This window comes from Rhincodon typus, chromosome 1, assembly GCF_021869965.1.
Source record: "Rhincodon typus isolate 14 chromosome 1, sRhiTyp1.1, whole genome shotgun sequence".
Lineage (NCBI taxonomy): Eukaryota > Metazoa > Chordata > Chondrichthyes > Orectolobiformes > Rhincodontidae > Rhincodon > Rhincodon typus.
In genome coordinates this window covers 78,503,526-78,642,103 of record NC_063332.1, presented here as the reverse complement: position 1 = coordinate 78,642,103, position 138,578 = coordinate 78,503,526, and the positions used below count along the sequence as shown (strand labels likewise).

At 41.2% G+C, this 138,578-nt stretch overlaps 3 protein-coding genes across 3 annotated transcripts in view; 2 read left to right on the top strand and 1 right to left on the bottom strand.

The window, feature by feature from the left end:
* Positions 1–34,935: 34,935 nt before the first annotated feature.
* slain2 (SLAIN motif family, member 2) lies at positions 34,936–94,316 on the top strand. The gene is made up of 8 exons (XM_020512064.2): positions 34,936–35,510; positions 56,414–56,562; positions 67,498–67,668; positions 72,114–72,275; positions 75,295–75,660; positions 81,420–81,563; positions 87,133–87,430; positions 91,540–94,316. The coding sequence occupies exons 1-8, from the start codon at positions 35,140–35,142 to the stop codon at positions 91,604–91,606; spliced, it is 1,728 nt and encodes a 575-aa protein (XP_020367653.2). The 5' UTR covers positions 34,936–35,139; the 3' UTR covers positions 91,607–94,316.
* A 14,551-nt stretch (positions 94,317–108,867) lies between these two features.
* On the bottom strand, positions 108,868–133,117 carry pglyrp5 (peptidoglycan recognition protein 5). The gene is made up of 5 exons (XM_048598707.1): positions 132,921–133,117; positions 125,637–125,687; positions 116,963–117,164; positions 111,557–111,675; positions 108,868–109,343 (listed from the first exon to the last, which is right to left on the bottom strand). The coding sequence occupies exons 2-5, from the start codon at positions 125,677–125,679 to the stop codon at positions 109,168–109,170; spliced, it is 540 nt and encodes a 179-aa protein (XP_048454664.1). The 5' UTR covers positions 125,680–125,687; positions 132,921–133,117; the 3' UTR covers positions 108,868–109,167.
* slc10a4 (solute carrier family 10 member 4) overlaps positions 130,402–138,578 on the top strand; it is a 10,610-nt gene continuing 2,433 nt past the window's right edge. The window contains exons 1-2 of the mRNA XM_020512062.2: positions 130,402–130,658; positions 131,311–131,521. Coding sequence (XP_020367651.1) covers positions 130,417–130,658; positions 131,311–131,521 — 453 coding nt within the window. The 5' untranslated portion in view covers positions 130,402–130,416. The remainder of the gene's footprint in view (positions 130,659–131,310; positions 131,522–138,578) is intronic.

Below are 138,578 nucleotides of genomic sequence, written 5' to 3'. Positions count from 1 at the left end.
AGTGCCATGCCATGCTTATCGCCATTCATGGGATGTTGGAGCAGCTGAGTTCACATGCAGCTTATAAGGAATGTTTACTTATGGGCTTCAGTCGGAGGATGTGGACAGGTGGGCCGTACTATGCTCTGCTCACCTGAATTAAAATGTAGATTCGTCTAGGAGGGATGGGGTCAATGAGCTCAATTCATTGGACATGATCTGAATTCGTTCTTGCTCTACGGGGAAAGGAGGTAGCACTGCTAAGTCTCTAATAAGTAGTCAAGGTCTTTTCTATGCTTAAATTTGAGCATAAGGCACAAAGTGGTGGTAAAGTTGATAAAATATATGAAATGCAACATAAGTAAGTGAATAATATAATTAAATAATAAAAACTCATTAAGGATGGCAAGGCTGCAGCATGTAAAAGCTTCTGGATCCAGGGCAAATACATCTGCAATACTTATCTGAGGTTTGAGTAGACTTGACTCAACTACAGACACTGTGATTCATCAGGGAGGGGGAAAGTTACCTGAGTTCTTTGTAGCAAGAAACAAACACACCACTTAGGATAGGATCATCTGAATCAGCACTGAATCTAAACTAGCTCAGAATATAAAAACAGGCAGCAAAAGTTTCTATAAATATGTAAATCGTAAAAGAGTGGCGAAGGTAAACATTGGTCCTTCAGAGGATGAGAAGGCCAATTTAATAACTGGGAATGAGGAAATAGCCGAGACATTAAACAGTTATTTCGTGTCGGTCTTCAAAGTGGAAGACACAAATAACATGCCGAAAACTAATGGCAAGAAGGTTATAGCAGGTGAGGACCTAGAAACTCTCATTATCACTAAGGAGGCAGTGCTGGGCAAGCTAATGGGGCTAAAGGTAGACAAGTCTCCTGGCCCTGATGAAATGCATCCCAGGGTACTAAAAGAGGTGATGGGGGAAATAGCAAATGCACTCGTAATTATTTACCAAAATTCACTGGACTCTGGGCTCCCGCAGACTGGAAAACAGCCAATGTGACGCCACTGTTTAAAAAAGGAAGTAGACAAAAAGCAGGTAACTATAGACCAGTTAGCTTAACTTCGGTAGTGGTGAAAATGCTTGAATCTATCATTAAGGAAGAAATAGCAAGACATCTGGATATAAATTGTCCCATTGGGAATACCCAGCATGGGTTCATGAAGGGTAGGTCATGTTTAACTAATTTGGTGGAATTCTTTGAGGACAATACTTGCATGGTGGACAATGGGGAACCTGTGGATGTGGTGTATCTGGATTTCTAGAAGGCATTTGACAAGGTGCCACACCAAAGGCTTCTACAAAAGATAAAGTTGCATGGTATTACAGGTAATGTATTGGCATGGATAGAGGATTGGTTGACCAGTAGAAAGCAAAGAGTAGGGGTAAATGGGTGTTTTTCTGGTTGGTGGTCAGTGGCTAGTGGTGTGCCTCAGGGATCAGTGTTGGGACCTCAATTGTTTACAATTTACATAGATGATTTGGAGTTAGGGACTAAGTGCGGTTTGTCAAAATTTGCAGATGACACTAAGGTGAGTGGTAGAGCAAAGTGTGCAGAAGACACTGAAAGTCTGCAGAGGGATATAGATAGTCTAAGTGAGTGGGCAAAGGTCTGGCAGATGGAGTACAATGTTGATAAGTGTGAGGTCATCCATTTTGGTAGGAATAACAGCAAAATGGACTATGTTTTAAATGGTAAAAAATTGCAGCACGCTGCTGTGCAGAGGCACATGGGTGTCCTTGTGCATGAATCGCTGAAGGTGGGATTGCAGGTGCAGCAGGTAATTAAAAAGGCAAATGGAATTTTGTCTGCCATTGCTCGAGGGATGGAGTTTAAAAACAGGGAGGCTATGCTGCAGCTGTATAGGGTCCTGGTGAGGCCATACCTGGAGTACTGTGTGCAGTTTTGATCTCCTTACTTGAGAAGAGATATACTAGCACTGGTGGGAGTGCAGACAAGATTCACTCGGTTGATTCCAGAGTTGAGAGGGTTGGATTATGAGGAGAGACTGAGTAGACTGGGATTATACTCATTGGAATTCAGAAGAATGAGGGGAGATCTTATAGGAACATATAAGATTATGAAGGGAATAGATAAGGTGGAGGCAGGGAGGTTGTTTCCGCTAGCAGGTGAAACTAGGACTAGAGGGCATCGCCTCAAAATAAAGGGAAGCAGATGTAGGAGGTCAGGAGGAACTTCTTCACCCAAAGGGTTGTGAATCTGTGGAATTCCCTGCCCAGTGAAGTGGTTGAAGCTCCCTCACTGAATGTTTTTAAGGCAAGGCTAGATAAATTTTTGAACAGTAAAGGAATTAAGGGTTATGGTGAGTGGGCGGGTAAGCGGAGCAGAGTCTCAAAAAGATCAGCCATGATCTTATTAAATGGCGGGGCAGGCTCGAGGGGCCAGATGGCCTACTCCTGCTCCTAGTTCTTATGTTCTTATTAAGTGGTCAGAGGTAGAACAGTATGACAGTTAGTGACAGTAAGGGGATCAAGAGAGTGGGAGTGTAGGAGTTTCAACTTCTACAACTGTCCAATAGCTTTGATGTTCTCTCTCACCTGATTGTATGGGATGAGGGACTACATTCCCACTAAATTTTCCTGCTACTGCATAGACCTCCAAGGTTTGTACAAGCCAGCAACTTCTGGTATGGGAAGTCAATGTGTCTTTTTGCCAAGTCAGTGTTAATAGACCCTCTGAGCAGTTTAGAGGGAAAGTTGATGGGGCTACAGGATGGATGTGCAAACTAACCATGGCACTGTAATACAAGAAGCCATTCAAGTGGGAGTAAGGTATCAACAAGGAATGTAGTGCCCACTAGGAGATAGTATCAGGAGAGGAATTTGCAAAGTGACTCTTTAAAAATCCAAACTACTGTGTTTCTAGCTTGGTGCCAGTATTCAAGACATCTGCTCAGGGTTACAAAGAAACTTCCAGTGAGAGGGGGGAAGATCCAGTGGTTCTGGTCCATGTGGATACCAATGGCATAGGTACAAATAAAAACAAGGTTCTGCATCGAGATTTTGACGAGCTAGGCACTAAATTAAAAAAACAGATCCTTGAAGATTATAATATCTGGATGATTACCTGAGTTATGTGCAAATTGTCATAGGGTACATGAGAGAAGTGAATACATGGCTCAGAGTCTGGTGTGGGAGAAGTGGGTTCTGGTTTGTGGGCCACTGACATTGTTCTGGGGAAAGTGAGGGTTGCACAAATTGGACTATCTACATCCGAAACACGCTGGGGCCAGGTTTCTTATGAACTGCATGAGTCAGGAAATAGAAGGGATTTTAAACTCGAATGGAAGTAATGTAGAAAGACTGTATAGCGACATGTAGAGAACAATGAAAGGAAAATAATAATATGGGAAATGAGGGCCAGAGAATGGCAGGAAGGGCAAAAAGAAAAAAAAGTAAGAAAAGGCCAACAATTAAGGTTAGATGTTACAAAGATAATTAAAAACGTAAAAATTAAAGACTCTGCTTCTGAATCCACATTGCCTTAATAACAACTGAAACAAAGTGGTAGTATTTATTTACTTCAATGTGGACTATCTGATATCCATTGTGGTGATATAGCTTCAAGATAACAGGGATCGAATCCTGAATATTGAGGGTAAATGACATCTAAGAAAAATTAGAAGCTAGGTAAAGATGGAGGAGGAGCATTGTTAATCAAAGATGGCATTTGAACAATAGCTAAAAATGACATTGGTTCAGGAGGTCAGGACAGAGAATAGATTGGGTGACTGGTGGGCGTGGTCTACAGTCCCCCAAACAGTGACTACAATGTGAGACGAAGTATACAAGGGAAAATATTGTGTACTTGTCATGGGTAACTTCAATCTACATATAAATTGAAAAAATTAAGATTGGCAATAGTAGCCTGGATGTAAACTTCATAGAAGTCTTTCAAGATAGCTTTTTCAGAAAAGCATGACCTGCAACAACCAAAGAGCAGGTTATTTTAGACTTGGTTTATATAATGTGACAAGAGTAACTAATGATCTCAGAGTAAAGACACCCTGTAGTTAGAGTGACTACTTCATGGTTCAATTTTATATTCCATTTGGAAGGGAAAAGACTAGGTCTAAGACTAGCATTTTAAACCTAAATAAAGGACAACTATGATGGATGATTTAATTGAAATGTATCAGATCCTGAATGATTTTCACAAGGTGGATATGGAAAGGATGTCTCCTCTATTCCAGAACTAAGAGGCACTGTTTCAAAATTAAGGGTCACCCTTTTAGGACAGTAATTAGGAGAGGGTTGTATAAATTTGGAACTCTGCATCAGAAAGTGCTGAAGGTGGGGACATTGAATATTTTTAAGATAGAGGTGGATTCATTCTTGTTAGACCAGGGATCAAAAGGTTATCATGGGTAGATCAGAATGTGGAATTCAAAACACAAACAGATCAGCCCTGATCTTAGCGAATAGCAGAGCAGGCTCAAAAGGACTGGCTAGTCTAGAACAAAGAACAAAGAAAATTACAGCACAGGAACAGGCCCTTCGGCCTTCCAAGCCTGCGCCGATCCAGATCCTCTATCTGAACCTGTCGCCTATTTTCCAAGGATCTGTATCCCTCCGCTCCCTGCCCATTCATGTATCTGTCTAGATACATCTTAAATGACGCTTTCGTGCCCACCTCTACCACCTCCGCTGGCAACGCGTTCCAGGCACCCACCACCCTCTGCGTAAAGAACTTTCCACGCATATCTCCCTTAAACTTTTCCCCTCTCACCTTGAAATCATGACCCCTAGTAATTGAGTCCCCCACTCTGGGAAAAAGTTTCTTGCTATCCACCCTGTCTATACCTCTCATGATTTTGTAGACCTCAATCAGGTTCCCCCCTCAACCTCCGTCTTTCTAATGTAAATAATCCTAACCTACTCAACCTCTCTTCATAGCTAGCGCCCTCCACACCAGGCAACATCCTGGTGAACCTCCTCTGTACGCTCTCCAAAGCATCCACATCCTTTTGGTAATGTGGCAACATGTGTCTAGTTCTGATCCTGTTTCCTATTTTTGTATGTTCACCCAGGGAGTCTTTTGCATTTCCAATCCAGCAAACATATCAGTTGGGGACCACAAAATTATGCACCATGTTTTTGGAGCTGTATTTTTGCCATTGAAATCTGCTGCTATTTCTTTCTACTGTCTCCTCAGCCTATGCCTTGAAGGCCTCCTCCCCACCCCACCCAGTCCAATGTTACAGAACTTTTTCCCTTCTCCCCGCATCTTACACCATGCATTATCAGAAAACCTTCTGCGAAGGTTTAGTCTTTTACAATTTCGGTGCAGCCCACAAAGCATTTTGATGACTTCTTGCAATCAAGCTCACCTCCTATTTAGGAGATGCAGTCCACCTTTAAGAAAGCCTAGCCACCTGTGATATTGGGCTTCTCAGGCAGAATGAGCTGCTTTTAAGTAGATGAATAGGTACACATTAATCAATCTGAACCACAGCCATTGAGCTAATATGCCGCCACAGGTTGCCAATAATTTTTGACACATTGAGGGCACCCAGTCTAAGCTTTCAACTTGCTCCAGTTGAGATGAGTAGCTTTTGCTCACCATCTATGATCTGAAATTCCTGATCTTCGTTAGTGTTATTTCAGCGGGTTTACAACACAAGCATGCTGCCATCATATAGCCTCAACCTGACTGAATTATCATACTTTGCACAGACAGGTCTGTGAAGGTCACAATGCACAGGTATCTACCTGACACTTTATAGAAGATTTTCATCTTCTGAAGTCATCATTCCAACAATCACATTACCATGTTTTACCTATCAACTTGACTGAACCAACCCACTGTGTTATGTTGACTGACTTGTCAGCATCTTCAGCTGATACTCTCCAATAACCATCTGTTCCCGCTGGGTGTCCTTCTTTATCATTACACACTTGTGTGCAAAATGATTTAGCTTCTTACAGCGAGAACACTGCTGTACAGCTGATGAATATACACTGTTCTCCACAATGTCCTCCGCAGTATTTGCATACTGTCCTTTGTCCATGATTGTTCTGATCTTTGGATCTGGAGTATCTATCTGCAAAATGCAAGACCTTGTCTATTCTACCATGAATATGCTCTCATACAACCTCTGTTTCTGCATAAGTCAACTGCTTTCCTGATAGTAAGTTTCTCCTCAGTAGATGTCCTCTCACTGCAGAATCTCTTATGTCTAATGTAATTCTACTTTTTATTATGTTGTCTTTTAGTTGCATAAACTCATAGCATTATGTGAGCTGAGTGAATAATATCTCATGTTGATCAATGGACACTTTCAACGTGGCCTTAAATTGAACATGTACCATTCAAAAGTTACATTCACTTGGGGTTCAGGGTATGCCTTCAAGGCTTTCAAGGCTGTAATCTTTTTTTCTGTTGTTCAGAGAGATTTAGGCAGAATATGCTTTGAGATAGTCATTTCCTGACAGTGATGTGCATAGCTATTCATAACTGTTCTGGCCTGTTAAGCAGATCTGTTGCTTGTTAGTCAATTTGCCATTGCACGTGGAAAAACTGCTAATTTCATTTCAGATCACTTTTCAGTTTGACCAGAACTAGGAGAAAAAATGTTGCAGCCATTGTCTGTTGCCCAGTGTTTCTGGTGTGGCCTGTTCTTCGTTCTTTTTCAGTTTCTTGTAACAGCTTTCATAATTCTAAACGTTCTGTACCTCTGTTTGTTCTTATTCATTTGTTCACAGGATGCTGGCTGGACAGCATTTATTGCCCATCCCTAATTGCCCAGAGGGCTGTTAAGAGTCAACCCCATTGCAGTGGGTCTGGAGTCACACATAGGTAAAGATGGCAGTTTCCTTCCCTAACGGACATTAGTGAACATATGGGTTTTTCCCCAACAATCGACAATGCATTCACGGTCATCATTAGACCCTTAATTCCGGATATTTATTGAATTCAAATTCCACCATCTGCCATGGCAGGATTCGAACCTGGGTCCCCAGAACATTATCTAGGTCTGTGGATTGACAGTCCAGCGATAATCCCACTAGACCATTGCCTCCCCACTCTGTCAGTCACTGTCCATTTTTACAGTTCTTCAACCACTCAATTTCAGTTTCATTTCTGATGCCATATTCTGTGTTCACAAAGCAGCAGTCTAGCCTGTACTGTGTCTATACTGAAGTCCTTGCAAGATGGCTTCTCCAATGTGTGTGTGATTCATATTAGAGTCATTTGCCTCTGGGATACATTGCAGCCAAATTGTACAGTAAGCTTCCAGAAACAGCAATGGGATCAGTGACTGAACAACCTGTTTAGTGATGTAATTTGACAAAAACTGGTGGCTTGTACATGAGGTGAACTCTCCTGCACTTCTTTAAGTAGGGCCAGGGACACTTTTATAGTGATGTTGTCAGCTGTGCCTCAGTTAGCAGAACTCTTACTTCTGAGGTTCAAAAGTTCTGAGTTCAACTCCTACTCCAGGACATAAGCCTGAAAATCTAGGTTGAAACTCCAGTGAAGTTCTGAGGGAAAACTGAGCGTTCTTTCCAATGAGTTATAATAATATTCTGAGTACTCTGGAGGATTTAAAAGATCCCTTAGCATTGTTTCATCAAAGATCAGGGGAGTTCTTCCCAGTGTCTGAGCCCATAATTATCCCTTAATTACTATTACATAAACAAATTATTTACTCATTATCACTTTGCTGTTTGTGGGAGCTTGCTGTCTACAAAGTTGGCTCGAGATCTCCTACATCATAGCAGGGACTACACTTCAAAATTCTTAATTGGCTATGAAGGGCTTTGAGACCTTTAACTAAAGCTGCTATATAAAAGCAGGTTTTATTTATCTGACAGAATTATGGTTCTACATCAAAAGAAAATGCTCCTTTGGTGGAATAATGCTGAAGTTTCAGGCGAGATGGTGTGTTCTAATTTCTGTACTGACATTTAAAACCCTAACATTTAAGTCAGTGTTCTGCCATTTAGCCAAAAGTTAACACCCTTGGAAGAGCAAACGAGCTACAAATTGTGGAAAGATAATTTGGGGGATTCAGTGCATCTACAATCTGAAAAGCTATTGCAATTCAATTCAAAATTTCCATTACATAGCTCTGTGAAGATTGAATGTTAAATTGCAGCAAATAGCACCATCTGCTGGTTTATCTGAGAGGAAAATTAAGCACCTGATTGCTTGTACTCTTAATCCAAAGGAAATGCTATGGGGATCAATGTTCCACTTGACAGTGTCTAGGTTCCACTTACAGGTAGTTCTCAATTAACACAGTAGTCATGGTCCTGAAAATAACCACATTAAGCAAAGGTTTCTCATTGAAACTCCTGTAAAAGCAAATGTTTGGATTCCATTCTGGAATATCAAACAAATACAGAATACAAGCACAAAGTTAATATAAAACATCAAAATTGACACAATTTTTTTTTTAAAAGAATGTATTTTCATGCTCCTTGCCTCATATGCAAGTTTCCTTATCTGGAAGCCTGTGGGTTATCTGACTCAATGTAGATCTTGAAGCTGAAGATTGAGGATCATCAAACTGCTCTTCTGCTGGAGATGGAGTGTTGATTGTCCTTGAGGACAGTTTGTAAAAACTTTTCCACCCCAGTTGAGGCAGGCAATAGCAAAAATGAGCTGAACAAACAGGAACTTGTGCAGGAATGCTAATTTTTGGCACGTATTTAACCCCTGCACTGTAGGGAGTTGAAAAATAATTTAATTTAAATTTTACACTTTCTAAATAGATGTAATCTCGGCACGTAATGGAAATGAATTTATGGTTTCGTTCACAGCCCTCTTACCACAATTTCCTCAGTCTACAGAGCACCCACTTTCAGAGCTTCCCCAATCTATGCTTTGCACAATAGCTTCCTGCCAGAAAACTGTATCTCATGAAACCTAGTCATAATAAGGGTCTGAAAATAATTGACTCTTTCTTTATGAAGAAAATCTTTGGGTCTTATGAATTCAATCTGCAATCTCCCAACCTAAGTCCAGAAAACAAACTCAGGACCATGCTAGGAAAGCAGATGAACTTACAATGAACTCCACCTATCCTCTGAATTGGCAAGGATGGAGGAACTTTAGGCCATTACAGTTCAATGTTACACTTCTGCATCGTGTCAAAACTTTAGCCTGGCAGCAGGTAGCTTTACTGTTACATTTGAAAGATCCTCATGCTAGACCATTAAATTTTCAACTGCACATATAAGCCTAACAAAAGTTTTTACTTGCATAAAAGCTTATATACTCTTTGGTTGCTTGGTGGAAATCAATCACTTTAGCTAAGACTCTCCAAACCATGTGACTCATAAACCAACATAAGTACAATTTTCTGAAAAATCATCCCAAAAAGTACAGCTTTATAATACAGAAAAACTAGAAATTCTGGAGATTTGCTTTCCTGTTTACTGTCTAGGAAACACCACAAACCTGCTGAGTGTGTTGAATGAAGTATAGGCTATGGGCCTCATCAACAACCTGGCTGAAACACTGGCATCTACCTAACAATTTGGGAAGTTGCCCATGTATGTCCTGTCCAAAAAAACCATTACAAAGCTAATCTGGTCAATTCAACCCAATGAGCAATGAATGCCAAATGTACCAGGAATACTACATTTGACGAATTGTTTAAAAAAACATGCAGATTCACACCATACGTGAGGAGGCTTCTGGCACAAATACATTTTCTTGTCCATTCTTCTTTAAAGTATGCATGGAAAAGTTGCAAGAGCTTTTAAATTGTCTTTGTAAACCTCTTTGCTGTCTGGAAATTGTTTCCTTCATGGACGGGTTATATCCTGAAGAATAAATCAATTTTATAACTACTGTGAAAGTAGGCATGAATGAGTTTGTTGCCTCAATTGCGGGGCCATGCCTCTATGATTTGGTGGCATCACATGATTTATTACTAGAAGGAACTTACTGACTTAAATCCTAAGAAGATTCAAGCAGCCAGTTTCTATACACCAGCTAATGTGGATGCACCTGGAATAGAATATCTATGGAAGCTATACCAATGAAACACCTCAGAAAAAAGTCTGATGCATAATAAGACTTCTCTGTAACAATGTGAAGAATCTGTAGACTCCAATTCTTTTGCATTTGATTAGGATGGTCACTATTGACCATCTCTTTGACCTTTGTTGCATTTCCATTCCGCTGATGTTGTTTCATTTAAAACCACAAATGAAATGGGCTTCTCTTTCTCTCCCCATAGATTATTTTCAAAGAAGTAGCCCAGTTGCAGGAATACCTTAAATGAAGCTGTCATAATTACAACTTAGGGAGTAGATATTATCCTATGTTGCTGGTCACTGATACCTGAGAGTTTCATGGCAGGGTGCTACCTGAAATTCAAGAATGCTATAGTATTAATTAAAAGAAGCCCAGATGGCCACTTGTGGCCAATTCAGCCCCCACATCTGGAGATTGGCAACTATAACGAACCAGTATGTATTTCCAATTGCCAGTTGGTGAAGGTCAAGAGTCCTCTTAAGTGGGTTTGGAATTAAATTGGCCACCTCATTTGCCCCACGGGACAAGAAAATATCTCAGAAGTAATTCATCAGAATGTAAATCAGGTCAACATACCCTGAGGATGTAGTGAATCTGCATATAAATGTATATTTTCTATATATATCACAAACTATGCTATGTCTTCTGCATTCTTCTTTGCTTTTCTTCACTGTTTCCAATTCATATATTTGTTACTGTCAGAAAATTCTGGAATGATTCTTTTTATGCACTTCTCCAAGTCAGTTTTGGAAATGGGTGATGACAATGATTGCACAAATCTTAGCAACTGACACAAGCTTCAACTTGCCACATAATTTACTTATACTACAACCTTTCTGTATGTCAGTCCTGTTGTTTTCTACAATTAGGGAAAATGTTATGATAGAGATGTTCACTTGACAGGAGAGAACTTGGGTATTGCTGAAAAAAAGTCACATTTTGTTGAACTTTTCCATCTTTCACTCATGAAGACATTTGCAAGAGTGTCAACCTAAAAGGAATAACATTTAATCTATGTGAAAAAAGAGTGCTGATTGATTGGCGAGTGAACTGATTGGTAGAGGCACTAATGTGCAGAATGCACCAGTTCCATGACAACTGACATTGAAATGTGGTTCTTCTTTGAATGGGTATTCTTGTGAATGCCTGATCAGTGCAAGAAGAAAAGATTTCACAAAATGTGTCTTTCTATAACAATATAGAATGATGTTAGAAAATATCATGGCCAATTTTCAAAAGCAGTACCATCTATTTCCTGCCTTAAAACTAAGAGCCCAGCAACTGAAAATCCTGTTGTGTGTGGATGGGATGAAAGCTCAGCCATTCCTAAGTCTAAAGCCTGCCTGTGCATGGTTCTGTGTAACATTCTTGCCTTAAATAACAAAGTTGTGTTTTCAAGTTCCAATCCAGAGACAAGAGCCAATACTTAGGCTGGTATTTCAGGACATTTTTGAATAAGACATGCAATGTCAAAGATGTCATCTTTCTGATGAGATATTAAATTGACACATTGGTTTACCCTCTCTTATACTCTCTGGTATTATCACTGGTCTGTTAATTCAGAGACGCAGATAATGTTCTGGGGACTTGAGTTCAAATCCTGCCATGGCAGGTGGTAGAATTTGAATTCAATAAAAAAAATCTGGAATTAAGGGTCTAATGATGACCATGAATCCATTGTCGATTATCAGAAAAACCCATCTCTTTCACTAATGTCCTTTAGGGAAGGAACCTGCCATCCCCAACTGGTCTGGCCTACACGTAACTCCAGACCCACAGCAATGCGGTGACTCTTAACTGCTCTCTGGACAATTAGTGATGGGCAACAAATGATGCCGAGCCAGTGACACCCTCATTCCATGAATGAATAAAGGAATAAAAAAAAGTCTTGTACAGCAGCAACATGACATCCCAACTCCTATTCTCAATGTTCTGACCAATGACAGCAAGCGTGCCAAATGCCTTCTTCACCAGCTGTCTACCTGTGACACGATTTTCAAGAAGCAATGTTCCTGCACCCCTACCTCTCTCTGTTCAACAGGACTCCCCAGGGCCCTACCATTAACTGTGTAAGTCCTGCCCTGGTTTGTCTTATCAAAATGCAACACTTCACATTTATCTAGTCCATCTGCCACTCCTCAGCCCAGCTGGCTGAGGGTTGACAGAAAGCTGACCCAGAGTTCAAAAGAAAAGTGGAACCAACTGTTCAAACCAAAGCCAAAGCAGAAGGATTTCCAGAATGTTGCTGTGATTTTGATCAGGATGTGGAGACCTCCTCAGGTACCTGCAGATGAAGAGTAGAAAGTGCTTAACCAGCTGGCAGTGTGCCCTACGTATCCAGGAAACACTAATGATAACCCATGAAATTCCCATGGCTGGGATTCCAGAAGATATTGCAGAAATAGTTACTGGTTATAACTGGTCCTAGCATCCTGATTTGTATTGTGTCTTGAGCTTCTGTCCTTTTACAGCCTTTTGGATTTGGCAGAGCACAAGTAGGCTAATTTTTAAGCTGAGAATTTTTTCCCCTTCTTTCAGATGGCCAGTGGTCTAGACTGGGAGAGGGATCCTAAACAATTTATCGTAAATATTAAATGGCATCGGTTTCCGAGGCACAATGTTTTCCCGTCTGAGGCACTTGTGCGTATCCTACTATCATAATTGATCGTGTTCTCCTAGCAGCGTAGACAAGTTACCGTGAGCAAAACAACCCCGAGGCTGCCGCGGTTCCTAACCTAAACATTCCCTGCCAGCTTGTGATGTTTCTGTCTGATTCCGTTGCTGAGTTAATTAGTCCCCTGGCAGTTTGAGTTTCCAGATTCACCTGTTGTCTTGCCTTTAGTGTGGATTCAGTCGAGATTTCTACATACTCTCGAGCTATCTGGACCACACTTTGCATTGCTACTCACATCTTTGTGTTGAGTGTGCAGTCTGTGAAAAGAGTCTGAGCAGGTATCCACAATGATCCTGGGTGGATGGAAGTTTCCCATTGTTAAGGACTGGGTGAATTGAATGCAGAAGCTGGCGTTAGATACACATACCAAGTTACCACAGATAAATTGTTTTTCATTTGATATAAGACACCATCATATTATTATGAAGAATCACAGATGAATGTAGACTGATATTAGCCTCACATACAAAATACCATATGCTTAGTCTAGTGGCCTGCCATAGATCCCTCCCAAATCTAAATTACAGGTGAATCTTCTGAAAATGTTATATCAAGATCCCTAGGAGTTTGCATATGAATATCCTGTCCCCTATTTAAATCATGCATCCACCCAACCCTTCTGGTTTTCTGTTTGTATTATTCAAGAGGGTGCTCCCTGTCCACTCATATTCTAAGTTAATAAATTGGTATCCTCAGTTTAACAATAATTACGGTCACAGAGGTTTACGGCACGGACCCTTCTATCCAACTTGCCCAATGCCGACCAGATATTCTATATAAATCTAGTCCTATTTGCCAGCATTTGGCCCATATCCCTCTAAACCCTTCCTAATCATATACCCATCCACATGCCTTTTAAATGTCGTAATCATACTAGTGTCCACGATTTCCTCTGACAGCTCATTCCATACATGCACTACCCTCTGTGTGAAAAAGTTGCCCCTCAAGTCCGTTTTATATCTTTCACCTCTCACCTTAAACCTATGCCCTCTCGTATTGGACTCCCCTACCCTGGGAAAGAGACCTTCCCTACTTACCCTATCCATACTCCTCATGATTTTATAAACCTTTATAAGGTCACCCCTCAGCCTCTGACACTCCAGGGAAAATAGCCCCAGCCTAATCAGCCTCTCCCTATAGCTCAAACGCTCCAATCCTGGCAACATCCTCATAATTTTTTTCTGAATTCCTTCGAGTTTCACAACAGGAGGGAGACTAGAATTGCAGGCAATACTCTAAAAGTGGCTGAACTAATGTCCTGTACAGCCGCAACATGACCTCACAACTCCTATACTCATTGTACTGACCAATAAAGGCAAATATACCAAACACCTTCTTCACTATCCGATCTAACTGCGACTCCACTTTCAAGAAACTATGAACCTGCATTCCAAGGTCTCTTTGTTCAGCAACACTCCCCGGGACCTTACCATTAAGTGTATAAGTCCTGCCCTGATTTACCTTTCCAAAATGCAGCACCTCACATTCATCTAAATTGAACCCCATCTGCCACTCCTCAACCCATTGGCTCATCTGATCAAGATCCTGTTGTACTCAGAGGTAACCTTCTTCGCTGTCCACTGCACATCCAATTTTGGTGTCACCTGCAAACTTACTAACCGTACCTTCTATGTTCACATCCAAACCATTTATACAGATGACAAAAAGCAGTGGACCCAGCACCAATCCTTATGGCACACCACTTGTTACAGGCCTCCAGTCTGAAAAGCAAATCTCCTCCTCCACCACCTTCTGTCTTCTACCTTTGAACCAGTTCTATATCCAAATAGTTAATTCTCTCTGTATTCCATGCCCTCATCAATACTCATTGTTCCTTTTTACGGTGGCTCAGTAGTTAGCACTGCTGCCTCACAGCGCCAGGGACCCGGGTACAATTCCACTCTCGGGCAATTGTCTGTGTGGAGTTTGCACATTCTCCCCGTGTCTGCGTGAGTTTCCTCCGGGTGCTCCGGTTTCCTTCCACAGTCCAACGATGTGCAGGCTAGGTGGATTGGCCATGCTAAATTGCCCGTAGTATTCAGGGATGTGTAGATTAGGTGAATTATAGGGGGATGGGTCTGGGTGGGATACTCTGAGGGATGGTGTGGGCTTGTTGGGCCGAATGGCCTGTTTCCACACTACAGGGATTCTATGACTCTATGAAAAAAACTCAGATGAGTTAGTGAGACAGGATTTCCCAGGCACAAAGCCATGTTGACTATTCCTAATCAGTCCTTGCTTTTCCAAATACATGTAAATCGTATCCCTCAGGATTCCCTCCATTTTCAGATTCATCTGTTACGGCCTGAATACAGTGACTGACAAGAGTGACTCAGTCTGATATCCAAGTGCTTGGTTTACTAACCCATTCTCCCGTACTGCTGTTTAGATAGACCATCGGGGCTTCCCACGCTGTTGTCTGTCCAACAGTGAGCACTACATTCCAAATCCTGTTAAAAAAAATACTGAGATCGGCTTCTGACTACGTGGTCATTCTTCACATACATTTAATTGGATGTAATGTTTTCCTTCAAGATTACAAGTGCGTACGTATCACCTGCCTGAATTACTTCACATGGTACTTACACCTGGGGGCATGTCCAACTCTGTCCGTGTTAACTTTGATCCATATTCTGGTCCTCGTTCGAGGCATTTGGTGTGGCTTCTTAGTTCTGTCCATTTCTATAGCTTTAATTACTTGTTAGTCCGTGACTTCTTGCCTCACATTGTGCAATCTCTCACGTAATCTATAGTTTTTCCTTGAGGAGAATCCCTCGTGCTACCACTCCCTTAGGCAGCCACATCGCCCTCTTCTCATTAATTCAAACAGGATGTGCCCTATAGTTCGGTTTGGTGCGGCTGTGGGATGCTGTACAAGACTTGTATCCAGCTATTCCCTGTTTTCCTGAATTGTTTTGGCTAACGATGATGTTCTGTTCACCCTCTCCATTATTCAAAGCTTCGGGGGTGGTATGGAATGTGGAATTTCTGCTCTTTTTCCTAGGAATTTACTGTGTTCTTGATGGTAAAATGGGTCGCCTTGGTCAGAATCTATTTATGTTATGTACATCGCATTGTGGCAGTATCCCTGCTGCCAAGGGCTTCATCACCGCCACAACAGAGCAGTCTCTAGTGAGGTAGTAGGAACTGCAGGTGCTGGAGAATCTGAGATAACAAGATGAAGAGCTGGATGAACACAGCAGGCCAAGCACCTTTCCTGCTCCTCTGATGCTGCTTGGCCTGCTGTGTTCATCCAGCTCTACACCTTGTTATCTCAATCTCTAGTGAGGTTTGGCTCCACCTATTGGGTAAATTGGTTGATTGTAACTGCATAATACTGTTTCCCTATAGACATTGGGAAGGCTTCGGTAGCGTCAATTTGTATTTGTTCCTGAGGTCCTTTGGGACATGATTGATGCCATGGTCAGATCTTAATTGCCTTTTCAGGGTTGTGTTGGGCACAAATTGTGCACATCTGACAATACTGGCCACCTCCCGCCCAAATCCTTTCCACTACCAGCAAGGGTTAAGAGATTTCTCAAATTATTTCATATCCTCTGGTCTGACTCCAGTGGTAAATTTTCAATGCCATTTTTCTGATTTTTCTTTAGGGAGCTAAAATATTTCCAATTTTTTCCCCATATTCCATCTGATTCATTCTGTGCTTCCTTTTCTCCTAGTCTGACCACTCTGCCTTGGTCTCTAACTGAACACCCCATGCGCCACCCCCGTACCCACCCAAATGAACCTCAAGGATGTCTCACTAGTGCATTGCTTTCTTAAATGCTGCCATAAAATAGTCATACAGCGCAGAAACCGATTCCTCGGTTCAGCCAATCTGTGTCGAACATAATCCCAAAGTAAGCTAGTCCCACCTGCCTGCTCCTAGCCCATATTCCTCCAAATCTTTCTTATTCATGTACTAATCCAAATGTCTTTTAAACATTGTCATTGTACCCACATCCACTACTTCCTCACGAAGTTCATTCCACACACAAACCATCCTCTGTGTAAAAAAATTGTCCCTCATGTCTTTTTTAAATCTTCCTCCTCTCACCTTAAAAATGTGCCCCCTAGTTTTGAAATCCTCCATCCTAGGAAAAAGAGAAATAACATTAACTCTATCTATATTCCTCATTAATTTATAAACTTCTATAAGGTCACCTCTCAACCCACTACGTTCTAGTGAAAAAAGTCCCAGTCTATCTCTTTATAACTCAAGCCTTCCATACCTGGCTACATCCTCGTAAATCTCTTCTAAACCCTCTCCAGCTTAATAATATCCTTCCTATAACTGGGTGATCAGAACTGGAAACTGTATTTCAGAAGAGGCTTCAGCAATATCTTGTACAACCTCAACATGTCTTTCCAACTCCAATACTCAAAGGGCTGAGCAATGAAGGGAAGCGTGCCAAATGCCTTTTTAACCACCCTGTCTATATGTGACGTAAACTTCAAAGAATTATGTACCTGCACCTCTAGCTCCCCCTGTTCTACAACATTACCCAATGCCATACCATTAATTCTTAAGTCCTACCCTTGTTTGTTGTACCAAAATGCAATACTTTGCATTTATCCAAATTGAACTCCATCTGCCATTTTTCAGCCTATTGACCCATCTGATCAAGATCCCTTTGTAATCTTAGAAAGCCTAAGATGTCTACTGTCTACTGTGCTACCAATTTTGGTGTCGTCCGCAAACTCATTAACCATGCCTTCTATATTCCCATCCAAATGACTTATATAAATGAAAAACCAAAGAGAACCCAGAACTGATCCTGTGGCACAGCTTTGGTGACAGGCCTCCGTCTGAAAAGCAACCCTCCTCCACTCTCTGTCTCCTGCCATTAAGCCAATTATGTATCCAATTAGCAAGCTCACCCTGTATCCCATGTGACCTAACTTTACTAACTAGTCTGCCATGCAGAACCTTGTGTAAGACTTTACTAAAGCCCAAGTAAACAACTCTGCCCTCTTCTTGGTAACTTCCTTATGCTCTCCTTCATAGTCCATGTCCCTGCCAGCTTTATCTGCCTGATTACAGAGTGGGCCCAAGGGCCTGTTTCTATCCGGACTGTTTCCCAACCGTTCTGATGTGTCTATTTTCCAATAAGTTTTAATTTTGATCACAGCCAAGTCCCGGTTTTTGTATGGCCTCCAATAAATCTTTACCCTCTCAGGCCAAATTGTGTGACCCCATATCACCCTCCCCCCACACATGAACCAGCATAGTCATAGACCACGCTAATATGTACCTATTGACAGTATAGATCCTTTTCTCCTCTGCTATCTTCAAGGCCTCAGTTAGTGCAATTAACTCTGCCGACTGAATGTCCTGCTGATAGGCATCCCGGGGTCAGTATTCTCCTTCCATCTTCTACTACTGTATTCACCCAGAGAATGAAATTCTCTGCCACAGAAAGCAGTTAAGACCAAAATATTGAATGTTTTCAAGAAGGAGTTTGATAATAGTTCTTAGTGTTAAAGGGTTCAGAGGGTCCGGGGAAAAGCGAGTGCAGGCAATTGAGTTGTATGATCAGCCATGATCATATTGAATGGTGGAGCATGCTCGAGGGGCCGAATGGTCTTCTCCTACTCCTAATTTATATGTTTTTATGTTGCTGCCCAAATCTCTGGGAGGTTTCCTTTCACAATTCTCCAGGACTCATCCACCTATAATACCATATCCTGCGTACATCATAGGATCAGTGCCTTTAATTTTCTTAAAATTGGCAGGGTTGTTAACCCTCTCCTTGAGTATAGAAATTAGTTTTCGGAAGCAAGAGACTTTCCCGTTGCGCCCTTCTTATGTCTGAGACAAATGTCCAGTATTTAACAGCTGAATTAATCTGTGTGGTGTTTGTGTGTGTGCGTTACTATCTCTGCCAGTGTTATATAATGGGATCAAAAACAAAGTTGCTGGAAAAGTTCAGCAAGTCTGGCAGCATCTGTGAAGGAGAAAACAGTGTTAACGTTTCAGGTCTGGTGACCCTTCCTCAGAACGGGATATTTTATATAATGGGATCACTGACTTTCACCGCCCAAGCTGTGTCAATCAGCTTGGTGTATGTGGTTAACCCGCTACTACAACTGACTGTATGTTAGAACGGTAGGCTAACTTGTGCAGATACTGAAAAACGTGCTGAAAATCACAGTGCGTCAGGCAGCATCCGTGGAGAGAGAGCAAACTATTGTTTCGAGTCGGAGGGCTTTGACGAAGAGTCATCTAGACTCAAAACGTCAGCTTGCTCTCTCTCCGTGGAAGCTGCCTGACCCGTTGTGATTTCCAGCATGTTTTGTTTTCGGGATGCTTACAACCCCCATGATTACTGTGGAATGGCCGCCTAGTTCCGGAGATCCCAGACCTGGGGCTGTCACAACCCCTTAACTTCATCAAAGGCCACTTCACATTCCACCGCCCCATTATGGTCAATTCTTGTATAGGCTTAACCATGTGAGCATAATTCAAAATTCCTCAGTATTTGAGTAGATCCGTACTTCGGTATTGTCCTGGGTCGTGGTAACAATAAAATGACCGTCTCCTTTCTGGTTCCTACCTGCCTTTGATATAAAGTATCCTAAATAAACTACTGATTCTAGTCCTAATTGGGCTTCACTGGGGTTAACTTTCAGCCCTGAATTTCCAAAGATCTCAAACAGTTGCAAGAGCTCCAGTGCATATGCTGTATACTGGTGGAAGCATAGTGAGTCATCCAGGCATTGTAGTGTCACCCCTACTGTACTGGAGGGTTAAATCCTTCTATTATATGCACCAGGTGGTGATGTAATATTCCCCGTGAAATCCCTGTGGCAGTCTTGTCCAAGTGTATTGGATTTCACCCAGGATGAAAGCAAACTGTGGATTGTGAGTACTTCATGCTGTGGAATCGCCCATGGATATGTCAAGCACTGAGGACCCGATTACCTGCACTTTCCATTCAGAATGGTTTTGCGGAGCTGGTGACGATTGGGTGTAATCGTGGTGTTACTGAATTCAAGGCCATGTCATCTAAAGTAAATCAGTACCACCAATCCGGGTTCTTCAGGAGCTAAGTAAGAGAGTTACTGGTAGAAGCCATCTCCAAAGCTGCTCCCTGCCCTTTTCAGTAGCCACTATCAATACCTCCCACTTTAATCAGGTGCTGCTCTACAGGCGCGTGTACTGGCTGTGGAATCACTATGGGGTCCACCCTAAAGCTGGTCACAGTCCCATTTTTGCCAGGCCCAAATCATCAGAAATAGCTTCCACGTTAATGTAAAATTCTCCCTTAGTTTTCATGTTTACCTCTATAGCTTCCACTGCCCCCAACCATTGGCGTACAGTGGCGGGATCACCGAGTCTGGAATATATCCGTTTCTCTTTTCCCCATGGCATTACATTCTCTTGAAGAAATACAATCACCCCTAATATGCTAAGAGTTTCCATTCCCAGAAATGTCCCCTTCCCATTCGGATACACCCAAAATTGAACTGATACTTCAATCCCCTCTGTTTCCAATTCTGCCCAGTCGCTGGGTTTTACTTCTATCTTTCCATCGCCAACCCCTTATTATTAATCTCTCCTTGATGGGTGGAATATTTTAATCTGTGAGAGATGTGTCTATCAACACTTTACAATGGCCGTCCCCTAACGTTGACAGACATTCTAGTGTCCGATTTCCCTCTACCTGTGTTTGGTGTGATCAATTTCATCAAGTCTGCTAAACCCTGTTTAATGACAGGGTATGCGGTCCTGATGCCCTACACTTATTTCATTTTTGTTTTGGTCTGCACCCCTTCTTTCATCCTCGTTTTATACCTTTTAAAATGTCAGGCTTACCCGAGGCTCCACCCTTTGTACAGTTTCTGTCAAAATGCCCTGTCTGCTCACTGCAGAATCTAGAGCTGCTGAAGCAGCCAGCAACATTTCCCCTGCTATTAGGTACCTTTGGGTTTTCTTATCTATGTCCAGACCATAAGCTCATTGTATGGCCAGCCATAACCAAGCCAGTGGCAAAAGCCTTCTGGTATCTTCCCCAGGTCCTCCCTTGGGTACATTCAAGAAAACCATATCAACATTCAGGGGACATCTTGTCCAGCATAAACATACTAAAAGCTGCCTGCTTCCTTCATTGTCTGTTTTCCAATAAATCAAGCATGTCCCTTCTTCAACCCTCTGTCTGACTTTGTCTGATATGCCTCCATCTACCTTAGCTTTCACAAGAACATGGTAATCTTCCAAAGTAGGGCATGGTCTTCTCTTAATTCTTCCATCCTAAGCCCAAAATCCTCATCACCATTGTTTCTTCTTAACTGTAAACATGTCATTCAGCATATAGGAAGGATGTTGTAAAACTTGAAAGGGTTCAGAAAAGATTTACAAGGATGTTGCCAGGGTTACGGGTTTGAGCTATAGGGAGAGGCTGGATAGGCTGGGGCTGTTTTCCCTAGAGTGTTGAATACTGAGGGTTTATCTTATAGATGTTTATAAAATCATGAGGGGCACGGAATAGCCAAGGTCTTTTCCCCAAGGTGGGGGAGTCCAAAATTAGAGAATATAGGTTTAAGGTGAGAGGGGAAGGATTTAAAAGGGACTTAAGGGGCAACTTTTACTCACAGTGTAGTGCATTAATGGAATGAGCTGCGAGAGGAAGTGGTGGAGGCTGCTACAATAACAACATTTAAAAGGCATCTGGATGTGTCCATGAATACAAAGGGTTTAAGAGGGAAATGAGCCAAATGTTGGCAAATGGGGTTAGATTAATTTAGGATATCTAGTCAGTCTGTTTCCGTGCTGTACAACGCTAGCACTCTATAGCACACAGCTTTCTGTTGTTGTGAAAGGCACCAGTCCTGTGATCAGGGCATACTGCCATGAATCCTGCATGTCTGGGAAAAAGGGAACTGAATTTGTCTTGTTTCCCAACCAGAATTTACCCAATGAGTCTATGGATTTTAATCCTTTTGAGGTTAAAAAGACCTCTGAATATAATCAAGCAAAGGTGATCGGAGCAAATGGATAAATCTTCAATGTTGGGTTACATGTCTGTGTTCTGGAAGCAGCTGACAAAAGTTGGTAATGTAACTCAGAAGCAGCTTAAAACTTTACAAAGAGCCTTATAAAAAATGGGTAGACAAGCAGGTGAAGATCTGTACATTTCAAGAAGGGGAATATGTTTTAGTTCACTCAGAGATAGTAAGAACTGCCGATGCTGGAATCAAAGATAACACAGTGTGGAGCTCGAGGAACACAGCAGGCCAGGCAGCATCAGAGGACTAGGAAAGTTGACATTTCTTCTGAAGCAGGGTCCAGACCCAAAACGTCAACTTTCCTACTCCTATGAGGCTGCCTGGCCTGCTGTGTTCCTCCAGCTCCACACTGTGTTACTTTAATATGTTTTAGTGTTCTAATCTTTACAGATGGAAAATCCAATTCAGTGGTCCACATGAAGCAACAAAGAGGATTGGTGAGCTGAATTATTTGGTTTATATCCCTGTTATTAAGATTTCATATTTAATACTTTTTAAGGTTTTAAGTTTTGAAAGATTGTGAATAATGGCTCAGTGATTAGCACTGCTGCCTCATAGCACCAGGGACATGGGTTCAATTCCAGCCTCAGGCAACTGACTATGTGGAGTTTGCACATTCTCCCTGTGTCTGCATGGGTTTCCTTCGGGTGCTCTGGTTTCCTCCCACAGTCCAAAGATGTGCAGGCTAGGTGGATTGGCCATGCTAAATTGCCCAGAGTGCCCAGGGATGTTTAGGTTAGGGGGTTAGACATGGGAAATCAAGGGTAGGGGAATGGGTCTGGGTGGGATGCTCTTCAGAGGGGCGATGTGGACTTGTTGGGCCAAATGGCCTGTTTCCACACTGTAGGGATTCTATTTAAAAAAATGGACTTATTTCAAACTCTGTGGAGTGACCTGGATTGTTTTCTTTTTTAAAAAGGGATCACTTCCTGGGACTCACCTTTCATGAATCATCTGCCTGAGTTAAATGACTGGTGTTTGAGCAATGTTTTGCAGGCAGTAGAAACTGTTTTGGTTTTCAGTTGGGAGCCGGTGTCCAACTTGCTGAAGAAAGAAGTTTCCCAGCTTAGTGATCCTGTTTCTAAAACAGTCCTTTTTGAACATCCAGTATTAGTGTCTGGAACATGGTTCAGTTCTTCTTGTGTGAAGGAGTTATTGACATTTCCTGAGCGTACAGTGACAACTGCCTATGTCTGTGACATAAGTCTTTGCCCCTTAGAAAGTGTACTGAAAGCCAGCCTAAGCATCTCAAATCTTATCTTTTTTGCCTTCAAGAATTAGCAATTGTTGATCAAAAACATTTTTTACCACTAAGGTTAGTCTGTGCAAAGAAGTCCATTTTTTGTTTCTCTTTGCCTCGTATCTGCCTGTGCGTTCATGTTTCTTTGTGTGGATTGAGTTGTTTAGAGGGATAAACATTCGTATTTTCACATTACTAACTGTGTATATTAACCAAATCTGCATGATTGTGGAATGAATTTTGTTTAGTAATAAATCAATAATTTTGAGCCTACTAAGGAAACCTGGTTGATGGATTATGTAAACTAAGTCTCAAGAAAAATAATGTGATTGGCCATTTAGGGAACTGAGTAAAACAGTTAAAGGTATGTTGTGACCTGTGTAGTAGTGATATTAATAAAAGACAATGCGTTCCTGCCATCTCAATCATAAAATAAAATTTGGGGTGGTAACGAATATACAACACAGACAATGTGTAATTAGAAAGGAGATAATTCATTAAGATAAAAAGACACCAGGTTTCTTGTGCATTATGAAAAAACAAAATTACTTTGATAGTCGATGAAACTTCTCTGAAGATCAAAGACCTATCCTCAAGTTGAAAAGTAAATCCATGGGCACAGGTTCAATGCAAGAAAGGGATCCTTGACCAAGAGTACAACACACAAAGCTGCGAATAGCTGCAGCTGTGAGGCCAAGTTCGGACATTGTTGTGAGTATAGCTTTTGGTGAAAAAGATATCTAAGGGTTACAGGGAGCTCTTGTCAAAAGGAAAAGTAACTCCTTATTTCTTAAATAAGGCAGTTAAACCTGTCATTATACTGAGGTATATAAGAGCCACTTGAACTCCTTTTGCTGGAGAAAGGCATATCTTTCCCACCTGAGAGCACAATGTATGCCAAGGTTTTATAAATGGTACAAAAACAAAGTTTCTGGAAAAGCTCAGCAGGTCTGGCAGCATTTGTAAATGAAAAAACAGAGTTAATGTTTCGGGTCCGGGGACCCTTCCCCAAAACTGAAGAGTTCTGAACTGAGTTCTGAGGAAGGGTCACCGGACCCTAAATGTTAATTCTGTTTTCTCCTTCACAGATGCTGCCAGACCTGCTGAGCTTTTCCAGCAACTTTGTTTTTGTTCCTGATTTACAGCATCCGCAGTTCTTTTGGTTTTATTTTAGTAAATGGTATTTGGGTATTAGGTGGCCCTGGAAGGTGACCTAGTATCTGTCACAGTAACTGTCAAAGTTATCCATAGTTTGCCTGTGTAGTAGACAGGGTTGACCTACTGCTGAGGTATCATTTGGCTGAAGTGAAGGTTACAGGTATTTTTGTTCATCTGTGGTGACACGAGCAATGGCTAAATGTAGCTCATCATCAGATGTCAAATTGACAAACATTGACAGATATTTAGTTACCTGAAATTTTCCTTAGGGATTTGAATAATCCAAAGAAAATTTTGACTAAGTCATCCCAATCGAGAATCAGCAAATCAATCCAGAGTTAAGTAAAGTAATAGAATTGGCTAAAACTGAAGCTGAAACAAAGAATGTTCCTGCGTATTACAAATGGAGCTCTGATGAGGAAGTGGAGACCTCCTCACAGATGTGCAGACAAAGAGTGGATGGTGCTTCACTAGACAGTGGCACTGCCCAAATATCTCAGATAATATCCAAGATAGCCCATGAAATTCCTATGACAGGATATGTAGGAATCTGGAAGGTCCGGGCAAGTATAAGCTCACACCTGTACTGGCCAAATCTTCACAGGGACATTGTGCAGTATTGTGAAATATGCCAAATGTGTCAGACTCTGGGAAAACTGCAACCCGCATTCAGACCAGCACCTGTCATTCCCATACCAGTTTTTGATGAACCAGTTAGTCAGAGGTTTATAAATTGTATGGGACATGTTTTTATTCTGTTGATTTCAGCGGTCTCATGATCACATTTACCTAATTTAGGCAGATGACAATTTATTGTAATTTTCTGATAGTTTTAGTTTATGAAGAAGCAGTAGTTTAGATATAACACATTAGTTAGTTAGATAAAGAAAGTATATAACCATGACAATTAGGGATGGTTCACTTATACCAGAGGACAAACAGGCTGTCGGCCTGGAATGTTCCAGTCTTGTTAAAGTGATGGGGACAGCATCCTCTTTCCAGCTGAAGTATTGGGGAACTCTTTCTTTGGTCTTCCTCTTCTTCTTCTATCCATCTTACATCTGTCTGGTGAAGACTACTCAATGAAGACTGCTCTGTAGAGACCACCTGATAAGAACCTGTCTACCAGGTCTTCTTGATGACACCTGCGCTCTGAGGAACTCTCCTCTGCCCCTTGATCTACCCTATTCTTGGTGACTGTGCGGATCCTCCAGTGTGGATCTTACCTAGCCCCAGCACGGTTACTCCAGCACAGATTCTAGCTCCTTAACCCTCTTGACCCCAGCATGGTTTTTCCAGCATGGATGTGGCTTCCGTAACTTCCTTGGTGCCAGTGTCGTTATTTCAGCGTGGAATTAGCCTAACCCCTGCAGGCTTCCCCTGGTGCCTCCAGTCTTGTATCTTTTTTTTGAACTGTGTTTTCTGGGAGAATATTTTTGGCTGCTGCTGATACAACATGAAAATTTGAAAGCTGCCTGCTTAATACATCAGCTTCCAAAACACAAAGAGTAGTAAGCTGACTTAGAAACATTGCTGCCTTTGCTTGAGTGAGGAGAGGGTGACTTGATCAACGTTATGAAAAGCAATCAAGGAGTCCACATTTATGCCTGTGAAACAATGTGGTCATCAGGTGGTCTCTACAGAGCAGTCTTCATTGAGTAATCTTCACCAGACAGATGGAAGATGGATAGAAGAAGAAGAGGAAGACCAAAGAAAGAGTACCCCAATACTTCAGCTGGAAAGAGGATGCTGTCCCCATCACTTTAACAGACTGGAACATTCCAGGCTGACAGCCTGTTTGTCCTCTGGTATAAGTGAAAGTTATTTAAGTAATCTGGCTTGTTTGTTATTTTATTTTATCACTAACTGTGTGTGTTTGTCTATCTGTCTTATATGAGTAGGGCTGGAAACAAATATTTTGGGTTTAAAGCATAGACATTAATCAGATTACCTTGTTGTTTATTTTTTTCTATGCTAAAGTTATTGTGTATTTAATAAATAGTTAAGTATTGTGTTTAGCATACAAAGCCAGTGTCTGGAATTAATTATTCACAAAGTCTGGGATTGGTTATTCAAAAGTTGGTTTAGGAATCATTGGTATAATTATTGGGGCCTTTGACAGTTTAAATTACTGTGTTGTGAGTACAGAGGTAGAAAAGCTGATTTGGTTTGGCTCTCTGTCTCTCTGTCTTAACAGCTGTGAAATGGATTGGGGAAGTAAATTGTTTGATTTTTACCCCAGATTGCTGGAAAAATAATCATCTATGTCATATATTGAATATATTGAAATAATACCACTGCTGGGAGGAGAATAAGCAAGTACATGTATGTCAGGTAGTGAGGACAATGGAGGATTGAAGGGGATAGTGAGGATTAGGAAGAAAGAGGTGCAGATGATTCCAAAATTGAACCTCCTACTATCTAGTCAGTTAACTTGAACTATTAGGGAGGTTAGACAACATACTTTTATATTCAGAGCCAGAACATTAAGGAGTTCTAACAAGGTCCATCACAAAATTTAAACACGTCCATCGGAACAACCCAGAGAATAAAACTTTAGCCATATGTTATGTGGATGTAGGAGATCCTCTAAAATAACTTCTGTATCACTTAGGTTAAGGGAACCAGGCCCAGGTGAAAGTAGGAATCCAATACATGTTGGAAACCACCTAATTGAACCCAGATGAGTAGCTGGAGTTCTCCATTCATATTAATGCTTAAGTCTGATTTCACTGGGTTCTGCCTAGATCTTAGGAGGTTAATGCAGTAAGAAGGCAGACTCCAACCCAATTCCTCACTGAGAAGATTGTATGATGGAATGAGCAGTGCCATATTTCTGACAAAATTATTTTATTTTTGAATGGACACTGATAGGTTCCTTCAATAACCCAAGCTAAGGATATAGGCTGTGTTTGCTGGCACCGTGGAACATATGCGTTGTTCCCCATGAATACAACCATGCACATCAATGGCTGTGGCTGTGACCAGGATGGGAGTTGGAGGCAGGACTGGACCTGAGGGGAAGAGAGAGAGATCTGGCTAATGGGTGGGGCCAGTGAAGAGATTTTTCACAGTCTGCAGTAACTTTTACCCCGGAATCTAGGAGATTTTGAAAGATTATAATGAATGCCTCTATGACCTCTGCAGATACTTCTTTCAATACCCTCAAACATAGCCAGCCAGTTGTATGTATGCCTTGCCTTTAAGAGAATTCACCTTAAAGGAATCTGCGTGCTGTATGTATATGATGTCACAACTCTGCCTGGCAGTTTGGTTGCTGTGAGTCTGCAAGATACATTCACATTCAGAGATCAGTTGGTAATGTCTGCTTCATGAATTATCATGTGTTTTATTGCTGTAAATAAACTGACCCATGGAATTAATCAATCTTTGATCATTATCATTCATTATAAAACTATTATAATTAGAATAACAGAGAATTATTCGGCTTTTTGTGTAATTGTTTTACCAATATTTTCCTCGGTGGTGGTGATTGTTTTAAGTTCATTCCACTCTTCAGAGATTTTCAGTTATCTTTGGGAAATGTTCTAAGTCTTCTACAGTGAAGGCAGACAAAAAATATCTGTTCAAAAATTCCATGATTTTCTTGCGTTTCATTATTAATTCCCAGACTCAATCTTTAGGAGTCTCACACTCATCGTAGTTACTCTTTTCCAATTTAGATACTTATAGAAACTCGTACTATTTATTTCATGTTTCTAGCTCGCCTTCTTTCATAGTGTTATGATCCCAGCCAATGTTATTACCAGACAAGTCAGATCCCATGCTGAAACCTGGCTTGAGATATCATATTTTGATTTGTTTTTGTTTTAACAAAGTGATATCTCACTGAAAGAGAAGGATATATGTTGCAAATTTTGATTAACAATAACATAGAAGTTTATTAGCAAAGGAAATGAAGATAAAACAGAATAAATCAAACTATCTACTTATAATACAAGTTCAAAGAATTTTAAACAGAGAGGAAAAGTATAATTCCATTGTTCTCAAAACACTTCTTTGTAAATTGAAACAACAAAACACAACTTTTCAATAAAGTACCCAAAACACATCTCTGGAAAAATATCCAAAAAAACACTTTGGATAGTATTCAAAAGCATCACTCAGACAGTACTCATACTAGAGTGCCTGGCTATAATATCATATAAGGTTTAAGTCACCTGTGACATTAACACTTAGATTCCAACCACACACAGCTTCTTTCTGGTGCTATTCATACACGAGCTTATATGCACTCAGTTTTAACTAATCTCTTCAGCGTTTTATTCCAACATTTCTGGTCTGGGACTAACATTAATTCTTTACTCTAATATGATTTAGTTTCACTACATCCCTTCACTTTCAGGAACACTGCTCTATACAACCATCTTTATCTGAGGATTCATAGGACTCAAAACTGAAAGTAAAATTAAAGCAAAATATCTCTTTTTCTATGCTATCGGTCAGCTCTCCTGACCTTCTCAACTGCGACTTGTTTATCTTGTTCCATCTTTAAAGCCCTATGAATATACATGAAAACCCACTAGCGCTAAAGCTGGGGCTCAAAAACTGTTTTAGAAAGAAATCACTATGGCTACAGAAATGCTATCAGTGAAGTATTAACTACAGACAAACAGGAAAACTCATTTCTCTCACAAACCAAGAATTTAAGAACCTAAACTTGCAATAAATGATATTAGAAACATTTATAAACCACACATTTTGCATCACAATACTCTAATTAATCCCTTTTTTTAAAGTTATTCTTTGCTGGTTCTTATGTCAAGCATTCCGACCTGCACTAATCTTCGTACTTCTGTACAGTAATTCTTTTAAATTCTTGCTATCTTTAACTTCCTTATTTTTGCCATCAATAGTAAATCCTTCTTTGTGATAAATCTTGGCTGACAGTATTTTTAAAAATTTCTTAAAAATCCATGACTGCATCTCTATTGTCCTATGTTTTAAACTGATTTTCCAGTTTTAATCGACTCCTGTCTTCATTCTCTTATAATTACTTTCATTCAGGTTTAAAACACTTATACACACATATCACACTTTCAAACTAAGCATACAATGCAATCATGTTATGATTACTGTTGCCTGGGGTGGGAGGGTTTCTTGACGATAAACTTATTGATTAATCCTGTCTCATTATGGACAAAAGAACAAAAAGAACAAAAGAGAAGTACAGCATAGGAACAGGCCCTTTGGCCCTCCAAGCCTGTGCCGATCATCATGCTCTAACTAAACTAAAAAAGAAATCTTCTGCCCTTACTCAGTGTGTATCCTTTTATTCTCTCCCTATTCATGTAACCATCCAGATGCCTCTTAAATGTCACCAATGTGCTTACCTCTACCACCTCTTCTGGCAGCGCGTTCCAGGCTCCTACCACTCTCTGCGTGAAAAACATCTCCCTTAAACTTTCCCCACCTCACCTTTAACCTATGCCCCTTGTAATTGAAACTTCAACCCTGGGAAAATGCCTCTGACTATCCACCTTATCTATGCCTCTCATAATTTTGTAGACCTCTATAAGGCCTCCTCACAGCCGCCATCTTTCCAGTGCAAGCAATCCTAGTCTTTTTAACCTTTCCTCATAGCCAATGCCTTCAAGACTGGGCAACATCCTGGTTAAATTTCTCTGCACTTTCTCCAAAGCTTCCACGTTCTTCTGGTAGTATGGCAATCAAAACTGCACACAATATTCTAAATGTGGCCTATCAAGGGTTTTATATAGCTGTAACATGGTTTACCAACTCTTGTACTGCGTGCCCTGGACAATGAAGACAAGCGCGCCATAAGCCTTCTTAATCAGGTTGGCCACCTATGTTGCCACTTTTAGGGAACTGTAGAGCTGCATGCCCAGATCCATTTGTATGTTAATTTTCCTAAGGGTTCTGCCATTTACAGTGTAATTTACACCTAAATTTGATCCTCCTAAATGTATCACCTTGCAATTGTCTGGATTAAACTCCATCTGCCATTTCTATGCCCAAGTCGCCAATCTGTTTATATCCTGTTGTAACCTTTCACAATCGTTTGCACTTTCAGCAACTCCACTAATCTTGTCATCTGCAAACTTACTAATCAGACCACCCACATTTTCCTCTAGATCATTTATATATACTACAAACAACAGAGGACCTAAGACTGATCCCTGTGGAACAGCACTAGTTACCGGTCTCTATTCTGAAAAACACCCTTCCACTGCTACCCTCTCTCTACTTTGACCAAACCAGTTTATGTATCCATCTAGCCAGCCCACCTGAATCCCATGCGATTTTAGTTTTTGTACCAATCTGCTATGTGGAACTTTATCAAATGCCTTACTAAAGTCCATATAAACTATAATCCACAATCCTTCCCTCATCAATTATCTTTGTCACCTTTTCAAAAAATTCAGTCAGATTGGTGAGACATGAGCTTCCCTGTACAAAACTATTCTGCTTATCACTAACTAGTCTCATTTTCTTCCAAATGTACATATATCTTGACCGTCAGTATCTTCTCTAAGAGCTTCCCCACCACAGACGTCAGGCTCCCTGGGTACTTATTTACCTTAATGCAATTTAGGATACACAAAACTTCTTCCTTGACATTCTCTAGAGTATTCACACACTGATCCCTGACCTCAATATCAGTCATGTCCTTCTCCTTGGGGAATACTGATACAAAGTACTCATTATGGATCTCTCTCACTTCCTGTTGCTCCACACATAACTTCCCTCCTTTGTCCTTGAGTGGGCCTACTCTTTCCCATGCTAACCTCTTTCTTCTAATATATGCATAAAAAGCTTTTGGACTCTCCTTGATCCTGTCAGCTGAAGACATTTCATGGCCCCTTTTAGCCTCCCTAATTCCGTATTTACGTTCCTTCGTAATTTCTCTGTACTCCTCAAGGGCTTCGTCAATTTGTTGACCTATCATATGCTTCCTTTTTCCTTTTGACTAAGCTTACAATTTCCCTTGTCATCCATGGTTCCTGAATCCTGCCATTCCTATCCTTCAGTTTTGCAGGGACATGCACATCCTGCACTTTAATCAATTGGTCTTTAAAAGCCTCCTACATGCCAGAGGTAGATTTGCTCCCAAATAACTGCTCCCAATACAAATTGCCAGTTCCTGTCTAATTTGGGTGCAATTGGCCCTTGTCTAACTGAGCACCCTCACCCGAGGGCCACTCTTGTCCTTGTCCATAACTATTCGAAATCTTATCGAGTTATGGTCACGAAGTCAAAATGCTCTCCTATTGAAACATCGATCACCTGTCCTGGCTCATTCCCCAGTACCAAGTCTAGTATGGCCTCCTCTCTGGTTGGATTGTCAACATACGGTCTCTAAAAGCCCTCCTGGACACATCTAACAAATGGCTGTCCATCCGAGCCCCTGGCCCTAAGGGAGTCCCAGTCAATAAGAGGAAAGTTGAAGGCACCTACCACAACTACCCTGCTTTTTTCACACCTTTCCAGTATTTGAGAACATATCTGCTCCTCTGTCTCCCGTGGTCTATAGAAAACTCCCAACATTGTGATTTCACCCTGTGTATTCCTGATCTTTACCCATAATGCCTCACTGCAAGATCCCTCTGATGTGTCCTCCCTTAACACAGCTGTGATGTGATCCCTAATCAGCAATGCAACTCCCCCACGCCTTTTGTTTCCCTTTCAGTCCCGTCTAAAACAGCGATATCCTGGAATGCTAAGCTCCCTGTCCCTCCCTTAAGCATGTCTCCGTAATGGCAATAACATCATAATTCCATGCGGTAATCCATTCTCCTAGTTCATCTGTTTTACCCATTATACTTCTTGCATTGAAGTAACTGTACTCCAGACCTCCAGTCCCTGTGAGTCCCACGACTTCCCTCTGCCTGCTCTTACTCTGCGCTATGCATTTCTCAGTCTCTCTTTTGTCCCAGTCTCTGCACTTACTGGCCTGTTGTTCCAGTTCCAAACCCCTGCCACACTAGTTTAAACCCTCCTGAACAGCTCGAGCAAACCTCCTGCCCAGGATATTGGTGCCCTTCCAGTTCAGGTGCAACTCGTCCTTCTTGTACAGGTCCCACCTTCCCCAGAACACATCCCAATGATCCATACATCTAAAGCACTCCCTTCTACACCAGTTCTGTAGCCATGTGTTCAACTGTATGCTCTCTCTGTTCCTAGCCTCACTAGCCCATAGCATGGGTCATAATCTTGAGATTACTACCTTGGTAGTCCTACTTTTTAGCTCCCTACCTAACTCCCTGAATTGTCCTTGCAGGACCTCTTCCTTCTTCCTACCTATGTTATTTGTGCTAATGTGGACAATGACTTCTGTCTGTTTTCCCTCCCGTTGATGTCCTCAGAGACATCCAGGACCCTGACACCAGCATCTAGAGTTTCGTTCACAGCCACAGAAACGCCTGTCTGTGCCCCTTACAGTCGAATCATCTAATACTATCACTCGCCTGAACTTTGCCCCACACTGCTCTACAGCAGAACCAGTTGTGGTGCCACAGGCCTGGCTGCTGAGAAGCTATTCCCACCCCCCAAACAGTATCCAAAATGCGATACCTGTTTGAGAGGGGAATAGCCATTGAGACTCATGTGCCTGCCTCTCATGGCGGTCAGCCATCTATCTGTCTGGACCTGTGGTGTGACCACCTGCCTAAAGCTAGTGCCTATCACTCTCTCTGCCCCCTGTATGTACTGCAGTGTGTCCAGCTACTTCTCAAACCAAACCACGCAGTCTGCGAGGAGCTGCAGCTGGTCAGACTTCCTACAAATGTAACAAAAACAGAAGTTCCTGGAAAAGCTCAGCACGTCTGGTAGCATCTGTGAAGAAAAAAATCAGAGTTAACATTTCGGGTCCTGAGGAAGAGTCACCGTTCTGAGGGTCACCAGACCCAAAACGTTAACTCTGATTTTTCTTCACAGTTGCTGCCAGACCTGCTGAGCTTTTCCAGCAACTTCTGCTTTTGTTCCTGATTTACAGCATCCTCAGTCCTTTCAGTTCCTACAGATGTAGTTGTCCACGAGGCCTGGAACAGCCTTCTCCCTGCTTTGTGCTAGCAAGTACTGCTCTAAGTATTTGATCTAAGAAATACACTCCATAAACTCATTTTGTGGGCTAACCTTATGGTTAACCTTTTGATTCACCCTTATTGCAGTGCGCTTTTATTCAACCCATTTGTTTATTCTTGTAAATTCAAGTTAGAGGGCCTACAAGTTACTCCCAAATGTCATGTCTTACCTTTTCTACTTCTTATCTCTATCCAGAATTATTTACATCTTGCTTTTTCAAGTTATTCAGCTGTTACTTCTGTACTAATGACAACTTTAATTAACAGAGCTATCCCATCACCTTTTCCTGACTTCCTTTCTTTTCAAAATGGCAAAAATGTTTCAATATTCAGGTTCCAGCCTTGGTCATCTTGCAAGTACAGTATGTCTCATTTACTTCTTTCTCTGCTAGCAATTCATCCATTTCGTGAGAAGGCTGTACTCATTCGTAGATGGACCCTTTCACTGTCTTTTTCCAATTTTTGCAATCTTTGACATCATCTGTTGGGAATTCTTCAGTTTGTTGTAGAAAGGTGCTATGTAACTCTGTTCTTTCCTCTGGTTATCATTGCCAAACTTACCACCTTGTTCTATTTGTTTATTTCCTTTAATTTACCACATCTCCATGATCCCTCTACCATCCACAACTATTTAGTTTAAAGCCTTCTCATCGATGTTTTGCCTTGGTATTGAGTTGTAACATAAGTGCATTATCTAGGCTGATACTTCCATGCAATTTAAATGAAATGCTGCATTTCTGTTGATGTCACCTTTTGGTTCAGATATAAATAATTGTTCCACCTGTGTGTAGGTGGATAGGAAAGATCTAATGACCCATTTTCTAGCAACAGTATGAAATGACGAGGTATACATCAACTAGCACAAGCAAGACAGATTCACTAGTCATTGGGGAAGCTAGCTGTACTCACCATAGCTGCTACATACAATAATGATTAGGTGTCAAAACAGCGATTTATTTATTTCATGGGATGTGGTCATCACTGCTGAGATGAGAATTTGCTGCCCATCCCTATTTGCCTTGAACTAAATAGGTTGCTGAGCCACGTGAGGGCAGTTATTCTGGGTCTCCAATCACATTAGGTCACACCAACTACAATTGCCAGATTTCCTTCCTTTCAGGGGCATTCTTTTTTACCACGATGATAGTTGTTACAGTCACTATTTTAATTAACCTAAAATTTCACCAGCCACTGTAGTGGGATTTAAACTATATTTGCAGACATTTAGCCTGGGCGTCTAGATTACTGGACTGCACCTGCTGAGGTCACTATGAAGGTCCTGCCTTCTCAGTCTCACCCAAGAAAGGGTTCGGCCTAAAATGTTGACTTTTCTCTGATGTCGCCTGACCTGCTGTGCTTTTCCAGCCTCACACCTTATAGACCCTAACCCTTACCAATAATCGTCCGTCTCTCTAATGATTAATTAGTGTGAATCGTAAGGTAAGACGGTGATCGTAAATGCAAGCTTCTGCTTCCACTGTGTTGTCGAGCCCACCTCCTGATTTCACTTGGCCAAGGTGAGACAAAAAGCATTAGTTTCAAAAAAAGAATCAGCTGTGATTCTTATGAAGTGTTTTGAATATGATATGACATCTCGAATGTGCATTACTGCCAGTGAGCAGGTAACTACCGAGGTTCAGAAATTGCAAGCTACGTCTATGATAAGGGAGACTGCTGCTCGGCGATACGACGCTGCTTTGGGATGGAGGAGGAGGGGGCGTGACCTGCGCGGCGACGTCATGAATCGGGACGTGGGTGCAAACCGGCGACGTCACGCCCCACCCACGCCGGTGGGTGGAACCCGGTGACGTCACCTGGCGGGGTGGAGACCGGCGGCAGGAAGATGGCGGCCGGCAAATGACGGCTGAGCCCCGAGTTGGGCGTGGGAACCTGGCCGCGTCCGTCATGTCCCGGTAGGCGAGGGCGACGAGTAGATTAAAGATCGAGAGAGGGAAACGCCGAGAGACGCGAAAGGATGGAGGACGTTAACTCGAACGTCAGCGCCGACCTGGAAGTACGGAAGCTGCAGGAGTTGGTTCGCAAACTCGAGAAACAAAACGAACAACTGAGGACCCGATCCACCCTCCTGAGCCCCAAGCAGCCGCAGCCCTCCCCCGGGGCCTGCGACAACGCCTGGCAATCCGTCACCGCAGGCCCAGCGCCCGTTCAGGATAGTGAGGCTGTGTCCCAGTCGCCGGCCCGGGGTGGAGCCGTGTCTCAGTCGCCGGGCTCCATATCGGGGGGCAGGGAAAGCCCAGAGGTGGGGGAGCGGACGGTGTTGGATGAGGTGGCGTCTCTGGATCTGGAGACAATGGTTTCGGAAGATAAGGAGGAGGAGGACAGCTGGTGAGTGAGTGAGGGCGGGGACGGGGATGATAAATGGCACTCCTCCAGTGTTTGACTCTGGAAACATGTCTGGGTAGACGGATGGTGGCTGCTCCCTAAACTGTAGTCTCTTCCGGTTTGTTGGCGTGATTTTTAAAGTTGGTATTTTAATAGTCAGGTTCCTGGTGCTGTTTTTCAGAGCACTTAACATTGTTTTATAAACCTAGGGTACTGTTTAGGGCGTATCTGCTAGTTGTATGTTGATCCTTCAGGATTCGCCCAATTTATTTTCATCTGTCAGATCTGCACGTTAGGATGTACTAAGTACTTTTATTCGAGGTAAATGACCACTGATCCAAATCGGTTTGTTTAAAACCGCAGAAAAATGGTGTGATGGTCATGTGGTCAAATGAGTATTAAGGCCACGTAAAAACAGGTGCAGGTGACTAGTGTTTTTAAAAAGATAAATATGAAAATAATAGTGTGGAGCTGGAGGAACACAACAGGCCAGGCAGCATCAGAGGAGCAGGAAAGCTGACGTTTTGGGTCGGGACCCTTCAGAAAAGAAAAGAAGGGTCCCGACCCGAAACGTCAGCTTTCCGGCTCTGATGCCGCCTGGCCTACTGTGTTCCTCCAGCTCCACACTGTGTTATCTCAGGCTCCAGTATCGGCAGTTCTTACTATCTCTCAATATGAAAATAATATTGCTCTAGACTACTAGAGTGGGTCAGAACGTGGTTTACATCGTGTAGGCCAATCTGTTCCCTTGCCCCAAACGTGCAAAGATGACAATGGAGCCAGTTATAATAATTGCTGATAAATTGGAGATGAGTCCAAGTCTAAAAGAACCTTAAGATCGTCTTTGCAGCTTTCATTATTATACTAGACTGGTCATTATTTCACAAGCATCACCTACCATTTTAAGTCTTGTCCCTTGGTCATGGGTTCATAAAGGCGTTCTGATGCATTTGGCCTATGAAGCCCAAATCAGCTAATTTTACAACAACCTCATCAGTCCTTTTAATACAATCCGAAGCCAGATGCCTTGGGAAAGGCAATGATGTAGTGGCATTAGCATTTGACTTGTAATCCAGAGACCCAGAAAGTCAGTGATTCATGTTGAACACCGCTCCAAGAACCCACTGAGCGTGACAAGTGTATAGAACGTACTGAGTGAGGTTGATAGCCACCACCAATGTAGCACCAAAGCACTACTACTGATCAAGTTGGTTGAGTCCGGAAGGACGTTGCTGCTTTATTGGGTTTGTGGCGGTGGTGAGGAAACCAACAAGAAGGAAGACTGTACTTGACCTCATCCTTACTAATCTGTCTGACACTATCGTGGACCGATGAATTGTATTGGTAAGAGTGACTACCACACAGTCCTCATGGAAACAAAGTCACCACTTCACATTGAGAATACCTTTTAGTGTGTTGTATGGCATCATTTTATGCTAAATGAGACAGACTTTGAAAAGATCTAGCGTTCAAGTCTGGGCATAAATGCCTTTTCCCTAGTATGGGGGAGTTCAAAACTAGAGGACATAATTTTAACATGAGAGGAGAAGGAGTTAGAAGGGACCTGAGGAGCAATTTTTTTCCATAGAGGGTGGTTTGTATGTGGGGGGGAAGAAAACTGCCAGAGGAAGTGTTAGCTGGGGTACAATTGGACAGGTACAGGAATAGGAAAGATTAGAGGCATATGGGCTAAACATAGGCAAATGGGACTAGTTTAGTTGGGGAAACTTAGTCAGCATGGGTAAGTTTCTGTGCTGTATGACTGTATAAGACACATGCTCCAGAATTTGCCTTGCCTTTGTACATACCAAGCCACATAACAAGTCATCAATTACCTAGTTAAGTCATTCGTGATCATCAGCAAAGTGATGAAAGTTGCCATTAGCAGTGTTATCAAGTAGTACCTGCTTAGCAATAATATGCTTATTAACTCCACTCTTGATCTAGTTCGTTCAAACATGGACAAAAGAGCTGAATTTCAAAGGTGGTGAGAATGACTAGCATTGATTTTAAAGCCATGTTTTGACCAAGTATGGCATCAAGAAGCCCTAGCAAAACTGGAGATCTGGACAATGTCCAGGCTTGGGCTGACAACTGGCAAGTAATATTCATGCCACACAAATACCAGGCAATGACCATCTCCAACCCAAAAGAATCTAACCATCATCCTGAAATATTCAATTATGTTACCATCAGTGGATCCCCCACTGTCAATGTCCTGGGGATTACCATTGACCAGAAACTGAGCTGGACTAGCCATATAAATACAGTAGTTATAAGAGCAGGTCAGAGGCAATCCTGCGAGTAACTCATGCTGACTCCCAAAACCTATCTGTCATCTCAAAGACACAAGTCAAAAGTGATGGAATACTCCCCACTTGCCTGGATGAGTGCAGCTCTAAGAATCAAGTTTGACTGTGTCTAGCAGAGCAGCCTGCATCCACACACATCTATTTCCTTCACCACTGTCGCTCAGACACGGCAGTGTGTACTAACTCCAAGATACATTACAGAAATTCACCAAGGCTCCCTAGACGGCACTTTCCAAAACTGGGACCATTACAATCTGGAGGGACCAGGGCAATGCCACCACCTGCAAGTTCCCCTCCAAGCCACGCACCATCCTGACTTGTAAGTATATCACCATTCCTTCGTTGTTGGGTCCAAATCCTGGAACTCCCTCCCTTGTGGCATCGTGGATCTACCTATACCAAATGGATTGCATTGGTTCAGGAAGGCAGCTTGCCACTGCCACCACCAAGGGCAGTTAGGAATGGACAAAAAAATCTGACCCAGCCAGTTATGCCCACATCCCGTGAGTGAATTTTTAAAAAATGAATAAAATGCAATGTTACAAATGTCTGCCTACTTCCTGACAAGCACGCATGTTTTGACAGAAATACCTCTTTTGTATTCTTTTGGAGTACAAGAAATATTGGCATGAAGTAACAAACAGTCTCACCAAAAACAAACTTTCCTGGGAACACCAAATGAATCCATTATTTTGGGGGCTGGATGCACTCAAGTTTTGGAGAAACAATCATTGCTGAAAGCCTCAAATGTGTCAGTGGACACTGCATGCACCTTCTGCAGAGACACGTGGGTGCAGACATAACCAGGCGGTAGGGTCAAATTATCTCATCAAGCACCTGCAGTCTGATTTGTTTATGACCAGAGTCATGACAAGGCCTTCCCATTTGCCCTGAGCCCAAATCCAAGTCTCTCAATTTTAAAATTTTTTATTTAAGCTATTTTTGTAATCAACCTGTTCAGAGATGTTTTTACATACCCCTGGAGCAGGTGGGACTTGAACTTAAGCCTCCTAGTCCAGGTTTAGGGTCACTACCACTGTGCCACAAAAGGGCCTCATGTGTCTCATTATGTCGGGTGCCTATTAACAATGAACTAACTAAACAAATGATCCCTTTTGAAGTGTAAAGTCTGTCCCTGTGTTTAATCAAGGTACATAATCAATTCCTTTTTCCAGTGCATCCTTCACCTGAATGCATTTAACATACCATGAGCGGCACTCCTGCCCCAATTCCCTCCACGATCCCCATAGCCTTTTAAAAACATTAATCTTGGCTGCCATCTATTTTCCTTTTGAAATCATTAGTCTCTGTTGCCATCACCCTCATTAACACAAGTTCCAGGTCACTGCTTCTAGCTATGCAGTCCACCTTATCTAAACTGCTCAAATTTTTACACATGAACTAAATCTCCTCTCTGCCTCAAGGAGAACAAGTTCACCTTCTGTAACTTAGCCATGGAGGTAAAAATCCCTTATCTCTGGAACTTTCTGGTCAATCTCCTCTTCATCCTTCCTAAAGTGCAGTGACCAAAAATTAACTCAGTACTCTGAAGCTCTCTTTAGGTCACAACAGCATAACTATTGAGGTTCAAGTGGATTGCTCCCCAGTATTTTCGTCAGCAGCAGGTACAGCATAACTTTACTGTTTCTTTGAACTGACTACCTAATTTATGAGCCAAAGGTACCAAACATTTTGTAAGCTGCTGTCAGTATGTATTGCCACCTTCAATAATCTGCCTCTGAGAGTGTCTGGTTCACTGTCCCATTTTACAGTATTATTTTGCTGCTCTTTACTCTTTCTGTCAAACACATCACTCTCACATCTCAGTATAAAAATTCCATCTGCCACTTGTCTACCCATTCTGTTAGCCTATCTATATCTTATCAAATAAATTAATGCAAAATAATGTGGAAGCAGAGACCTGAAATGAAGACAGTAAGTGTTGGAGAAATGCAGCAGATCCGGCAGCATATTTCGAAATGTTAACTTTGTATCTTGTATAGCCAGTTTGTGTTGGCCTCTTGTATTGTCAGTAACTCCTTCAAGTTTGGTGTTATTGGCAAATTTAGAAAAAAAATTCGTATCCAGTACTTAAATATTTCAAAACAGAGATTGTCTTGGCACTGATCCCTGGTGAACACCACTAGCTACCATCCTCCAATCTGAAAGACGGCCATTTGCCTTGACTTGCTCTTAAGCCAATTTTTAATCCAAGCTGACACTATCCCTCCTTACTCACAAGCCTCAATTTTGTTGATGAGCTTTTAAATAGTACTTCATTAAACATTTTCTTAAAATCCACATTGGATCCAATGAATTTTGTTCATCAAAATCCTTTTGGTCAAATGTGGCTTTGAAATCAATACTCATCTCACCTCTGGAATTCAGATAGCTTTGGCCAAGCATGGACAAAACAGTGATGAGGTCAGGAGCTCTGGCTGTGGCAGAACTCAAACTGAGCAGGTTGTTGCTGAGCCCTCAGTAGCACTTACTTTGTTAAATGTATTAAAACACAGATTTCTGGCCACCAGATGTTTGCAGAACAGGAAGATCACGATGCCATGCAGGATCCGATTCTGATTTGACCCCAGTATTGTCATTTTGGAGATGTAAATCTGGTCGACCTCATATGCTAATGTAGCTGAGCATATAAGTGCAAATAACAATTAAATGGATCATAAGCTTCTTAAAGTAATCAACTAGCAAATTAACTGTATGGACACAAGTGACAAGCGTTCACACTGGGTCTTGTGGCACAGCAGTCCCTACCTACGAGCCCAAAGGCCTCTGGTCAAAACCAACATGTTCCAGAAGTGTGGTGTAACATGCCTGAGCAGGTTGATTAAAAATAACTACAGTGTACAGTGCTTTCCAGAGTTTTTCAAGTGGCAAGAGTCTAAAGCAGTGGTATGGCCAAATGAAAGAATCTTGCATTTCGGCATCTTTGATAACCAATGACGTTCCAAAGCACTTGACAGTCGTTCAGGTACTTTACAAGATTTGTTGCTGTTGTAGTATAGGAAATGGCCATTTTGTTTACAGCAAACTGTGCCAGAAACATGATTATAGCTAGACAATTTCTTTTTAAAATGACTTTTGAAGAAAAAATGTTGAACAGGCCATAAAGAATAATTTGCTTGCAGCTCTTCAGAACTGTCGTGGAATTTTGTACATGTACCTGAGAAGGTTTGATATTTTATCTAAAAGATGATGCCTCTTAGAGTGTTAGCACCCCCACAGTACTAAACTGAAGTGTCAATGTATAAATGCTGAAACTGGTTGGCCTCCACTTTGGAAAACAGCATTTGTGGATGAATGAGAAGATGCCACACACAGCAATACAAGCTTCTGGAGAAATGGCCTCAGCTAGACTCTGTTTTTGACCAAGATACTGGGGAGCAATCCACTTGAATCTCAATAGTGCCTGCCTGGTGCCCAGGTGTAGGATTTTTTATCTGAGCTGCAGAGAAATTTGGTGTGAAGATCCAGTTGTTGTGGTCCATATAGCTGCCAATGATACAGGTAGAAAGAGGGAAGAGCTGAGGGAATATTTGCAGTTAGAGGCTAAATTAAAAAGCAGAACCAAAAAGATGATGATCTCTGGATTACTACCTGAATCACAATAAAATTGGCACAGGGTTAACAAGATAAAGGAGGTAGATACATGGCTCAAAAATTGGTATGGGAGAAATGGGACTTTGCCATCAGTACTGGGGAAAGAAGGAGCTGTTTCGATGGGACAGGCTCCACCAGAATCATGCTGGAAGTAGAGTCTTTACGAATTTTTGGGGGGTGGGTGGGAGAGTGGTGCGGGGGGTGATTCAGTTGTGTGAAAAATTATGGAAAACGAAGTTAAGGGAGGGCATAGCAGAACAAATAAGACAGAGCATGGAAAGGGTCAAGCACAGCAAGTCGGGGACAGCTCTGAAAGGGGGAGAGCAGTCAACACAGGACTGAGAGTTTTAGTACTTAAATGCATGCTGTATACAAAACAAGGTAAATAAGCTTGTAGTGCAGATTGAAATTGAAATTGGCAGGAATGATGTGGACATCATAGAGACATGGTTACAAGGGGATCGGAGCTGGGAGCTAAATATCCAAGAATACATGTTCTAGCAAAAGGACAGGCAGGTGGGCAAAGGGGACAGATTGTGTTGTTAGTAAGAAATGAAATGAAATTGATAGCAAGAAGTGAAATAGAGTCAGAAGGAGTAGAATATGTGTGCATAGAGTTGAGGAACTGCAAAGAGGAACAAGTAACCTGCTGGGAGTTGTGTATAGGCGATATATGGCAGTAGTCAGGATATGGAGAAGAAAATGAGATAGAAAAGGCATTTATGAAGGCCATATTAACAGTTATCATGGGGGACTTCAATATGCAGGTAGACCGGGAAAATCCCAAAAAACGAATTCATGGAATCTGTACAAGATGGTTCTTTGGAGCAACTTGTGGTAGAGCCCACGAGAGAACAGGTAGTTCTGGATTTAGTAACGTGTATGAGGCAGGCTTAATTAGGGAGCTGAAGGTGATGGAACCCAACAGGACAGTGACAGTAATATGATAGAATTCATCCTGCACTTTTGAGGGGGAGAAGATTGAATCCGATGTAATGGTCTTGCAACTGAGTAAAAGTAACTACAAAAACATGAGGGAGCTGCTGGCCAGAGTTGACTGGAAGTGTAGTCTGACAGGGAAGATGGCGGAACAGCAATGGCAGGAGCTTCTGGGAGTAATTTGGGAAGCACGCTAGAAATTCATCCCAAGGAAGTAGAAACCTATTTAAGGGAGGATGAGGCAGCAATGACTGATGAGGGAAGTCAGGGACAGCATGAAAGCAAAAAGCATACAATGTGGTCAAGATTAGTGGGAAGGCAGGGGATCGGAAAGCCTTTTTTAAAAAAAAAAAACAGGATAACTGGAAAAGGTTATAAGGAAGGGAGAAGATGAAACGTGAGAGTACGCTAACTAGTAATTTAAAAGAAGAAAGCAAGATGTATAAAAGGTAAAAGAGAGATGAGTGGGCATTGGACCGCTGGAAAATGAGGCTGGAGAAGTAATAAGAGTGAACAAAGAAATGGCAGAGGAACCCAGTGGATACCTTGCATCAACTTTCACAGGTCGCACACCAGAAGTTTGAGAGTCAGTGGGCAGTGGCGAGTACAGTGGCCATCGCGAAGGAAAAGATGCTGGGGAAGCTAAATAGGTCTGAACGCAGTTAAATCATCCAGACTAGATGGACTACACCCCAGAGTTCTAAAGGAGATAGCTGACGAAATTGTAGAGGCGTTGGTAGTGATCGTTCAGGAATCACTTCAGTCAGAAATGAGTCCCAGAGGATTGGAAAATTGCAAATGAAACCCCCCTGTTTAATGCGACCGAGAGAGGCAGAAGACAGGAAACTATTGGCCAGCCAGTCTGACCTTGGTCGTTGATAAGGTTTTACAGTCTGTTATTAAGGATGAAATGCAGTGTATTTAAAAGTGCGGAGTCAACATGGTTTTGTCAAAGGGAGGTCATGCCTGACAAATCTGTTAGAATTCTTTGAGGAAGTAACAAGCAAATTAGACAAAGGAGAGCCAGTGAACGTGTTCTATTTGAACTTCTAGAAGGTCTTTGACAAAGGGCTGCACAGGAGGCTGCTAAATAGATAAGAGCTAATGGTGGTAGGGGCAAAGTACTGGCTTGGATAGAAGATTGGCTGACAACTATTCATGTAATTTATTAACAATTTAGCCAAAGGAGCTGAGAGCATTGTTGCTAAGTTTGCAGATGACAAAGATAGGTGGAGGAACAGGTAGTGTTGACAAATCAGGGAGGCTGCAGAAGAACTTGGACAATGAGGGCAAGTGTGCGGTTATACACCTCTAGGAAGTATAGAGGTGTAGACTGTTTTCTAAGTGAAGTCTAAAGCACAAAGAGAATTTGGAATCCTGGTTCAGGATTCTCTTAAGGTTAACTTGCAGGTTCAGTTGGCAGTTAGGAAGTCAAATGCAATGTAGCATTCGTTTCTAGACTACAAGAGCAGAGATGGAGTGCTGAAGCTGTATAAGGTTTTGGTCAGATCACATTCGGAATATTAAGAGCAATTTTGGGTCCCTTATCTAAGGAACAATGTGCTGGCATTGGAGGGGATCCAGAGGAGGTTTACAAAAATAATCCTGAGGCTGAAGGGCATATCATATGAGGAATCTAGGTCTACACTCGATGGAGTTTAGAATGATGAGATGTGTGGAGGGGGTAACCTAATTGAAACTTGCAGAATACTGAGAGACGTGCATAGAACTGACAAGGAGAAAATGTTTCCACTAGGAGGAGAGACCAGAACCTGTGGGCACAGCCTCAGACTGAAGGGATGACCCTTTAGAACTGAGATAAGAAGGAATTTCTTCAGCCAGTGAATGGCAAACCTGTGGAACTCATTGTTCAAGGAGTTTGTGGAGGCCAAATCGAGTATCGTTAAGACGGATAGGATCTTGATTGGTAAGCGGATCAAAGGTTATGGGTTGAAGGCAGGAGAGTAGGATTGAGAAACCTATCAGCCATGATCAAATGGCAGAGCAGGCTCGACAGGCTGAATGCCTAATTCTACTCCTATATCTTATGGTCTTATGAACTAGTGGGACAACTGTCTTTATTTAACTAAGGATGACATCATTGAAATTTGCTGACTGTTGCAGCCAAATCTCCAACTTTGACAAAACAAGTACCTTGTTGTCAGTTCCTGTGAAAATGACAATGAACCTGTCTGCGTCTTCCTCCTTCTATGCTTGAGATGTTAACAACATTTGGTAGCTTATCGTTGCTGGCTTCATAAGGCAGCTTGCTGAAACAAAAGTTAATGTTTCATTCTTTTTCCAGAAGTGAACGCTAAGGTTCGCAGTCTTCCTCACTGCATAAGTTATCATTGACTGGATGCACATCTTATTGTCATATTGTACGCCACCTCTGCCTGAATTGAAAGGGATTTCACTGACTCACCATCTGGCTGGTGTGTGACCATAGGAAGCATGCCAAGCAGGCTAGTGCCCAGGTCCTTGGCAGTAGTCATAATGCTTTCATTCTGTGGCTGCCCATTGTGCCAGCTGCTTTTCAGCTACCATATCAAACCAAAGGACAGCTACTAAATGTCAAGATGGTCTGTAACCCTGGTTTGCAACCCATGCACAAGTGCACAGAATTTGTGCAATGAGAGCCAGGAAAATATGTTAGTTAGCAGACTATTGGTGTATAACCATTCCACCACCTTGGGCTGTTCTGGAGGAGCCCTGTGGTATTTAACTGTAGTTTGTAGGGCCTGCTGTACAGTGCACACTCTCACCATTGCGAGCAAGCAACCCTTTCCACTGGCTGTTAGAAACTACCTGAGGGGACTGCTGGAGAAACTCAGCATGTCTGGCAGCATCTGTGAAGAGAAAGCAGAATCCATGTTTTGGGCCCAGTGACCCTCCTTCAGAACTGATGGCTGGGAAAAGGTGGTATGCTGAAGACGGTGGTGGTGGTGGGTGTGAGAGAGTAATTGATAAATGGGGAGGGAGCCCGGGGGAAAAGAGAGATCATGAGTTGGACAGACAAAGGAATGGATACTAGTGAGCCCAGGAGTTGGAAAGGTGCTAATGAGAACCATTAGCTGGGTTGGCTGAGATTAGAACAACTGATATCATGGCAAGGCCTGGGATTTGAGGGGAGGGATAAAGGACATGTAAGAAGGTGCTCGGCTTAAAACGATTGAACTCAATATTGAGTCCTGAAAGCTGCAGGGTATCCAAATGAAAATGGAGACAATGTTCTTCCAGCTTGTGCTGAGCCTCCCTGGAGCACTGCAGCAGGCCCAAGGCGCACATGTTGGATAGGGAAATCAGTGGTGTATGGAAGTGGCAGTTAACCAGAAACAGGGGAACATTTTTGTGGAAAGAACATGGATATTCCACAAAGTGGTCACCCAGTCAGTCTTTCAGCTTCCCAGTGTAAAGGATACTACGTTGTGAGCTGCAAATACAGTAGACTAGGTGAGTGAAGTGCAGGTAAATCTCCATTTCATCTGGAAAGTCTGTCTGCAGCCTTGGATAGTGAGGAGGGAAGAAATAAATGGACATATGTTACACCTTATGCAGTTGCATGGGAAGGTGCCGTGGGGGTACAAGGAGGTATCGGGAGTTGGTCAGGATGTCCCGGAGATCCCTGATAGAAATTCCCTGTAGAAGCCTGTCAAAGAAAAAGAGGGGCATATGTGTCTGACCAGGGGTCCCTGTCAATGGTGTGAGAGAAAAGAGAAGGGTTGAAGGCAGAAGTGCGGGAAATGGGTTGGAGACAGCTGAGGGCACTGTCGACCATGGAGGTCGGAAATCCTCAATTGAGGAAAAATGTGGACATTTGATTCCCCTGCAGAAGGTGACATCATTAGATGTGACGGAGACAGAGTGGGAGAATGGGGTGGAATCTTGCAGGAAGTGGAATGTGAGGATGTATAGTTGAGATAACTGTGGGATTCGATGGTTTTGTTGTACATATCGATGGCTAACATCCCAAAAATAGAAACACATGTCGAGGAAGGGATGAGTCAGAGCTGGACCAGTTGAAGGTGAGGGCAGGGTGGAAATTGGAAGCGAAAATGATCAATTTTTTTACAGTTCCAAAAGAGAGGGAAGCAGCACCGATACTGTTATCGATGTACCAGAGAGGGTTGTGAGGAGGAACCCCAGTGGGATTGGAACAAGGAATGTACCATGTACCCCACAGAGACAGACGTAATGGGCACCCATGTGGATACCTATGACCAACTTTGGATCTGAAGAAAGTGATAGGAGTTAAAGATCTTCTTCAAAGTGAAGATGAGCTCGGCCAGGCAGAGGAGGATGCTGGTGGATAGGAATGGTTCAGGCCTTTTCTTCAGGATCAAGTGAAGACCCTAAGGGTTAACCTGATGGGATTGATTGTGTAAAGCAATTGCTCGTTCATGATGAAACAGCTGCTAGTGCCTGAAGACTAGAAATTCTGAAACTGAGTGCATCAGAAGAATCACGAATGTAAGTGGCAAAGGACTGGAAAAGGGAAGCAAAAAAGTAGTCGAGGTAGGAAGAGATGAGTTCCTTGGGGCAGGCAGAAACAATATGTCTGCCCACGAAGTCCTGTTTGTGGATTTTGGGATGAAGTGGCTGTAGGGGTGGAGATCACAAGATAAAATGAGATTAGTGACTGTCTTGGACACAACTTGATGTTCAATGGTGGGGGTCATGGCGCAGGGGGAGACAGGAGGTGGTATCTATGAGAGCCGGTGCTCAGCCTCTGCATTATAGGGGTCAGTAGACCAGACAACAACACCAGCATCCTTGTCGGCAAGCTTGATTACACAGTTGGATCTGAAAGCATGGAGTGCAGTCAGTTCAGAGAGAGAGAAATTTGAATAGGTGAGGGGGAACAGAAATTAAAATGACCGATGTCAGTTAACCGTTCTTCAATGAACAGGTCAATTTCAGATTAAAAGGCAGAAGGAGGGATCCCGGTGGAGGGAGAGTGTTGCAGGTGGGTGAAGGGGTCTGTGGGATGGGGAGAGGACTTGTACTTAAAGAATGGGCACAGAGGTGAAGGAGATGGAAGAAGAGTTGAATGTCATGTTGTTCCTGAAATTCATTGAGGTGTGAGCATTCCTTTTGTGCCTATCTTCTGTGTGCTAACCCTGTTATAATGCTGCTATGCAGTTTTACTCCAGTGACTACATGTAGCTAGTAGAAGAATGCATTTGTCATTGGAGAGTGACCTTTACTAAGTCTGGTTTTGAAGGCTGTTTACAGTCTTCCGTGCACCCTGTACCTGGATGACATGACAGAAGTTTTTATCGGCTGTCTCCGATGACAGCAAAGTCTTACTAGTGAAGTGGCAAGCATGAAAATGCACATGCAATCATCCTGTGAAATGGCAGCAGGTTTGTACTCTGAGCTACTGCTAGCCCCCTGGGTTGCTGCCATTACTTGCAGACACCAAAAAAAGGCTACATTGGCAGGAGAGTACAAATGTATTGTACTACATATCTAACTGATTTTAAGTTGTTTCCAATGTAATTCTTGTCACAGTCCAGATTACCTAATACATGTGATCCTACAGTTGGAAATGATTTAATTGTGTCCATACTTTTCTGAGGCTTGTAAGCATGGGCTGGTTCATAATGATTTGACGTACTACTGCCCTCTGTAGTGGTCATCCAAATGCATTGCATGATCGTCCATCAGTCATTGGGATGTACAGTCTATATAACCTGGCATCATAACAGCACAGAAACTAGGAGAGGGAATGGCTCAGTGATATTATCACTGGACTGTTAATCAGTGACCCAGGTAATGTTCCCGTGCTTGGTTTCAAATCTTGTCACCGTAAATGGTTGAATTTGAATTCAGTAAAAATCTGAAATTAAGAATCTAACGATTCAGTCATCATCTAATGACTGTGAATCCACCAACGATTGTAGGAAAAAATGCATCTGGTTCACCAAAGTCCTTTTTGGGAAGGAAACTGCCTTAATCTGGTTGATTCTTAACTCCCCTCTGGGCAATTAGAGATGTGCAATTAATGCTGGCCCAGCCTGTGACACCCTCATCCTGCGAATGAATAAAACAAAACTCATTGCATTACACATTTGGTTAGAAGTCAAAATGTTTTTTAGGCTTGACAGCATCCTGTTTGTGAACTATATCACTTGTGGTTTTCCTATAAAGTAACGGTGTGGCTAGGAAGTTTCATGGGGTAGAGTGAGCACTGCTCAAGGCAAATTTTGTGGACTTAGGTTTCTTCTGAGTTTTTGCCTGATACAGCAAGTGATGATTTGATTTGGGGAGCCAGTCTTATCCCTGATATTTTTATATGCTCTATATCAGCATTAACCATAAATGGTGAGCAGTGGTTACAGCTGTATTTACGAGGTAGCCAATGCGAATAATCTTGTAGCACGTCAAATTGTAGGAATCAAGAAGCATGTTCTGAGCAGTGAACATAGGCTTTTGGTAGATTGTAGTAGAGAATCATTAGCAGATTTTTCAACTAATACATTGAGGAAAAGGAGCTTTCCACCATCTACAAAAGCAAAGCCAGAGATGTAATGGAATATTCCCCATGCGTGGACCTTCCAACAACATTTAAACTCGACACCATCCAAGAGAGAGCAATCTGCTTGATTGGCACTCCATCTACCACCTTAGGTATTCACCCTCCCCACCACCTGCATACAAAGCAAGATATACTACAGAATGAAACAAAGAACTGCGGATGTTGGAGATCTGAAACAAAAACAGAAATTGCTGGCAAATCAGGTCTGGCAGCATCTTGGGAAGAAAGCAGAGTTAACTTTTCATGTCTAGTGATTCTTCATCAGAACTTAGAAAAATTTACCAAGGTTTCTTTGACAGCACCGTCCAGACTTGTGACCGCAATTCCTCGGATTAAGGCAACAGGTGGAAGGAAGCCGCGTAACCCTGCAAATTTGCTTCCAAATCTCTATCTGGAGTTGAAACTATATTACCATTCTTTCACCATTACTGGCTCCAACTCCTGGTACTGCTGAACAGCACTCTTGATGTGCTTATACTACATGGACTGCAGTGGTTGAATTGCCCCCATTTCTTGATGGCAATTCGATATATACAATAAATGCTGGCCTTGCCAACAACATTCATACCTTATGAATGCATATTGCAAAAATCTGTTCCAGCTGCAATGCAGCTTCTTTTAAGAGGAACAGGTTAGCTTTAAGTATTATAAACCAGCTACAGTCTTGGACATTTTATTGTTGCATGCAGCTGGTGAACAGTGTGGTAAATTTTGGCTGCGCAGTGCAATCGTAGTAGCAGGCACTGTGAAAAGAAATGCTGTTTGCAATTTGTTCATTGTGCAGTTAACCTATGCCCACTGTGGTTCATGCCCTGAGAAATGAACAGATGAATATCTGTCAGCTGGTTTGTTAATTTGAAACAGGTGCATTGTATCTGTATGGTCTTTCTGTCTGCAAAGGATGAAACTTCATATATGTAACTTCCAGTATACACAAGTGGATTACTGTGAGTCCACTGACAATCCTAAATTAGTAGAAAAAACAAAATGTTTGAGAAAACTCAGCCAATATGACAGCATCTGCGGAGAAAAAATGAGTTAATGTTATGAGTTCGATATGACTCTTCTTCACAGTTGTCCACTGAATTTCTCCAGCATTTGTTTTTATTTTAGATGCCCAGCATCTGCATTATATTGTTGTTACTTGAATCCTAAATTGGTTGACAGTGTAATTTCTCACTCATTAAGGATTATCCAGCATGAGGTGGGCAATTGCAGAATTCCCTCTAATGTTAAGACTCTGTTTTGAAATTTCCCAAGTATAGACAGTTCTGGTCCGTTAAGTATCTTGCTTGTTGCAAACAGTTGGAGAGACATACTATTTAATACAATCTGCTGTTTTGTTTTTGGTTTAAGGACCTGTGTGTCTCCTGCACTGTAATTCAGATGCTGCATTACTCATTTATGTAATAGGCTCAATGCCTCAGTGTAATGTTCTGACCAACCATAGTCAAGCTTCTTGGTTTACAAGTTAAAATCTGGCAGTTAACCATGAATCACATTAATGGATGAATCCTTCTTGACTTGTATAAGTAAGCTTCTATAGGGATATAAAAGGAGGGAGAGTCACTAAGGTGAATGTTGGTCCCTTGGCAGATGAAACTGGCCACTTAGTAGTGGGGAACACTGAAATGGCAGAGATGCTTAAATCAATACTTTGCCTCGGTTTTCCACGGTGGAGGACAATAGTACCATTCCTATTGGAACGGACAAGTCAATAGAAACGGTAGAACGTAGAACAATCAACGTTGATAGGGAAAAGGTACTCAACAACCTATTAGGATTGAAGGCAGACAAGTCGCCCGGGTCTGATGACCTACATCTTAAGGTATTAAAGGAAGTGGCAGTGGAGATAGTGTATCCATTGGTTAAAATATTCCAAAATTTCCTGGACACAGGAAAGGTTTTGGTGGATTGGAAAAATGCTAATGTAATGCCTTTATTCAAAAAGGGATAGAGACAATATGTGGGAAATTACAGACCAGTTAGTTTAATGTCTGTTGTTGACCAAGTTTTAGAATCGATTATCAAAGAAGCAATATCAGGACATTTGGAAAGTGAAAATGCTGTCCATCCTTGTCAGCATGGTTTTATGAAGGGCAAATCATGTTTGACTAATTTGCTAGAGTTCTTCGAAGATGTAACAAGCAAAGTGGATAGTGGGGATCCTCTAGATGTAACATATCTGGACTTCCGGTAGACGTTTGATAAGGTGCCACACAAAAAGCTGATTCCCAAGGTTCAATCATATGGGGTTAGGGGTAATTTATTAGCTTGGATAGATGACTAGCTGATGGACAGAAGTCAGATTGTTGGGATAAATGAGCTTTTTTGAATGACAAGAAGTAACTAATGAGGTGCACAGGGTTCGGTTCTTGGATGCCAGTTATTTACAATCTACATTAACAACTTGGATGCAGGGATAGAAGGCTCTATAGCCAAATTTGCAGATGACACATGAATAGCTAGGACGGTAGGTAAATCACAATGAGGACATAAGAACCTTACAAATAGATATAGATAGGTTAGGAGAGTGGGCAAAATGTGGCAGATGGATAAGTATGAGGTCATGCATTTTGATCAGAAAAATGGGAAGGTAACTATTATCTGAATGTGGAGAGACTTCGGGGTGCTCCAGTGCAGAGAGATGTGGGTGTCCTCGTTCATGAGTTACAAAGCTAGCATGTAGGCACAACAGATATAAAGAAAGTGAATGAAATGTTGGTTTTTAGAGCTAAAATAATAAAAGATAGCGATAAGAAAGTATTGTTGCAAGTATATAAGGCATTGCTGAGACCGTACCTAGAGTATAAAGCACAGATTTGGTTCCCTTCCTTGAAGAAGGATGTAGTGGCATTAGCAGCAGTTCAAAGGAGGTTCACACTAGATTAATCCCAGAGATGAGGGATTTGTCATATGAAGAAAGATTGAATAGTTTAGGCCTATACCCTCTGGAATTCAGAAGAAAGCGGGGAGATCAACTTAAGATATTCAAGATGATAAAAGGTTTTTTTTTTTTAAGAAAAGAATGATAAAAGTTATAGATGAAATAGATGTGGAGCAGATGCTTCCACTTGTGGGGCATTCTAGGATGAGGGGTCATAGTCTTAGGATAACGGGTAGCAAATTTAAAACAGTTGAGGAGAAACTACTTCTCCCAACGGGTTGCTGCCCCAGAGTGCGGTGGACGCTGGGACGGTGAGTAAATTTAAGGAGGAATTAGACAGATTTTTCATTGGTAATGGATTGAAGGGTTATGGGGAGAAGGAACGAAAATGGGGATGAGGAGCAAATCAGCCATGATCGAATGGCAGAGCAGACTTCAATGGGCCAAATGGCCTAATTCCACTCCTGTATCTTGTGAATTTATGAACACCCGTACCAATCTCAGTCCACTTGCCATCCAAGCAGCGCTCTCCTTATGTGCAATGTAAGTGTTGGTCTTGCCCTTGAATGTGACACTCTAGGAAGTACAATCTTAAAAAATGTGGTAAATTTTGGAATTTCTTGATCTGATTGTCTCCTAGAAATCCATGCAAGATTTTAATCAAGCTAATTCCATATCTTTCAATGGTTTCACATAATTTACTTTTGAGAGAAACTCCTTACGGGGTACCCATCTTGTGCAGTTGGATTTAGGATTTTATGGAAACAATGCTTGGGTTATTCAACAGTTTAAAATACGTGACTTCTGATATATAATACTAAAGAACAAAATTTCATCTTGGTGAGGAGTTTCTCATATTTCAAATGCTTTTTGAATTGTTAATTTTATCTGCCTTTGAATTATTTAAATTTACCATTTAGAGAAAATAGCATGGAACCAATTGAGCAATTTCTTTGCATGCACAACTTCAATATCTAACTGAAATATTTAACAATGGTTAAAAGTAAATACCATTAAGTAAATGTGTATATATCCTAACTTGGCATGTGACTTTTCTGTGCAGTTGATATGGTTCTAATAATGTACGTGTTTACTCAATATATCCTGACTTCCATCAGCATAAAAAAGCACATAGTATAGGCCAAACCTTGGTTGAAATGCATTAACATGTTGTTCTTTCAACCCTTCCAGAAATTGCTCTCCTACTTGCCAAACTCAGGAATAATTTCATACAAGTGCCTTGATTTGACACTTTCAAGATTAGAATAATACAGACTTTGATTTTACTGTTATTCTGTTTTATTTCTGCAAGTGCACCTCTTCTGATGAGGTACATCATCTGAATATTAATCTGATTAAGTTGCCTTGAGTTGACTGCACTAATATTCAATGAGTTGAGTTTGGTTTTGTTAACCAAGATTAATCAAAAAATAATATCACCCACCTTGCTACCAGATTTATATCTAGGAGAAAAATTAATCATTACTCATAAATTGTAAGATTTCTTTGTGTTATTATCCTGAGATCATATTCGCATTTGAAGGGAATTCTACAGTAAGCCAACCTATTTCCTATCTACCTCAGGAGCACTGCTTTGAACTGTGTCTGTCATTTAAAAGTTACATCATGAAATTCTGTTAGTCTCTCTCCCAAGTTGATTTAGTTTCTCACGCTAAATTAACATTATAGTTTTATGTTTTACAATTACCCAAATTACTTTGTGCCATTATAATTAATAACAATTATTTCCCCTTTCTATTAATATGCCTATGCTTGTTTATACATTTTCAGGCTACAATACTGTTGCACAGTAGATGATTTTAAGCAAAAGATGCCTTGATGGTAGGTTTACTAGAATTATTAAACTGCGCAGTGCATAGCATATGCATCAGCAAGAGAATCTTTTTTATAAACTGGCTTTGCCAAGTAATTACCATGTTTGCTGGAAATCCATTGAATGTTTAAGTGAATTCAATGGTCATGTTTCCAAATCCACCTTTTGGGCTTTTGAGGCTCAGTGGTGGTGTCCCTACCTCCTGAACCAGGAGGTTCAGGTTCAAATCTCACTTTTTCCAGAGCTCTGTACGGACATATCTGAATATGTTTAGAAAATATCCTATTGGCATAAAGAAACCAGCTGAAACTGTGGTTATAAGAATGTATGCCTCCGCAAGTAATAGTTTGTAAGTGTTTCATACTTGGGTCCTATATTCTATTCTCACCATCTGGTGTTCTAATGTCATTTAGTATTGAAAATGTGATGGGTTTATACAAGTCTTTCACAAATGTTCTTTCTAGGAGGAACAAACTTTTGTTCTTCCTCTCTGCTTCATATTGCAGTAATGATTTCATAACTACAACTGACTCATTGTTTATATAAAGCATATAGTGCATGGGGCCATGGATTAATTCTTTTGTGAATGTTTTACATAGCATTCCCTCACATCATGTTCAGTTTATTATTCTCTATAGAATGCAAGTATTCTGAAATAAGTGACCAGTTGATTTTTGATAGGGGAAGGAATGTTGAGGTCATGAAAAAAAATCACCACTCTGCTTTGAAAATTATGGGGTCATCAGCTCAGATTATATGCTTAAATTGAGAATCTTCTGATCCAGAGTCCAAAGCCCTACCAGCTTGGACAAACTGACCTTTAAAGTTACCTGTATACTGTGTTCAAAAACCTATTTTTCTTCAGACATTGATGTTCTTGATATTTTCAAGTATTTTAAATGAGTGAGATCTGCCTAAATGTTGGCAAATGGTTTTGAAATTTTTAATTTGTCAAGAATGTGGTTCATCCTCCACAGATCTTTTGCAAGTGTCTCCCATGAAGGTGGCCTATAGGTTTAACCCCTACAATTTTAGACTATTGTTAATCCTGAAACCCAATGTTTTGAGATCTGCAACAGTTGCTGTAATGTTGTACTTGCAGTAAAGTGTATGTCTGTCTCTCTCTCTCACTCTCTCTCTCACTCTCTCTGTCTCTGTCTCTCTCTCTCTCTCTCTCTCTCTCTCTCGCCCTCTTCTCCCCACCCCCCACCCCCCCCTCACTCCTGTACAGACCCACATATAAATCTATGGGGTGAATTTGCATTTGCAGATTTGTAATACATTTTATTTTGTTTGAAAAGCGCACAATTTGTAGACAGTGTGGCATTTTATAAATTCCTACTTTGGAAATAAAACCAGTCTGGCTCCCAGTTGAAACATAGACAGATTCTAAACCAGGCTTCACACCTAAAATGCATTGTCTGACCTGATGTCACGTTTGGTATACTGATAAAACCCTTAGTTATCTCGGGGCAGTGACTTGAAAGAAATTCTGGGATTTGCATATTAATCAATCGAAACTTGCATCTCCTTTCTAACTGAATAAAGATTTAAAAGCCACCTTAGGTTTGTTAATACATTCACATCAGTTCTATGATCCTTTGATATTTTGCTTATAAATTGTGTCTGATACCATCTCTCTCACCCGAAGAAGTAGCGAGACTCTGAAAGCCTGTTTCCAAAAATAGCCTGTTGTCGTGTGATTTTTGACCTTGTCTTCCCCAGTCCAACACTGGCACATCCACATCATAACATGCCAATGAGTTTTTTTTTATATGATGGATGTTTCAGGCCTTTTCCAATCTGCACTAGGGTGTCCTTTATACACAAATATCCACTAGAAATTTGAGAAGATCATTGTCCTTCTTTTATGCTAATCTGATGCTCCTCTCTGAGAATGTGGTTGATGTAGTTTTGCACTTTTAAAAAAAAATCTTTTTGGATATCTTTTTATTATATTACTACTACTTTTGTCAGTATGGAAGTAGCTTGTTCAGTGTTGTCATCTGTCTCTTGTCTCCGCAAATGTGCATACTCCTGAACACGTTAGTAAAGTTTCCCTTGCTTGGTTCTAGTTCTGCTGATTTTTATTTTAATTACTGATGGCCTTGATATTGTGATTTTATTCATTACTCCAAAATTGTTTTTCAAAGCAGTTAAGTATGGATTGCTGGACAAGACCATGTAGAATTGAGAAAGCAGTGATATTTTGTAAGGATGTTTCACTTTCACTTCGTTCTGAAGGATAGTGTGGAAACATGCATATTGACGTAATTTCACTTTTTTTAGTTTAGGCTTCAAATCTGGTAGAGTTTTTATTTTCTGTTTTACAAGTTTTAACTTGCTGTATAGGGGAACCATTCTTATTACTTTTGAGGAGGGGAAAACAGGTTGGAGAATTACATTAGCTGCATTTATGCCACTTTAAATCTGTCCATAATGAAGAAAGAATATAGTGTTCTTTTTTGTAAAAAGATCAGGACAAGCCAAAACACTTCACAGGCTATTTCAAATACTTACTATTGTAATGTAGCAAAACGTAGCAGTCAATTTGTGTGTTGAAAGATGAGAAAAGTATTCGATAAGCCCAGTAACTTAAAAAACAACAGCAGTTAGTAGTAAGGTTTATTGATTTATCCAGCAAAGTTGTTTTTAAAACATATGAGGGAAAGTGATGGGAAAGATAATAAAACCAATGGACCTGATAATATATTGTGGTGAAGAAAGATTGCCAGCCATCTAACTAATCCAGCAAATATTTTTTCTTTTCAACTATAGGCTATACACATCACCAAAGAGGTTGCCAACCCCTGTTCAAAAAGCTTTTAGTCCATTGCAGTGGTGCAGGCAAGTGCTGGATCATCCAAATTCAGAAATGGAAACAGCAAAAAAGTCATTGATACATAGGCTTGACCAAACATTGGCAGGTAACTAATCAGATACCTTCACTGCTTTAGTGAAAATTTAAATTTGATGTCAGAAATAATTCCTGATAATGTGTTCAGATCTTTTTATTCAAATTGGAACTTATTGTTTTTCACCTTTTCAAGTATTTGATTGCTTTCATGTGCGGGTAAAAATGTACATTGCCTAATATTTCCAAACTTGAAAACGTTGTGTTACAGTACAGTAGTCAAAACATTTTTCTGTGGCTATTTTTTTGCTATTTAAGGATGCATTTTTAATTCTTTATGGTTGCCTTTATTAGGTGATCAGTCATGTAGTAACAGTATTTTTTGTATTCCTGTGGAGTTATGGGGTATTTGAATTCTCCCAGAAGCCTAATTAGAGGAAATCAACAATATCAATCATCATCATCATTACCGCACTGTTAAACTTAAAGCCACACTCGCAAGGAAAGCAGAATTTCAAGACGTAGTATTTAAGTTGGCACTAGTAAACAGGCAGAAGTTTTCAACAAATGCTTCTTTTGAAAAATAATTGACAGACCTATACACAAAGCCATTATCTTAAATAACTTTGACTTCATTGCTGAACCAATTGAGCAACAGAACATGTATACTTTGGGAAATGTGCCAGATATGTTGCAAGATACGATCTTCATGTCTATTTCTGATGATCAGTGCAATCAGCCTGTTTTAGGTAATGGTATTCTGACTTTGCATTAAGCTGTGGTCCAAAATAACTTCACATGACTATTTTTCTGTGATTACTGGATCTCATCTGAGGAAAAGAAATTTTAGTCAATAAACAATACCATGGTGCCTGAGGTAGTTACGTACTGCATCTTCAAAATGAACTAACTCATTTCTGTTTCTAGAAACTGTGTTAATGTCTTGGTAAGTTGCACAATTCTGTATTTTGGTCACTATCAATATGAGAAAATGGATTTGACTATACTAGTTACAAGGCAATGGGTATGCATTGTCTTCAAGCCCAAAAAGTAATCTAGGTTATTGGGTGGGGCTTTTTTATGTATTGAAGATTTAATGACTAATTATTTCAGAAAGGTGATAACTAGGATCCTCATTTTTCTCACTAATATTTGCAGTTTATGCCTTCAAGGCATAATTAAACCAAAAAAGTCCTTGTGCTCATGTTTGTGTTACCTAAGGTGGTTTACCTATTTGTTGTAACCAGTATATTGAGAGCTGTGGGAATGTTGGTTTAATTTTAAAAGTAGTTGAATTTTTGTTCTCTTGATTGTGTAGCACAGATTATAACCTCATGGAAATGCAAAGAACATTCTCATGTTGGTAGAAACACATCTACACTGCCTTCTGCAATATTTTTCAAATCCAGCATTGAATCTGATGCCTGTTATTGGCCTTAAAATGAAGTTTAACTCAGAGACTGCAATAAGCAAGTTGCAGTACAAAGGAGGCCCATCATTCCAATGACTGTTGTTTGACTGTCCAAATAGTTCCATAGTGCAGGAAATGATTCATTTCAAGTATTTATGCAATGAGAAAATCTGCTGACACCTCCCAAAAAAAGCTGTCAGTACTCGTGCAAAACGCAACTGCGCAGTACCCCTACCAGCACTGTCAATTATATCATTCTGTCCTGTTTGCTCATATTTGTTGTACTTTTTAGGGGCTGCCATGTTTTTTATTTATTGGCAGAGTGTTTCAAAGTGTGCATGCGCAGAAGTTCCGCATGCACAATGTGAACCTGTTGGGGTGTCAGCAGATGCAGCCCTATTCAATTCTCTTTTTAAAATTATTATGCAGTCTGCTTCCACTATCCTTTGAGACAATGCTTTCAGATACCATCTCTCTTCTATTTTATTTCCCCTTCTCGTATTGAGGTCTTTTGCCAATCATTGATTTTGTCACTCTTGTTACTGTCCCTTCTGCTACCAAAAATGGTTTATCCTTTCTACTGTATCAAGACACCTCCAGGATTTTGAACTCCTTTAAAATCTCTCTTTTAACCCCTGACTGTACAGAAAACAACCTGGGTTCCCTCATCTCCCTCTGTATAGTTTTCACTGTGACACTGGAGTAGTTTTCCCACCAATCTGTGTGCAGAACTGGCTGTAATAATCCAAGTACGTTAATCAGTCTTCCATAAAGATTTAGCTCAACTTCCTTGCTTTTGAACTCATCCCTATCTTTGTGCAGCTAGAGCTCCTATATGACCTAGAATAATTTTCTCAACTTGTCAACATCTAAGACTTGTGTACTTAATTCCCAATATCTGATCCAGCACCAATTAAAATTATACTCTAATTCATACTGCCATTCCACATTTTTTGCATTAAAATGACTTGGTATAAAACTTTTCTATATTTTATCTAATACGTTTCTGCCCATTTTGCTATTCTGTTTATGTCCTCCAGGAATCCTACTATCCTTTACATTTCAAAACTTTGAGTCATCTGAAAATTTGAAATTCTATTCCAATCATTGTGTTTATTTAGTTTTGAATCTATTATATCTACTGATACATAAATAGCAGTGGCCCCAGTGCTGACCCTTGGGAGCACCACTACACACTTCTGTATAATTTGTAACATATGAAATAGGCGTAGGAGTAGATCATTTGACCCTTTGCATTTGTTCCAGCATTCAGTAAAATCATGACTGCTGTTTGTGTTTCGATTTCTACATTCCCATCTACCACATAACCCCCACTTCTCCTGCCTAGAAAGGTGCTATCCACCACTATTTTAAAAAATTCAGTGACCATTCCAAAATTCTAAACAATCATGGAGGGGGAACAAAATGCAATTATCACTTGAGAAAAAATGGAAGGGAAAGTAAAGGAGTGCAAGATTTGAGAGTTTGCCTAACCTGATGGGATGTAGCTGAAGATAGTGGATGCAGTGGCAGTTATCTTCCAAGAATCCTTATTTTCTGGACAAGTCCTAGAGGGTTGGAAAGCTGCCAGTATAACAAAGGGATGGATAATGGCAAACCAGGGAGGAAGAAAAGCTGCTAATTGGGACCATGAGTAGGTGAAAATGAGTTGGCTGTGCTGAAGCAGCCTATCTTGTGACAGGGCCTGGGGTTTGAATGTGGATAAAGGATGTGGAGGAAGGCTGTCAGCTCTGAAGGGTATTAACTCTGCTTTCTCTCCATAGATGCTGTCAAACTTCATGTTGAATCCACCCAGAATCGCGGGTATCTCTATGGCATGCAACAATCTCCAGACTTTGGTTCTCACTGCATCTTTGAGATCCGTATTCAGTGCCGTTCACTGCCATGTGCACACTCTCAATCTCTCTATCTCCATCAGCACCGCCTTGTACTATCTCAGAGCTACCCCCATCCAGTTCCAGTCTAGCTGGTTCAATGTTCTAACAGAAACTACTTCTCTATGTCTCGGGCATGAAGAAACCCAAGCTGCAAACTGTCATGCCACTCTGGAAACTTCCACCCTGTCCCTCCCTGTGTCTTCATCCTTTCTCCTAAACCCACCTCGTATCGAGTGTAACTATCTCTTCTAACCTTGCAGTGTACACTGAAAGTTGAGGAGTCAGCTTTATTTTTCTGTGCCTGACCTCAATGAATTTCCAATGTGTCTTCCATCACTTTCACCTCTGTGTCCATTTAGAGTCAGTGTCAGAGAGCTATACGGCATGGAAGCACACTCTTCGGTCCAACTTGTCCATGCTGACCAGATATCCTAATTAAAATCTGGACCCGTTTGCCAGCATTTGGCCTATATCCTTCTAAAACCTTCCTATTCATGCACCCATCCAGATGCCTTTTAAACATTGTGATCGTATCCACCTCCAGCATAACCAATGGATCACATCTAAGCTCTGCAGTCCTGCCACATCCAGTCGTGAATGGTGGTAGACAATTAAACAACTCACTGGAGGAGGAGGCTCCACAAATATCCCCATCCTCAATGATGGAAGTGCCCAGCACATCAGTGCAAAAGATAAGGCTGAAGCATTCGCAGCAATCTTCAGCCAGAAGTACCAAATGGATGATCCATCTCGGCCTCCACCAGTGGTCCCCAGCAAAACACATATCAGTCTTCAGCTAATTTGATTCATTCCACATGAGATCAAGAAACGGTTGGAGACACTGGAAACTGCTAAGACTACGGACTCTGACAACATTCCGGCAATAGTACTGAAGACTTGTGCTCCAGAACTTGTTGCTCCCCAAGCCAATCTGTTCAAGTACAGTTACAACACTGGTATCTACCTGGCAATGGGGAGGTAATGGCCTAGTGGTATTATTACTGGACTGTTAATCCAAAGACCCAGGTAATATTCTGGGGACCCATGTTGGAATCCCACGGCACGGATGGTGGAATTTGAATTCGATAAATATCTGGAATTAAGAATCTAATGATGACCGTGAATCCATTGCTAATTGTCAGAAAAACCCATCTAATTCACTCAGGTCCTTTAGGGAAGGAATTTGCCATACTCACCTGGTCTGGCCTACATGTGATTCCAGACCCACAGCAATGTGGTTGAGTCTTAACTACCCTCTGGGCAATTAGGGATGGGCAATAAATGCTGCCTGGCCAGTGATGCCCTCATCCCATGAATGAATAAAGAATGTGGAAAATTGCCCAAGTATGTCCTGTATACACAAAGCAGGCCAAATCCAACCTGGCCAATTACCACCCCTTCAGTCTACTCTCAATCATCAGTAAAGTGATGGAGGGTGTCATCAACAGTGTTATCAAGCAGCACCTGCTCAACAATAACCTGCTCAGTGATGCCCCGTTTGGATTCTGCCAGAGCCACTCGGCTTCTGACCTCATTATAGCCTTGGTTCAAACATGAACAAAAGAGCTGAATTCCAGAGATGAGGTGACAGTGACAGCCCTTGATATCAAGGCTGCACTCGACCGATTGCGGCTCAGAGGATCCCAAGCAAAACCGGTATCAGTGGGAATTGGGGGGGCAATCTCTCCGGTGGTTGGAGTCATACCTGACGCATAGGAAGATGTTTGTGGTTGTGGGAGGTCAATCATCTCAGCTCTAGGACATCCTGCAGGAGTTCCTCACGGTGGTGTCCTAGGCCCAACCATCTTCAGCTTCTTCATCAATGATCTTCCCGCCATCATAAGGTCAGAAGTGGGGATGTTCGCCGATGGTGCTGAACATTGTACAGTCATTCGTGACTCTTCAGATACTGAAGCAGTCCATGTTCAAATGCAACAATATCTGGACAATATCCAGGCTTGGGCTGACTAGTGGCAAGTGACATTCGTGCCACACAAATGCCAGACTATGACCATCACCAATAAAAGAAAATCTAACCACCACCCCTTGACATTCAATGGTGTTACCATCACTGAATTCCACCACCGCCCCCCACCGTCAACATCCTGGGGGTTATCATTGACCAGACACTCAACTGGACTCACCACATAGACACTGGCTACAAGATCAGGTCAGAAGCTAGGAATACTGCAGCGAGTAACTCATCTCCTGACTCCTCAAAGCCTGTCCACCATCTACAAGGCACAAGTCAGGAGTGTGATGGAATACTCCCCACTTGCCTGGATGATTGCAGCCCTGACAACACTCCAGAAGCTTGACAACATCCAGGACAAAGCAGCCTGCTTGATTGGCACTACATCCACAAGCATCAACTCCGTCCACCACCAATGCTCAGTTGCAGCGGTGTGTACTATCTACAAGATGCACTGCAGAAATTCACCAAAGATCCTCAGACAGCACCCTCCAAACCCATGACCACTTCTATCTAGAAGGACAAGGGCAGCAGACATATGCGAACGCACCACCTTCACTTTCCCCTCCAAGCCACTCACTATCCTGACTTGGAAATATATCGCCGTTTTTTTCACTTTCACTGTAAAATCCTGGAATTCCCTCCCTAAGGCATTGTGGGTCAACCTACAGCAGGTGGACTGTAACGGTTCAAGAAGGCAGCTCACCACCACCACCTTCTCAAAGGCAACTAGGGATGGGCAAGAAATGCTGGCCAGCCAGCGACATCCACATCCCACAAATGAATAAAAGTAATCTTATGGCAGATCATTCCACACACGCACCACCCTCTGCATGAAAAAGTTGCCCCTTGTATCCCTTTTAAATCTTTCCCCTCTCACCGAAACCTGTGCCTTCTAGTTTTGGACTCCACTACCCTGGGAATGGACCTTGGCTATTCACCCTATCCAATGCTTCTTTGAACAAGAGTCCCTTCCCTGTCCCACGGTCCCTTTCAGCCACCTTCAACACTCTACCTTCACCTGGACCCTTCCTTCTGGCCTTTTAACTACACTCAACTTGTTTGTTGAGAACTGTCGACCTGACATTGATCATCTCAATTTCTCTGCCCCCTCCCATTCAAATCTTTCTCCCTCTGAACTGACTGTGTTTTCTGTGCTTTCAGATCCGACGCTGACTAATCAAGCCTACTGATGAGTGGTGCTATTGTTGTCCGGCATACTGACCTCAACGTTGCAGAGGCTGAACACCAGCTCTGTGACACCACCTCCCTGTTTCCCCCTAGACTATGATCCCACCATCAAACGTCAAGCTACTGTATCAACACTTAGCAATAATCTCACCTGAGGGTTGTCCTCCCCCGCCTCACAACCCAGCACACCCCACTTCTACCTTCTTCCAAAAATCCACGAACAGAATTGCCCAGGCAGATTCACTGTTTCTGTCTGTGCTTGCCCCATGGAACTTGTTTCTTCCTACCTTAACTTGATTTTCTTTTTCTCCTTGCCCAGTCTCTTTCCACTTGGATCTGCAATTCTTGCAATGCTTTACATCAGTTTGAAAATTCCCAGTTTGTGGGCATTAGCTGCTGCCTCTTCACTTTGGACGTGCAATCCCACTACACTTTAGGGCTCTCCACTGACTGCCATAGTCACCTGGATTCTACATTGTCACACACTGCTTCCCATAAGAATTTCATTTCATCTGAGTTTCTATGTCTCCATCGCATCTATTCTGATGTCACCTTCTGCAGGGGTGCTGCCACCGGACATATTCCCCACTCCAATCCTCATAGCACCTTCCTATACATTCACACTAGGTCAATATTTTCCTGTTTGTCTCCTCCCTCCTTTCTACCCAAGCCTCCACATATGCCTTCCAGATGAAGCAGCGATTTACCTGCACCACTTAATCTGACTATTGTATTTGCTGCTGACAATGTGGTTTCCTCTACACCGAGGAGGCAAAATACAGACTGGGTGACCACTTTGTGGAACGCCTACTTTCTGTCTGTAAAAATGCCTATGAGCTTCTAGTTGCCTGCTGCTTCATACCACCCTCGTCAGCATTTGGTGTCTGTAGCCTTTGATACTCTATATTGAGTCGGTAATATTAGAGCTGAACACCACCTTCTGTGTCCTTTACCTGCCTCCACACCCCAGGCCCTTTCATGATGTGGCTGCTTTCAGCACAGCCAACACAATTTCACCTATTCATGGTCCCCATTTTCAGCTTTTCTTCCTCCTTAGCTTACTATCTGCCATCCCATAGTCTGCCTAACTTCAGTTCTGAAGAAGGGACTCAAAATGTTAACTCTGCTTTCTTTCGATGCTGACAGACCAGCTGAGTTTCTCCAGCAATTTCTGGTTTTGTGCAAGGCATTTGTGCATTGTGAGACTTCACCTCCAGTATTGCGTACGATTTTGGCCCCTTTACTTGGAAGGATGTAGTTGTATTGGAGGCAGTTCAGAGGAGTTGCACTCGATTGGTTCCGGAGATGAGTGGCTTGCTTTATGATGAGAGATAGTGGAGTTTAAGCCTATATTCTGTGGAGTTCAGAAGAATTAGAGGAGATCTAATTGTAGTATATAAGATGCTAAAGGGGATTGACAAAGTAGATGTAGAAGGGAGGTTTCCTCATGGAGCAATCTAGAATAAGTTATCATGGTTTTAGGATGAAGGGTGGCAGATCTAAAACAGATGAGAAATTACTTTACTCAAAGGGTTGTGAATCAATGGAATTCACTACCGCAGCGTGTGGTGGATGCTGGGACGTTGGGTAAATTTAAGTGGACATAGAGACATTTTAATTAATTGTCGGTTGAAGGGTTACGCAGAGCGGACAGGAATGTAGACATGAGGCCAAGATGAGATCAGCCATGAAATGACAGCAGGCCTCCAGGGCTTGAATTGCCTACTCCTGCTCCTAGTTCTTGTGTTCTTATAGTTTTGTTAGTACTTCACTCTAGTGATAGTTACTTTATTAAGTTTCTCTCCTCCTTTTACCCTTGATTGATAAAAATTCTGGATAATATCTTCCACTGTGAAAACTGATGCAAATTGTTTGTTCAACTCTCCTGCCATATTCTGGTTCCTCGTTATTATTTCAGCAGCCTGGTTCTCTACGAGTCCTATATTCACTTTGGCCTCTCGTCTGCTTTTTGTGTGTTTAAAGAAGGTCTGATTGTAGGTTTGTGCCTCGTAATTCAGCCATATCTTCGGGTGAAGCCAATCAGTTGCTGGGAACATGTCGGACTTGAGTTTTCTCAGCTTCTCTTTCCTGACGATTATAATTGTTTGAAGTTTGCCCTTTATTTGCTTTCTGCTGATCTGAATCTTGTTTTTGTTTTGGGGAAAGGCTGTTTAGTATTCTGCCGTTCATGCTGTGAGCAAGTGTTTTGTTTCTTTACTACAGCCATTACTATTCCGTTTCATTCATTTTTGTTCCATGACATTTTCATCATTTAATCTCACCTGCTTTCTACCCAATCCCAGAAGTTGCCTTGTATTCTTCCTATCCCTTACCCCTTTTGAAAGTACAAAACTTATCCTCACTACCTTCCTTAGGTTCTGAAGGAGATTCATTTTACACTTGAAATGTTAATGCTTTCTCTTTCCACAGATGCCGATATGCTGAGTCTTTCCAACATCCTGTTTTTATTTGTTAGGTTTCTAACATCCGCAATATTTTACTTCTGTTTTAGTTCAGGATTCATAAGGATTACACTCAAACCTGTGAATTCACAGTGCCCCCCCCCCCCCCCCGCCAACCTGCGCAACCCCAGTTTCCTGTGGAGGTACAATGGGTCCTGTAACTCATTGAAATACATTGAGGTCCAGTTACAGGCCTGCCACATGTTGTAGAGTATCCTGTCTATAAACCACTGGATTTGTGCAGGAAGAAACAAGTTTACAAGTGTCTGTTTAACTTCTCAAATTCAGCTCATTGTGATTCCTTTCCTAACTTATATCCTTTTCTTTGAACTACTTTCCTTCCAACCCACTTCTTTGACTTAGAACATAGAACATAGAACATTACAGCGCAGTACAGGCCCTTCGGCCCTCGATGTTGCGCCGACCTGTGAAACCAATCTGAAGCCCATTTAACCTAAACTATTCCATTATCATCCATATGTTTATCCTATGACCATTTAAATGCCCTTAAAGTTGGCGAGTCGACTATTTTTGCAGGCAGGGCATTCCACGCCCTTACTACTCTCTGAGTAAAGAACCTACCTCTGACATCTGTCCTATATCTATCACCCCTCAATTTAAAGCTATCTCCCCTCGTGCTAGCCATCACCATCCGAGGAAAAAGGCTCCCACTGTCCACCCTATCTAATCCTCTGTTCATCTTGTATGTCTCTATCAAGTCACTTCTTAACCTTCTTCTCTCTAACAAAAACAGCCTCAAGTCCCTCAGCCTTTCCTCATAAGACCTTCCCTCCATACCAGGCAACATCCTGGTAAATCTCCTCTGCACCCTTTCCAATGCTTCCACATCCTTCCTATAATGCGGTGACCAGAACTGTACGCAATACTCCCAAGTGCGGCCGCACCAGAGTTTTGTACAGCTGCAACATGACCTCATGGCTCCGACACTCAATCCCTCTACCAATAAAACCTAACATACTGTACGCCTTCTTAACAACCCTATCAACCTGGGTGGCAACTTTCAGTGATCTATGCACATGGACACCGAGATCTTTCTGCTCATCCACACTACCAAGAATCTTACCATTAGCCCAGTACTCTGTATTCCTGTTACTCCTTCCAAGGTGAATCACCTCACACTTTTCGGCATTAAACTCCATTTGCCACCTCTCAGCCCAGCTCTGCAGCTTATCTATGTCCCTCTGTAACCTGCAACATCCTTCCGCACTATCCACAACTCCACCAACTTTGGTGTCATCCGCAAATTTACTAACCCATCCTTCTATGCCCTCATCCAGGTCATTTATAAAAATGACAAACAGCAGTGGCCCCAAAACAGATCCTTGAGGTACACCACTAGTAACTGAACTCCAGGATGCACATTTCCCATCAACCACCACCCTCTGTCTTCTTACAGCTAGCCAATTTCTGATCCAGACCGCTAAATCACCCTCGATCCCATGCCTACGTATTTTCTGCAATAGCCTACCATGGGGAACGTTATCAAACGCTTTACTGAAATCCATATACACCACATCAACCGCTTTACCCTCATCCACCTGTTTGGTCACCTTCTCAAAGAACTCAATAAGGTTTGTGAGGCACAACCTACCCTTCACAAAACCGTGTTGACTATCCCTAATCAAATTATTCCTTTCTAGATGATTATAAATCCTATCTCTTATAATCCTTTCCAACACTTTACCCACAACCAAAGTAAGGCTCACTGGTCTATAATTACCAGGGTTGTCTCTACTCCCCTTCTTGAACAAGGGGACAACATTTGCTAGTCTCCAGTCTTCTGGCATTATTCCTGAACACTTAGTTCCTCACCACACCCTGATTTTCATCTGATAGGCTTTGTGAATAGTCAGTTGATTGGGTCTGTTATCCATGCTGATTGGTTAGAAAAATAACTAACGTGTTTTCAAATTTTAACGGTATTTATGTTGAAAATGCTGTAATGACATAAGGAAGGTGACATTGCCTCAAAATTTTTTAGCTAATTTCAGATGTATTATAATTCTATTATGTATCACTTTTGGGACAACATCACTTGTTTTATATCTTTCAGAGAGCAAAAGGCGGAGTCTGTACAGTAGTTCTTTCTATCCTGCTGCTTACCCAAGTTCATTCATCCCAAGTGGAGGCAGCAGTCCCTATGGCAGTGGCTTCAGTTCACCGTCCTCTACGCCAGTCCGATCTACACCACTTGTGAAACAGTTGATCACGTCTGGAAGTGCAGGTACAGTGACCTTCTGATTTCCGTAATTGTTAAATAGTTTCATTATTGTGCATGTTATTGCTTACCAACTTTGCTTAACAAAGACAGCCTGAAATTTGTGGTCCCTGCAGGAAAATTTGATTTTAATACAGTTAGTTGCATAAAAGCTTTAAAATTTTAGAAATTTTTTTTTTTTTACCTGAAGGTGGTTTCCCTGAAGGCAGTAGACCAGTAATTTTGAGACACCTGGCTGATGTAATTTTACTTTACCACAACAGTAAGGTTGAATGATGAGCAGTGTTACAATGTTGATGTGCATTTTCCTGTAGAGAAAATGTATTATTTTGCTAATCTTTTCAAATACTTAGTATAGATTACTTTAATTTTACCACAGTAATCTGAGGGGAAAAGCATATTGTATAACTGTTGGAATCATTTTTCCCCTCTTCTCCAAATGTTGCAAATGTCACATATCCCAAGTTGTGTACCCAATATGGTTGATCAGGGTCACATTCCTGTCTGGTCATTGTGGGATCGTGTTCAAAGAACCAAATGACCGAGATCAGTGAGTGTGGGGGGAAAAAAAAGCCTCTTTATTGTACGTTCGCAGCAGCACAATGTGAGGCAAAAGTAGAATCCCAAATTCGTAGCTCAAAAATAGCCTCTTTTATACAGAGTTTGTGCATACATCAACATTCTAACACTTGAGTGCTAAGTAATGGCTATTGTACAGAAAACTGTCCTGCAGGAAATCAGAGATAGTCTAAACACTTGCTAATTGTTAGCGGTTATTCTAATGAGATTAGAGTGTCTGTCCGGTTTGTCCTTGCATAATTCAAAAGATGTTAGTCTTGTTATTCCCAAAATTAGAATGTTGGTAAAAAGGTATCTGTATGTTAAATAAAAGTTTGGATTTCTATCAATCGCGGCTGTCTGTGACTAATACCTCAGGCCCATAAAATTAGAAAGAAAGAAAAGTCGCCTATGAAACAGGGGAAGATTTTGAAATTCAATTGTCCGATACAATTTTTGATAAGTTAACTAAAATGAACAAAGGCAAAAAATAAGGCTGATGTGTTTAGCCCGTCTTCTTCAACAGAAATGTTGCGAACATATTTCGTATTGAAACAATTGCATCGAACAGAATGCTCAGAAACTGAATCTAAAGCAATACTTGAGCATTTGAAACACAAAATATGAATGTTTTGTTTCATATTGAGGTGACAACCTCAAATACCAACTGTTCAGGAATGTGTAATGGTCCATCAGCTGGTAGTATTGTAATGACATTTGACAAGTAGCTCTCAAAATTCTAATGGCAGCTCGCAAATATTGGGGAAACTCAGTTTAAAATATTAAAACATTTTTTATTGGCCAGGATCAAATAAAGATGGAGTCAAATTCTGCCAAACGTGTTGTATATGTCAGATAATGAGAAAACCCCACCCTTAATTAAACCTGTAACCTGAATTCCCTTATCAACTTGTAAAGAACTGTTTATCAGTCTTAGTAGATTGTGTAAGGTCTCTGCCTAAATGGGCATCTCTTTCTTTTTACGATTATGAATGTTTCCACAAGATTTCCTGAAACAATGCCTTGAGGAAAACTAGTTCAGTTTTTGTTTACAAGATATGGATTACTATGGTTTGTTAGTTTGGCGAGTGGCGAGGGCACAGTTTTAGTTTAATAGGAACACAATATACATGAGCAAAGGAACCAAGGCAGAAGGAGTTCAGCCAGATCGAGTTGCAAGGGAGTAAGGTGAGGCTGCGTGGCCTCTGGTTTAATACTCAGAGTATTATAGATAAGGCAGATGAGTGAAGGGTGTGGATTGACATGTGGAATTGCAATGTTGCCATCACAGATGTGATTGAGAGGGGGGCAGGACATCAACTCAGCAGTCTGAGGTATAGGATATTCAGGCAGGACACAGGACGGCGTTAAAGAAGATGTGGTGTCGCATTGCTCGATAAGGAGTCAGTTATTCCAGTAAAGTGGGGTGATATCTTGAAAGATCATCAATTGAGGATTTGTGGGTAGAGCTTAGGAATAAAAAAAGAGGCAGTCACATTGTCAGGGTTCTTTATAAACCCCCAAACAGTCAGCGGGGAATAGAGGAGCAAATATGTAGACAATTTACTGAGGTGTGTAAAAATATTAAAAGGGTAATTATTTTTGGGATTTCAACTTCTCAAACAAATTGAGATGTTCATAATGTAAAGGGTTCAGAGGGAGCATATTTATTTGAAATATATTCAGGAGATATTTTTGAATTGACATGTAGAAGGTCCTAGAAGGGACAGTGCAATGCTGGACCTTATTCTGGGGAATATAGCTGGACAAGTCTTCAAGGTGGCAGTGGGAGAGCGTTTGAGTGATAACAACCACAACACCATGTACATTTGACATTTGTGATGTAAAAGGAAAAAGATGGTCCGCAAAAAAAGGACTTTGGGGAAGGCAGATTTTTAAAATGAGGCAGGACCAAAGTACTGGGAACAACTACTTGTGGGTAAATCTACAATAGAACAGTGTAGCAAGGGAGCATTCAAAAAGGAATTGGGGAGAATTCAGGCCCAAAGGGAGCAAGTCAGCAGAAGCCCTAGATAAGCATAGAAAGTGCAGGGGGAAAGCTTACAACAGTTGGGAGAGCAAAGACGAAATACTAGTGAATAAGACTGGGGACAATCTTGAGATATTCTATACATATCAAGGGAAAGAATTTAACCAGGGAAAAAGTAGTGTCCATTAGGGACCAAGGGGACATTCTGCATTCGGACCCAGATGACATTGATAGTGTGTTAAATACATCTGTCTTCACTTGGGAGGAGGAGGAGGAGGATGTTGGTGCAATATTTGGGATGAGAAACTGAGAGGTTCTTGAGCATGTTGACATAGTGAGGAGGTATTGGAGATTTTGGTGGGTCTTTGAATTCGGCGTCACATACAGACAAAGGTGATTAAAAGGCATTTAGCATGCTTGCCTTCATTGCTCAATCTTTTGAGTAGAGGAGTTGGAAAGTCACGTTAATGTTGTATAGGACATTGGTGAGGCCTCTTCTGGAGTACTGTGTCCAGTTCTGTTTGCCAATTTGTAGGAAGCATATTACTAAGTTGGTGAGGGTTCAGAAGAGACTTGCCAGGATGTTGCTGGGTATGGAAGGTTTGAGTTATAAGGAAGGGCTGGATAGGCTGGGACTTTTTTTCACTCACTGGAGTGTAGATGTATGAGATGTGATCTTGTAGAAGTTTATAAAATCATGAGGGGTATCAATAGACTTAATGGTAGTTGTCTTTTCCCTGGGGCGGGGGATTTCAAGACAAGGGGGCACATTTTTAAGATGGGAGGAGAGAGATTTTGAAAGACATGAGGGGCAATTATTTTTACATGGAGGGTGGTTCGCATATGGAATGAACTTCTGGAGGAAGAAGTGGATGTGAACACAGTTGCAACATTTAAAAGACTTTTGGCTAAGTATATGAATAGGTAACTTTGGAGGGATATGGGTCAGGAACAAGCAAGTGAGACTAGTTTAGTTTAGGATTATGTTCAGCATGGACTGGTTGGACCGAGGGGTCTGTTTCTGTGCTGTATAGCTCTATGGACAGATCCCAGGTTACTGTGGGAGATGAGAAAGGAAATTACAGGGGCTCTGACCCAAATTTTAAATTCCTGTCTGGTCACAAGGGAGGTGCCAGAGCCCTGGAGTGCAGCTAAATCGGTTCTACTTTTCAAGAAGGGTGCTAGAGATACATCAGGGAATTACAGACCAGTGAGTTTCACATTAGCGTACCATGAGAATCAATGCTGCGTTCTTTATTATTCATGGAGTTCATGCAAATAGCAAAGTAGCAAATCTAACAATGCTTTTGAAAAAAGGAAAGAGGAAACAAACAGGTAGCTGCCTTCATGTCAGTAGTAGGGAAAATGCTGGAATCTGTTGTAATGCATGTGATATTTCAGAAAATAATGCTAGGTTTGGGGAAATTCAATATGGATTATGAAAGGGAAATTGTATTTAACAAACCTAAATGGTGGAGAAGGCCTAAGGGGCCAAATGACCAACTCCTGTTTCTTATGTTATAACTGGCAGAGCAGCAGAATACTCCATATGCTGTGTGTATGAAGTTCATAATCATATACACTGCATTTGATGCATGGCTAAATGGTCGCACAGCATAGAAGGAGGGGGCTTGTCCCTTAACCTCTCTAATCCATGGAATACATATCTGGTTTATATGATCTCTCCTCATAATCTAATCTATTGTGCAAAATGGTAGAAAGGTTATTAGACATTGCTAATTATGTAGGCTTCTTCCCTGACTGCCTGTTTCTGTATCGAATATTGTCATTACTTCATTGTCATTAGCAAAGCATTGTAAATGTTATCAGCTATAACAAATACAAAGAATTGCAACTATATAGCAAAATGAAATGGGCAACTTCCTCCTCTTATCCATATTAGGTCATTTTAAAAGTTCTGCTGATCAGAATCCTCCCATTAGCCCTCCATCATCTGTGGATAGTGAACTAAGCGCTTCGGAAGTAGATGAAGATTCATTGGGATCTGGTTACAAGCTTGCTGATGTCACAGATGTACAAATCCTAGCTCGGATGCAGGAAGAAAGTAAGTATTGAACAAATATTAATTGTAAATTCTGCAAAACTTCAGTGTTTTTTAAAAGAGTTGTTAAATATAATAATGGTCCCTATGTGATGAATGCCTTCTAGCATCTTTAATGTAATGAAATCACTGAAAAGACGCATTTTGTGCAGACGTTATATGTAAGAAACAATAAGGGTAGTTACAGAGGTCAACAGCGTGGAAAAAGGTCCATTGACTCTGCGCCAGTCAAAGACAAGCACCTAACGATTCTAATCCCATTTTAGCACTTGGCCCGGAGCCTTGTAAGTCTTGGCATTGCAAGTACACATCTAAATACTACTCAAATGTTATGAAGGTTTCTGCCTCTACCACCCTTGCAGGGTGAAAAACGTTTCTTTGCATCCACTCTAAACCACCTGCCCCTCACCTTAAATCTATGCGTCCTTGTATAGAACTTGAGTATTGCTGGGAAAAAAAGACATTTTGTTGAAACTTTTCATCTTGCACTCCTGAGGACATTTTGCAAGAATGCCAATTCAAGAGGAATGCAACGTGATGCATGCAAAATGTGCATTACTGCGTCCAACATTAGATGTGATTTTGCAATTGAAGAACATACGTTGAATAATCCTGTGTGTGCAAAAACTTAGACTTATCAATTTAGGATCATCAGCCAGACTTGCAGAGCAGTGCATTTAGAAATACTGGAAGCAGCTTTTACAAATATGTAGGACCTTTTTTTTGTTTTTGCAGAAAGAAAACACGTACTGTTCCTGTTTCAACTCACCTATGACCAATTGCGTATCACAGATGACTGTTTACTAATTTATTTCTTAAGGGAATGCCTTGACCAAAGCTTGGCTTTAACTGTCAATCAGCAGCAATGGATGCATTCTGCATGGTCATGTCTCTACCAGTCAGCACTCTCCTCATTCTTGAAAATTGTGCTGAACAGTGCAAGACAAAAACCTTCAACAAAATGTCTTTTTCTTCTGGCAGTACTCAAGTGTTAAGTAATTATTTTCTGTTTTTTATTCTCTTAAATTACTTCCTTTGTTGTCTTTTGGTACTGCTATTTGGTAGTTCTTCAACATTCTTGCCGCAGACCGCACATGTCACTGGATGGAGTTGAATGAACTTGATATAAGTGCTCTCTGTGAGAATTTGTTATCCAGTATTATCTGCCAAGACACCTCCATTTGTAAACAAAATTGAATAAAATATTGATCAATAACAATTTTCATTTATCATGGCTTCAACATCGTAAAACCTCTCCAATGAGCATTATTGGACAAAATTTGACACCGAACCATGAAACAAGACAACCAAAGAGTTGATCAGAGAGAGCGAGCACCTAAAGTACATCTTAAAGGAAGGAGAAGTAGAAAGTTTAGGGAGGGAATTTCAAATTTTAGTTCGTTGACATTGACACAACAACCACCAATACTGGAGCAGGTTAAAAATTAGGAGATGTGGAAGAGACCAGAATTTGAGGAATACAAATATTGAAGGAGAGTTGTAGGTTGGAGGTGCTTAGAGGTAGAGAGGGCAGGATTTGAAAATAGATTTGAGAATTTTAGATTTGAAGTATTGCTGAACTGGGAACCAATGTATGTCAGTGAGTATAAGTGTGTTTAGGACATGGGGACCTGAGTTTTGGTTGAGCTCAAATTTACAGAATGTGGAGTCCAATCAGGAATAGGTTAGAGTGGTCCATTTTAGAGGTAACAACAACATGCAAAGTTTTGCACAGAATAGGATTTGGATCTATTTTGAGGAGCAACGAATTGGTTAAAAATTCATTCTTGAAATTGTCACAGTACTTTGTATTACTTTCTTCTAGCAAACTGTGATCTTTGTATTTTAATCATTGTAATTTACAACAACTGGTCCCTGAATTAAAATGAGTGTCTCGAATTAGATATCTCTCCCCACTTTGCATTCTCCAGTTAGTAAATTTGTTTTGTTTCAATTTCAAAGTTAGCACAAATGTAATTGGATTCTGTTGTGTCGAATTTAAGACATGGATCACTCTTTAATTGAAGTTTTTTTTTCTTGTGTGTAGGAATGTAGGAACATAGAAGTACACCATTAGGCCCCTCGAGCCTCTTCTGCCATTCAGTGAGATCATGGCTGATCTATGGCCTAACTCCATATAACTACCTTTGACTGGTATCTCTAATACTTTTGCTTATCAAAATAAAACCTACCTCCAATTTAAAATTAACAACCGATCCACCATCCACTGAAGAGAGTTACAAATCTCCACCACCCTCTGTGTGGAGAAGTACTTCTTAATATCATCATGAGCGGGCTAGGTCTAATTCACAGACTGTGCCCCCTAGTTGTAGAATCCCCAACCAGTGGCAATAGTTTCTTCATCTATCCTATCTTTTTCCATATGTCCTAATATCTTGAAGACTTTGATGAGATCACCCCTTAACCTTCTAAGTTCTAGAGAAAACTGGCCTAATTTGTATAATGTTTCCTCATGACTTAACACCTGAAGTCCAGGTATCATTCTTGAAAGCCTACGTTGTACTCCCTGCAAGGCCAATATATCCTTCCTAACGTGTGGTGGCCAGATCTGCTGTCAGTGCTGTAAATGGGATCTAACCAGGGTTTTGTGTAACTTCTGTGTCCTTGTACTCCAGTCATCTAGATATAAAGGCTAGCATTCCATCAGTTTTCTTGATTATTTTCTGGACCTGTTCGTGGCATTTTTCTCTTTGAACATCCACTGTATTTAACCTCATAACATCTAGAAAGTACCCTGATCTGTCCTTTTTTGGTCCAAAATGGATAACGTCATACTTGCTTACATTGAACTCCGTCTGCTGCAATTTTGCCCACTCACCTAGTCTATGAATGATGAATTTGAAATGTGTTCTAGTACATTTAAGCAGTGCTCGTACCCTTGCAGAAAAAAATTCATACTAGTTCTTTTCAATTTTCAGAAATATCATAATAGATAAAGTTTGTTTTGTTAATCCTCCTAATGCAAAAATTCAGTTATTCTCTGTACTTTTATTGTTCTGAGGTCTCAGACAGGAATATGAAGCCAGTACCTCAAGACGTAGTTCAGGTTCTTCCTGCCATTCCCTGAGACGAGGCACATTCAGTGATCAAGAGTTTGATGTTCAGAGTTTAGAAGATGAAGAGGAATGCATTCCTAACGCATCACACCCTCCTTTGACCCGATTCACTCCATCTCCACGGCATACCCCTCGAGCTTCACCAAGACACTCACCTCGGAACTCGCCACGTTCACGTTCTCCTGCTCGAAACCTGGATTATGGGAGAGCATCTGTTTCACCTCAACCTATGATTAGTCGTCTACAGCAGCCTCGTCTTTCTTTGCAAGGCCATGCGACGGACCTCCAGTGTAATATTGTAAAAAATGAAGGTAAGTGACTGGCAGTGGAGTGATACTGAACTGAATCATAAATACTAAATTTATGATATAACAGCATTGATTTGTATTACATCTGTAATAAAATGTAAATGACATGATCATTTTGAAGATGCACACATTTTATTAGCTTTCCATATCAGTGTACAATTATGGATAGGTTGATTGTTTTTCTTTTGTGAGGTGGGAGTTTCACTGGCAAAACCAATATTTGTTGCCAATTCCTAATTATGCTTGAACTGGTGAGTAGTTTACTCTGCCCTTTGAGGGCATTTAAGAGTCAATGACGTTGCTGCAGTGGAGTGACGCGTAGGCCAGACAAGATAAGGATGGCAAATTTCCTTCTCTGAACCACATTGGTGAGCCAAATCGGTTTTTACAACAATTAATGACAGTTGTACTGGAGCCGTCGTATAGTACCACTGATACTTGCTGTATATTCCAGGTTTATCAATTGAAGTTAAATACCAGGTACCATAGTCGCATTTGAATCTATGCTCATAGATCCATCAGTCTACGTCTCTAATTTACTAGGTCAATGACATTACCACTACTAATATAATTTAAATGTCCTGCATTTCAGTACAAAAATGTTATACTGGAAGCGGTGGCCATTATTTCTTAATACTCGTACTTTGAAAAATAATGAAAACCAGAATTTCCTAAATATGAGGCTTGATCTTTGCAGAGGGGCAAAATAAAGTCCAATTTAGTCTGTTAAATATGTTTTTCATTTGCTGAGTGAAATTTTCTATGTAATGGAAAGTTGGGGACCATGGACTCAGGTAGACTGTTCAACTTCATGAGCATGTTCTTCCGTTCAGTTAGATCATGGTTAATCCATGTCTCAACTCTTTTATTTATCAACCTTGGCTCCATTCATAGAAATAGCTCTCGAAAGCATCCATCTCAGTTTTGCAATATCCTCAAGTCAACTGAAAAGATCTACGTAATGACTTAATCAATGTAAAATGACAGTTTAGTTTCCCTAATATCCTGTATTATAGATACCATTTGATTATGGGTTTTTATTTATTTTGTCTGCACCTTGGTAAATCAGCTCGCTTGTGAGACCACTATGGTCATTTAATTTGGCATTTTAGAACTAGTTGTCTAGCCAGCAATGCCTCAGCTCACTGGAATTTCAGCTTGTACAAATGCAAGAGGTTTTCCTATCACACAGAACAAGCAAGCATGAAGTCCAAGTAAAGACTGCAGCAAGGTTAGGTGCTGAAATGAGGGAATTTGGTGCTGTGAGGAAGGTAGAGTTTCAAGTTTTTGTTTTCTCCTTCTAAACTCTGCAGTAGTTTAAACTGGTACTGGGGAGCTGTAAGAGTTGCAATAAGTTTATAACATAATTGCTATGCTGCATAATATAACTAAGAGTAGTTGTTGATTAATATTTCTAAACTTAACCAACTGATCAAGGCAACAAAGCAGAAAATATGTTGAAGCTGTAGCGTGTGGGCACCTCTGTGATCCTGAGCAATAACATTTGCATAGCATTATTGCAGTTGAAGGAGCATCAGCTCCGTGTTGTTGAGCTGAGTTTTAAGCTGCAGACACTGATGCATAAGGATACAGGAAAGTTACCTAGACAATTTATTATTGAAGACAGTCATATCAGTTGGGTTAGGTAGTTCAGATTTGATCACAGGAGTGTGACTATAAGAGAGGTTGTAGGGGATCCAGAAGACAACAGTAGAGGAACCTCTGCAATTGTCTAAGGGTCTGTGTTCTGACAGTGAAGACAACAAGGTGTGGGGAGAACGAGCAAATTGACCACAACACCATGCTGCAAGGGGCCATTCAAATGTAGATGGTAAATAAATGCAGCTCCTAATCCGGAGTAGCATAGTCAATAGGAGACCAGAACATATATCCTGAAGGCTGCATACCTACCTGTCGCAAGGGTTAAGGACATTATGCTTACGGTGAGAGCAGTAGCCTGCAGTTTTTCATGATCCACATGAATACCAGTGACAAAAATAGGAAAAAGAAAGGAATTGTACAGAGTGAGATATGGTATATGGCAGCTAGGAACTAAATTTAAAATCAGAACTTCCCAAAGTTAATGATCTCTGGATTACTACCCAAGCCATGAACAAATTGGCATTGGTTTTTTTAAAAAAAAAAAAAGGTCAGAGTTGAAGTGTGGCTAATACTGATTTGGGAGAAACTTGGTTTTATTTTGTGGGACCCTTGTAACAGTCCTGCGAGAAAGAGGAAACTGCACGTTTGGGATGTGCAGGAGCGGTTTTCCCGACCAGGGACAAAGACTCGGGAGTTGGGCAGCATTCGGGTAAGTGGACGATATTTATTCAAGCAGAAACTGGTTTATGCAGGGAGAGGGCCAAAGGATCTTCCCTGAATCTGGCTTCGAAGGATAGATCAATGACACATCCGCTTTTACAAAAAATACAGCATTTTTGTACATTTTGTTACAATAATCAAATACAACGTATCTGCTGTCTTTCCCCTTAATCCAAACATCCAATCTCGTGGGACATCCAATCAATGATGAGCACTTCTACAGACAGCCCCAGGTTCCCATGATCTTATGGTATTAGCTAGGCATTGTAATCTCTAGGCCTTGGGATCTTACTATGCATCCTACTCATTCACGTTCCAAAAGTTTAATGGCTACACTCCTTCGGGTCTTTCTCAGGCTTGTTTATCTGTAAGGACAGCTCGAATTCTATTACCCGTTATATTTTGGTGCTGTCTTTTATCACATTCAGTTACTCCTTTTATTTTCCCACTGTCCCGATTACATAATGTAAAAATAAAAAGTCAGTTAGTTTTAACCTTATAGCAATTAGTTAACTTCTGTTATAAAGTTAATTATAAGTGTAACATTATACAACTACTTTTACTGTTAGCATTTTGTGATTTATGGGTTGTGAGCAATCTATCTTGTTCAGGGCATAGGAGAAAGCATCTCCTAAGGCTAGTTAACCTTCACATCTAACCTTAAATGTTTTCTAAGGCTTGTATTATATTCTGGTTATGTTTTGAAACCAACTTCTATGATTAGAGCATTTTTAGCTAAAACTATTTAATATTGCTGATATCTTAAGAGGCAACTATGTACAATGAAATAACTTTAGCTGTTATCTTTGCAGTGCTCAAGAACCTAATCTAGCACCTGACGTTATTCATTTACTAGGACAATCATCCTTTCATTAATAAAGCTGAAATTGGTCATTTATCTGTTCTAAGGCATCCTTTTATCAGAACTGTCACGGGTGGGAGCATACAGCGTTCTTTTACTGACCTTCTAGCAGCTCTGTTCAAAGGTACCATTGTATTTCACGGTGTAAGCAGGCTGCTTAGTTTTGGTTAGCTTCTGTCTGCCATCTTGTAAGCAGGCATGGGCCGTTTAGTGTAGTCAGGTAAAAGTCACCTTACGTAGCCAGGTACAGGTCACGCCTACAAATGGCTTGACCTGCATCGTGCTGGGTCCACGATCCTGGTGACTTGCATAACTGGGTCCATAGACAGGACTTTGAACTAAGTGGCCATGGGAAGTGGTGATTTGAAAAGTTAAAAAGCACGGACAAAGCAATAGTGCAGGGTAGAAATGGGAGTACAGGTAGTTCTGCTATAACCTGTGTTTCATTAACTCAAATTGGCTGTAACACCATTGATGAATAGTCGATGATGTGAACTTTCTGCTGTACAGGTATAGCAATTTTCTGTAGCGATTTCCCTATAACGTGAACTTCTATGGCGATTTTCTCTCTCGCAAGGTTACGTAAGAACGCAACAATCGTGTTATAGGAGAACTACCTGTAATAAAAGCCATTAAGTGACAGGAAGGAAGAGCATGTAGCATAAGAGTGCCCAGCAAATAAGGTGAGAGTGGGGTTAAAAATGGTAAAAGGCAAAGTTAAAAATGCTTTGCCTGAATACTCAGCATTCTTTCGTGCTTTAATTTGTTCATGGGATATAGGTGCCTCTGGCTAGGCCAGCATTTTTATTGACTATCCCCAGTTGTTCTGAAGGTGTTAGTGAGGTGCAGTCCTTGTGGGGACACCCACAATGCTGTTAGGGAGGGAGTTCCTGGATTTTGACCCATCGATAGCAAAGGAACAGTGATGCAGTTCCAAGTCAAGGTGGGTATATGGCTTGGAGGGGAACTTGAAGGCAGTGGTGTTCCCATTTTTCTGCTGCCCTCTTCCATCTAGATAGAGGACACGGGTTTCCATGATGCTGGCCAAGGAACCTTCAATTATTGCAGAGCATCTGGCAGATGGTACATTACTGAGAGTCATTAGCAAGAGGAATGATAATTGAAGGTCATGACCGGGATGCCAACCAAGGAGAATGCTTTGTCCTGGATGGTGTGACGCCTCTCAAGTGTTGTTGGATCTGCACCATCCAAACTAGTGGGGAGTTTTCCATCAAACTCCTGTTTTGCAGCTCGTGGGTGGTGGACTGACACGGAAGACAGGTGGTGAGTTAATGGACGCAGAATTTCTCGTCTCTGATATGTTGTAACCACAGTATTGATTTGGCTAGTCCAGTCCAGTTTCTGACTAATGCAGTTGTTGATGAAAAGCTGAAACTGAAGCCTTAAATTGAAGGTAACTACAAGGGTACGAAGACCGAGTTGGCTAAAGTGGAATGGAAAAATAAGTTAATAAGTGAGACAGTTGAGATATTTCAATACACAAGTGTATATTCCATTGAGAATACACCCTTCTCATGGAGTATATTTATGGCTAACAAAGGAAGTTCAGAATTATATTTTGTGGAAAGGAAATACAAACAACACTACAGAGATTAAATGTAGTCCAGAATTGAAATTGGTATCAATAACAAGGGCATTGTTTTCATCTCTTTACTTGAGCATTTTTGCATTGGGAGGAGTTCAGAGAAGGTTCATTGAGTTAATTCCTGGGATGAAAGGATTGTCAAGAAGGAAATGTTAAGCAAAGTTGGCCTAAACTCATGAGATTGTAGAAGGGTTAGAGGTGATCTTGAAACAAAGGACTCTGAAAACGCTTGACAGAATAGGTGATAGGCAATGTTTCCCTTTGTGGAGAAATCTAGAACTGGAACCACAAATTAAGAATAATGGGTCTCCCATTTAAGCTGGAGATGAGGAATTTCTTCTGTGTCAATAGTCTTTGCTTTCTGTGGCAAAAAAATGCTAGTAGAGTCTCGATAATTTATTATCTTCAAAACTGAGGTATGCTGAAGTCTCCAGGTGTTTCTTTTATCAACAATAAATTAATCAATATGCCATCAATTTCTTTTGCTAGAACATTGTTACAAATGGTCGCTATGCTTAAGGAGAAAAGCTTTTCAACTAGAATTAATTGTAAATGCTAACTGTTGTTTGGTACCTATAGTCATCTTATAACCACACTTTTTTCTTTCCATTGTTAAAATCCTAAAATTTGGATTTTGTTCAATTTTTCTTCTGTGGGAGAAATTTGTTCTATGAAATATCAATAACTAACATTGATAGTGTTAATAGTGGTATGACTGACATTATTTGCTCAACACAAATTTAGGATAAAAAGATTTGTTTTTTTTTTGCTGTTATCCACACAATGGAATTGCCATTAATTTCATTATGTCTTTTAAAGTAAGTGCATGTTCTGAGAGCCTTTGGGTTATAGATGTTTTTTATCAGTATAAGGAAAAACATATTCACATAATTTCTTTGACATGTTTCGATTGCAGACTCACTTTTATTGTAGGTGACTAACCTGTGTCATTTTATCTTTTTTCTGTTGTAGAAAAGTTGAGACGTAGTCTTCCAAATCTATTCAGGACATCTAATATACAGTCAGCAGAGTCTGTTAAAAACAGTAGAAGTTGTGACTCAAATTTACAAGTGCCAAATGGGGGAATACCCCGAATTCAGCAACAAGCATCAGCGAGTAAGTCTAAATTAAAGTTGAAACAAGTTTATGCGTAGAGTTTCAAAATACTTCCAACAAGGTTCTGCTTGATTGTCTCAAGTAACATCAAATCTTGTAAAATCAAGCAACAAGTAGTATAATGGCTGTAAAAGTAAACTGGGTAGAAAACGGAAAATAGAGAATGCAATTAAAGAGAGACTGGCAGAAGATAGGAAGCGATAGTCCACAAGGATTGATGATACTATTCATTCGTTCATGAATTGTGGAGACTCACTGAATAGTATCTATTGCCCGGAATTGTCTGGTAGCAATGAGAGAACTTTTAGAGCATTTCTGGCTGATCTCTAATTGCCCTTGAACCAAGTGATGAGCTTGCTAAGCTATTTCAGAAGGCAGTTAAAAGTCAATAACATTGGAGTCATATTTAGGCCGGTATATATTATTGAACCAGAAATTTTTATAACAATTGACAATGGTTACACAGTCACAACTAGGCTAACTTTTTATTCCAGTTTTTTTTTTTTAATTAAACTCAAATTTCAAATTTCACATTGATCATAGTGGGATTTAAATCCCTGTCCCCAGAACATTATTCTGGGGTTTTGGATTACTAGTCCAATGACATTACCACTATACCACCACCTCCCCATTCGCTACAATCCTGATTGTTCACCTTCTGGGAGCAGTTTAGAATTTAACAAAGGACCACCAATGACCAAGGGATGGATTGATTAAGAGGGGAATAAACAATACTAAATAGGGAACATAAATGTGGACTGTAAGAGCTTCTGTAAATAAATAGAAACAAATTAATGAAGACAAATGTTGGAACCTTACAGTCTGAAATGGGAGCATTGTGAAAGCAGTTAAACAACTACTTCAGTACTTTAGTTTCTTCTTTACAGAAGAAGAAGCAAATAATTTCCCAGAAAAGTTAGGAAAGCAAGGGTCTATTGGAAAGGAAGAATTGCCTGAAATTAGTGTTTTTTTAATTGTGCTGGAGAAATTACAGGGACTGAAAGTGATAATTTGATCATGTACATTCAGGGATATTAGAACAGATGGCTATGGAGATAGACGCATTGCTGGCACGTTCCAAAATTTTGCAGATTCTGGAAGAGTCTTATCAGATCTACTGGAGTTTTTTGAGGATGTAACTGGAAGAACTCAATAATGGAGAACTGGCAAATGTGTTTTTGGATATTCCGAAAACTTGGATAATGTCCCACGAAAGTGCTTATTACGTGAAATCAAAGGACAGGGGATTGGGTGATGTACTGGAAAGAATTAAGACTTGGTTCGTAGACAACAAACAGTGTAACAATAAATGGGTCTTTTTCAGAGTGGGATGATGACCTGAGGTTTACTTAAGGGATCAGTGCTGGAGCCCCACCTGTTGACAATGTATATCAACAATTTGTTTGTGAGTGGGCAAATACTATGGCCGATGCAGTACAATATGGAGAATTATGAAGTTATCTAATTCAGTGGGAAAAACAGAATGGTAGAGCATCATTTAATTGGTGATAGGTTGGGAAAGCTTGATGCACAAAGGAACTTGGATGTCTTTGCACACATGTCACTGAAAGCAATCATGCAGATGCAACAAGCCATTGGGAAGGCTGTCATTGCGAGAAGATTTGTGTGTAGGAGCAAAGACATTAGTGAGGCTACACCTGTAATATTGTGTTCAGTTTAAATAACCTTACCTAAGAAAAAATATTCGGCAAATTTTTTGTTAACTGACACCGATGGAACTGGGATTGTGCCGATTGATCAAATATTCCAGATATTCAAGAGGTCCACATAATCCGTGTAAAAACACACAAATAGAAACAATGCTGGATGTATATACATCACTTGTACTTTATTTACATCATAAATCACTTAAATAATAAAGCAGCTTTAAGTAAAAATTACAGTAGGAAGACTTCTCATTCGCACCCTGAACCGACTACTCGGACATTGTGATAATATAGTAAACTTTGCGGTATTTGAAGTGTTTCGTTCTTACTGGTTTATTGAGGGTGCCGGGTAAAACAAAGTTTCCTATATTGCCATAAATGGATGCTGCAAAGGCTTACCAGACTCATTTCTGGGGTGGCAGTTTTTGTTGTGTTTGAGGTCATTGTGTCATCTGGGCCTGTACTCACTGGAGTTTAGAAGAATGAGAGAGAATCTCATTAAATTTACAAAATTATATCAGACCTTAACAGACTGGTTGCAGGGACTATGTTTCCCCTAGCCATGTAATCCAGAATAAGGGGGTCCAGGTCTTCGGATGTGGGGTATGCCTTTTCAGACTGAGGAGGAGGAATTTCCTCACTCGGCGTGGTGAACTTAAGAAATTCTCTACTACAGAAAACTGAGGCTATGCCACTGAATATGTTTACGGGAAAAGTTTGTTATATTTCTGGAGACAAAAGGAGAGAGAGCAGGAATATGGCAGGAGATGAAAGATCAGCCATGAACACGTCGAATGGCAGAGTGGATTTGATGGGCTGAATGGCCTGCTCCTATTTCCTATGATTATAAATGATTAGGTCTCAAGAATCAGAGTTCAAAAATTGTAGGTGAAGCCAAATTATGGGATATAGTCAATCCTGAGGAAAACTCCAACCAGGTACAAGATGACATTAACTACTTGCAAAATGGGAGTGTAAATGGTAAATTAATTTCTGTATAGTTATGCAAGAATGCATTTCGATAAGAAGCGTAAGGAGACCACCTGCTCCTTGGAAGATGACAGCCTGAAAGAGGCAGAAGTATTTAAAAAAAAAAGTCCAGGAATCTAGATTCGCAGACTGTTCCAAGTTGTAACCAGTTTATCAAAGCCATAAAATGTTCACAGCCTCAGGTTCATTTCTAGAAGAATATATTTCGAAAGCAGGGAAGTTGGATTCAATTAATAAGACTCTTGCTTATCCAGACTTTTCCAAGAGTCTTTTCCTCCGTCTTAGTCTCCATATTATGAAAAGAATATATAAGCACAAAGAGGTGCACAGAAAGATTTAGAAGGTTGAAACCACAGCAGACATGGTACAAGCGCCTGTAGTTAACACTAAGTAGAGTTGCTTTTCTCGAGAAAAGAGAAGTCTATGAGGTGACTAATAGTAGTCTTTAAAGTTCTAAAGGTGTTTGATTAGGTGGACAGAGAACCCAAAACTCAGGACCATAAACATAAAGTAGCTCGTCATACAAACAATAAGGAATTCAAGGGAAATTACATTAATCAGGAGTAGTGAGAATGTAGAATTCACAACCATGTGAACAGGGTGAGGAGAATAACATCTAACTAAGGGTAAAATCGAAGAGGGAGAGTCTAGAACTGATGTATATGTTGATGGGGTGTGATGAAATAGACTGGCAAGACTTATGTGGAGCAAAAACACAAACATAGACTTGTTGAGCTAAACGACCTGTTAAAATCTATGTAATTGTATTAACAAGATAATATTCATGCCTCCTTTTCAGTAATTTAATGTAAAATACTAATTTCTGTTGGCGGCACAGTGGCTCAGTGGTTAGCACTGCTACCTCACAGCACCAGGGTGACTGTGTGTGTGGAGTTTGCACGTTCTCCCTGTGTCTGCGTGGATTTCCTCCAACTTGCTTCCACAGTCCAAAGATGTGCAGGCTAGGTGGATTGGCCCATAGTGTTCAGGGATGTGTAGATTTAGGTGGGTTATAGGGGGTGGGTCTGGGTGGGATGCTCTGAGGGTCAGTGTCGACTTGTTGGGCCGAAGGGCCTGTTTCTACACTATAGGGATTCTATGATTTAATACATTTTAGTTGTGTGCATAAGTTTCTCAGTGACTTTGGAAAATCTTTGTTCAAACTAATAACCAACAACACTGACATCTAATGATGAGGAGAAAGCCTTCTGAATAAACAAGCAAGTGCTGGATGGGTGCTAGCGAATAGAAAAGGTGAGGCAGTGGAGGGATTAGAATCATCGAATTTTATGATACAGAAGAAAGCCATTCGACCCATCGTGACTGTTACCAGCTCCTAAAAGAGCTGCCCAGCTAGTCTTATTCTCCTGTCCTATCTCCGTAGCACTCTTAAGTTCATCACTTTCCAATAATTTTGAAACCTCCAATGGAATTCTCCTTCCCCACTCTGCCAGGCAGCGCATTCTAAATCCTAACAACTCTGATTAAAGATGTTTTCTGTCATCTCAATCTTAGCTGTCTTGCTGACAATCTTGAAATTGTGACCCTTACTTGAAAGCCATGTCAAGAACATCTTTCTTTGCATGGAGAGGTGCCCATATTCTCCATTTCTTGTTTTCAGTGTTGTCACAGATATGCTATTGTACATGGAAGCAAGTAAATTCACCCTGAAAGTCCCCAAAACACTCAAGAAATTCAATCATACAGGCAGCCAAGCTGGAAAGAGTCACCCCCATGAATAGAATGGACAGAATCCTTGAGATGCAGCTCTTCCAATCACAGGCTGCTTTTGTCCCATTTGTGTTGTGATTGAAGCAGCATGAAGTACATAAATGGCGACTGGGAGCAAGGCTGGAGATAGTGAGAATAGTGAGGCCAGAGGCCATGGGAGATTGGGAAGTGAGGCAATTGGGTTGTGATGGAGAGGGTAACAGGTGCAAGGTAGGTTACTGGAGTTGGGAGTGAGGCCTGAGAGCTAGCAAAAGATGGGTCACAAAGGTGGGAGGAGCAGCTGTCCATTTTGCTTTCAGTCTAGCACAATCACTTTCTAGTTCATGCTTTCCTGTGTTTGCATTCTCACTTTTTAGCCCATGCACTCTCCCTCTGTCCAGCACATCCTATCCCACTGTTGCCAGCTGGGGCTCCCACTCTGTCCCTCCTGCACACTGTGGCTCTGAGGTTTACAGACAGAAAATTTATTAAAGAATCTACTTCCATTTTCATTCTGATTTTGTCCCAACTGAATCTACTCTTTTTGGTCTCTGATCCCCTGCCAAATGGTGCTTGCCTCATGTTAATCTTTGGTGGTAGAATGTAAGATGGATATTGCTTGTTAATTTGTTTTCACTCTGCTTACAGAATTTTTGAGTATTAAATAGATAGTGAGCTGTTTTGCTTTTTGACTTGATAAATTGAGATTAATGGTTGGTTGTTCAAACCAGTGGAATCTTTTGGCTATATCCTGTTAGTAAGAATTTAGGATTAACAAATTTCACCTATTTTAAAGAAGAGGGTTCTGGTCCCTAACCAGACCATGTCTAAGCTTGGAAGGCTGATCTGGAATACTGTCTGCTCCCCACCCATCTGAATCATTTGCTTCAAATTGTTAACCAGAAAAATGTCCTGATAGTATGATCATTTAGTATGTTTGACCACTTTTACCTCTGATAACAGTTACTGCAACATGAGTTATGGAAACCCACACTGCTACCAGTGCTTCCTTTCTGCATTTACATGAGCTGTGGAATAATTGTGTGTTTGAAAATATGTGCATTTTGATAAGGTTTTTTCCACAAGTTTAAGTCTCACCTTCAAAGTGGTTATATAAACATTTATAAACTTAAAGTATCAAAATTGTTGTAGAGTGAGTAGTCTAACATTATCTTCATGTAATATTTTATTTTCTTTTGCAGTACCTTCTCCAAGTAAGCTCAGACTTCCTACCACACCATCTCCATTAGCGCTCCGTCAGCCACTGAAAGCAATGGCCAATCCAGGGCCTGTCTCCACAAATTCTGCATCTAGCCACAACAGCCCTGGATCAGGGTCCTCTGTTCAGTCACTCAGTTCACCAGTTCACACTGCTGCAGGTAGTGTTAATCCTAATAAAGGACAAGTTGCAGGGAGTCGGAGTGGCTTGCCTCGACCTAGTGCCTGTGCTGGAGGGGGAATACCAGTGCCTCGGAGTAAACTAGCACAGCCAGTTAGAAGGTAAGAGTTTAACAAACAGAATCCTTACTTTACGTGAAGCAGAATTCTGACTAATGCTAATCAAGGGACTAAAGAACTGCATCAATTAACTATGTGAAAACCAAAAGGTTATAGATTAAAACAAAATAACTGAATTAATTTTCCTTTATTTTTGTGTCAGTTCTTCTTTGCAACATCTAAGAGATTTCAAGCTGCTGAAGAAATGTAGCTCACTGACATTTGAGGTTTTTTTCTTAAGTCTACTTTTTTGGAGTGAATCTTAGGTGCTTTCTATTTGCTATCTTTCACCTATTTAAGATTAGTAAAATTATGGGCTGTTTAAACAGTTTTCCTCATCTTTATTATTTTGATTGACACAACATGTACATCTGATCCACACAGGCCAGAGATTTTCCCATTTACGTTTGAGACAGCTGAGATGCAGTAATCAGCTCCTCTGCCCTTGACGTAGAAAAAGTAGAACCTGGGAGGGTTCTTGTTCCTGTTAATTGATTTCTAACCAAAAGAGACAGTCAATATGTCCTAATGGTCAAGTAGCTTAACTATACAATCATCTTGCTTCGTACATGGAAAGTTCACACTTAGTTTGTAGCCCCACACGAGAGAAAGTGGCCCTTGTAAGGTGAAGTCAAAACCACCTTTCACAACAGTTGTAGATGTTTGGTAGAATTCACCACAGGATACAAGGTCAAATCTGCTTATGTTTAGCAAAGAATAGAATTGTATTGCAGTTTTCATTACACCACAGCATTGGTGGAGGGAAGATCTGTGTTTGGGTTCCAAGAGACAATAAGTAACTCCTTGACCCACGTAGTGCCTTGTTTCTGTTTAAATGAGTGTTTTATTTGTGCATAGTGCTTGTTCCATTGAAAATTGCATTCTTGAAAGTTTTCATCTCATTACGCCAGTTCTAAACAAGTTAGAATAATAATCCCACTCTTGCAGTTGAGAGGTTCTAAATATCAGGAAAGACTCGATTTGATTTTGTAACTGAAAGAAAGCAGGGTGAGGAGTGGCCATCTTTTTAAACTTTTTTTCCAGGTAGACGTAAAAATGTCACTTTGTGGTGATTTCAACACTGAGGGTTATATATATAAGCAAGGCACTAATAAGTCGAAAGGAATTCAGGACAAATTTTATTACTTAAAGGGAGGAAATTGGAACTTGCTTGCACAAGAAAGATTATTTAAATATTTAAAGTGAAAAGTGGGTTACTACTTAATTAAGAAAGCAAATAATTGCATTTGAAGCAGTACAGAAGAGGTTCTCTTGTCTGATTCCTGATTTGAAAGTGTGGTCTTAAAAGGAATGACAGGTTGGATTTGTATCCATTGGAATTCAGAAGAATGCGAAGTGGTCATTTTGAGACACACAAGATCCTGAAAGAACTTGACAGTGCTGAAAGGATGTTTCCACTTGTGGCAGAGACTAGATCTGGATGACACAGTTTAAAAATAAGTGGCTTTCCATTTAAGATGGAGAGAGAGAGCATTGTCTATTTTTCTGAAGGTCATAAGTTTGGAATTCCTTGCCCCAGAGACTGGTGGACGGCCGTGTCATTAAATAATTTTAAAAATGTTCTTAGTTAGATTCTTGACTAAATGTTGTCAAAAAGTATAATGGGCTGGCAGGAAAGTAGAGGTGGGGGCACAGTCGGATCAACCAAAATCTTATTGATGTGGACGTGCCGGTGTTGGACTGGGGTGGACCAGGTCAGAAATCAGATGACACCAGGTTATAGTCCAACAGGCTTCTCTAATTGAATGGAGGAACGGGCTTGAGGGATTAAATTTGTTTTACTGTTAATTCGTGAGATGTGAGCATCGCAGGCTAGACTAACATTTATTGCCTATCCCTAATTAAGAACAAGAGAAGTAGCAAATAGCATTAGAGTATATATTTTATTTTGTACGATATTAACTTGCATATTTGATTCTTTTTTCCTGGTGAGCGAGGTCCTACAAAACCCAGCTGCAGCTCTACTGCTCTGATTGTTACATTGATTGTAATGGGAAAATCTGATTCGCTTTAAGTGTTCATTTCAATTTGCACATCACAGAAAGACAACTACAGTATGTGAGGAGTTATTGTTTTGGAAAATTGCATTACAGAGGGTATGTAGGAGACTAGCTAGAGTTGCTTGGACTGGTGAATTTTAGTTTTGAGGAATTAGATAGAAAATAGGAATAGGAGTATGCCATTTGGCCCTTTGAGCCAGATGGTCTCAAGTTACTTCCTTTGGATGAGAGAATGTTAAGGGACACCCCCTACCTGAGAGATAGAGACAGAGTGAATAAGATTCCAGTTCCCTTTGACTGAAGGATCCATAGCTGAGGGGTATTGATCTTGGGTAAAATCTAGAATATTTAGAAGGGATTTAAGGAGAAATTCTTTCACCTGTAGGATAGTCGGAATTTGGAACTCTCAGCCTGAATAGGTGGTAGAAGCAAAAGCGCCTAACACTTGAGGCATAATTGGTTATGTATTTGAAGTGCTGGAACCTACAAGCTGATGACCCATCTGTTGGAAAGGGGGTTAGGCTAGCTATTGGCTGGCACAGACATGATGAGCTAATGGCTTCTTGCTGTAAGTTTCTGATTTTTTTTTTTCTAGTTATGTTGGATGTAGAGTAAAGTCAACGTGGTCTGACCAGACCACAGGACTGCGCTCTTATTAGAGACAACTGGTGATGGTTTAACCAGAGTAGCCAGTTGCTTAGTAAATTTTTGAAGCCATAACTATTTTAGAGTCTTTCTTGAATCCATTGATTGATTCTGCCTCCACTACACTCTGAGGTAGTGAGTTCCATGTTCACAACCCTCTGAGAGAAGTAGTTTCTCCTTATCTCAGTTTTGAACCTACCTCCTCTCTCTATATCTATGACCTCTTGTTCGAGACTGTCCCACAAGGGGGATCATCTGTTCAATGTCCAATTTATCAATTCCCTTTAGCATTTAATGTATCTCAATCAGATTCCCCCCCCTCATTCTTCTGAACTCCAGCAGGTACAAGTCCATGCTATTCAATCACTCCGTTTACTACAGCCTTTTAATCCCTGGAATCAGCCTGGTTCAATTACAGTTCCTCAGTTCTTCCATGATATTTGCCCTTTTCTATCTTCAAAGCTTGAAATATATATATATAAAGTTTCTATCTCCCCGTCTGTTGATCCACTGAACCATTCTCTGCTCACAATTTCACGGCTGTGGCAAATTTTATCACAGCAGCTGAGAGGATCAGCAGTCTCGTCAATTTGTGTACCTCCTCACATAAATGGATTTTTTTTAAACAATCCAAAATCACCTCTTCAACAGAAACATATCAGTTCTTCTCTGGTCCAAATCCTATTTGTGCACCACGTTTTGCTAAAATTTGGCCATTAGTTTTGGGATATAATGTTTGCAGGTAACCAGTCCAATTGGCAAAACTGTTACCTTCAGTGGTGCAGGTTGTTTGTGAATACCCACAGTATTGGTTGATTCGATTGAGACCATTGCCAGCTATACTACTAATTTTTAAACTAGTGCAAAAACTTAAATTGTAATTGAAGGTCCAGAATATTTTGTGCTGATTTTGCTCAATTTTGGTCAATGTGTGCTAGAAATGTCCTGGGGAAACTGTACCCCCATGTATTCTTTGTATTTGACTTTCTGCATATGTTGCTCATGTACTTTCCAATTCATTAATATTGACATTTTAACATTTCAGACGTCTTGCAGAGATCTCTTCTGGCAATCTAGCTCTCTTCATTTGTATTTCTGACGCATCGGTTTGTTTGAACTTTTCGGCTTTGGAATTTTGTAAAGAGACACTTGCAGTGACATTTTAATATTAAGATTTCTTTAAACTGGAACTATATCCTGAATCAAAATATGAATTTAATCTTGGTACTTGGTTACCAAAGGTTTTTAAAATCCCTGCTTTACAAGAACAAGAGCATTTAGGTTTAAAGCCTATAAATATGTTGTAGCAGCTTCCTGTTCTCTGTATCGATTGTGTAACAAAATCAAATGATATAAAGCTGTCTGACTTTCTTGTTAACTTATAATCAAAGTACAATTTTGTATTCTCAATTGTAATTACTTTTTCTTCCTATAATTGACGTCCAGGTCATTGCCAACTCCGAAGACTTACAGCAGCATTAGAGATGAAAGCTGGAAAGATGGCTGCTATTGATCTGAGTGCACGAGTCTGAAGCTTGCTCTGCTACTTTTCCTGAATCAAAAGGACTTTTTACTTGGACTGTTCAGAGAGATTTAGTAGGATTTGAGACAATCCAGTTCTCTGCCATAAATCAGCACAAGTTGGTGGAGATCATGGAGTAGCACTTTACTGACATTAAATATCAGACTTTTTCTTACATGTACAATCAGTTTTTTTCATGACTGTCCATTATTTTAATGCTTATGAGCAACTTGTCATTCAAAGAATAAAGCATAAGTCTGGACACAATCCCAAAAATGCCAAAGAAAAATCTTACAATAACCATTGGTTGGGGGAAATGGATAACTAATACTGTTGAGACTTGAATGGTCAACAAAAGACTAGCTGTGAAATTCTGTTTTGTACAAATTTGATGTTCTGTAAGTAAAGCAAGCCACAATTCCATTATCGTGATCAGAGAGCAGTTATAGTAATCTGCTGCCTGTTGCTAACTGATTTATTTCAATACGGAAATGTATAGCATCCCAGCTGTTATATTTATAAATTTATGAGTGACAAAAGATAAATTGCGCATTTTTCCAATTTTATTTTTGAAGCTTTCAGGGTTGGGGATAATGGGAGGGGTATGAATGTTATTTTAATTCATAGCAATTTATGTTAATACTCCAATTATTACAATCTCTGAAATTTTACTTCCAAACCTTTCTTGGTCTCTAAAGAAAGAAGTTAAGATTGCGCCAATAGTTTTCATTATAGAAGCCGATATGTATTTTGAACAAGATGGATGTAACGTTTGACACTTTAGTGATCACTGGAGTTGTGTCCTGTTGTACTTTGTAACTGACTGAAAGTTTAGTGAGAAAAGGCAAGTTGTAACTTCAATGGTGCTTTGTGCAGACATGTTTCTTTGTGGATAAATGGCATAAGTTGAAAGTTGCGTGTGTATTGTAAATGAGACACTTTGTTTAAATTTTTGCCCACACTAAGAAGAAAATGTTTGTATGGAAAGCCTTCAGTATCACTTTTTCTCCAGTTGACCATTTTTTGTTTAATTGCCAAAGGGCTTAGGGTCACGTGAGTTTTACACAACTGCTTTTGTCAAATTGTAAAGCACTGGCTCAGGAAAGAGTGGCTTTAATGTACAGCCAAGTTTTCAGCACACAGCATATAATAGGACACGTCTGTTTTGGTAACACATGTTCCCTTAGAAGTAGGTAGTGAAAACTTGGTCCATTCAAGTTGTAATCTAATCACACCGCAGTGCTTACAAAAAATAATGCAACATCATTCTGTCTAAACTATGCACTCGTATCCTGTTATACAAACGCACTTGCTTGGAGCTGTTCAATACATATTGCAGCCTAGTAGGTACTATAATTCAGTAATTACAATGTTCAGAAGATCACTACACTTGTCTATATTCTTATGAACGATTGAGTTTATATTTAAATATATTTGTATACTACCGAGAGTAGTATATTCTAAGTTTTATTATTTTGCAATTAATTCCATAAATAGCTCAAATTGACATTAATGTAGTTAATAACCAGAGGCTAATTTTTTTTTAAAAGTAATTTTGGATTCATTTACAGGAATATACCTTGCAAATTTAGAAGAAAGCCTACTTTACAAATGCCCTTAACATTCAAATGCGGGAGCCAATAATTTAATGGGCAGATAGACATACAAGAAAAGTGGGGTTAAAATGGAAGTAGACAGTGAGTGAATGAGCTGAATGTAGGAGATGAGTGAGCAAACAGTGAATAAGGTGACTGTTGAGTGGACAGTGAGAGTTACAGATGATTAAGTTTGCATTTGAAGCATAGAGTAGATGTGGTACCATGTGAACAATTAGTGAGTGAGTTGAATGTGATTTTTTACTTCTGTTTGTTTACCAATCTGACTGACCAGCTGAAGTAAATGTCATGTCATATCTCAATCGTACAAGTTGGATAGGTTTGTAAAACGCTGATTCACGAGAGGATAATTGTGTGTTGCAAGGAAAGAATTTGTTCAAATGTAATCCTGTACATCCAATGTTTATTGTCAGTATCTTTTTATATTTACACAGTCATTTGACGTTAAATAATTGTCTGAGCAAGGAATTTGTTTATTTTATATTTGCAAATGGCCTTTCGTTGAAAAGTAGAACAATGAGCAGTGTAATTCTTACAATTAAGAATTTGCTTTCATTACAAGTTACAGTATTTATGAATGTATTTTGTGAAGTTAAGTCTTTTCATAAATTGGAGGTTTGAATTAGTCCTTTCTGCAGGAGGGATATAATGTTTAAAGATGCAGAATGAATGCAAGAACTGCTGTAAAACAGCACCTTGTGGAAGTGACGTAACTACAAGCCCACTCCAAGTTACAAGTTCACTTCAGAAACAACTACAAACAATGACTGTACACAATAGATGACATTCTTTTGTGTTATTATGGGAAAACTTTGTTTTAAAATGCATTCATAAGTATACACTTGCTCTGCCGTGCTGGAAGACACAATTGGGCAAAAATAAAACCTTATCATAACCCTAAATTGATCCCTAAAATTAAAAGCATGTTACCGTATGGTGTTTTAATTAACTGCAGAGGAATAAATTACAAATATGACATTCAAGCAACATTGAACTTAAAATGTGGGCAAAATAAACTTGCTTTCATCCTGACAAGTGTGGAATTCTTAATTTTATATAATAAAAAATAGTGCCTATAATTTAAATTCCTTTTTGAGGTTTCAATTTTGTTTGTTGAATGTGAGTTAATTTTTTGTGCCAATAGATTGGAGTAAATGATACTCAATGTGAGTAAGTGGTTATATATTGCTTTCAATATTTAATTTTTTTGCTCGGCTATGTAACTTTTGTAATGTTAATGAACTTTTTTTTTAAAAAAAACAGGAATCATCTTGGGGGAAAAAATAAACAGTTCTTGACATTGTAAAACAATTTAATATTGTAGTAATGACATTTCCTATTGAGCAGAGAAGCATTTTGACCATATCTGTGCTTGAAATTTACTTTGTGCCACTGTTATGAATTAACTGGGAATAATGCACCAATAATCAGGCCACACAAGCTGTTGCAAATGTGTAAATATCTAACATAAACAACAAAGATTATCAGGTGCCTTATCTGCTATTCAGGTTACATCACTAACAAAAATAACTACTGTAAACCAGCTAATGGCAGAGGGGTGTAAAAGATGTAATCTGCTACTGTATTGAAATTATGTCTATTTAAAACCCCAAGCATGCTCAAATAAGGCGAGAAACAAACTGGTTAGGGGAGGAAAAGAAAATTCTACAAAGAAACCTAGGAGCAGGAGGAGGCCCTTCGGCCAATTGAGCCTGCTCTGCTTTTCTTCGCGATCATGGCTGATCATCCATCTCAATAGCCTAATCCTGATTTCTCCCCATAACCTTAGATCCCATTTGCCCCAAGTGCTATATGTAGTAGCTTCTTGGATACATTCAATGTTTTGGCATCAACTACTTCCTGTGGTAATGAATTCCACAGGCTCACCACTCTTTGGGAGAAGAAATGACTCCTCATCTCCATCCTAAATCATCTACCCCTAATCCTCATACTGTGACCCCTGGTTCTGGACACACCCACCACTGGGAACATCCTCCCTGCATCTATCCTGTCCAGTCCTGTTAGAATTCTATAAGTCTCTGAGATCCACCCTCATCCATCTAAACTCTAGCAAAAACAATCCCAACCTAGTCAATCTCTCCTCATACATCAGACCCACCATCCCTAGAATCAGCTTGGTAAACCTTTGCTGCACTCTCTTGCAAGCAAGAGCATCCTTCCTTAGAAAAGGAGACCAAAACTGCACACGATATTCCAGGTGTGGTCTCATCAAGGCCCTGTACAACTGTAACAATAGGTCAAAAGTCGAAACCACAAATTGGAGATTTAAATCTGTCCATTCTTTTAACTTTAGCAATGACCTGCAGATGCTGAATTTACTTTGACTTGACAATTATTTGGGTCTTTTCTTGTATTATATATCACTTTCTTGAGTTTTCTTTGTTCTTGCATACATAGAAGGGGCAAAGCTGTTTTCTGTTTGCTGCTTCTGGGTATTTCTGGACGCACTGTTTGCAAAAGTCTGTAGCATTCTGACTCGGAGCTCCAAAGCCTGTCATGCAGCTTCTTTATTTCTTAATTCTGAATCTCAACAACACACTGCTTCAAAAGCAGCATAGTCGTGCACATCTAAAATGTGCATCACTTGATTTTTCAGGTTGTAACGGGGACTGTAGGAAAGTTCTTGTGGCTCAGTGGTTAGCATTGATGCCTCTCGGCACCAGGGACCTGGGTTTGATTCCACCCTCAGGTGACTGTCTGTGTGAAGTTTGCACGTTTTCCCCGTGTCTGCATGGGTTTCCTCCAGGTGCTCCGGTTTCCTCCCACTGTCCAAAGATGTGCAAGTTAGGTGGCATATGTTCAGATGAGGCCAACTTCAACAAGGGAGCATCCGAAATGCCCACCTTCTTCCTCAACCGAGGATTCCCCAGCTCCGTTGTCGAAAGGGCCCTCAACCAGGTCTGACCCATCTGTCTCTTCCCTCCCGCGACAGCAATAGAGTTCCCCTTATCCTCACCTACCATCCCACCAGCATCCACATCCAGAAGATCATCAGATGCCATTTCCACCACCTCCAGTGAGATGCCCCCACCAGATACATATTCCCTGCCCCTCCTTTGTCAGCCTTTTGCAGGGACCATTCCCTCCAGGACACCCTAGTCCACACTTCCTTCACACCCAACACCTTCCCACAGCCCTACGGCACCTTCCCTTGTTAACGGCGAAGGTGCAACACCTGCCCATTTACTTCCTCCTTCCCCACTATCCAAGGGCCCAAATGTACCTTCCAGGTGAAGCAACACTTCACCTGCACTTCCCAGAATCTAATCTACTGCATTCACTGCTCACAATGTGGTCCCCTCTACATTGGGGAAACAAAGCATAAACATGGTGACTGCTTTGCAGAACATCTATGTCCTGTTCACAAAAAAGACCCTGAACTACCTGTTGCCTGCCAGTTCAATGCACCACCTTGCTCCCTGGCCAACATCTCCGTCCCTGGCTTGCTGCAGTGTTCCAGCGAAGCCCAACGCAAACTGGAGGAACAACACCTCATTTTCCGCTTGAGGACCCTACAGCCCTCCGTACTCCATATTGAGTTCAATAATTTTAGGGCCTAAACTCTCCCATGTCTCAAACCCCCACCCCACACACCAGGCCTTGTTACCACATAGCCTGCCACTACACACCACCTGTTGTTAGTCACTAACAGTCCCCATTAACAACTATTCACCCTCCCAGCCTGATCGTTAGCAACTTCTGTCTGTCTACCTGTCTTTCTACCTGTCTTTCTCTCTCTTTGGGCCCTATCCTATCGTTCACTCCCTACCTCATCCACCTCCCTATTTTCTGCATATAAACTGATGTTTTCCCAGCCACCATCAGTTCTGAGGAAGGGTCACCAGACCTGAAACATTAACTTTGTTTTTCCCTTCACAGATGCTGCCAGACCTGCTGGGCTTTTCCAGCAACTTTGTTTTTGTTCATAAGTGTAGGAATGGAGCATGCATCAGTTCATAATAAGTCAGTTTAATTTAAATAATTTGTCTGCTTTCCTTTTGCCCTTATCAGGGAGGGTGAGATAAGGCAATTTGGAGATAAACATTTGACAGCAGCAAGTTTGATATCGCTGAAAGCCATAACTCTAGACTGGCATGCAAATAGTCTAGAATCTTGATTGCTCAGTGCTGGACTTGAGAGGCTTTGGCATCCTGTAAAATTTAACAGGCCTATTTGGGTTTTGAACTGTGTCTCCGAAAAATGTTGCTACACTATACTAGGTCAGTTTAATTGCAATCGGTAAACCATCCTTAATATAAAGCAATAAAAAGCACAACTTGCTTTGATAAATACAATGTAAAAGATAGAATTTATTAAAAATATTGGTAACCCTACAACTGCCTAACAACATCACTGCTCTGAGCTGGAAAGGGGCACTTGATGGAGCATTCCATCTTAGTGGCCAAGTAGATGAGGTGCATTTCGTTGCTTGTATAGGATTTGCAATGGCACAACTTTGGAGTGATACATCTTGCAACCAGTATTAGAGACTACCAGTTTCAGTCATTGGTGTCTATGCATCAGTGATGACAAACAAATGAAATACAAGTGATGTAGTTGCTTTAAATCAACTGGCAAAATAATTTTCACAGTAAGTAATTACTTGGCAAAGTTTTTTTCATTATTTCCTGACATGTAAGTAATCCTGGAAAAATCAGCAGTTTTACTGTCTTATCTCTCATTCCTCTTGAGGTGGTGGCGTAGAGCACTTTGAACACTGCAGTCTGTGGTTTAGGTATACCCAAAGCTGTTGGAGATAATTTCATGATTTTGACCAAACAACAGTAATATATTTACAAAATCGATTTGGAGATGATGTTCCCATGTGCTTGCAGTTCTTGGTCATATGTTGTGAATTTAGAAGCTGGTCAATTGTATTGGAAAGAATATAACAAAGTAGGTACAGAAGTAGACTGATGTGGCTGCATGAACCTTCTCTGCCAATTAATCTTATCTCCATGTCCTTTGATACATTAAGACCCCAAAGCTATAATATCATTTAAAGTTAACTTGGTGACACAGCATCCAAAATCTATAGAACTCTAAGGATCTACAGCCGTTCAAAAAATTATTTTCTCATCTCCGTACTAAATGATTGACCCCTTACTCCGGCTAAGGAAACAAACTCCTGGTCTACCCTGTCAAGCCTTTCAGAATCTTGCATATTTCACTGAGTTCACCCCCTATTCTTAAACCCCAGACAGTGTCAAGCCAATTTACTCAACTTAATCACATAAGCCTCTCCACCCAAGAACTAGACTTTCAAACCTTTATACCTCCTCCAATGTATGTATATGTTTCACTATATAAGGAGACCAGAACTGTGCACATGAATCCCAGCTATAATTGTAGTTTAGTTGTAAGGTTTCCTTGTTCTTGTACCCCAATGTTTGTGCAATAAAGGCCAACATGCCATTTGCCTTGCTGTAATTCTATGTTAGTGGTGTTCCTTGTACCAATACACCCTAGTCTGTACGTGCAACAATATTTATAAGGATGCAATGGTTTCTTATCGAGAAAATGTATTCAGCACAAGTTGGTTCATCAACAGATTGTTCGACCAAACATACTTTATACTGAATGCATTCTTGATCCCAAGGGTGAGTAACCAATTAAGTTATTTAACAACCTAACTTCTATCCACTGTGTGAACTCCAGAATGAGAGAACCATAAGACCAATAAATAGAGCAGAATGCTCAAACAATCATCATATTGTATGTCCCAGGATATTACAAGTAACTTGAGCACAGAGGTCTTTGTTAGTTCTATAGCAATGAGATATTAAATTTAAGCAACTGAAGGAGGATCTCTAAGAGTGACTAGTAACTAGATTATCTCGCTAACGGATTGACATGATATATGTACTGTGCTTGAAGATAGGTCTTTGACTTGTGTTTGCTGATGCTTCATCCGAAGATTTTTTGTTGCCCTATCTTGATTTGCCGTTGCTTTATGCTTACAGAAGCAGTAAGGAGTGTAGATCTTAAGTCTACCTGAACCAGAACAGTATGAATTCATTGTTGACTTTATTCTAAACCATACTAAAGCTAATTGACCCCTATCTTTTAACAAGAGTAAACTTCAGTTGAAGAGCCTGGTTAGGGAGCACAGAAGTGGAAACCTGAGTTAGGGTTGATGAGTAGCTGGTGAGTTATTTTCTATCCAGTTAAGGGAATTACATCTTTTACAAGCATTACTTGCTAAACTTACTGGAGATAAATATGGTAAACAGAAGCATACTGTGTCATTTGGAAACTCCAGGATGCATCTTGTTCTTGAGACAGTTGCAGGTTTAAGTGTGGCCTCCTGGAGAAGCTTGAGGTGAAAACTCCTAGTTACAGAACTTGAGCAGCTGATGTCATCTCCATGCATCAATAAGGCTGAGAGCTGCATGAATAACACATTTGTGGAGATGGTTGATCCATAGCTTGTGTGTGAACAGATAGGGAATATATGATGGCAGCTTGACATCGAGGACCAGGCCGGTACTGCCAAAGTCCCTGAGTGCATCTCACTCTAATTGAAGCTTGTTTGGGGGAGGCTGACAGCAGAGGTCATGGTCTCCATTGGCGCCGCTTACATTGGTGAGAAGAGGGATGAAAAACACATATGGGTATTAAGATGCTTAGAAATTAATAAACAGACTGGCAAAGGTAATGATGGGTTACATCATTCTGGAGGATGCCATTTGTAGTGGTTTTGAAAAAAACATAAGCGACCTTCAGGTCTGTCACGGTTTTGTTTATTTAGACTGTTTGTGTCCCTCTTTTGACATCTTTGTATTCTCTCTGGCCATTGGTGAGGTCCCAGAGGACTGGAGAATAGCCAATGTTGTCCCACTGTTTAAGAAGGGTAGCAGGGATCCAGGAAATTACAAGCCTGAGTGTCTGGTGGTAGGGAAATTATTGGAAAAGATTCTCAGGGACAAGATCTATACACGTTTAGAAGCAAATTGACTTATTAGTGAAAGACAGCACGGTTTTGTACGGAGGAGGTCATGCCTCATAAATTGATCAAGTTTTTTAAAGAGGTGATGAAGATAATTGTTGAAGGAAAAGTGGTTGATATTGTCTGCATGGACTTTAGTAAAGCCTTTGACAAGATCCCTCATGGCAGACTGGTACAAAAAGTGAAGTCACATGGTATCGGGGTGAGCTGGCAAGATGCATACAGAACTGACTCAGTCATAGGAGACATAGGGTAGCAGTGGAAAGATGCTTTTCAGAATGGAGGATTGTGACTAGTGGTGTTCCACAGAAATCAGTGCTGGGCCCTCTGCTGTTCGTGACCTACATGAATGATTTGGAGGAAAATACAGCTGGTCTAATTAGTAAGTTTGTGGATAGTGAGGAAGATTGTCCGAGGATACAGCAGGATATAGATCAGTTGGAGGCATGGGCAGAAAAATAGCAGATAAGTTTAATCCACACAAATGTGAGGTGATGTATTTTGGAAGGTCGAGTACATGTGGAAATTACACAGTGAATGGTAGTACCCTCCAGAGTATTAATAGGCAGAGAGATCTGGGTGTGCAGGTCCATAGATCACTGAGGGTGGCAGCACAGTTAGATAAGGTAGTAAAAATGGCTTATGGCAGGCTTGCCTTCATTGGAAGGGCCATTGAGTATAAGGATAGACAAGTAATGCTGCAGCTTTATAGAACTTTAGTTAGGCCACACTTGGAATATTGCATACAGTTCTAGTCATCACACTACCAGAAGGATGTGGACACTTTGGAGAGGATACAGAAAAGGTTTACCAGAATATTGCCTGGTATGGGGGATTTTTAGTTATGAAGAAAAGTTGGATAGACTGGGTTTGTTTTCACAGGAATGCAGGAGGTTGAGGGGTGACCTAATGGAAGTTAATAACATTGTGAATGGCATGGATAGAGTAGAAAGTATGAGGCTTTTTCCCAGGTTGGAGGGATCAGTTACTAGGGGACACAGGTTTGAGGTGCAAGTTTAAAAGAGATGTGTGATATATGCGCGTATACACCTCACATTTGTGTGGATTAAACTTATTTGCTATTTTTCTGCCCATGCCTCCAACTGATCTGTATCCTGCTGTATCCTCTGACAATCTTCCTCACTATCCACAAACTTATTAATTAGACCAGCTGCATTTTTCTCCAAATCATTTATGTAGGTCACGAACAACAGAGGTCCCAGCACAGATTCCTGTGGAACACCACTAGTTTAAAAGTTTAAAAGAGATGTGCAAGGCAAATTTTTCACACAAAGGGTGGTGAGTGCCTGGAACACATTGCCAGAGGAGGTGGTGGAAGCAGACACAATAGCAGCATTCAAGAAACACCTGGATGAATACATGAATAGGAAAGAAATAGAGGGGTACGGATTATGTAAGTGAAGACCATTTTTATATAGAAGGACAAAATGTGGCACTGAAAGGCTTGATCCTGTGCTGTATTGTTCTTTTGTTCTTTTGCAGCCTTTGACACTTTTGACTGCTAGAACTGGCAGTAATTATTTCTGAAAGTAATTTGGTAAGTCAGGAGGGTGGTTTTGGCATGACTTTTCTGGCAAGCCTCTGATTTAGACAAGTTTGTTGACTATACTGTTATTCAGGTTGAAAAGGGAGGAGGTGAAAAAGCCAAAGACTAGAGAGCAGCAGCTGCAGACAGGAGGAGTATACTGTGCAGGGAACTCTGCTTCCACACCCATAACTGTGCAGGCCCAGATCATCACAATGGCTTCCCTCCTGTGTGAAGAGCTGCTACTTGATGAAGAACTTCTCATGGTGTTCCATCATCTGTTACAAAGTCAGCTGCAGCCTAGTACAAGGTGGTGTCCTTGCTCACAGCTATACCTCATCTCAGTAGCTACGGGAAATAATCGAGCTTGTGGGCTCATGGGCCTTTGATTTGATTGGGGGGGTGGTTAACGAATGCTGTTCCTCCTGCTTGGGTATTCTTCTGTGAGGAGGCAACTTCACCACCTCCCAAGTTAAGGAGGTGATGGGTGGGTGCTTCGTCATAGCAAATTTTGTGTACAGAAACACTCCCCTGCGACTAAATAATGTATAGACCCCAGCGGTAAAAAGTGAGCGGCTGGCCATCCTGCAACAGCTCCCACTTCTGCTGGCAACATCCAGGCTAGTCATTCTGGTCAGAGTCTTCAACTGCATCATTGATATCTTTAGCACCCCTGCAGATGGAGCACAGTGTAGATACACCCGGTAGTGACCATTCCGACCTATCCCCTCAAGGATAGATTTCTTGTTTGTGTCCCCAGTGTTCTCGGTCAGATCCACCAACGTCAAGCCGGTATTTTTCTCTGACCGCTGCCTCTTGCTGACCAACTGTGCCACCTACAGGGTGACCAGGGGGCTGGCAAGGGAATGTGGAAGCTGAATGTGAAGCTTTGGACCCCAGAAAACATTGAGGAACTCCAAAAGGGTTTACAAAGTTTGGAGAACTGTGAGAACTCTATTTGAGTCTCCAACGGACGGTGGGAAACAGTCAAGGGGAACAATGAGACGTTCTTTATCCTCAAAGGTGTTCAGAAGGCAAGAGAAAGACAGATAAAATTGTCCAAACACAGACCATGGGGGTCGATGTCATGGAGGATCTCCTAGAGGTGAAGAACCAACAAGCCTCACGTTTTGCCTCGGAGGCCTCCAAGATAATCTTCCAGTCCAGGATCTGCACAGTGGAGCAGGATGAGACACGGTCATGTTTCTTATAGAAGGTGCACAGGGTGAGCTCTGTGCTCAGCAGGCTGAAGGAAGATGATGGCTCGGTAATGTAATCTCAGTCTGACATCCTGGGGATAAGCCAATCCTTTTATGCCAGACTGTATGACACAAAGCCCACATACAGCACAGCCTCCCAGTCATTCCTGTCCTCTATTACGGATGTGTTTGACAACAGCATGCGGGAGAGGTTAAACTAGCTGTGATCTCCGGATGACGTGGCCAAGGCCCTCAAGTCCTTGGAAAATAATGAAACTCCCAGAAGTGATGCCTTACTGGCCAAGCTGTATTCTGCTCTGAGAGACTTGTTTGGTTAGGACCTGCTGGAGGTGTACAACAATATTCTTCTAGCAGGTAGCATGTGCCAACCCATGAGAAAAGGTATCATCACCCTTGTCTGCAAGGAGAAGAGGGAGGAAATTAGAAATTGGTGACTGATCTCACTGCTGAATGCATATTACAAAGTCCTGTCTCTAGGATTGGTGACTCATCCCGACCAAACTTGTGTTGTACTAGGTAGGACGATCTCTGAGAGCTTCATGCTCCTCAGAGATACGATCACCTACGTGCAGGACAAGTGAATGGATAACTGCCTCATCAGCCTGGACTGAGAGAAGGCCTTTGACAGGATTTCGCATACTTATATGTGGGATGTGGTCTACAGAATGGGCTTTGGGTAAAGAATCCACAATTGGATCTGACTGCTGTACATCAACATCATTAGTGCAGCCTCAATCAATGGGTGAGAATCACAAAGCTTCCCGATCAGATCTGGAATCAAAGAAAAATGCAGCACTAGAACCTTTGAACCACCAAGCCTGCCATGACACACTGACCTTTTTAAACTAAAAGCCTTTTGTCTCTACGCAGTCCGTATCCCTCTATTTCTTACCTATTCATGTATCTGACGAAATGCTTTTGCCATCTCCTCTGGCAGCGCATTCCAGGCACCGACCATCCTCTATGTTTAAAAAAAAAAATCTTTTAAAAATTGTCTCGTCACCTTAAAATTGACCCCCTTTTATGTTAAACCGATGTCCTCTCAGAATGGACATCTCTATCATGGGAATAAGACGCTGACCATCCATGTCTCTCATAATTTTGTAAACTTCTATCCGCTCAGCATCTGACGTTCGAGTGAAAACAAGCCAGGTTTTCTAATCTCTCCTCGTAACCAGTACCATCCAAACCTGGCAACATCCTGATTTTCTGTACGCTCTCCAAAGTCTCCACATCCTTCTGCTGGTGTGGTGACCAGAACTGTGTGTAGTCAAGCAGGGCTGTCCACTCTCTCCTTCCTTGCTTGTGTGTTGGGTACTGCCTTTAGCCGAGTCTACCATGAAAGTTGCAAGCCTGAAAGGGGTGACTATTCCAGGCAGCGGGTGCCTGCAGGTCAAAGTCTCCCTCTACATGGATGGCATCGCTGTTTTCTGCTAAGATCTGCTGTCAGTATGCAGACTCATGAGCATCTGCGACCAGTTCAAACTGGCCTCAGGATCCAAGGTAAATCTAGGCAAGACTAAGGCCAAATTCTTTGGGAACTTGGCCAACTACTCCTTTACCCCCTTCACTGTCAGATTAGATTATCTGAAGGTGCTGGCAATATAGTTCAGAGGGACTGGTGTGCACGCCAAAACTTGAGAGGAGTGTATTGCCAACTTTTCTGAGACAGAAACTCGACAGATGGGACCCCTGCTCCCTCTCCATTGTGTCTGGTCATCAGGTGTGAGGTTTTTATTATTCATTTTGTGGGATGTGTGCGTCGCTGGCTGGCCATCATTTCTTGCCCATCCCTAGTTGCCCTTGAGAAGGTGGTGGTGAGCTGCCTTCTTGAACCGCTGCAATCCACCTGCTGTGGGTTGACCCACAATGCTATTAGGGAGGGAATTCCAGGCTTTTGACCCACTGACAGTGAAGAAACGGCGATATATTTCCAAGTCAGGATGGTGAGTGACTTGGAGGGGCACATGAAGGTGGTGGTGTCTGCTGCCCTTGTCCTTCTAGTTGGAAGTGGTCGTGAGTTTGGAAGGTGCTGTCTGAGGATCTTTGGTGAATTTCTGCAGTGCATCTTTATAATCAATACACACTGCTGCTACTGAGTGTCAGGTGTAGGGAGTGGATGCTTGTGGATGTAGTACCAATCCAGCGGGCTGCTTTGTCCTGGATGGTGTCAAGCTTCTTGCGTGTTGTTGGGGCTGCACCCATCTAGGCAAGTGGGGAGTATTCCATTACACTCCTGACAAGTGCCTTGTAGATGGTGGACAGGCTTTCAGGAGTCAAAGGGTGACTTACTTGCCACAGTTTTCCTAGCTTCTGACTTACTCATGTAGCCACTGCATTTATATGGTGAGTCCAGATGAATTTCTGATCAATGATAACTCCCAGGATTCAGTGATGGTTTCACCATTGAATGTCAAGGGGCAGTGGTTAGATTGTCTCTTATTGGTGATGGTCTAGCCTGGCATTTGTGTGGCAAAATATTACTTGCCTCTTGTCAACCCAAGCCTGGATATTGTCCAGATCTTGTAGTATTTTGACGCGGACTGCATCAGCGTCTGAGGAGTCATTAATGGTGCTGAACATTGCACAATCATCGGCAAACAGCCCCACTTCGGACCATTTGATGGAGGGAAGGTCATTGATGAAGCAGCTGAAGATGGTTGGGCCTAGGGTACTACCCTGAGGAACTCCTGCAGGATGTCCTAGAGCTGAGATGACTGAACTTCAACAACCACAACCATCTTCCTATGTGTCAGGTATGAATCTAACCACTGGAGAGTTTTCCCCCCAATACCCATTGATTCCAGTTTTGTCTGGGCTCCTTGATTCAGCCTTAATGTCAAGGGCTGTCACTCTCACCTCACCTCTGGAATTCAGTTCTTTTGTCCATGTTTGAACCAAGGTTGTAATGAGGTCATGAACTGGGCATCACTGAGCAGGTGCTGATTGATAGCATTGTTGACGACACCTTCCATCACTTCACTGATGATCGAGAGGAGACTGATGGGACGGTAATTGGCCGGTTTGGATTTGTCCTGATTTTTATGTACAGGACTTGGGCAATTTTCCACATTCTCGGGTAGATACCAGTGTTGTAACTGTACTGGAACAGCTTGGCTAGCGGAGCGGCAAGTTCTGGAGCACAAGTCTTCAGTACTATTGCCGGAATGTTGTCAGGGTCCATAGCCTTTGCAGTATCCAGTGTCTCCAACTGTTTCTTGATATCATGTGGAGTGAATCGAATTGACTGAAGACTAGTATCTGTAATGCTGGGGACCACTGGAGGAGGCTAAGATGGATCATCCACTTGGCACTTCTGGCTGAAGATTGCTGCGAATGCTTCAGCCTTCTCTTTTGCACGGATCTGCTGGGCTCTTCCATCTTTGAGGGTGGCCTCTTGTATCATTATTTGTGGAGCCTCCTCCTCCAGTGAGTTGTTTAATTGTCCACCACCATTCACGACTAGATGTGGCAGGACTGCAGAGCTTAAATCTGATCCGTTGGTGTGGGTTCACTTAGCTCTGCCTATCACTTGATTGGCGTGCAAGTAGTGCTGTTTGGGGCTTCACCAGGTTGATACCTCATCTTCAGGTATGCCTGGTGCTGCTCCTAGCATGCCCTCCTGCACACTGCATTGAACCAGGGTTGATCCCCTGGCTTCATGGTAATGGTTGAGTGGGGATAGGCCGGGCCCTGAGGTTACAGATTGTGCTGGATTACAATTCTGCTGCTGTTGATAGCCCACAGCACCTCATAGATGCCCAGTCTTCAGTTGCTAGATCTGTTTGAAGTCTGTCACATTTAGCACAGTGATAGTGCCACACAACACAATGGGTGGCATGGTGGTTCAGTGGTTAGCACTGCTGCCTCACAGCTTTGGGTCCTGGGTTCAATTCCAGCCTCAGGCGACTGTCTGTGTGGAGTTTGCACATTCTCCCCGTGTCTGTGTGGGTTTCCTCCCACAGTCCAAAGATGTGCAGGCTAGGTGGATTGACCATGCTAAAATTGCCCGTAGTGTTCAGGGATGAATGGGTTATAGGGGAATGGGTCTAGATGGGATGCTGTAAGGGTCAGTGTGGACTTGTTGGGCTGAAGGGCCTGTTTCCACACTGTAGGGATTCTGTGAAACTAAAGGTTATTCTCAATGTGAAGGCAGAACTTTGTCTCCTCAAGGTCTGTGCGATGGTCACTCTTACTGATACTGTCATGGACAGATGCATCTGCAGCTGACAGATTGGTAAGGATGAGGTCAAGTATGTTGTTCCCTCATCACCTGCCGCAGACTCAGCCTAGCAGCTATGGCCTTTAGGACCTGACCAGTTCAATCAGTATTCCTACTGCCAAGCCACTCTTGGTGGTGGACTTTGAAATCCCCGACCCAGAATACATTCTGTGCCCTTGCCCTCCTTAGAAGAAGCACTAAGTGTTGTTCAACATGGAGGAGTACCAATTCATCAACTGAGGGAGGACAGTATGTGGTAATTAGCTGCATGTTTCCTTGCCCATGTTTAACTGGACATATCCAAGGATGGTGATGGCAGTGTCTGGGACATAGTCATGCTCAAGGAATCATAACTTACAGACAATGTCAAGCTGTTGCTTTACAAGTGTGTTTGACAGCTCTCCCACTTTTGGCACTAACCCCCAGATGTTAGTGAGGAGGACTTTGCAGGTCGACAGGGCTGATTCTGCCGTTGTCTTTTCCGGTGCCCACGTTGATGCCTGGTGATCCGTCCAGTTTCATTTCTTTGAAACTTTGTAGCGATTGGTACAACTCAATGGCTTACTAGGCCATTTCAGAGGGCAATTGAGTGTCAACCACAATGCTGTGGGTCTGGAGTCACAGGAAGGCCAGATCAGGTGAGGATGGCAGATTTCCTTCCCTGAAGGGCATTAGTGAACCAGTTGGAATTTTCTGACACCTGACAATAATTTCATGGTCATCAGTAGATTCTTAATTCCAGTCTTTTTTTTGGAGTTCAAATTCCATACAGCACAGAAAAGGCCCTTCAACCCAAGTCAGTTCATTTGCCAAGGAGGGATTCAAACTTGGGTCCCCAGAACATTATTTGGGTCTCTGGCTTAATAGTCTTGTGATAATAGCACAAGGCCACTGATTAATATATACATCACCATGGACATTTGGAAGAGACAGACCGGCCATTGGGATAAAACAAAAATCCTGGGAAGGCTCAGGAGGTTGGGTAGGTTCTACAATTGGAGGAAGGTAGGTTTAAGGGTGTTGGATCGATGATCATTTGTCAGAACCCAGAGACAGAATGTAGTTCAGTTCAGCACACCACAGATGAGTAATTTAGAAGATAGAATAGAGTGAAGGGAACAGGGATGTAGTGGAGAGAGGAGTAGGAAAAGAAGATGGTTACTTCATGTTATTTTCTTACATCATTATTAATGAGAGATATTGAAGAAATAATGGCAATAAAATCCTGTTCCAGTCCTACATTGGCAAACTGTGATAGGCTTCAATATCTCATCTGTTATATCAATTGTGTCTGGCTGCATCTCTAGGACACATACTGCATATCTCTGTCCATGTTAAAATTCCTGCCATGTAAACTATAACATACTTTTGTTTGATTCTCAAAAGTTGCAAGCAAGACTTCTGTACAATAGGCAAAGTGTGAGGCACAGTTTTGAATAAAATCCTGCACAGAATTTGATGGATATGTTGACGTTCTTGTCAGGACTTACAATTGAATCAAGACATAATGGGCTTGCACAAACTCAAAAAGGTTTCAGCGTGTATGTTTTGACGAGAAATTTTAAATTGACTGCTTCTGCTTAAATATCCTTGACAGTATATCCCCATTCAATCCAGCAGATGGCCTTCCAGACATACACTACACACACATTCATATCAAAACTTACTGACCTAATAATTTCAGGCATAGATTTTCAGATAGATTTATAGTGCTTACTGGGGCAATACATTGCAGAGTATAATAAGGATTATATGTAATGCAAATCAATATACTACCAGTATACAGAAAGAAAACTTAAGAGCTTGGCAAAGCATTGATAGTTAATGTGAGCGTAATCTGTTATATGAATACCGAAATCTTGTGTTTTTCCACATTACTTTATGCCAGCAATGTAAAATGCTGAAATCCTCTAAAAATCAAAAAAGAGCAGCTAAGCAGGTTTTTTAAAAGCAGGAAACGATGTATGAATGATATTCATTAGCCCCATCTTGGCCATTTCTGTATGACTTGATAGAGTGCTTTTCCAGGACAATTAGTTTTTCCCAACTGTCTGTGTCCCTTCAACGTGTAATTGAGTGCCAAATAGCCTCTTGAAGCAGAACACTTAATCAGACTCTGGGCAGCTTTCAGTGCTTTGATGTTTGGTGTCACACCTGTAACAAATCAAAAATTTTATAATACAATCCAACATGTTTAAACACAATTGAATTCAATCAACTTTTATCAAAATTGAAATTATTTAAAATTACTTAAGGTTACTGTACTACAAGACAGAACCTTACTGGTCCACTAGACTTCATGTAATGCCCTTGCTTGACAGATGATAGCAAATCACGACTCTCCACATAATTGATCTCTATCTGTCCTGCCGCAATATCACAGATGGGCAGAGAGAAGCCCCCCAAGAACTACTTCAGCCAGGATGAGAATTGAATACATGCTAACAGCATTATTAAGACCCACACCCATCAAGGGTTATGGGGAAAGAGGAGAGCAGCATTGTCAGATTAACCATTCAGTTAGATCATGGCTAATCTGATAATCCTGAACTCCTCTTTCTTCATAACCCTTGATTCCCTTATTGTTTACAAATCTGTCTATCTCTGCTCTCAATATACTGAACAACCCAGTCTTAACAGCCCTCTACAGTAAAGAATTTCACAGGCTCGCTATCTCTAAGAAACTCCTCCTCCTCTGCTTTAAACGGGCAACCCCTATTCTGAATAAAGCCCATGTTCTGACCATCTCAGCTATCAGCTTTTACTGGTTCACACTGATCGCAATAAAGAGAAAATCACCTGATTTTCTAATACAGCTTATATATTTTGTACTCAGCAACTAGTCCTGTAATCCCTTCAAGTAACAGTGATTTGGCCACTTTGCATCTTGTACCAATTAGCAGAGTAGACAAAACTCATGGACCGTTGTTTGGTATTTCAGAATCCTGTTGGGGAGAGGGAGTTTTGGATGAACTGTGGTTTATAAATAATGAGGGTAGGAGACCAACCAAGAGAGTATTGAATTAGTTGAGTTTGGAGATAATGACAACAGGATGAGGGTCTCAGCAGCACGAGTGGAGATACACAACGTTGCAGATATTGATGTTGACAGTTTGTGATGGAGAGCGCATGTGGTTGGAAGTTTAGTAAGACAAGTGACTGGGAATGAGGGATCAAACACAATTGTTTCAATCTTCCCAGTGTTTAGGCAAAAGATACTGCAGCTCAGCCAAGACTAAGTGTTGGACAAATAATGTAACCACACAGGCAGTGGGAAGGTTGAGAGAAGTGGTGTAGACTTCCAGCTGTACATCAATGCACACAGGAAGACTGAGCCCCTTTCTACAGACGATGTCACATGAGCCATTAAAAGCCTCAAGATAGAGTGTGGGGATAGGAAGAGAAATGTTCATTTATGATGGAGTTGCTAGATTCAGGTAGGTAAGAGTGAAACAAAAGTGAAGACAAATGCACTGAGTTGCATTAGGGGATGCAATGAAGGAAATGTGATTGACTATGTCAAAAGAGAGAGAGATTGAGGACAGTGAGGAAAAGTAATGAAACAAAGCTCCATAATTTTCAAGCCAAAGCAGCACTGAAGCTAGTTGCAAAGTACAGCAAGGTTAAGAATATTTTGTGTATGGAATAACATGTATTCTATTGAATGGAGTGATCATTTTGCTATGTAAGATGGAATCTCAGTTATGTCGATGGATCTTTCACATTTTGTGATTATGCATAGCCCCTTCACAATTTATGGAGTGCATCTGGCCCTCTGTTCGATAAATAGCAATATTTTATCATTATATAAAAACAGCAGATTTTGAAACATTAGTGAAGAAATACTTATTCACTTTTCTGCTGAGTTCAAATGAATGGTGGTATTTGAACCTTAACCAGTCTTTCCTTCTCACATGCTAATTCCCATTTTTTGCTGCAATTTTTATTGCAAACACATTTCAAGTTGATAATATGAACATTTAATCAGGTAGGCAATGATGTATGAGGAAATTCAGAACAAGTTCATGAAATTTTGATATTCGTGAGGAGAAAAAGGTTTTTTTTCCCCAATTAGTATTAATTGTTTTAGCAAGTTCAGTGTTCTCAGTGATATAAAGTCAGAACTCACAGACACCAGGTTATAGTCCAGCAGGTTTATTTGAAATCACAAGCTTCCGGAACACTGCTCCTTCGTCAGGTGCTTCTCCTTCAGGTGCACTAAAAGCTTGTGTTTTCAAATTAACCTGTTGGGCTATAACCTGGTGCCATGTGACTTCTGACTTTGTCCACCCCAGTCTAATACCGGCTCTTCCATCTCATTGATTTAACACAAGTTGTTTGGAAAGTAATCAACGATATTCACTCACGCATAAAGTTTCCCATGATGCTAATCCCAAGACTGACGCGGTTGTAATTCAATGTGTGGGCTCCAACCTTGGTCCATCCACGGCCTTCGTAAATATTTCCATCTTCACCAATGATGAAACTGCATGAGAGGAAAACATGATCTTTTAAAGGGGCATTTTCCTTTGAAAAACAATTGTGGACATATCTAACTTTAAAAATTAGAACAATTTATAAAACATTAGTCACATTATTCCACAAATCAACAGTATTACACAGCAGCAAAAGATTCCTCATAACTAAAATAAATAAGAACATAATATAAAAAAATAGGAGCAGGAGTAGGCCATCTGGCCCGTTGAGCCTGCTTCACCATTCAGTAAGATCATGGGTGATCTTTTCATGGACTCAGCTCCACTTACTCACCCATTCAACATATCTTTAATTCCTCTACTGTTCGAATATCTCTCTACCTACCTACCTTTGCCTTAAAAACATTGAACAAAGCAACCTCAACTGCTTCACTGGGCAGGGAATTCCACAGATTCACAACTCTTTGGATGAAGAAGTTCCTCCTCAACTCAATAAGAAATCTGCTCCACCTTATTTTGAGGCTATGAGCCTGGTTCTAGTTTCACCTACCAGTGGATCAACCTCCCTGCTTCTATCTTATCTATTTCCTTCATAAATTTTATATGTTTCTATAAGATCCCCCCTCACTCTTCTAAATTCCAATGAGTATAGTCACAGTATAGTCCCAGTCTACTCAATCTCTCCTCGTAAGCCAACCCGCTCAATTCCAGAATCAATCTAATGAACCGCCTCTGCACCCCTTCCAGTGGCAGTACATCCTTTCTCAGGTAAGGAGACCAAACCTGTACACAGTACTCCAGATGTGTCCTCACCAGTGCCAAAAATAGTACTATTTGCTGAAAAGCTGGAGACTCCTCATGAAGCTGTACTGAACACTTAATCCCCCACACAACACCACCATATTAGAATACTCAGTCATTTATGTTACTGTGAATAAACTGATTGCTACTTCTGCCTATGCAAAAGCTAAAACTTCAAAAGTCATTTGTGTAAGATATGTGAGGTTGTTCCTTTTGGTTGTAAGAATAGAGTAACATTTTTTAAAAATGACACAAAAAACTTGTAAATGTTGATGTTCAGAGGGACTTGCATCTACTCTTACAACTAATACAGGAAGTTACCATACAGGTACAGCCAACAATTAGAAAGGCAAGAGTGTTTTGGACATTATTACAAGCAGATTAGATTATAAGAATAAAGAAATCTTGCTACAAGTGTGTTGGGGTTTGTTGGGACCACACTTGGATTACTGGGTGCAATTTTAGCATTCACATTTAAGGCAGGATATAATTGCCTGAAGATGATCCAACCAAAAGGTCGGTTCCTGGAATGTGAATCTTGCTTTTAATGAAAGCTGGTTAAAAAGGTCCTATCGACTCTGAATTTCGGAAGAATGAGAGGTGATCACGTTGAAACATAAAAGATTCTGAAGAGGTTTCACAGGGTAGACATGGGCAGTTTTCACTGGCAGTGGAATCTGGAACATTGTGGTACATTCTCAGGCTAAGTGCTGATCATTTAGGTCTCAGATGAAGAGCAATTTCTTCACAAAAATGGTTTTGAATCCTTAAATCTTAACCCAAAATGTGCTTTATCACAGAGTATGTTTAAAACTGAGCTGGCCCAATTTGTGATAAGTCAGAGAATCCAAGGACATGGAAAGATAAAGAGCGTTCAGAAGAGATTTACCAGGATTTTGCTGGGAATGGAACGTTTGAGTTATAGGCAGAGGCTGGATAGACTGGGACTTCTTTCACTGGAGCATAGGAGGTGGAGAGGTGACCTTATAGAGAGCCAAGCAGCATCAGAGGAGCAGGAAAGCTAACGGTTCAGGCCTAGGCCCTTCAGAAATGGGGGAGGGGAAGGGGATTCTGAAATAAATAGGGAGAGAGAGGGAGGCAGGTAGAAGATGGATAAAGGAGAAGATAGGTGCAATGGGCCCGAAATGTCAGCTTTCCTGCTCCTCTGATGCTGCTTGACCTGCTGTGTTCATCCAGCTCGACACCTTGTTATCTCAGATTCTCCAGCATCTGCAGTGCCTACTATCTCTGACCTTATAGAGATTTATAAAATCATGAAGGGTATAGATAAGGTGAATGGCAGGTGTCTTTTCCATAGGGTGGGAGATTTCAAGACTAGGGGACTAGATTTAAACAAGACATGAGGGGCAATTTTTTTTTAGAAACAGACAGAGAGTGGTTCGTGTGTGGAATGAACTTCCAGAGGAAGTGGTGGATGCAGGTACAGTCACATTGTTTAAAAGACATTTAGATAAGTACATGAATAAGAAATATTAGGAGAGATATGAGCCAAGCACAGGCAGGTGGGAATAGTTTAGTTTGAGATTATAGTCAGCATGGACTGGTTGGACTGAAGGGTCTATTTCGGTGCAATATGAGTCTATGACTATGACTCTAAGAGCAAGTGGAATATAGGAGATGCATAGATATCTCAGAAGCTTGTTGGGCTGGTGGAGATTACAGACACTGGGAGAGGTGAAGCCAGGGAGGGATTTGAAAACAGAAAAGTTGCTTAACTGAGAGTCAATATAGACCACAGACTGTGGGGGAGTTGATGAACAGGATTTGGTGTGATTTAGGATACAAGCAGCAAGACCTCAGATTATGCAAGGCAGGATGCAGAGGCCAACCTGGATTGCATAGAAAGAAGATAGAATGAAGGAATAAAAGCGTGGAAATGGGCTTCAATGAAGGTAAGCTGAGACAGGACAGTAAGCTGGAAGTAGGAGATGAAAATAGACCCATTGGTAGAAATATATGGCTGAAAGCTAACTTTGGGGTCAATGAGACCAAATTTACAAACAATTTTATTCGGCTTCAGACAGTAACCAGGGATATGGAGTTGACGGCTAGAGAATGGAGTTTGTGATGATGTCCAAAGATGATGTCTTGTTTCCCTAATAGTTAATCAAATGTGCAATCTGACTATTTCAAGACGGTTGTGGAGTTAAGCGAGCTGGTGGGGAGATAAAGCTTGGTGTCATCAGCTTACCTATGGAGACTGTACATTCAGATGGTATTATTAAGGCAGTCTAGAGAGGTCAAATAGGAGGGGACCAAGGAAAGATCCTTAAAGGACATCGGAAGTATCAGTGCAGGAAGAAATGCTATAGAAGATGGAGCATCAATCACATTATTTATCAAACAATATAAACCACAAACAGTGGGGAAGAAATTGAGGATGCAATTTGTAAATGGATTAAAGGTTTGCATTAACAATGGCTTTATAATTCCAGATTTTGTAATGAAAGGGCTGTGTTTTTAAAGAATATTCAGAATAGGGTTGCCATTCAAAATGTTGCTATTCTAATAAGAATGGAAACTTGACTAACTTCTATGTAATATTGCAAATAAAGATGTAATCTGAAAGTAAAGGCACATTTATGAAAGAATTACAGTCCATCATTAAAGTCAGAAGAGGGAAACAGCAATTAGGACAAAGATATTTGACTGAAATAAAATTACAAATTATAATGAGACAAAGAGGGAATTTATGCAGATTAAATTGAAATAAACATTAGCAACTAGATCTGCAGATCAAGGAATTAGAAAGGGTGCAAATGAAATACATTCCATTAAGTAAAAGAAGAATAATATCAAAGTCTCAGACTCCATGGTATATAGACGAGTCAAAACTGAAAATCAGTATTTAATGTTTACAGGAAAAACAACAAAACTGAAAGAGAGCAAATAGCAGAATACAGAATTTATTAGAATAGTAAAAGAAGAAAATTCAACAAACTGGCAAGAGTGGCAAAATCCTGTGGCAGATTTTAGGGAGCTTGGAAAGAGTATTAAGTAGCATCTCAAAAGTCATAATCTCCAGATTATTCCAGATGTCACCCATTGGAGCGTGTGAATGTGTCACTCCAGACTTGGGAGGAAGGCTTTGAATTCCTGGAACACTGGAACCATTTCTGAACAAGGTCAATCTCTACAGGCCATGTGGGTGACTCAAACAGAGCCAGGTCCAATTTCCTTGCAGGACAATTTGCTGCTCCTGTTGAGGAGGCTTAAACTAACTTGACAGGGGATGGCAACCAGGATGTAACGTTAAAAAGTCAATACAAACTGCACCAAAGATTGGGAAAAACAAATATTCAGCACCACAAATAGAGAAGGTAAGTTATGTGGATTCTGGCTGTGAGGTAATGCATAAAATCTAAATTAACTTTAGAGTATATCTATATATGCATAAAAATGGGGGAAAAGAAAGCTTGATGAGCTGCAGGTGTAAACAGGCATTTGGGAATATGATGTTTTAAGGATAATAGAGAATTAAGGGCATGTCTCGGTTAGGTGTTAAGGAATAATTGGTAAGAAGAAAGAAGTGGTAACCGTAACAATAAAGGAGAACATTGCTGAAGAGAGAGGACACTTTGGAGGAATCAGGGCTGAATCTATTTGGTTAGAGTTAAGAAACAATTGACATATTGTTTGCTTTATGTATTTTATAGGCCATCAACTAGTAGGAAAGACTTCAGAGAGCATTCATGTTTATTTATTCGGGGGTGATAGCATTGATGGCAAGACCAGCATTTATTTCCCATTCCTAATGGCCTTTGAGAAGATGCTAGTGGGCTGCTTTCTTGAATTGCTGCAGTCCACATGCTATAGGGACAGTCACAGTCACAATGCTGTTAGGGAGAGAGTTCGAGGATTATGACCCAGAGAAGTTATAGAGATATGCAAAAAAAAAGAAAAAAAGAAGGAGGACTTCAGATAGCGGCATTTCCTGTACCACCACCAGCAGTTAACAAGGAACGTAGCCATTGATCACAGCACCCCGACAGCTATATACGCCTCTGAGTTTAAATGCCTCTCATTTAAGCAGAGGTGCCAGATGTCAGTTAATCAACAGTCTCAGCAGTGCCCAGACTAAAATTGTCGGCAGGTTAGGCAGGCAGGTAGGAAGCAGCAGGAAAGCCACCCAGGGAATTTTACTGACCCTACCTTCTGCAAATACTTGGGCAAATTTCTGCCTACTGACTAGTAAGAATGGAGATCTTTAATTATTAAATTTTGCCAATCATAGCTAAAACCTTTGATGTGGTGCATGTTTTCAATGAGCAAGTACATTTGGAAATTGAGGGTAGGACTTGCCTCCACACATTTAATGAAACCAGTTCTCTCCATCAAACACAGGCAAAATCAGGCCTGATATTTCTGTATTTTCAAATCAAGACTCAAATGTTCATAGAAACCCATTACTGCAAATCCAGAGAAAATTCATCCTGGGTTAGCACAAGCTGTGAAACATTCACATTTTCTGGAATGACAAATGAAAAAAAGTTGAGGATTTCCTCAGAGACCTACTTGTAGCCAATGTCACACCATTTCTTTTCCTGCATGTGGTAATATTGGATGTTCCGCAGTTGCCTCTTACAATCCATCATGTTGAAGCATCTGTTACCAGCAGTGTGGTGAATCACAGCATACGGACGTGAGGTCGACAGTTTGTTGACACAACTTGAAGTACGTGTGGACCATTCAGAACGCTTTATAATCGGTGGGCAGCCTATGAGAAATGTGGGGGAAGACATATCTAGTAAAATCACAGATTGAAACAGCTTAATCGAATGCCATTCAGTCCCTTGGCTTGTCAGCACTTTGAAGCAATAAGCAGTTCATAGAGTCATTCAGTCATTCAGCGTGGAAACAGGCCCTTTGGCCCAAACTGGTCCATGCTGACCATGGTGCCCCACTCAGCTAGTTCTAATTGCCCACATTTGGTTCAAATCCCTCTAAACCCTTCCTATCAATGTACCTATTCAAATGTTTTTTAAATGTTCCTATTGTACCTGCCTCAACCACTTTCTCTGGCAGCCCATTGCATATATGCACCACTCTCTGCGTAAAGAAGTTGCCCCTCAGGTCCTTCTTAAATCTTTCCCCTCTCACCTTAAACCTATGCCCTCTAGTTTCCAATTCCCCATCCCTGGGAAAAAGACTTCAATTCATCCTATCTATGCCCCTCATGATTTTATACACCTCAATAAACTCACTCCTCATTCTCCTACATTCCAAGGAATAAAGTCCTATCCTGGCCAACCTTTCCCTATAACTCAGGCCTGCTAGTCCTGGCAACATCCTCATAAATCTTATGTGCACACTTTCCAGTTTAACTATGTATTTCCTATAATAGGGTGACCAAAACTGTACACAATACTCCAAGTGTGGCCTCACTAATGACTTATACAACTGTAACACAACATCCCAACTCCTATACTCAATGCCTCAAACAATGAAGGCCAGCGTGTTAAATGCTTTCTTCACCAACCTGTCTACTTGTGATGCCATTTTCAATGAACTATGTACTTGTACTGCTCGGTCCCTCTGTTCCACAACACTGCTCAGGATCTTATCATTTCCTGTACAAGTACTACCTTGGTTTGACTTTCCAAAGTACAACAGTTAGTCTCATCTTCCACTACAACATCTCCCACTCCCATCACCTTGAACACTTTCCCCCTTTCGAGTACTTATCCAATTCCCTTTTGAAAGTTATTATTGAATCTGCTCCACTAGCACTTTGGGCAGTGCAGTCCAGATCCTAATCTTGGCCAATCTCATTTGTTTATGCAAGTACACTCAAAGGATTTGTGTACCTACGTCCCCTTCATTCCCTTGTAGTGTTTGGTTTTTACTGCCTCTCCTCATTCTTTTTACTAGAATATGTCACTTAAACTTCCACATCAGGCACAAAGTTTGAAATTTTGTCTGTTACTCAAATCCAGGTAATTAATATTTATCAAAAAGAACAACAGTCCTACTACCAACTGCAGGGAAGACACATAGAAAATAAAATGGGAGTAGGAGTAAGCTTTTCAGCCCTTAAGCCTGCTCCACCATTCAATATGATCATGGCTGATCATCGAACTTATTATCCTATTCCTGCTTTCTCTCAGACCCTTTGCTTTCTTTAGCCCTAAGAACTATATCTAACTCCATCTTGAAAACATTAAATGCTTTGGCCTCAACCATTTTATATGGCAGAGAATTTCACAGACTTACCACTCTATGGCTGACAAAATTTCTCCTCATCTCAGTGCTGTATGACCTACCCTATATCCTTAAGCTGTGACCCCTGGTTCTGGACTCCCCAGTCATTGGGAATATCCTTTCTCCATTTACCTGGTCTAGTCCCATTAGAATTTACTTGGTTTCTCTGGGATCACCCTTCATTCTTATAAATTCCAATCAACATAGTCCTAGTTGATCCAATTTGTCTTAATATGACAGCCCTGCCATCTCAGTCTATTAAACCTCAGTGGCACTCCCTCCATAGCCAGAACAACCTTCCTCAGATAAGGAAACCACACACAAATACTGCAGGTGCTGACTCACCGAGACCCTGTGCAATTGTAGCAAGACATCCCTGCTAATGCACTCAAATTCTCTCACAATGAAGGTCAACATACTATTTACCTCTTCACCAACTACTTTCTTTCAGTGACTGGTGTACAGGATAGCTAGGTTTCATTGTACTCCCCTTTTCCCAATATATCACTATTCATGCAATGATCTACCTTCTTATTTTTGTTACCAAATTGGGTAATCTTTCATCTATCCATTTTACACTTCATCTGCCATGCCTTTGCCCACTGTCTCAAATTTTCCAAATCACATTGAAGCATTTCTGCATCCTCCTCACAATTTATCCTCACACACAGCTTTGTGTCATCTGCAAACATTTAGTTCCTCATCTAAATCATTATTATATATTGCCAGTAGGTGGGTCCCAAGCACTGATTCCTGTGGTACTGCACTAGTCACTACCTGTCACTCAGAAAAAAGCCCGTTTATTCTTTTAAGAACATAGGACAGTACAGCACAGTACAGGCCCTTCGGCCCACAACGTTGTGCCAACTTATTATCCTACTCTAAGATCAAACTACCCTGCATACCCTACATTTTACTATCATCCACGTGCCTACCAAAGAGTTGCTTAAATGTCCCTAATGTACCTGACTCCACTACCACTGCCGGCAGCGCATTCCACACACCCACCACTCTCTGTGTAAAAAACCTATCTCTGACATCTCCCCTATACCTTCCTCCAATCACCTTAAAATTATGCCCCCTCGTAATAGTCATTTCCACCCTGGGAAAAAGTCTCTGGCTATCCACTCAATCTATGCCTCTCATCATCTTGTAAACCTCTATCAAGTCACCTCTCATCCTTCTTCGCTCCAATGAGAAAAGCCCTAGCTTCCTTAACCTTTCCTCATAAGACCTGCCCTCCAGTCCAGGTTGCATCCTGGTAAATATCCTCCGCACCCTCTCAAAAGCTTCCATATCCTTCCTATAATGAGGCAACCAGAACTGAACACAATATTCCAAGTGTGGTCTAACCAGGGTTTTATACAGCTGCAGCATGACCTTGCGGCTCTTAAATTCAATCCCCCTGCCAATGAAAGCCAACACACTATACGCCTTCTTAACAACCCTATCAACTTGGGTGGCAAATTTGAGGGAGCTATGGACGCAGACCCCAAGATCCCTCTGTTCCTCCAAACTGCCAAGAATCTGCCATTAACCCTGTATTCTGCATTCAAATTCGACCTTCCAAAATGAATCACTTCACACTTTTCCAAGTTGAATTCCATCTGCCACTTCTTTGCCCAGCTCTGCATCCTGTCAATGTCCCGTTGCAACCTACAACAGCCCTCCAAGCTGTCCACAACTTCACCAACCTTCGTGTCATCAGCAAACTTACTAACCCATCCTTCCACTTCCTCACCCAAGTCATTTATAAAGATCACAAAGAGCAGAGGTTCCAGAACAGATCCCCGTGGAACTCCACTGGTCACCAAGCTCCAGGCTGAATATTTTCCAACTACTACCATCCTCTGTCTTCTATTGGACAGCCAATTCTGTATCCAGACAGCCAAATTTCCCTGAACCCCATGCCTCCTTACGTTCTGAGTGAGCCTACCATGTGGAACCTTATCAAATGCCTTGCTAAAATCCATATACACCACATCCACTGCTCTACCTTCATCGATGTGTTTTGTCACATCCTCAAAGAATTCAGTAAGGCTTGTGAGGCATGACCTGCCCCTCATAAAGCCGTGCTGACTATTTCTAATCAAACTGTGCTTTTCCAAATAATCATAAATACCATCACTCAGAATCCTCTCCAATAATTTGCCCACCACAAAAGTAAGACTGATTGGTCTGTAATTCCCAGGATTATCCCTATTCCCTTTCTTGAACAAGGGAATTACATTTGCCACCCTCCAATCATCTGGTACTTCTCCAGTGGACAGTGAGGACGCAAAGATCATTGCCAAAGGGGCAGCAATCTCTTCCCTCGCTTCCTGTAGTAACCTTGGGTATATCCCATCTGGCCCGGGGATTTATCTTTCCTCATGTTTTTCAAAATTTCTAGCACATCCTCCTCCCTAACATCAACCTGTTTGAGCATATCGGTCTGTTTCACGCTGTCCTCACAAACGTCAAGGTCTTTCTCACTGGTGAATACTGAAGCAAAGTATTCCCCTACCTCCTCTGACTCTGCGCACAAGTTCCCTCCACAATCCCTGATTGGCCCTACACTCACTCTGGCCATCTTCTTGTTCCTCACGTAAGTATAGAACGCCTTGGAGTTTTCCTTAATCCTACTGACCAAGGCTTTTTCATACCCCCTTCTAGCTCTCCTAAGTCCATTCTTCATGTCCTTCCTGGCTACCTTGTAGCCCTCTAGAGCCTTGTCTAATCCTTGCTTCCTCAACCTTAAGTAAGCTTCTTCCTCTTGACTAGATGTTCCACATGTCTTGTAATCCAAGGTTCCTTCACCTTACCAAGCCTTTCTTGTCTCAGTGGGACAAACCTATCCAGCACTCATAGCAAGTGCTCCCTAAGAACCTCCACATTTCTGTCGTGCATTTCCCAATTAATGCTCCGCAGTTCTGGCCTAATAGCATTGTAATTCCCCCTCCCCCAACTAAATACTTTCCCATACCTCCTGCTCCTATCCCTCTCCATGACTATAGTAAAGGTGAGGGAGTTGTGATCACTATCACTAAAATGCTCTCCCACCGAGAGATCTGACACCTGACCTGGTTCATTGCCAAGCACCAAATCCAATATGGCCTCCCCTCTAGTCGGCCTATCTACATATTGAGTCAGAAATCCTTCCTGGACACACCTGACGAAATCTGCTCCTTCCAAACTATTTGCATTTAGGAGGTTCCAGTCTATATTAGGGAAGTTGAAGTCACCTGTAACAACAACCCTATTACTTCTACACTTTTCCACAATCTGTCTCCCAATCTGTTCCTCAGTGTCTCTGTTGCTACTGGGGTTCCCTCAATAAACTCCCCATAAACTGACTGCTCCTTTCCTGTTTCTGACTTCCACCCATACTGACTCAGTAGACAAACCCTCCTCGACCTCCATTTCTGCAGCTGTGATACCATCCTTGATTAGCAATGCCACTCCCCCACCTCTTTTACCTCCCTCCCTAATTCTTTTGAAACATCTAAATCCCGGAACATCCAACAACCATTCCTGCCCCTGTGTTATCCAAGTCTCCGTTATGGCCAGAACATTGTAGCCGCAGGTACTACTCCATGCTCTAAATCCATCATCCTTATTCCTGACATTTCTTGTGTTCAAATAAGACACAGTTCAACCCATTGCACTGACTGCAACTTTGCCCTATCAACTGTCTATCCCTCCTCACAGACTCTATGCATGCTGTATCTGTCTGTACACCAGCTACCCCATCCTCTGATCCGTAGCTCCGGTTCCCATCCCTAGTTTAAACACTCCCGAAGAGCTCTAGCAAATGTCCCGCCCAGGATATTGGTGCCCCTCCAGTTCAGGTGCAACCCATCCTTCCTGTACAGGTCCCACCTTCCCCAGAAGGTATCCCAATGATCCACATATCTGAAGCCCTCCCTCCTACACCAGCTCTGTAGCCACGTGTTCATCTGCACTTGCTCTCTATTCCGAGCCTCATTAGCACGTGGCACCGATAGTAATCCTGAGAGTACTACTGTTTGTCCTGCCTTCCAGCTTACAATCTAACTCCCTATATTCACTTTTCAGGTCCTCATCTCTTTTCCTAGTTATGACATTGGTACCAATGCACACCATAACTTCTGGCTGCTCATCCTCTCCTTTGAGAATCCTGTAGACTCGATCTGAGACATCCCTGACCCTGGCATCTGGGAGGCAACATACCATCCAGGAGTCTCGCTTGGGACCACAGAATCTCCTGTCTGTTCCCCTAACCATTTAATCTCCTATCACTATCGGTCTCCTATTCTCCCCACTTCCCTAGCCACAGGGCCAGGCTCACTGCCAGAGACATGGCCGCAATGTCTTTCCCCTGGTAGGTCGTCACCCCCAAAGTATCCAAAGCGGTATATTTATTATTGAGGGGAACGGCCACAGGGAATCCCTGCACAGTCTGCCTATTCCCTTTCTCTCTCCTGATGGTCACCCAGTTACCTTTATCCTGTAACTTAGGTGAGACTACCTCCCCATAACTCCTCTCTATCACCCCCTCAGCCTCCTGAATGGTCCAGAGTTCATCCAGCTCCAGCTCCAGTTCCCTAATGTGGTCTGTGAGGAACTGGAGTTGCGTGCACTTCTCTCAGGTGAAGTCAGAATGGACACTAGTAGTGACCCTTACCTCCCACATCCTACAAAAGGAGCATGCAACTGCTCTAGCTTCCATCCCCTCTACTCTAGATTGCTAAAGAGATAACAAGAAAAAAAAAGCTTACCTTACCGACCCTCCACACAGTCTTTTTTCTCCATTAGAGGAGGAGGATTGGTGGGAGACACTACACGTGTAGTGTTTTGGGTTTAGCTACTACCCGAATATATTAGTTCACTTACCCAGCAGTCCCCGTGTCCATGTTTGCTCCTGCTCAGCATTCGCTCCGCCTATTCACAAGGCAAGTTTTTTATAAGGAAACCTTACTTTCCTGGCTGCCCCCAGCTCGTGCTCTCACCACTCCCACTGCTGACTTAGAGTAAACTTTGTTTACTGTCTGCCAACCAGCTTTCTATCCATGGCAGTACACAATTCCCAATACCATGCAGTTTAATTTTATTTGATGATTTCTTATGTGGGACCTTCTGAAAGTCCAAGTAAACTGTATCTACTGGCTCCTCCTTATCAATTCTGCTAGTTCGATCCTCAAAAAATTCCTGTAGATTTGTCAAGCATGATTTCCCTTTCACAAATCCTTGCTGACTCTGTCCAATCCTGTCATTATTTTCCAGGTGCTCTGCTATTAATTTTTGTTTTCTTTATTCATTCATGGGATGAGGGGTCGCTGACTAGACCAGCATTTATTGCCCATCCTAATTGCCCAGAGGTCAGTCTAGAGTCACACGTAACCCAAACCAGATAAGGATGGCAGTTTCCTTCCCTAAGGGACATTCGTGAATCCGATGGGTTTTTCTGACAATCGGCAATGGATTCATGGTCATCATTAAACTCTTAATTCCAAATAATTATTGAATTCAAATTCCACCATCTGCCATGGTGGGATTCAAACCCAGGTCCCCAGAACATTAGTTTCAGAGATAGTAGGAACTGCAGATGCTGGAGAATCTGAGATAACAAGATGTAGAGCTGGATGAACACAGCAGGCCAGGCAACATCAGAGGAACAGGAAGGCTGACGTTTCGGGCATAGACCGAAGATTTCTGAAGAAGGGTCTAAGCCCAAAACATCAGCCTTCCCGCCCTCTGATGCTGCTTGGCCTGCTGTGTTCATCCAGCTCTACACCTTGTTATCCCCAGAACATTACTTGGATCTCTGGGTTAACAGTTCAGGGACAATACCCCTAGGTTTTCACCCCCCACTAAATCTTTTATAATGAACTCTAGCATTTTCCCCACTATTGATAACCAGTCTCCGATGCCCTGCTTTCTTCCTCCCTCTTGTTTTAAATACACTAGTTACATTAGTTACCCTCCAATCCATAAGAACTGTTCCAGAGTCTACAGGATCTTGAAAGATGACTACCAATCCATCCACTATTTCTACGGCCACTTCCTGAAGTACTCTGGGATGTAGATTATTAGGCCCTGTGAATTTATCCACATTTAATTCTATCAATTTTCATAAAAACATTTCAATACTATTACTGAAGCAAGCCGTTCAGTCCAACAAGTCCACTCCAACCCTCCAAACAGCATACCACCCAGACCCACCCCCTACCCTATCCCTGTAACCTACACTTCCCATGGCTAATCCACCCAGCCTGCACATCCCTGGACAGTATGGATAATTTAGAATGGCCAGTTCTTTAAATGTTTGCTATTGCCTATCCACCATTATCCCTTTAAGTAACATTCCCCAATTTATTGTAGCCAGCATTTACCTCATATCATTGTAGTTTCCTGTATTTAGATTAGTTAATCATTTAATCATTAGTTAATCTTTCCCTGGGAAATTTACTACCAAATGTGCATATGGTTTCTTTTCTGGGAAAGATAGACTGATAGGGATCATCTGATATGGTTCAGGAATTTTTATTGTAAAATATAAGAAGCTGGATAATCAGCTAGGTATCGTTTATAGTTTGTGTAATACTTTCATTACTGGCTTTGCAATGTCAGGAACCTGTTCTGTGGTCTCTAGAGAGCCCAGGAGAAAACCATGCATTGGCTTTTATTCAACAAAGGAAGGTATCAGTGTGTTCCCTTTCAATGTGGACTAATTTGGAGATAAATGAAGAGCTCCCAATTTGACCACATTTATTAAATGTAATAAACACAGGATACTATTGGGTCGGAGTGATAATTACTACATTCCATACATTGCAACAGTGTCTTTCTCATAGTTAGATTTAAATGACTCCTCAAATTTTAACTCCAAGAGAAAACAAATTACAAATGATTTTTTTTTTCCCTGCACCTTAGAAATTCCCTTTGACCAGTCATAGTAAATGAGCATCCTTCGTAACGTTAGGACAATTAACACTGTTAATGTGGGTGATACATTGTATTTGCTTACCTTGGACTACAAGAATGATACCGAAGAAAAAAAGGACCTTCATTCTCTAAACTAAAAAATGAAAAACAGCAATTCAATAATTAGCCCTTCAAAATAAATATTTTTGCCTCTTAAAAACATGACATAGATAATTTTCCAGGTTCAGTGTTATACTGAGTTAAGTTCATCTGTATATCATAATTCATAAGAATTAATTTTAGGCATTTTAAACTTGTGTAGTAACTCACAGTTATATTTCTGCCCCGAATATGAGCCCCGTTTCCTAGATTCATATTTATTGCCTATCCCTAACAAAGCACATTCTTGTGGGTAATATAGCTTCATTAATGATGGCATCATTCCAACGATGAAGAAAAAAGAAATTTATTCAATTCCTGTTCTTGGTCTTTCTATTCAATTTTTGTCAGACAAACAATTCAGTGAATATTGTATATATCATGACTTGAACATGTGAATGCAAATGAAGAAAAATTCATCTACTTGCTAATCATTTTGTCTACATGTAGTCATGTTGGGGAAATCCCTTGTATCAGCCCCTAAAATAAATCTTTGTATCACTATATGGTACGCAAATTAAATTGATGATAGCTGCCATGCCACCAAATAAGTCAAACATAATACACTAAACACTGTAAGAGGTAAGGAAACTCTGATCTCTACCACTTGTTCTGCTATGTATCTTAGTCATTAAACCAGTTCTGGGGAGTTATTGTTTGTTCATCAAGAGATATTCAGAATTAATGAGCATCATGTGCAAGAGATAATGTTTAATAGTTAAATAAAAACCAAAAGAATGTGCTCTGAAATAAGTTTGGAAGCTGTTTTGCAGCATTGTGATATCAAATGATAAGGCTTCAGCATTTAATCAGCGACATATGAACTCTGAGCTATTATTATTCTCTTGGAACAGACTCATTATTCAACATTTGACATCATTTCTAACATATGCACAAAACACCAATATTCAATAGCAAGTAATCAATTAACAGAATCTTTATTTGCAAGAAAAAATACACAAAAGATTGAAAATGAAAATGAGGGAAACAAAGAAGGATTATGAAAAATAACTAGCAGCTTACACAAAGGTGCATCCCAAAGTATTATAGACACTTAAATAGTAAAAAGACATTAAAATAAAGAGTAGGACGGGAGACAGGGATCATGACCAAAGTATTAAATTAATAATTTGTATCTGTCTTTGCCAAAGAAGCAGTTGATACCGAGAGCATGGTGACAGAGGAGGAAACTTAGTAACTAGAAAAGCTCAAAATTTATAGGGAGGAGCTATCAGATAATCTGTTGATAATCAGAGTTGACAATGTTTCTGGACCTAATGAGTTTAGTCAAACAGTATTGAAAGTAGTCAGAGTGGAAACTGCAGAGGCACTAGCCATAATTATTCAGTGTTTCTTGGGTACAGGGATAGTGCCAGAGGACTGAAGAATTACAAGCATTATGTTCTTGTTCAAAATTATTGTAAGCATAACCCCAGCAAAGAATCACACAATACAGGAGACACTATTTGGCCCATCAAGTCTGCACCATCGAAGCTACACTAAATCTATATTAGTCCCACTTTCCAGCATTATGCCCATAGCCTTGAATGTTATGACATTTCAAGTGCTCATCCAACTCCTTTTTAAAGGCTGTGAGGTTTCCCACCTCAACTACTCTCCCAGGCAGTGCATTCTAGTTTCTCACCACCTTCTGGGTGAATTTTGTTTTCTTCAAATCCCCTCTAAACCTCTTACCTTTCACCTTAAAATTATGTCCCTTTGTTGTTGACCCTTCCAGTAAGGGGAATTACAGACCATTTAGTTTAACTTCAGTAGTGGGGAATCTCCTAGAATCAATCATTTCAGTTAGAATTTGTTTAATTCGCTCCAGTAAGAACTTCAAAAGGACATAGACAAGTTCATGGAGTGGGCATACTGTTAAAAGATGAAGTACAATGTAGAGAAAAGTGAGGTAATGCACTTTAGTAGAAAGAGCATGAACAGACAATATAAAAGGGCATGATTCTAAAGGGAGTGCATGAGCAGAGGGACCTGGGTGTGTTGTGCTCAGGTCATTGAAGGTAGCACAGCAAGAGGAGAGAGTAGATGGTAAAGCATCCTGGGCTTCATTAACAGGGACAAGAGCAAGGAGGTGATGCTGAACTTCCACAAAGCACTTGTTAGACCTCAGCTGGAGTATTGTGTATAGTTCTGGGCATTACAAATAAGAGGATGTGAATGCATCGGAAAGAACGCAGAAGAGATTTGCAAAATGGAGGACAGATTGAAGAGGGTAAGGTTGTTTATCTTGCAGAAAAGGCTGAGGGGATATCAGTTTTCAAAATCATGAGGGGTCTGGATTGAGTGAATAGAAGAACCTATTCCCTTTTGTAAAAGGATGGTGAATGAGAGGGCACGGATTTAAAGTGATTTGTAAAGTAGCAAATATGATTCAGAAAACAACTTTTCCACACAGAGTAGTTCAGAGTTGGAATACACTGCCTGGAAGTGTGCTGGAGGTAGGTTCAAGTGAGATATTCAAGAGGGCATTGGATGACTAGCTGAATAGAAACAATGTGCAAGAGTCTGGGGAAGGGTCACCAGGTCATAATGCTCATTGGGGAGTCAGTCCAGAATCCCTAGGCTGAATGGCCTCCTCTGTGCTGTACCAATTCTGTGATTCTGTGACAGCTTTCTGATCAGGACAATTTGCTGATATCTGAGGCTCCTGTCTCAAATGGGAACTGTCTTGGAGAAAAGGCAGAGTCCCATCCAGACACCACCCTGGGATGCAAGGAGCAGCGCAAGAGGCAAGTACCATCCAGAGTCCTGGATTCAAGATTCCTCAGACAAGAGCGCACTGCAGGAACCTGTCACTCGCTGCTCCTGGACTTCACTAGAATCTGGGTGAGAGGAATTGGAATATTTTAATTTAGCATCCTGCAGGGCGCTTTCACTCAGCTGGGGCAAAAGCAATTAAGTTGGCACAAAGTACAAGAGGATTTTACATTTTTTAATTGCAAAAATATACTTTATCCATAAAAGATATCTTTATATATATATACACAGGTACTGAAGCAGTTGTGTACTGTCTTGGCATATAAAGAAAAACAGACATTGGAATTTGACATCAAATAGAGTTGTAAAACCAATGGCATTTCCTACTCATGCAGGACACTACTTGAGGCAACATCTTTCTAATCAGCCTGTTCAGGGAGATTTTACATTACTCTGCAATAGGATCAGACTGTGCCTGCCCTGGCACCAGTTCCTAAGAGGCGAAAGTATATTCCCACTGTCATTTCAATAAGTACATGACAGCATTTTGTTAAGTTTCCAGTTCTATCACATTTGAATGAAAGTTTTAAATACTGATGTTATTACTTCGAAAGTGAATTTGTATTAATCGAGAAAGTATCAGCGTTCCTGAGCTACAGGGGCACGATCCTGGTGTTAGGGGCATTGTCGATAACTGTCGACATGTGCTATTTAAATTGAAGTTTAAAATTGACCAACTTTAACATTTAAAAACAGCTTTGCAGCTTATCGGATTGCCTCGCGGTTTTGGAATGGAAGAAGGACTTTTTGCCTTTTTGTTTGGTGTTTCACTCGTTCCTGATGTTCACATTCACAACAACTGCCTTTTTGTCTGCAGCTCCGAGGACATCAACAGCTCATCTACTTTAATTCTTTCCCTTCATTTCAAGAACGCGGAAGCATTGATCCTCCACAGAGAACCTTCCTTCATCACGAGTGGGAAACGGAATCTCTTTCGCTCTCCTTGCAATCCCTCCCTGCTCTGGGGTTAGGATTCAAGAGCAGTTTGTCAAGTGCGTAACTGGGAGGAGAACAAAACGGTCGGTCAAATACAATTAAATCAGAATAAAATAATTACTTTCGGGAAAAGGAATCCACTTTCTGTGATGGCAGTCTGGTTGATTTTTGGTGTAAATAATGAGTGGGTTTGTGCCCTCCCAGGCAGAGTGGCACAGTCAGCGGCAGTGGGGTTGACAGGGCGTGGGGACACTGCACTGAGCAATTCCATCAAACTGACCTCCCCTTGTCCCCCCTCACTCCTCATCCACCGGCCGGGCACCAAGCAGTCAGTACCGCTTCTACATCTCAGTCCATCCTCCACGTCTTTGTCCTTCTCTTCAAAATAGAACTTGGATTTTGTTAGAAGTCCGGTACAAAATCTAATATGAGAGGCTTTGTCGCAATTTTGTTGGCTTGTTTTTCTCAGTTGCCGCGCTTCATTCCTGAAATGAAACTTCAGAGTAACTCGAAAACAGAAAGATCCAGGAGCTGCTGAGCAGAGGCAGCGCTCTGAAAGCCTTTTTAAGAAGATGCTAATCACGTTCCTTGGTTCTCGCTCCAACATGATCGAGAGCTCTCGGCTCACCAATAAAAATCCCACTGGAAGAAACCATTGACTGCTGTTTTCCCGGGAAAGTAGATCTCACTGAGCTCCTATAAATACAGCTGGAGGGGAGTTTGGGAGCCCAGGCACTAGGTGCACCCTCAGTGAGATGGAAAACTACACTTCAGCAGAAAATGTGACTTGGGAAGCCCCAACTTCCTCGGCGATGTTGAATCTCACTGACTACCGGAATAGCCCTGCTGTAAATGTCAGTAATGTGACTGGGGTTGAGGTGACCAGCACCTGGAGCCAAGTAGCTTCAGCCCCGGATGATGTTGACCGTGCTCCTGTGGCCCGGGCTGCCTGGGAGCCCCTCCTCAGCCAATGGATCAATGTGCTAGTGGCGGGTGTGCTGACCCTCACCATGCTGGGCCTGGGCTGTACTGTACAAGTCCGCCAGCTCGGACACCACCTCCGCAGCCCCGTGGCCCCGCTGCTCGCTGCCGCCTCCCAGTTTGTGATCATGCCCCTGGTGGCCTTCCTCTTGGCCCTGGCCTTCTCCCTGGGGGAGGTCGCAGCCACAGCGGTGCTGCTGTGTGGTTGTTGTCCCGGGGGGAATCTCTCCAACATCCTCTCCGTGCTGGTTCACGGAGACATGAACCTCAGGTAAGCCGCCCCTCTGCAACCAGTCACTCCAGCTCATTCCCACTCTCCCACCAATCTGGTTAGATCGCCCGCACCAACGTGAGCTAAAGAAAGGCTTTAAAACATGCCCAGCCATTGTATCTTGGAAGTTTAGATCAGGAATGGCGTGAAGGAGCCGGGCAACAGCTGGGGCCAGACTCTGGTCTCACATCCCATCGCGAATAAGCTATCAACTCCCTGTAAATGAGACTTGGTCTCCAGGATGGAGGAGCGGGGCCGCTGGAATTAGTGGAATTTTCAGTGAGGGGTGAACGTAAAGGAGTGGGGTGGGGCTGAGGGAGTGGGTGGAGGTGAGGGTGAATGAGGGCAGACATGGGGGAGAGTGAGGAGTGGTAGTGAGGGAGAATGAGGGTAGACATGGGGGAGAGTGAGAGGTGGTAGTGAGGGAAGATGCAGAAGTGAAGGAGGATGGAGAGATGTGCAGGCTGGAGACAATGTTAAGGAGATGGTGGGGATCAGTACAAGTCTTCTTTGTCGCAGAGACAGTGCTGCATGGCTCCAGACTGCGTTGGTTGGAGAATGATAGTGTAGACAGTGAATAAACTGTGGTGCTGCACACAGACCTGATGCTGCATTGTTCAGTCTAATTTATTTTGTCCTTTCCTTTTTTTAGCATAATCATGACTATCTCTTCCACACTTCTGGCCCTGCTGCTGATGCCCTTGTGTCTATGGATTTACAGCCGAGCCTGGATTAATACCCCTGTTGTTCAGCTCATGCCCTTCGGTGCAATAATTCTTACACTATGTGGCACTCTAATTCCGATTGGGCTCGGGGTCTTCATCAGATATAGATACAACAGAGCAGCAGACTTCCTCCTAAAGGTACAGTGACTGAAAAGGTGTAAGCTTGTTGAGATTGTTTGAAACCGTCCTCTTTTATTGTTCATACTATGTAAAATCTGGTCAAAGAACAGAACCTTTAGGCTTCTTCAGAATAACACAGACATTGTAGTAAATCATATGAAATTTAAAAATGAATCACGGTCATTAAAGGTAACCTGATCATGTGAACATTGACAAAAGCATAAAATATGTTTTTCTTTTTAACAAATACCATCAGCAATGATTACATTTTAAGGTTTGCCTTGCAACAGAACTGATATTACAATGATGAAATCATCTCATCGCCAGCAGACTCCATTAGAAATTCATCCGGTCAGCACAATTACATAATAATTAATTTTTATAAAGGTGTTTTGACTGAAGATATAAATGGTTTTTCTAGGGTTTGCTCACATTTTAAGAATTTTTCCTTTCAAAGTATTGCCAGTCAAATTGACATAATGAGGCTCCAGTCTCTTCCAGTGTAATTTACAAAGCACATGACAAACAGATCCTACAATAATTGAACTCTTACAGGTCTGTCAAAGAAGTTGGGCTCGTGCGTTGAACACTGAGAACAAAAATCACAATTAATAGATAATTGAGATCAGAACCACAATAAACTCCGAGCAGATCAGGCAGTAAATGTGGATAGAACATGCAATTTTATGTTCAGGGTGTGAACCCTTCAAAGACAGTTTTGGCCAGTTCCACTCCCACTCTGCCCTCCTTACTGGGAGGGAATTACATTTATATGTTCGGATAAAAGTGAAATGTTTAACACAACTGCTGACCTTTTAGTTTGGAAAGAGTAGACCATATAATTTGTTTTGTAATAATATTAAAGCATTCTTATTGTATGAGGTGCCTAAAGATCCAAAAGACCATTTCAAACATTTCTTCACATTTAAGTAGGGGTTTGTACTCACCTTGTGTAAAGCTTAAATCATGTGAGAGAGCACTTTAGCAATATTTCTATGACTAAAACTGTAGTTCTCTATTAACCTCCTTCAAATGAGTCTCATTTAAGGTCTCAATCACAGTTTTCTCAAGCAAAAGTCTAACATTTTAAATGAAAACAAAGATTTAAGCATAGTGTTATTACTTTTCTCACTGCCGTGAAATTCCAATAAAACCAATACATATTATACTAATGAACAGAGTTCCAGTGCAGATGGTGGCACTCTGTCGTCTGACTCAGATGGCTGTGGGTTCATGAGCAATGATCAGATTGTCTACTTAATCTATGCTGACCTTACAATGCAGTTTTTGTTGTCCTTTAGAATTGATTTAGAGAGATACAATCTATTTCTGAGATTCAAGCAGTTTTTAAAATCTTACAACACTATACTATCTTAATAATTAAGATATGAAAGTATTGTAAAAGAAAATTACGTACCACAACTTATATGTCTTTCAGGAGTGTTCTTTTAGCCTGAGGTTGTTGAACATAAAAGGCAAGCTATATAATCAGATCAATGCAATACAACTGTGATCTAAAACTGCAAGTTCTCTTCCTCTGACAAGACTACTTGGTTGAAACTTTGGCTTTGAGATTTCCTTATTTTACTTCCACAAAGTATAAACTGAATTCCTGCGCTCTGTAAAATATTTCAAATGCAGGTTTCAGTTCTGGATGATATTGTGAAATGTTTGCTTCATTACATAATTGCGTAATTTTATATAGTTGTTATTCTCTCTTCCTGTTTATATCAAAAGATTTATAATTTACTTCAAGGTACTATTAGAAAATCGGTAAATGCTGCTATTTGCTTGTGGTGAATATAAGTTTGAAGAGCAGAAATTAAATGTGACCCAAGTAAATATTTTACAGTAACCCACAGGATGGAAACTCTCAAATTTCTTTTGGCAATGTAAATGGGAACTGTAGATTCAAATTAGTTTATACTTCAATCTCTTTGAGCAAGTAAGATTATCCAGGACCACAGTGAAATTACACCTGGAGCACTGTGTATAGGTTAGTCTTCAAACCGAAGGAAGGACGTACATACTGTGGAGCAAATATATGGTAACAATTCATTAGGTGGATTCCTAAAATGTTCTCTGGGAAGGGGTTTAGTAGATGAGGTCCATATTACCTAGAATTTAGAAGAATGAAAGAGGATCTTGTTGAAACATGCAGTATAACATTATTAAGAGCTTGACAGGGAAGATTCAGGGAGGTGTTTTCCCTGGTTGGAGAGCCTAGAATGAGGATCGCAGTCACAGAATAAGGGGTCAGTTCCTTACCTGTATACGATTTCACTCATTCTCTTGGAGTCAAAATAGCACTCATAGTTGTTGGTCTTTTGTATTAAGCTAAATCCCATTGAACTTTATTACTCTGGAATTTACATGATCAATCAATGATTTTCCTTGCTTGGAAAATGCATTATTTGGGTCACCAACCATTGCTAGTGTGAATTATATCTTGTGGTTCACTTGAATCAGTCCTGCATTTTGTCTTCTAACTTGGATGTTGAAGTAAGTTTTATTTGATTGATTCAAATCTCCCATTAAACAAAGCTTCTTTTTTCTTTTCACTTTTCACATATCTGTATTACTTTAATATTCTTTTGCTGCTAATTTTGACCTGACAGGCTTTCACTCATTTCTGATGTTAGCTTTATCCCATCAAAATGGATTGATATATGATTTTCTCATTAGGTTGGATAATATAATTAATTGCTGAGGTGATTGCTTCATATGTAAACCGTCGCTCAGATTTCCAGCTTTTTAAAAAAAATAATATAAACATCTAATCTTCTGAAATACCAAACCTCCCCAATATGCCTATATGTTCTAGTTTTTGATTCACATTCTGAAAGTTCACCCAGACAACCACATTTACCATCTAAAAAATAGTTAGAGCTAACATTTCCACAGTGAGTTCTTGCTTCATAGATGATAAGGAACATTACCATTTTACAACCAAAATGTGTGTGCTGCTAATGTCTGTTCCCTCACACAACCAACTTTCTGAGCCTTTGTGGCAAACTTACATCAAGTTCAAAAGCACACACCTTGCAATTTTCAGTATGTAGGACCAGGAGTTGGCTATTCAACTCTTCCAGCATTCGGTGAGATTGCAGCTGATCGGTGAACAAACTCCACATATCTGCCTTTGTCATTATTTGCTAATACCTTTGTTTAACAAATGTATATCAATCTCGGACTTAAAATGAACATTTGATCTAACATTAATTTCCATTTGTGGAAGAAAGTTCAAATTGTCTGTATCCCTTTCTGTGTGCAAGTTTTTCCTCATTTCACTCTTTAAAGGAATGGCTGTCATTTGAGATTATGTCCCCTCGCCCTATTTGATTCCTTTAATATCCTGAAAACTTCAACTAAGATGTTTTAATGTTATAAATTCCAGGTACTTTTTTTTTTGAAACGTGGATATAACTGGCTAGCTACATCAGTTTTTGTTGCTTGTCCATCAGAATCATAGAATCCCTACAGTGTGGAAGCAGTCCCATTGATTCCACACCGACCTTCCAAAGAGCATCCCACCCAGATCCAACCCCCTACCCTACCCCTGTAACCCTGTATTTCCCATGGCCAATCCACCTAACTTATACATCTTTGGACTGTGGGAGGAAACCCAAGCAAGCATGGGCAGAATGTACAAACTCCACACACAGACACAAACTGGGTCTCTGGCACTGTGAGGCAATAGTGCTAATCACTAAGCCACCAAGAAATTGGAGATGAACCATCTTCTTGAACTGTTGCAGTCCATATGCTATTAGGAAGGGAGTTCTAGGATTTTGACCCTGCTGCAGTAAAGGAATGATGATATATTTCCAAGTCAAGAAGGTGTGTGGCAATGAGGGAGACATCCAGATTCCATGTTTCTCTTGTCCTTGCCCTTCTAGGTGGCATAGGTCATGCTTTTGAATGTGTTGCTGGAAGAGGCTCGTCTAGATGGTACACAATGCTGCAACTATACATTAGAGTGGAGGAAATCACTGTGTAAGATGCTGAATGAGGTGCAGATCAAACAATTGCTTTATTTTTGATTTTGTCAAGCCTGTTAAGTGTTTTTGGAGCTAGGCAAGTGGAGAATATTTCATCATACTCCTGAATTATGACTTGTGGACATTTTTGGGGATATTTTTCTTTATTCGTTTCTTTCTTCATTCACGTGATGAAGGCGTCGCTGGCTAGGCAGCATTTATTGCCCATCTTAATTGCCCAGAGGGCAGTTAAGAGTCAACCACATTGCTGTGAGTCTGGAGTCACATTAGGCCAGACGAGGTAAGGATGGTAGTCTCCTTCCCTGAAGGTTGTTAGTGAATCAGATGGGATTTGCCGACAATCGACAGTGGATTCAAAGTCATCATTAGATTCTGAATTCAAATTCCACCATCTGCCATGGCAGGATTTGAACCTGGCTCCCCAGAACGTTATCTGGGTCTCTGGATTAACAGTCCATCGATAATACCACTAGGCCATCGCCTCATTCTGCCCAAGCTGGGTTGGGTTTCCTCCCACAGTCCAAAGTAAGGAGGTGAATCCTGTTTTTGACCTACTCTTGTTGTCACAATATTTATCACTAGTCCAATTAAGTTTCTCCACGTTAGTTGTGGAGGATTCAGCAAGGATAATATCATGGCAAGATAGTTAGATACTTATTGGAGATGGTCATTTACTGTCTCTTATGTGGCACAGATGTTGCCCAGATCTCATTACATATCCACACAGGCATCTTCAATATGTAAGGAATCATGAATCATACTGAACACTGTGTATTGATCAGAAAACATTTCCAATTCTGATCTTATGGTAGAGGGAAAGTCATTGCTGAAGCAGCTGAAGATGGTTGGGCTGAGGACACTACCCTGAGAAACTCCTGCAGAGATGTTCTGTAGTTCAGATTATTGGCCTCAATCATTCACAAAGATTTTCGTTGTACGAGGCATTAATTCAACCAGTGGAGTGATACTCTCATTGACTCACTGCCTTACTTGGTCAGAAGCTGCCTTAATGTCATCACTTCGTTGATTATCAAGAGTAAACTGACTGGAATGTAAATTGGCTGATTTGGATTTGTCCTGCTTTTTACAGACAGGATATACTCAGGCAATTTTTACACATTGTCATACATAGAACATTACAGCGCACATTACCCTTGATGTTGCGCCGACCTGTGAAACCAATCTGAAGTCCATTTAACCTACACTATTGCATTATCATCCATATGTTTATCCAATGACCATTTAAATGCCCTTAAAGTTGGCGCGTCTACTACTGTTGCAGGCAGGGCATTCCATACATAAATACTAATGTTGAAGTTTTACAGGAACAGATTGGTAAGGGTTATAGAGCATATTTCTTCAGTACTCCAGTTAGAATATTGTCAGGTCCCATAGCCTTTGCAGTGTCCAGTGCCTTTAGCCATTTTTTGAGATCGCATGGAATGATAAGAATTGGGTGATGACCAGAACAAACACAGAGAATGCTGGATAATCTCAGGAAATCTTTTACCATCTGCTGAGAGAGAAACAAAGTGAAGGCTTTGAGTCTGGTATAACTCTTAGTCATATTGGACTTGAAATGTTTACTCTGTTTTTCTCTCTACAGGTGCTGCCAGACCTGCTGAACTTCTTCAGCAGTTTTTGTGTTTGTTTCAGATTTCCAGCATCTGCAGTATTTTGCTTTTATTCTAGGTGAAGCCTGGCATTTGTGATTATTATTACTTCAGGAAGGAGTCAAGAAGGACCAATCACTTGGCATTTCCACCTGAAAATCATTGCAAATAATTTGGCCTGGTCTTTTCCCTTCTGTACTGGGCTCCACTAATGAGGATGGGGTTATTTGTGACCTCTCCTGGTTAGTTGTTTAATTATCCATCATGCTCATTAAATCATCCTACGACATTCAATGATTATCTATTATGCTCATGATTGAATGTCATGGGACTGCAGAATTTAGATGTGATATGTTGGTTTGGAATCACTTTGCTGTATGCATTACGTGCTTCTCTCCCTGTTTGGCATACGTGATCATGTTGTAGCTTCACAAGTCTGACACCTCATTTTTAGGGATGCCTGGTGCTTCCTCTGGCTTGCCATCCTACACTCTTCATTGAACTACGATTGATTCCCTGGTTTTATGGTGATGACAACATGACATACACAGTGGGCCATGAGATTATGGATAGTGGACTGACAACACCTAGTTTTCAGCAACTAGAACTATTCTGAATCTATCCCAATGAGCACAGTGATAATGCCCCATAGCACAATAGATGGCATTCTCAACATGTTGATGAAATTTTGTCTATCACTGTTACTGTCATGAACAGATAATCTTCAATAGGCAGATTGACAAAGCTGACACCAAGTAAGTTTTTCCCTCATGTTTGATCTCTCACCAGCTGCCACAGGCCCAGTGTGGCAGATATGTCATAGATTCATAGTTGTACAGCTTGGAAACAGACCCTTTGGTTCAACTCATCCATGCTGACCATATATCCTAAATTAATCTATTCCCATTTGCCAGTATTTGGCCCATATCCCTCTAAATCCTTTCTATTCATGGACCCATCCAGATGCCTTTTAAATGTTTTTGCACCAGCCTCCACTACTTCCTCTGGGAGCTCATTCCATAAATGCACCACACTGTGAGTAAAAGTTGACACTTAGGTACCTTTTAAATCTTTCTCCTCTCACCTTAAACCTATGCCCACTAGTTATGGACTCCCTGACCCTGGGAAAAAGACCTATCATGATTTTATTAACCTCTAAAAGGCCACTCCTCTTCCTCCAACGCTCCAGGAAAATAGCCGCAGCTTATTCAGTCTCTCCCTACAGCTCAAACCCTCCAATCCTGGCAAATTCTTTTCTGCACCCTTTCAAATTTAACAACATCTTTCCTATAGCAGGGAGACCAAAATTGACTCAATATTCCAAAAGTGAACTAACCAATATACTGTACAGCTGCAACATGACATCCCAACTCCTATACTCACCAATAAGGTACCGAATGCTTTCTTCACTACCCTGTCTACTTGTGATTCCACCTTCAAGGAACTCCTTCAGGAGTCAGT

Excerpts from the sequence above, each read along its gene's own strand:
- slain2 (XM_020512064.2), top strand. The coding sequence starts at position 35,140 with ATGGAGGACGTTAACTCGAACGTCAGCGCCGACCTGGAAGTACGGAAG. Across the intron at positions 35,511-56,413 it reads AAGGAGGAGGAGGACAGCTG|GCTATACACATCACCAAAGA; the intron begins GTGAGTGAGTGA and ends TTTCAACTATAG. Across the intron at positions 75,661-81,419 it reads TAATATTGTAAAAAATGAAG|AAAAGTTGAGACGTAGTCTT; the intron begins GTAAGTGACTGG and ends TTTCTGTTGTAG.
- pglyrp5 (XM_048598707.1), bottom strand. The coding sequence starts at position 125,679 with ATGAAGGTCCTTTTTTTCTTCGGTATCATTCTTGTAGTCCAAG. Across the intron at positions 117,165-125,636 it reads TATCATTCTTGTAGTCCAAG|GCTGCCCACCGATTATAAAG; the intron begins GTAAGCAAATAC and ends CATTTCTCATAG. Across the intron at positions 111,676-116,962 it reads TGGTGTGACATTGGCTACAA|TTTCATCATTGGTGAAGATG; the intron begins GTAGGTCTCTGA and ends CCTCTCATGCAG.